We start from the raw sequence: 144,179 nt of genomic DNA, 5'->3' as shown, positions 1-144,179 counted from the left end.
GACTTTACTGGCACACACACCTTCACTTCCAGTAAGGATCCATAACAGCACACCCACCTCTTCCCCAAGCTTCCATGAAAAAAAAAATACATTGATGCCAATGGCTCTGGAACTGCCCAACAAGGAGTTAACACCTCAGATGGAGAGACATAGTGGAGGGAGGAGTGGGAGGAGAGAGAAGAGGATGGTGTGAAGGAGAAAAGGAGTGGCTGGTGGCAGGCGCAAAGGTGGTGAGCTCAGGGCTGTGGAATCAGGAACTGTTCTTTGCTCTTTACTCTGCTACGCCCCTGCACTACCGCCACCGCAACACCCACACCTCCACCCATACGACCTCTGCTCCACTCTGGTCTAGCTGGAATGCTGACTTTCACCCCCACCCACCCCTTCTCTATTTCTCACCCCTGCTTCTCTTTCAAAACAGGGAGGAATAAATGGGAAGCAGCATCCCCTGTTCCAAGCTGTGGCTTTGTGTGACCAGCACTCTGCCAGTGAATGTGATTCAGGTGTGTATTAAAAGTCACACAAAATATTCTAAATCACTATCTTGGTGTACTTGAGCAGAAGTGCCACTGTTTGACTAAAAATATCCCTCCAAGCAGCAGAAGGAAAGTCTGATTCCACACGAGGCTCTATTAAAACCCACAAATTCAGCAATGCAGACCTCAGTCTGATTCCAGCGGGGATCGTTTCTGACTGTAGAGCACGAGTTTGTGCTGATTGAGACCAGGAAAAATATTCACACACAGTCTCAGCCAGGGCAAATTCCAGTACAAACAATTTGTGTAAATTTGCATCCAGGGAAAATGGCTTAAGAGTGGGTGTTTTGATCCAAAAAATATAACTTTTTAGTTTCAAATGAGCAATAGATGCTATTACTCTTATACTAACTCATAGTCAAATTATAATATGTCTGAGTCATGCAAAAGGTATTCTCTGTTCAGTTTAGAAAAGAATGAGAATACATCTTTCATCTGTCCACTCCTATTAGCACCTCAACCTCTTTGATGGTCAAGTTAACCTTTCGTTCGAGTTCAGACACTTCAGACATGGCAGGCATGCAGTACTCGTCAACAAATTTGTCACTATCTATCTTTGGTGGTAACGGACCATAGAGGCTGTCTATCTCCTCTTCCACAATGAGTCACCAAACCATACACTATGAACAAAAGCCTTGTGTTTTCTGATAGCAGAACATTTCCAGTTGGATTTTTAAAGTGTTAGGTGGCCAATGTTTCAGATAAATATGAAGATAAAGATGTTTATCTGATGAACTAGCCTATTAAACAAATAAACCTTTTCATTTGAAATTAATTCAAGGCTGCTTGCCGTGGCTACATCAACAACGGAGGAATGGATTGGGGTTTAGAGAGAGAAAGGAACAGGACTGTAGCTGGCACAGCTGTCATCCATTTGTGGTGGGAAGGGAAGGGATTGCTTTCTGCTTACCTGTGCACCGTCAGCCCAGGAGGGGCAGCGAGGACATTTGTCATGGAGCCGAGGAGTAAATAGTGAGGAAACAAACCGCCATCTGTCTGGGCCCATTGATTTTCACATGAAAAGCAAATACATCCATTCTGTTTGCACTGCCTCCCAGCACTATCTGCCTATTGGGCAGGCGCAGGGTTGGAGTTTACCTTGCGACATCATGTTCCTTTGATAATCCTTATATATGACTGAACCTCTAGCCTCATGACTCTGTTTCGTGGGGTGTCACTGGCTGAAAGGAGGAGCAAACATGAAGTGCTTAAGTCCCAGTGAGTCACTGTAGGATACAAAGAGCTGGTGTTGCCAGAGGCAGCAGGTTGGTGAGTTGAGCAGAGAGCATGTCTCTTTGAAACAATGAACAATACAGAGAGATAGTGACGTGAACATGGCTGAACAGGACAGAAAATAATGACAATGAAGGTCAAGCACCCAGCCTACTGCATCCTATGACTTTGTGGCACCTCTGAAAATACAACATTGTCCTTCTCTACCCTGCAGCCTACACATCAGAGAGAAGATGTCCACTCACATCAGAAGCATTTTACAAAGTTGTGTTTGGAGGTAGGCATTAGAAGAAAAGACAGCAAAAGCAAGATAAAGAGATTTATCCTGAGAAAGAAAGAGAGCGTTTAATGTCTTGTGTCACCACCACCTGCCTCCTCTTATGAAATCTCTTCATGTTTCGCCCACTGAGTTTCCAATCCTCCATTCTGCCCTTGAACAGACACTAATTCAACCACAGAATCTAATCCCTAATGTAAAGACCTGATGATTTCCTTTCACTGCCACCATGTAAGTGTTTATCATTAAATGCGGGGTGTTCAGAGAATCATCACTGAGGGGCGTAATGACTTTTTATGAGGTCTGACTAAGGTTTGCAGGTAGATAACCTAACAAAGAGTGCCTAGGTGCTCTCTGTGTGTATTATCCTCCCTATTTGGCTTTGATCGTTTTGGCATTTTGCTGCAGACACTTTAGATATACAGCTGATGCAACCAAAATGTCATCCCTCCTTTTGTACAACCGCTGGAGAGAGGGCCTTTTCATTTAGGGGGAGAATTTGAAACAGCTCTAACCTTTCATCAACAATGCTGCCACTTTACGCTGTGGAATTCCTAATTCAATGAGAGGCATACCAAGGCACCTGCTTTCATCAGTGCTAACGTCCTCTGAGGAAGTCTGTGGAAACAGAGAAAAGGGACAGAGAGAAACATTAGCAACTTGTTGACAGGACTAGGGTGTCAAAAGCAAAACAAAACAAACACCGAAGGGCTTGTGTAGTCATGTGGCACAAAAAGGGTTTTACTGTTGGGACTATAATAAAACATATTGCATACATACACATACACACACAGGTATCATCTAGATCACACTGAAGCAATAACAGTAATAGCACAGTCACTGACATTTCAGCCACATCTTTATATAATTATATATGTTGATATTTTCACATGTATACTGCATGTTCCTGAGCACTTTGTGTGCACGTGTATGTGGATGGGTCCATGTGCATCTGCTATTATTTTGTTCCCATGCCCCTTCTTGCTCATGTCAATTTCCACCTGTTCAACGAAACAGAGTGGAAATCCTCAACCATGCAATCCCCACTCAGATGGCCTCATCTGCTCCATAGACCCACACATGTCCACGTCCCCATTCTCAGATAATCTGATTACCTCACAAACAGTCTGGTGAGAACATAGCCATTTATTATTACTGCATTTGAAATTTTGTTTTACTCTGTTTTTCTTTTTACTTGTTTCTACATTCTGCTCCCTGTCCCTCCCCTCCCTTTATGTCCCCTTCTCTACTTCTTGCAGCCCCCTCCTTCCCCTCCCTCTTTCCACATTCCTTGGTGGGTGGGTGGAAAGTTCAATGGGGATGTAGGATCCCAGAAGGGCAGGCAGGGGGTTTACCTCTCACCAGAGCACAGTATGCGTGCAATCCAGACGCTTCTTATCGGCCAGTACAATTTTCCCCCTTGCATAGGTCAGCAATGTTATCAGTGGAGGTGACTACTTGGTGGTGTTGAGTCCTTCAGCATTTGTCACACATAGAAAAACCGCCAGAGGTTCAGATCAGTTAAGCATCTGCTCTGTAACAATGTTATATCTAAAATACTAAAATTGCCATGGTTCACCTTCACCACCTATTCACTGCTGTTCTGCATATAGACAGACACTAGCAACACTTAATCAGAGAAGGACCTCTGCTGGATATGTCTTTATACTACAAGCCAACTGTTACCCCTAAGGGAGGAATGAGTGTCTGCTTTGTTGACAACACTCTCAGTTTGACAGGAAAACTAGGATAAAGTGTTAATAATTTATATTAAATGTTAATGTTTAGTACTTTTTGATCATCTAGTGGTAGCAAACAGCTCACCACTTTACAAAAGATCTTTTATCTGTTGTTTTGTTATTGTAGGACTTGATTGCTTAATTTGGTAAGTAGAAAACGAAAGGGTAGGGCAGAGTGGGCAGTCATTTCCAGCAACTTGCATAACCTTTCTCCTGTGACAAACCCATCACTAATTTGTTAGTGGCATTCCTCACCCCTTTGTCACTGTGTTTACCTTTGGTTCTGTCTTATCTTTGTTGTGCTGCAAGCGGCAAACAAACTGGTTTTAGAAGCAGCTCTGGTTCGTGGGCTGTTAGTGTAGGAGACACACAGGAAGTGGTGGGCGACCAGCAAACTGTATTTCCCCTTCCTGTCTATGTCCTCTCTCCCTGCCTGCCCGCCTGCCTGCCTGTACTTTGGCTATTAATGTAACTCTAAGCTACCCACCACACACCCACATGGCCACTGGGAGCTAGTGCACTAGAAATCACAGACGTACATGGACATACACATGCATGCACAAAACAGACATGCATACAGTCCCAGCAGCAGATGCCAAGTGATATTAGTGTAAATAATTAGTAGATAAACAAGCAGGCAGCATATTATGTTTCACCGAGAGCCACAGTACAGTATGTGCCCTCATGACTCTCATAACAGTCCATTAATTCCTGCCTCTCCCTCCTACCTTGCTGATACATAGACAACAAACAGCAGGGTGTAATTAAATAGGTGTCCATCACTCAATGATGACATCAGAACAGCCAAGAAAGATGTGATATACAGTATGCATGCACAGTCAGAAAATACCAGCAACGTGATAATAACGTTCCTCATTCTTTAAGTAGCTGCACCTTCCTCTGTACATAAACTTGTACAACACACCCACAGGCACACATACTACAAATGTACCTCAGCAGTTCACCATTTGCTGTTTTTTTTTTTTTTTTCTTCAAGTAGGCCTGATTTTTCTGAAGGTGGGCTCAAAAGTGGGCTGACAAATTCAGCACTGTTGTGCACTTTCAATCTCTCCATCTCTTTCTGTCTTAGTACAGTTTACCACTTACACACGTGGCACAGCCTACACACACACGTTACCATTGCAGTCCTGGTATCATCCCCCTGGTCATCTTTCAGAACAGAGAGAACACATAGTGGCATGAATCACAGTGAATCATTCAGCCCAAATAGCACCCAAAGAAAGGTGTTGCATTTAACCAGGACACAGACTATTTATAATGGCCTGGGCGTGCACATGTTCATTACAGGCCATGGAGGATGCTAACAATGGACAGACAGATGAGGGGGTAGTAACTCTTTTTAAATGTCACAGCCAATGTATCTTCTTATTTGCAAGCTGGTATGGTGGCAGTTGTCTGAATACAATATTTAGAGCAGGGTGAATGAACTGGAATTGAGAGGGTTGAAACAGTCTTTTATAAGACACAATGATTTGCAGATGAGAGGGCAAAGACACTCCACCACTACACAAGAATATTGATTTTTTTTTAGATTCAGTTCTGTTGTAAAGAGCTCTGAGGTTACACCTTTCACCTAGTTTGATTAAGTATAGCCCCAATGATTTAAACACTTACTAAAGCTCAGAAACCATATTAATATTGGTGATTGGATTTGGATAAAAAAAAACTTGTGGAGCAGGTAGAGATGATAACAATGTGTATCTCCCATGCAGACCTCTGCCTAATAGGCTTGTTAAAGTCTAATTAGTGTAACAAGTAGCTGGAAAATAAATAAACATAATTATCATATCAAATACATCAGCTGTTGGGGGGATGATAGATTAATTTGACAAACACTTTGTTCTTTTGTCTTCATTTTGGCTTATTTTCATTACGCACATGTCAATCATCCTCAATGCATCACATCAGGACAGAGTTGGAAAGTGCAGGCTCATCAATCTGTGGCAAGCTAACATTCACATTGCAGTGTCTAATCTTGAAAGCAACAATGCACTGAACCCAAACCCCAAAATTGCCAGCCAGCACAGCTGAAACCACATTTGAGGTGAAAAAGCTTCAAGAAGCAATCAGTGTCTGAACAATTACATCTAGTGAATTGATATTGATTGAGGGACCTGACCAGAATGTGCAGATCCTTAACATCCACATCACAAATGTGCAATGCAAAAACAAGGCCACCGTATGATGTTGGAGGATTTAAAAACAAAAACACTGGAGCAGCACTACAGTTAGTCTTCTGTCTTTCATCTGTTCCGGTGGAAGAGGGAGAGGAGAAGAAAGGAGGGGCAGTTTCATTATCAACCAACATGTAGGCTCATGCCGCACAGCTTCACCCAACCAACTGTTGTCATGGTAGCAACTTGTCACTTGTCATGTAGTCTGCGTCTCACCTTGACTGAATGGAGACTTGCAAGACAAGTACCTTCCCTTGGGATCATGCAGGGAGGTGGGGGGGTGGTGGCATGGAAGTGCGTCAGCCCTACCCTCAGCTGGGGATACACCCACGGCAACCTGCGTGACTGTTTGTGTGTTAATCCATATGTGTTTCTTTTCCTAGGAGATGGCAAGCAAACCTAGCTTCCTCAGGACCACGCTATCACCTCAGGGATGACAACAACGGCACCCACAGCTGCAGCGATCGACCGGTTGTTCCTCCTCTGTGGAGTGTACTTCAATTGGTGGTCTGCCCAGGAGGATCACTTCTGTTCTTCTTATCAAATTTTCATTTAGTGTTTAATTAAAAGTAGTCCTTAGCCAGGGATATTTAAAAGGTGGCGTCATAGACTTCCATTTTTCAAAGATGCATAAATTCATAGCTGGTATCAGTAAAAAAAAATAAATTAAAAAAAACTATGAAAGATGCCTTATTCTGGGATTTATCTGTACTGCTTTCCATAATACTGTGGTATTCTGCAGTATTGATCATGCATCAAAACAGTTTTTACTTTGGATTAAGTTCCATTGATTTTCCATTTGTACATGTAGATAATGTACAAAACACAAAATGCATGTTGTTTGTTTGTTTCACTCCACAGCTGATGAGATGCTCCAGTGTCAATCTGGTAGTTAAAGTGAAATGTTTGACTGCTTTAGCTGAGCAGTTACCTACTAATCTACTACCATACCCACTGTATGGGAACAGTGCAGGATATTTACAGTGAAAAAAAGCCCTGCACTTGTTGTGTAGGCTACATTGTAGTGGTTTGCACTTTTTATAGCATCTTGTCCCCTGGTGATTTTTGCATTCTCACTTCTTGTGTCTCCACAAGAGTTAGACATCTTACTTCTTCATTGCCTCTTGAAGTCATCCGTGTCTCTGGAGTGTTTATAGAATAGATGCAAGATGCTGTGTATGCGTGTGCACATGCGTCTACAAGTTTGAGTGTGCTGAAGGGGGTGATGAGGGGAGAGGAGAAAGGCACGTCAGGTTTCCATGACAACAACTTTTTATTTGCACTTCCTCAATGGCATTGGTGGAAGAGACACATAAAGTGAGATAGATAGATAGATAGATAGATAGATAGATAGATAGATAGATAGATAGATAGATAGATAGATAGATAGATAGATAGATAGATAGATAGATAGATAGATAGATAGATAGATAGATAGATAGATAGATAGAGACAGCAGACGGAGAGAGACAGAGTCTGGCAGAGTTATTAGGAAGAGACAGGCTAGTGGGCAGGGGTGCATGGGCTGACGGGGGTGGAAGGAGGCAGCAGAGTTCTATGCCTGGTTGGTTGCTTTGTCTAGAACAGAATGTCCTCTTTGTATACACCCCTCCCTTGTTGGATAACAAGTCACCAACAACTTGCTTGCAGTCATCCAGAAACACCATAGGAATATAATGAGATCTGTGTCTCTGCTGTGTGATTGGACTCTAAATAGCAAATGGAAAACTAAGAAACTGATGTTTTCCGAAATGATAACTGTGGGTGGGTGATGATGTGTTTGCATGCTTGAGATGCAAAAGACGTGACAATTAGTCCACGAGTCTAAAAAATAGGTCTCAACCTCAAGAGACTATCCTGGTGTGGTGAACTAGAAATAAAATATGGCACTTGTATGGTGCCTAACCAAATAATCTCTTTGCAGCTAAGGAGAAACTTCTTCTGCCCTCATTTAGTTTGATGTCAAGACCACATGAATCTGACACCCACCTTCAGTGTCGGAGTCAGATGGCCCAAGAAATATAGTCGCTATGCATCTGCAGTAAACACAAAGGAACTAGTGACGTGCACATAATCCTGTGTGCATGTACACAGATGCACAAGATTGACAAAATGCATGCTTAAAAACTAAATGTGATATTTTGACTAAAGCTCTTTCAGAAAGATCTCCTCTTTTTGAAAATGAACACATGCACTTGTTCATTTTATGCATCAAATATTTCTTTTATTCTAGTTGTTTACCCTCAATTGGTTTGATGCTTAGCCCTATGAATCCTACACCCTAGGAATATGGGTCAGCTGGCCTTTAGACATACAGATATACACCTGCTATTCATCTGCAGAATACATAGATTAACCAGAGTTATCCACTCTAATCAGCACACAGAATCATAAAAAATAAACACACATAGATGTACAATGTATACAGTTGCATCCATTCTTTGTCATGTTGCTCCCAGCACCATGTTATTCTCTCAGCTACATTTTGTGTAACAAACAATTACACACAAACTCACACACTGATAGACTGTCTATCTGTGTGGGGAATGACTCACCTCCTCCACCTGGAGTAGAGCCAAGCCTTTCTCGCCTCCTCCCCCTTCATCTGTGTAAGCCCTTCACTTTACTCACTCCATCTCCACTGTGGAAGCATTTCAATCATTCAAATTAGCTGTAATCACAGCCAAAGGCACAGAGTGGGAATGGCAGCGCGTCACTCTGCATACTCAAGAACACTTAATACATTGATTTTATATTGAGCATGCTGTGTTTCAAAAAAGGGAGCTGGGAGGAAACAAATAACCTAACCAGGCCAAGCCTTTTTTACCATGTGTGCTTCCAAGACAAAGGATAGAAGCAGGGATGAGAGGCCAGCTTTATAATGAGCAGTGCTAAGACTCCTTTCAGTCCTCAGCCCTGACATGTGAGAAGCAATGCATCAGTGGCACCAGCTGCAGCCTTCACATAATGACACAAATTATTGGCTTGTTAATGGGCAGCTTAGCCTTGAGTGTTACCCCCGCAATACCATTCTGGAGAATAGGGGAACACTGGATCAATCTTTGCCTCCTCGGACGTGCTGTAAAACACGGGATTCATCTAAAGGACATTTACCCACATCCCCCTGTCTCCCTCTCTTTCTAATCCATACCAGCCCCAAGAGACTCATATTAGGAGACTCCTACACACAGCACTCCCACACCTTCTCTCTCCCCACACACCACCCTCAGAACCACTATCTGTCCACCTCCACAGCCAGCTTGTGGACAAATCCAGAATAACAATGTGATCTTTCCTCTTAAAGGCACATATGCAGCTTTTCATATCATTATCTTTAAGTTCAGAATTGTGGTACCACATACATGCGATGATCATCACACTGATATGGGGTAGATCTGGGCACACATACATTTGTCTTATATGCATATAATTATTATTTCCAGAATATACCTCTGGTATTCAAACATGCATTGATTTGTGTTATGCAGTAAAATAAAAAATCAGACATAAAGCAGGCATCTCAGCCAGATTCGACTGCTATAGAGTATCAAAACACAATGTCTCTGCAAAGCTGCGACTCCGGAATAGCAATCAACATCAAACAAGAGAGAGTCAAGTGCAGGACACAGCACTTGTAGGCTGTAGTCAATGAACCTCTCCGTGCAGGTACTGGCTTCAGCTTGCATGAGCAACACTGCAATAGGTTTGCTTAGGGTGCCCCCTTCTGTCATATCAGTTAAAATTGCATAAATGAAGTGGCAAAAAAACAAAACAAAGAAAACATTCATAGTAGGCTGTGAGAGACTTATAGAAGAAATAGATGTACACAGTATTATTACGGTGCAGCTAAATAGGTTATTGCTAAGCTGACTGACTGAGTGCTTGTTTGTTTAGCAGGTTTTCATTGCTTGTTTGTTTAGCAGGTTTTCATCTGTCACCACAATGGAAAACTGTAGTGTTGTACAGGAAGCCATGAGGTGCATTTGTGTGTAGGAGTGCTGAGGTAGAAATAGGGTAGTTCAGAAGTTAGAGTGCTTACTGCAGCAGTATCTACTCCTATTTTTAACCTGACTGTGGTCTTACCTTTCTAATCTTCATTTCCTATACCAAGCACCCAGGAACAAGTTTCAAAACATCTTATTTCAAGTATACCTGATTGCAATTCTCAGCAGCCTGCAGTTGTAAAAGTAGTTAACTAATTTTCCTCATATTACTAGCATCTTCTCTGTTTTAGTAGATTTAACTCTTAAGTGAGTCTAATTATATTGATTTTAACTTTTTCAGTGGCCTTAAACAAGCCCAGTTATCAAAGATGGACTAAAACCAGTTTTAATTCCATTCAATTTTATTCATATGGCACCAAATCACAATACAATCATCCCAAGGCACTTTACATAGAACCCAACAAATCCCTTATTAGTAAGCACTTTAATAGTTAGTTAGTGAGTTAGTTAGTTTATTGTTTCCAGAGGGGAAATTCATTTTCACAGATTCTGTACATGGGAAAAAAAAAACACCATTACACATACCTACATTGATACACATAATACAATACATTCAAAAGGTAAGACCACAACAGAAATGCACATGCATGCTACAAACAGGAAGACACAGTTTTACTATTGGTTTAGGGCTATGAGCCTACTTTTAAAGCATGTTCTATTACATCCTAGTTTGGGCAGCCATCTGTCTCGAACTGTTAGGATGAGTGGATAGAGGAGAGAGAAAAGAACAGCAACAATAAACAAGAAATAAACACCGTGCAGGTTGGTGGGGCCAGTAACTGCACATGAGCAATATACAGCTCCAGGACCAGGGACACCAGATGAAGGTACAGAGAGAGAGAGAGAGAGAGAGAGAGAGAGAGAGAGCGAGAGAGGACAGAGAGAGCACTATAATATAGAGTAATATATTTACTGATTTATGATTTAAGGTGGAGTTAATTTCAACACCTCTACATTCTGGGTGGGATGGTAGTCTAATTTATAATGTATCTTATTTTGTGAACCAGAAATGCAAAAATATGTTTACATGTAAACATTAATTTGAAAAACTGAAATAAATATAGCAGAGTCTAAAATGTATTGTCTGTTTGGGTGCAGTGTAAGCTGCAGGTAAGTGATGACTCAGGGGATATCGTCAACCGGTGAAAAGGAGATTCTGAGAAACTCCTGAACCCAACACATCCTTTGCGAGGCAGGAGGAGGAGGCACAGTTGGTAGACTTAGGGGAAGCCTCACTCATTTTCCTGGCAGAGGTTTTTCAGGTAGTGAAAATACACAGTTTTTTTTGTAATAATAAATAAAACACCTTTTAAGGCTATATTCTTTTCTAACCATGTTAACAACATAGAGCAATTACCATCATAGCACAACACTGACACTAATAAACGCTACTGCCTGTGAAGATTCTTAGTCGTCCATGAAAAGACATGAAATCATTCACAAGAGATGCCAGTTAGTTGAGTTTCTGGCAAACTTTTTCCAATGCTTTCATATGAAATATGCATAATTTTAAAAAATGCAAAGGATTTTTAATTTGAATTATGTTTGTAGTATACATTGTGAATGTATGTACTGGTATGTATTTCTGTTTTTACAAATGGCGTCCCCAGTAAAAATTGAAAATTGCATGATGGTGCCGCTTATGTCAAGCTCATACATTCACCACATTCAAGAGCCAATCTTGTTTACGCAAGTGAACTTCAACCTATATAACTGATGACTACAGGTAAAACATAAAGGCAAGCTGACTTGCTTCCAGGTGACACAAGGGTTAGTAGGTAGAAGAGTCTTCCATTTTCTATGTAGTTATGTTGGCTACAGTCTACATCTCTCCTGTCCTCCACTAAGGAGATGTGACTGTTTAAGAGGGGTGACATTTAACAATTGTGCTAGATGTGTCCTTGATGAGTAATGCCTAGAAGTTGTAAAAATCATAGTTTTCCATTTTGAAAAAAAAGCAATCATATAATTGAAAAGTGACATAAAAAGTGTCCACTCTATGAATTGACTCCCATTGACATTACCAAATGACTAGTGAAACTCTTGTATGAACACACTTTGGTCAGCAGGAGGCAGTGTTTTGTTAATTTAATTCAGCTCAGTACCACAAAAGTACTCAAAGACCATAGCAAGACAGCAGCATTAGAAATTTCCTTTGTTCTCATTTGATATAGTCACAAAGAAAGAAAGAAAATGCACAGTGCAGTAATATATTTAATGGATAATGTCACATTTAAGAGCAGAATGACATACACAATTTACAATCAGTTGATTTTAAACAGCATTGAGTCAACACTCGCATTCCTGATTTTTACCACAGTTCATTTGTGCGTCATGATGAGTGTATTTAAATTTAGCTTTGAAAACTAACATGTGCTTGGTTTAAATTGTGGTGTGTTTAACTTAAGGTTTACTGGCAGAAAATGCGCAGTATCCATTGCAGCAGCAGAAGAAGATATGTTAAGAATATTTTGATTAAATATGTATAAATCACGCAAGATCAGATTCTGGTCATAATGTATAACTGATATTGAAACAGTGGTGATATTAGCATCTCAGGTTTCAGGTTCTGCAGTATAATACAAATACACTAAAATCTTATAAATTCAAATGTTCATGATGAAATCAATCCAATCTCTATAGTCAGATATCTTAACATAAGTAGTAAGTGATTTTTTGTATTTACTGGACACCACCCCATAAGCCTTTCCATCTTCACAGACCAGCGGACCACCAGAGTCTCCCTGGAAGTACATACACAGTATATACAGTGATTACTTTAGCATCAGTGGGTTAGTTATCACTGCTGACAAATGTTTGTCCACATTATGTTACATAAATGTCTGTACCTCTGCTGGTCCAGTCTCTCCCTTAGAGCAGTAGAAGTTCTGCAGTGCACAGAACTTATCGTCAATCAGTGTGACGTTCACTTCCATGAGCTCACGAGACATATGAGGTTTGTTTTTGTCGTTTCTTCCCCAGCCAGAGACAAAACATGATTTTGGTAGAGAGCCGTCACCTTGGTCTGCCAGATCAATGGATGTCACATTTTTGTTGAAACGTGCCTTGGAGCGCAACTTGAAGGAATAGATAAACATCCTTAAAAAATATGTAAACATCAATATGTACATTGTACATTAATTTTGATTCAATAGAAAATTTATTCTACTCAATCAGAAACAAGAGTCAAAAATTTTGGGAGAAAAGACACAACCAAATTTCCATTATGAACAAGGATTTTAAATAAAATTCTTCTGTATTTTACCTTAAGAAGCATTATGTCATTTTTATAACCAGTCGCATTGTATGCTTTATGTGGAAATGCTTGATCCACAGATATGTTCTGTTTTTCCTTTTCACTGAACTTATGAAATCCTAGTATGACATTATAAGACCTGAAAAGACAAAAGCAAAGACAAAAAGCTGTCTGAGAACAAATTGATTACATTTGTGGTATCTGTGCTAAGTGTGTTGAACTGACTCAGCTTGGCAGTGGGCTGCAGTCATCACAAAATCCTCACTCAGAAGGAAGGCACCACAGTATTTTACAACATTCTGTGTGCGCTGCTCCAAAAGTGCCATGTATGGCCTGCTGTGTGGCATCGCCTTATGGCCTCCAATGATTTTCCCACCTTGAACTGGGAAGAAAAATACATATATACATATATACAGTGGCATCTGACTTCATTGGCTTTTGCTCGGTATATGCTATGAAATGCAATTTTTAATACACTATATTTAAACTATATTTTCTAATATTCTGCTATGCTAGAAAAACTAAACTTACCTTGGCCATCAAGACTCAGCACAAGTATCAGTATGAGCAGTTTATGGTGGATAAACATGGTGAGATCACAGTCCAGATGAGCTGCTGAAGAGTAGTGGCACACATCACTAACAATTTCAGTCTTTAAGTACTTCCTTGCTTTAGAAAGAGAAGGAAGTGTGTAATTTCCATATGCAAAATATGTGGGTTTGAAACATATTAATAAGCATGGCATTTATAATGCCTCCAGAGCCTGATTTTTAGAGTGCATTAGTTTTTAGACAATGTTTATCCCTCCTGTTGTCTTCAGGTCAATGTGACCCATTTTCAAAAGTTATTATGTGATAACTTTGGTTATCTTACATATAATTAACTAAAAATGATATGGATGGTATCCTACAAAGACAATACGACACACATTTTCTCCTCTGACTGCTTATAAAGTATGAGGTATAAAATGATCACCAATTTTATAGTTTCACCTTTTTAGTGAACTTGTTTCCAACATATTACCATATATTTTATACATATAGTAGGGAACCATCCATGCCAATTTTAGTTAATTATATGGAAGAAAACCCAAATTATCATATATTAACTTTCGAAAATGGGTCAAATTGACCCAAAGACACTAGGAGGGTTAATGATATTCATATTGTGCGTGAATGTATCTACGTAGTATTACACTGTGTTGATGCTTTTGAACTGACACACACAGTATTCAAGTTCTCTGTTGGTATTTCGTACTCTGCATTGTGGTCACACAGCCCCAAAGAAAACATAACTTTAATAGTATAGCATCCTAATGCACAAAAACAGGGCTTGTGAAATATGACCACTGCTACCAAATAAAACCAAAAGTCATCAAGTGTATGTTGAATGGAAAATAATGGTAACAGTAGACTCCTTTTTATGCACATTATAGCAACATGTTAAGCATGCCTTGGTTAGTATTGTGGTTTCTCTCTATCAACCAAGTTCATCTTGAATTTTAAAAGGGGCTGCAGGATACTGCATAGCTACTGTGCAACAGATATATGTGCTAATTTTGTCAGATCTCTTATCAAACCTGATTACTGAGAAATGTAAAGTCAGTGTGGGTTAATGGAGGTTGTTATGGAGTCAAAATAAAACAGCTTTCAGTGATGCCATCAATGCTCTTTGCAAGAAAGAAATTCTCAAATCTGAAAACACAGCTGCCACCACTGCAACATCAGAAGCAGCACTTAGTTACCAGAAAACAATACATTTTCTGCAGAACACATTTAGACGGAAGGATTTCAGCCCTAAATTTACAAACTTAATTTGAAAGCTCCTCGACATCTGTGTTGTAGTAAAATCATCAGATCTCAGAGCTGACCCCTGGAGCTACAGCTCCTGACTACACAGCAGAGACAAGAAAATTATTGAAGAAAATCCCCCAAATAATTGTGCTGAACACAGACCTACAGAATTTCATACTTTAAGGTTGATACACTGATTGATACAATAAAAGAAAAAAATAATCTCCTAGAGGTGTCCTATTGGATTTAGATCAGGTGAGCGTGGGGGCTAGTCAATGGAATCAATTCCTCCATCCTCCAGGAACTGCCTGCATTTTCATGCACCAGGAGGAACCCAGGACCCACTGCACCAGTATAGTGTCTGACAATGGGTCCAAGGATTTCATCCGGATACCTCATGGCAGTGAGGGTGTCGTTGTCTAGCCTGTAGAGGTCTGTGTGTCCCTCCATGGATTTGCCTGCCCAGGCCATCACTGACCCACCACCAAACTGGTCATGCTGAATAATTTTACAGGCAGCATAACGTTCTCCACGGCTTCTCCAGACCCTTTAATGTCTGTGACATGTGCTCAGAGTGAACCTGCTCTCATCTGTGAGTGTTCTGGTGTTCTATGGCAGTTGAACTCCACACTGCCGGGCAGTGAGAACAGGGCCTAGTGGAGTATGTTGGGCCCTCAGTCTGTTTCTGAATGTTCAGTCAGAGATATTCACACCAGTGGTCTGTTGGAGGTCATTTTGTAGGGCTCTGGCAGTACTCATTCTGTTTGTCCTTGCACAAAGGAGCAGATACTGGTTCTGTTGATGGGTTAAGGACCTTCAACAACCCTGAGCATCTCTCCTACAATAACTGCCTGTCTCCTGGAATCTCCTCCATGCTCTTGAGACAGCAAACCTTCTGGCAATGGCACGTATTGATGTGCTACCCTTAAGTAGTTGGACTGCCTGTGCAACCTCTGTAGGGTCCAGATATCACTCCATGCTACCAGTAGTGACACTGACCCTAGCCAAATAAAGAAGCTAAAGTGTGTAAGTCATCAAACAGTACAAATATGCTTTTTGATCAAAAAGAAAGCATTTATAATGTAATTTATAAACTAGTTCCTAATGTCTATTCATGTAGAATTCATGTCGTCTGCATGATGAATGAAGTATTTACTGATGCTTAACTGATGCTTCATGGTGTGCAGTTCTTGTAAAGTGTTACTCAAAAGTTTTATTTATTCAATACATATTTGTCCTTGTGGTTTTGGTTTTGAAAAATGATGAAACTAAAGGACACCACTCTCCACACACTTCAGATAGAAAGTATTGCTCTGATGGCTGATAAGAAACCCAGGCACAACGTTTCGCTATGGAAAAAAATCCAAATCTTGACAGCGTTATTGTTCTATAATTATGGTTCCCTAAACTGTGGTAGGACTCTCAGTCAGCTAACCAGTGGGGCCTGTCTGGCCCCCCATATTTATTTATTTATTTATTTATTGTTATTCTTTAATACATCTCCTTTCTCTGTCATGTATATGCCATTTTCGGTATTATTTTAGCAAGCCTCCTACACTTTGCTGTAAATACAATTTTTATTTTTGGTTTCGGTCTCTGATTCCAGTTTAGAGAATTTTTAGTCTTGTCTATCTGCGTAGTACTTAGTCACATCCGTTCGAGCTGCTTATCTTTTTGCGAATTTACCAGGAAACAACCTAGATTAATGTCATAAGCCACTTCCTCTGGCTGAGTTGTAAAACAGCATTACATGTGGTTTTCTTTGCGTGCTTTAAGGTCTTATTTTCAGGTATATATGTTCAGTGAACAAGGGGCAGCACGGTGGCTGAGTGGTTAGCACTGTTACATGTTCTCCCTGTGCTTGTGTGGGTTTTCTCCAGGTACTCTGGTTTCCTCCCACAGTCCAAAAACATGTATGTCAGGTTGATTGGTGAATCTAAATTGCCCATAGGAGTGAGTGTGAGTGTGTGAGGCTGTTTGTCTCTATGTGGCCCTGTGATGGACTGGTGACCTGTCCAGGGTGTACCCCTGCCTTCCACCCAAAGAGAGCTGGGATAGGCTCTAGCAGATCCATGTGACCCTAAATAGGAACAAGTGGGTAGTGGTGATGGATAGATGGATGTTCAGTGAACTGAATGTATCACACGCTCTTCACATTATTCACTAACAACCATGCCATTTTAGAATACCAAGTATCTTATTTGAATCCATCCATCCATCCATCCATCTTCTATACCCGCTTTTCCTGGTTCAGGGTCACGGGGATCTGCTGGAGCCTATTTATTTGAATCCCAGTGAGTAAATTAAGTTTGCTAATGGTAAGAGGGGTTTATTGTCTGGATGGAGTGGGAGTGGCTCAGATATGAAAGGAGTGATCTCATAGGCAGTGTATTGATGGGGACACCTGATGAAAATATAAACCATATAAACCAAGGAAACATTGGTAACTAAGCCAATATATGAGAAGGAAAGGCTTTGTAGGATGAAACAGATTGTGTAAATTAAGATGGCTGATCAATGAAAGAAGTCAGTTCAGTTTCAGGAGGTTGCTGTTAAGAGATATGCTGAACTCTGTTGCGGCCAGCAGGATGTCCTTGTTGGGATTGTTTTTTTATTACACACGTTTAGAAACCAGAATCACTGGACTGAGTTTCCTGTAGATTGTTCTGAAAGTATCTAAATGGACAATCACTTGACCTTTGACCCTCCAGATCTTCAGATCCAACAACTCATTACGTGCAAAATTGTAGTTTCAGTGCTCCTAGCTTGTCAGAAAGGAAAGACGGATTTACACATTGGACATACAAAGTAAATGTTGCTGTTGGGAATTTTAAAAAAAATCATTCCCTTGATCCTTCATCTGATATCACATATGGAAAAAATATACTCATTCTTGTAAGTGTTTGTCAAAGATGGTGCATTTAGGATATGAAGCAGGTTTTTTGGTGATCTGATTGACTGACCATTTTTTCTGTGATGACAAGAGGCAAGACAGCAATACTGCTGCAAATTAAAGTGGGAAAATAAACAGGCTAGCACTGCGCTAGTTATCTTGTGTTTCAGTGACAGGGTCTATTAAACAGCAGGCAGAGAGAGGACAGTTTCAGATTTGAACTCACCAAGTGAAAACCTCTTTTTGTTGTTTCCACACTGGTCTTCCGGACATACATTGCTACCAGCGCTTTGAATTTATCAAGTGAATAGTACAACTCTTCCTTGTTGTATGAATACACTGTGGTCACCAGAAGGCAGTGCTGTATTTCTGTTGATCTAGCTCAGCAATAAGAGAAGTGTACAGAGGTGCTCAGAGATCAGAACAGTTTATTGTTTAAATGTTTAAAGATGGTACGATACAAATATAGATGACCCTGTGTTCACATTTGATACAGTCAAAAAGATATTCACAAAGCTGTAATGGATTTAATGGATGTCATGTCATGTCATTAGAGCAGGATGGCATCCCATATTGACCATTATCTGATTTTACATTTATTATACAGAATTGGTTTGACACTTACATTGTGTCATGATGAGTGTGTTTAAATTTAGCTTTGAAAACTCACATGTGCTTGGTTTAAATTGTGGTGTGTTTGACCTAAGGTTTACTGACAGAAAATGTGCAGTAAACTGTTTTTTGGGCTCTGCAAATAAATGCATTTGTTTTATGAATAAACTGAAATCTTATTAACTCAAATGTTGTAATCTGGGCAGTGTTAATGGATCAGAGCATTGTCAAGCATTTCTCATGATCAAAGACATCCAGCTTTTGTAGTCAGAAATCTTAGCATAACAATGTATTAGCGGGCCACCAGAGTGTGGTATGAAAACGGAGGACACCACCCCATAAGCCTTTCCATCTTCACAGACCAGCGGACCACCAGAATCTCCCTGGAAGTACATACACAGTATATAGAGTGATTACTTTAGCATCAGTGGGTTAGTTATCACTGCTGACAAATGTTTGTCCACATTATGTTACATAAATGTCTGTACCTCTGCTGGTCCAGTCTCTCCCTTAGAGCAGTAGAAGTTCTGCAGTGCACAGAACTTATCGTCAATCAGTGTGACGTTCACTTCCATGAGCTCACAAGACATATGAGGTTTGTTTTTGTTGTTTCTTCCCCAGCCAGAGACAAAACATGATTTTGGTAGAGAGCCGTCACCTTGGTCTGCCAGATCAATGGATGTCACATTTTTGTTGAAACGTGCCTTGGAGCTCAACTTGAGGAGCAGAAAACCATAAAAAGGTCAAATATGAAGCTGAAACAGCAATTCACAATTGTTTAGTGGTCACTCTGTCCTGTTGTCTAATACACTATAGTTCATATGTGTAAATGCATTAATAATGATGACCAAAAACTTGAAATGACAAAAATGGACAATGGTAAATATACAGTATGATACTAATTTCAAGGATTTTCATACCTTAAGAAGCATTATGTCATTTCTGTAATCAGTTGCATTGTATGCTTTATGTGGAAATGCTTGATCCACAGATATGTTCTGTTTTTCCTTTTCACTGAACTTATGAAATCCTAGTATGACATTATAAGACCTGAAATGACAAAAGCAAAGACAAAAAGCTGTCTGAGAACAAATTGATTACATTTGTGGCATCTGTGCTAAGTGTGTTGAACTGACTCAGCTTGGCAGTGGGCTGCAGTCATCACAAAATCCTCACTCAGAAGGAAGGCACCACAGTATTTTACAACATTCTGTGTGCGCCGCTCCAAAAGTGCCATGTATGGCCTGCTGTGTGGCATCGCCTTATGGCCTCCAATGATTTTCCCACCTTGAACTGGGAAGAAATGGGAACAAATGAACAAATAATAAGCATAAACACACATTTGTGTGTGTGTGTGTGCGTGTGTGTGTGTGTGTGTGTGTGTGTGTGTGTGCCCTTTATGTTTAAACTGACCAATGAAACATGGAATTTACTCATGTACTGTAGTCTAGCATGAATTTTTAACAACCTAAAAAAATCATTACATTAAGCAGTAAAAATCCTACTTAACTTACCTCGGCCATGAAGAGTCAGCACAAGTATCAGTATGAGCAGTTTACACACAATAAACATGGTGAGATCACAGTCCAGATGAGCTGCCGATGAGCATGACCAACACTTTCAGTCTTTATATACTTCCTTGTAGACAAGGAAGTGTTTGATAAGTTTGCATTGTGGGCTGGCTGCTATGTCACATTCATAAGGAGGACACCTTAGAGCACTTCCATACCATGACATGTGAGATTTTCAAAGTACAAGTTTTTAGACCTGAGTTGAATGTGAATCTGCAGTTATGACACAAAGACAGAATAAGTACATTTGTTATAGTATTGTATTGTATAATTTTTTTTTTTTTAAGTGAAAAGGCTTTGTTGTTTATTTAAATGCTTTTCACTGCACATGTTTTAGATCAGAAAAACAACTTGTGGTCGCTAATATACAGCTTAACTAAAAGTCTAATGAAGCAAGGTTGAAGATAAATTAGATCTGTGTCGTGATCTGCGATATACAGTAGTTGGGCAGAATGTATCCACTGATGCCTTAATGGTATACTGCCAGCTTTGAAGCTCTATACTGGTATTTTCTATTCAAAGCTGTGGCTTTGGCAAAGGAGCCTCTATGTCTGTCACACAGCCCCAAAGTTAACATTATTCTGATGTTATCACATCATAAGACAGTGTATAAAAATAGGATTTGTTTGAAAGTGTGGTCCATGGAACAGAAAGTGAAATGCAACCTGTGAGCAACCCAAAGAATGAAGAAGTCATTAGAGTTCTGTTGGAGGGAAAAGAAGATCAGTCAGCAGATTGCATTTTTATAAACCAGCATTAAAAGAATATTGCAGTCAGACTTTTTCTTTTAACCAAGGAGCCAAACTATAATATTTTTTTTTATTAGAAAGATGTATGTGTAATATAAATCAAATGTCTCCTCATTGCTTCTGGGCTCTGCCAGCCTATTTGCTCAAACTGCTGTGTCTTTGGCCATGGTTGTATTTTTGTAACAAACGATAAACGACACAGGAATTTGGATGTTCGCTCAGGGCAAGGGCTTTGGATTAAATGTGAATGAAGCTCTGCAATGAAAAGATTTGAAGACGCATTCTTCACTGAAAATACTAGTTATAACCTCTTTCTCTTTTTCACAGTGTAGTCCAGCCTGAATGTATATACAGCATTCTGACCACAGAGCACAGATATATGTTACATCCATGTTTTGTTCCACTTATAGAAACAAATGTCACTGTAATTGCATTCAGTGATGCACAATAGAGCTTTCATATGGAAAAGAAAAAAAGAGGAGGTGGTACAGGATGAGAAGGAAAAAAGTGAGCAGATGTTGACATGTGAGCTCCTGGAGTGCAGGGTAAAAACGGGAAAAACAGGAGGAGATGCAGAGAGGAACTTGTTTGGTAGGATAGTGCCTTTACCATTAGCCCATCATTTTTATGGGGGTCACAGAGGTGGGAGGACTAGCTGGCTAAACCACTGGACACAGCAACCAGGAAAGAGGAAATGCAATAACAGCCCTCAAAAGAAACATCAATCACATTGCAACTTTATTAAAAAAAAGACAGACCTGTCGAGAAGAGTCATAATAGAGCAAACCAGAGGTTTTGTCCTCTCCACTCCTCTTCTCTCCTCCCTCCTCACATGTACATGCCATTACTGAATGTCACTAATTTTGTACCTTCTCTCTCCCATAGTGTGTGCACTCTCTCCTCTACACATTCACCCCAACCAGTTGAGGCAGATGGCCGACCAAACTTAGTCTGGTTCTTTCCAAGTGCTTTCTCATGAGGGATGTGTCGGGTTCTATAAAGTACTTTGCGATGATTTTTATTGTGATTTGGAGTTACACAAATAAATTCAATTGAATGGCTTAGTGGCTCTATGACTGTACCTATGGTGGACCTATGACTGTTTTTTGCAAAAATGCCCAAATCATCCAGTATCATTCAATCTTGCTAATACAATATAAAATAATATTTTATCCCATTGCAGTGACCTTGTAACTCAATACTTACGGACTAATCAAGGCCTGCGCCTAGCTGCAGTATCACAGTAATAGAGCAGCTGGCAAGCAAAAAAGAGCATCTAAAGGTTTGTAATCAGATCTCATGTTGTTAGTTTTAAGCCTGGATTCATGCATTCATCAAGTTTTCTAAACAGTATTTTTGCAGTTGCAAATATATGCAAATAATGTTGTATATGCTACACAGTAGCTTTGACTGGTTTTGCTCAATTGAAGTTAGATATATGCTGCTTAAATTAACTTTGACAGACATTGCATAATAAAAACACCCAATAAACTGGAGAAGGATGTAGAGGTGAGCAGTCATTTGGAGTTTGCCAGGAGCTCAAATAACTCCGCACATTGTCTGTAAGTGCATGTTTTCACCAGACTGATTTCTGAGTCTTCGAACCTCGTTTCAAGGCCTTTTTTCACTCTCCACATTTGTTTTATTTAAATGAGGCTCTACCCGGCTGTTTGGCACAGTAGCAAAGAAATCTGACAAATAACTTCAAAAATAACCTGCACCGTATTTCTATTTTAAATGCACAAATTGATGATTGATGATATTTTAATGTTTTAATAAAATCCATGGCAGAATGGAATGAATATTTATATAGGCTGTAATGTGTACATATGGTTATAGTGCTGCATAACACACTGGAAAGTGTTTGTAATGAAAGTGTTCATGTTTCCACAATCTCTATGGCAAAGAAAATGTATTTATCATTTTTTAAAAGCAAGGTATAAGTATATTTGTGCAGGACCCATTAGATGAAGGAAAGGAATTTTAAAAAGTTTACTTTTCCACCACAGACTCATGTTTCTTTGAAAAGACTTCTGACAAAAAAAATTGGCTTCTCATCTAACACTCAGAGACAGATGATGTGATGGAGTCCTACCACACTGACCAGTGCGTCAGGAGATAAGATCTTAATATTCAAACCTACAGTATATGATCTCATGTTGATTTTTCTTGCTTCTGCTTGTTTGACAGCTTTCTGTAAGGAATGTATTGTAATTGTTAAGCAGCAGGTCTCCAACACATGAGACTGAGCACTGAGTCAAAATGTTGACCTAAACAATTAAAACATAAATAGGCAGACAGTTAATGATGATATGTTATTACCTAAGCTTCCAAAGCTGAGACCACACTCAAGTAACATAACCAGCATAAAGGGCTGAGAAGAGACAAATAATTCAACTGAGACTCGAGCAACATAAATTTTGTCAGGTCTATGGGTGTTTTTCTGCACTGCTTGAGCCATTTCAAACCAAAAAACATATGGTGCTTATCCGCTTTAGACATGGAATTCATATTTAGCTGTATCAGATTTAAACCAGTATAATAAGAGGATGGGAATTTTCTTTTTTCCCTCCTTTTCAATTTGCTAAAGAGTGAAGCTTTTCCAACAACATAGATTGGCCAATTCTACAAGAAAAGTGATACAGTTTGCAAAAAGCTTCAAGTTTTTTTTTTAAATGCTATCCATTAGTGTCCTGTCAAAATTGAGGAAACTATAAACTTACTTGTGATTACTAAAGAAAACAGCATGTCTGTACATGGCAGCCTATTTTAGTCAAGACACACAGTCTGTAGTAAGACTGAAAAAGTGATAATTTAATTTCCCTTCCCCACAACACACCTTTTGACCTTTTCCTAAGCCCTCCTCAATTGGTACTTTTGTTATACCTGCAGTATAAAGCATGACATCTCTGGTGGTTTACCTCTCAGAAGTTTGGGTCAGTGTTTTGTAACAGAGGTTCACAAAAGCAGCCTTGTAATTTCAACTACTGACCACTGGTTGATCCTGTGGGTAAGACGGCTGCTGGGAGATTTAACAGCTGTATATATATCTCACTGTAAAGCTAATATTAAGTCCATGAATTGGCTAACACTGCTGTCGGGGGCTAACTTTTTAAACTGAATCATTTTAAATGAGAACAAATATGTACTTAGTTCCATGATTAGGCTACATGATCTTGTGCTTAATGCTGAGACTAAAGCTGCATGGCCCAAGGAAAAAAACCAGCATCCTGACCAATCCATGAATCACATGGATGAGGCAGTTTAGAGTTTACATTTTTTTTTTTCTAGCAATATAATTATAATACTAGTTTGCGATTCATCATTCAACTCTTTTAGCTCAGACAAGCACTACAGAGGCTACATTTATGCTTTACTGGTTGAATTTCAAACAATATATTGTAAAGATTGTTTTAGGATGAGGTTTCGTGAATTTCTAACTTTGGATATTGAGTTTTGATTGCAGGAGTATACATTTCACCACATCCCCACATAAACTCCACTGCAACAGAGCAAAGCAGTTAAATACTCTAATATATAAAGTACCCAGGATGGCTCCCTGCATGCTCTAGTCATAAACCTGATGTGTGTTTAGCATAACCTGTAAGATGGTTAACAGGAACATTACAGGTATGTTAACTAGCATAAAGTGATATAACAAAGGGTGACAAAAACCCTGCTTTGATACATGCATATAAATAATTTGTAGTGTCCTCTCATCAATGCATGTGAACACACAGCTCAGTGTTCTGACCAGTGCCTCTGAAAGAAAAACATCAGCCAAACAGTGTGGAAACAAAAACAGACCTTTGAAAGGTAGACTTTCACCATGGCGCACATACAGACCTAAGACTAATACATCAGCCCTTTTCACGAGGGCAAACTAGTGGTCAGATGTAATTAATAGGAATGGTAAGGTGATATTGAGACATTCCCAGTATAGCTGAGGGAAATGATCGAAGTGCCAGATGTGGAAGTTAGAACTAGTTTGGCCTGACAATATCAAACTGGGTCATGGTATCAAATACGTATTCTGATCAGCTCAACGTCCATTTCCAAGCAGATTTTTTTTCTACTTTTGTTGTTTTTCTTCCAGTATGGAGCTGTGAAATGAGAAAGGTGGAAATGGAAAAGTCATCACTGATGTGAGGAAGACAGGTTCTTAGAAGACTGGGGTGACAGGTAGACTCTTTGATGTTTAGCTTCATCCTCTAGGCCATAACCACCTCTGCCTTCTTTGCCCAGTGGGGCCTAAGTAAATTTCACATCATTTACTGTTAGTTTTTACATGGTAGATTTGATTTGACTTGATTTGATGTGTGTATAATTTCAAGTTGTGTATGTTAAATTTGAGATTAGCAAAATTTCCTGCCATATTCATTTTTAGTGGATAAATGAATCAGGTGACAATATTGAAGGCCTGCTCTATGTATGGCCTCTTCATGGTATTCTTCACTGTTTCTAAAGGTATTTACAGTTAGTTAGAAATATCAACGACCATCTGTTTATGCAAAAAAGGAAAACCGGCAGTGCATTGTGGAAAGTCTTTTATTAGGGCCAAGCCTCTCAGTGCCCAGAGTTCACTTTTACACAGGAAGTCTTGAATAGATTGGACCAACCAGATGGAAAAGGACACTGGTATTCTGGGTATTTGGCAGTCAGTGGGGAGAAGAAAGCAGGTATTTGGAGGTATTTGGATGCGTATAATGAGTGAGAACAATAGATTGTGTGGCCTGCTTTGGGGTAGAAGAAGAGTCAGACAGTCTGTGTTTGTCATTAAAGGAGCTTTGTTCAATGGATTAAACAGATGAACACTTCTTATCTGATGATTTCTGACAGCTGACGGGGGGGGTTAGTGTGTTTCTAAATGTGCATTTAAACCTATACTAGTGTGGCTCAAAGTGGCCTTTTATGAATTGCTGTTATAATGAAAATGTGACATGGCTCATTTTCTTCCAAAGACCATTCTTGCTCCCATAAAAGTGCTCTAATGATCTAATGACACTGCCGCATCTGACTGAAGGTCAGAGTCACAACAATAACACCATAATGAGCCTCTCTGTACATTGCTGGGCCATCACCATCGTAAATACTGCAGAAACATATAACAGTCAGAGCCATTTCAGCTGTGATTAGTCTTCTTTAATGCCAGAATAACTTTTGTTTTTCTGTTTTGCCTTGCTGTGTTGCTATTCACCAAAACCACTATGTCCCTTTTCTTTGATTTATTAATTGAGTAGCACTTCAGACACTCACTAATAACTGCTATATATCACTGTCATACCTGCTGTTTACTGACCTAGCTCTGACACCATTTTGCACAGCAATTCAAAGCCATTTACAACAACTGCTCAAAAGTGAATGAGGAAAGGCACAGAGAGATAAAGAGAAGAGAGAATGAGGATGTGGTAAAGAAGAGCCTTTAGCTGATGCAGAGATGAGGTGATGGTGAAATGTTTCTGTACTTCAAATTTCTCCCTCTCAAATCAAAAACCTTGCCACATATAAGCCAAATCTAGGTTACACTTTGCTGCAACCACTGATGCAACTGATGCTGTATAAGATAGGAGCAGACGTAGAGAGAGGGAGAATGGGTATTATATACAACAAAGATTATCAGCTTATCACCTCAGACCCTTTAATAAAAAAAAGAAATTGTATATAAAGTTAATATTAAATTTACGTATGATAACATATAGTTTATGTGGTGAGATACTCTAATGCCCACAGTGATTTATTTTGGTGCAGAAAAGTCTGACCCACAGGACAGGAGAACTATGAGTTCTAGACATGAACACTGTTCCACCTTCTACTTCTTTAGTTTCACATGCTTAAAAGATGAACAACAACTTGTTTTGCCACACGATGATTCATGTCTCAAGTGTCTGGCCTTCAGCAGCAAATCCAGTATGCTATTCCTTTCAACGTCTCAAAGTTTTAATATTGCAGGCCACTCATGATCTGACAAAACAAATTGTGAAATAAAGCAGGAAATGGCTGGGGTTAGATGCAATACCAGTGATGTAAGAATCATAAACAATCAGCAAATTTACGATTCTGAACTCATTCTAGCAAAAATGGAAAAAAATGGAGTAGTGAAAATTTGTTACTATAAGAGAATATTATCGTACTGTTACAACACACAACGCTCTAACATTTTTAATCACTAGGATCGTTTTGACTGATGAATGCTACTGCACAGTTATTACACAGTATGGAAAAAAGAGCTGACTAAAGAATGAAACTTCTTACTATCATGGCTGGACTGCTTACACAAGCTCCAGAACCTGTTAAAAAAACAATAAAAGAGCAAATGAAAGGGCATAAATTCACCTTATAAGGGCAATTTCAATCTACCATTTGCAAACAGTACACATTCGGCAAACCTATGCAGGTATTCATTTTTAACTTGGAAATTTTATATTATCCACATTTATTGGTCATTTTAGTTTGTAGTTTGAGTTTAGTTTTGCTCATTTGTAGTTTGTTTCCTACTTACATTCTACCCTTCCCAAACCTTCCACCCTAAAAGTAAAAAGGTAACAGTATGTTTGAGGTCATATTAGCAGATGTAGCAGTTAACTATCACTGAAAGCATCACTGACATGCTCCCGTATTTACTTATGTACTCAGAAATACAGATTAATATCATGAACCACATCCTCTGTTTGAGTTGAAGAAGAAGCAGATTATTCATTATTTTTCTCTTGCTTTCTTTGAGAGCTTATTTTAATTATACATGTTAAGGGGCTAAATCACTGGACTTCATTACCCTCTCTTACTTATGGAAGTACTGAATTGGACAATGATCAGACCTCTGGCCCTCCAGATATGAAAGAAAGTGAAAGACACTCTGCACCTCATTAAGTGTTCCATTGTGACTCGTATGCTTCTAGCTCATGCTCAAAGGAAAGTAAGGAAGACATGTAGGATTCCTTGGACACTGCTGATGATTTCAAACAGGTAGCTCCTGACCTGACCTAGTTGCTACTAAGTGCAACTCATTATAGTTGCCAGAAGTGAAAAGTAGGGGCATGTAGCAGACAAAAGTTGTCCAAGCTTGGGTAAATTCTGCTGACTCAGATGTTCAATTCAATTTGGTAGAACAAAACTGCAACTGCTCACTGTTTCATCAACTTTTTATGCAAAGCATAAGGGCAGGTGTGTAAAACATTATTTTTCAGGGGCTATTCAGTTGAAGGTACATATTCATCAAATTACTAAAAACTAATACAGGTTGATATTTGGGCCTTGAGATGAAACATGATGAGGCTGCTGTTGTGTACATCTTCTGGTTAACCCAGCCATGTTAGACAGATGATATACTGGTGAAGTTTGGTCAGAAACAACAAGTTATTGGTTGCAACTCACTTTCTCTTTGTTACTTGTGATGCATATCTGTATCTGTGATCTTTGCAGCCATTTGAGCACACAACATGTGGCTGATAAGCACTTCAGGAGATGGAAAACAGATTTGAGAACACTGTGCAGAAAGATTGTGGCTTGAAGAGCTGCAGATGCATTTTCTGATCGAAAATCATAATGAATTGTGTGGTGAGCTGCTGAAGTTTCATATGAGCCTCAGATGAATGTCTGAGTGCATTTTTGCATAAATGAGGAATGGGGATTTTGTCCCCTAGTTATTACAATGTAGTCAGTAAAAAACCTGAGAGCTGGTGTGGACAATAAGAATAGTAACAGTATGTATGAGTGCATCAATACTGTTTTAAGATCAATTTGAAAAATCACAAGCCTCTATTACAAGTAAGTGATGAAATCACTGTTTAACCTGATGATATGTCACTGTGAACAGCAGTCATGGACAACAATTTTATAGTCTGATGTGGAGGGATTCACATCTGGACAAAACACCACAGATTTGTCCCCATTTATGTGAACATTGCGTGAGTCTCCCTGAAGACGCTAACATGCTGAGTTTCACTCCATGAGACCTCTGTGTCTGCATGTTCACTTTACCAGATGGACCAGTCCTCAGTTTCTCCTCTCCCCATATTCTAAGTACTGTGTGTTCACATACCCAATGAGGCAGCCTGGCTGCAGAGGCCGTTAGCCTGAGTGCTGTGATGTGGTTCAGAGATGTCGGCCACCACCACCACAATTATAAAAGATTAGAAAAGGCCTTTTATAAAAATGGGATTTTTTCACAAATCCTTACATTCAGTGGGACTAGTGTAAATGTAAGTTTGATAGGCATGTCTAGTTTGGTTTTGGCATACTCTGATCGAATCTGTAAAACTTGGACATTAAAGTGGACATTAAGGAAGAATTTCTTGAGCAAAATGACTATGGAAGGGTGTATGTCTCATCAAATATGCTAATTCTGTCTCTACGATAACACAGGGCACACATTAATTTAAATTTTGGGAGCAAACTAATTGCCTCCATTATCTATGATTTGTCTTGGCCCATATCATAATATTCTTTAATAAAATGTCCACTCTTTTTCTGAGTGCCAGGAAGTAAAATATGTGCCTTTAAGAGCACTGTTATGAGGCACATGCAGATCAGTGAGGCTTGAAGTATCCACAAGAGGAAAACTAAGACTTAGTTTGAGTCAGGGATGGAATCTGCAGAAGCAGCAGTCAGTCCTGTTGAGTGCAATAGACAGGAACAGGCTTAATTTGTCTCCATGGGCCACTTTCACATGCAATGTTCCAATAACGGTTTCTCTCTCCTTTTCTCTGTCTCATGGACCCCAGTTGCCAGTATTGTCCAAAGTCTGATCCAAAAGACACCTGAATTCACACATCTTGTATTTAGTGGCTCTGTATCCTTTGAGATATGCTATCTCTAGATTTTTACTAGGTTTGTATATGAAGTGTCCAGTGTGTTATGAACAGGTTATATTGTTGTGCTTGATTTTTTAGTTTATCAGGCTAAATCAGCAATTGGCCTTATGGCTCACAGGGCGTAACAAATTGTGGGTTGTTGGCCTGGTGGAGACAAAACTGTCATAGCTGGTATTTATATGCTTCAAGACTGGATATGAATAACATGTTGGGGTGAAGGAGCATGATGATTTGCAGAGGATCTGATGTGTAGACAACTGCAGGCTAAGGGATTAAAAGTCTGTGAGTAGAACAGTGTGTCCTGTGTAATGTTTTAGCTCACAGGGATTTTCCATCCATCCATTATCTATAACGCTTATCCTATTGAGGGTCATGGTGGGTTGGAGCCAATCCCAGCCAACTTGGACAGGGTCCTTGTCTATTGAATGGATGACCTATAGTCAACCTGTCACACTCACATTCACACCTTTGGGAAATTCAATGTCACCAATTAGCCCAACTCACATCTCGTTGCATGTCCTGTCAAGGAAGAAAATACACAAAAAGCACCAATGAAATCAAAGAACAAGCAGGACTCAGAAAAATGAAGACAATCATTTTGTTGAAAAGACAATCATTTTATGGTGATGAGTGTCATGTTTTTCTTTTACATAACATTGCTAAATAATTAATAACCTCATTAATAATGAGATGTTTTTATTTTGGCAGTGATTATGGCTAAATAAGACCAGTGAACAGTAATATTAATTAATGCTAACACAAATCAAGCTTGTTTCATAACTCGCTTGCAAACTTAGTGAGCTAACCCTCCTTTTGCCTTAAGAATAAAATGAACATGGAATTACACTGATCTTGTAATGGTCATGCAGAGGTGTTAGGTTAACGTTAGTTTCAGTATAACTTTAATTTGATATGGCTAACATTACAATTTTACCATTTATAGAAACCTATTCCAAATTGCATCGGTATTACCTGTTGGCATTATCCAAGCATTTTAGGCAGGCATACTATGCATATCTACTATAGCAATACCCAGTTTTGCACTGGGTATTCTTGTTGTTGGATCATTAAATGTGTGATTACCATACCACACATATTTTGATCAACTAAGGAAAGCAGAAAGGAAAATGTTTCATACACTCTTGTCAGAAATTGACTACATGTAATGTTTCCATTGTATAAACACTATATACATGTACCTGATCATATTTCCTTCAATCAACACAAAGTTTCGAAATGATCCAACATGGCACACTGTAAAATCATCATCACAGCGACAACATACGTCATGACAACTACAGGTCTACATTTTCAGATGGTGAACTCCTGCCTCTTCACTCCTCTGACCTTACCACCCCTAGTCCGTCTGCTAATCTGGGAACCTTGAAGAACAAGACGTATTGTGTCTGGATATAATCAGGACTGAGGACAAAAAGGAAGGAATGTAGAATAGTCTGATCTCTCCTGCAGACATGTATGCTGTCACGGTGAGGGGGTGGACAGACTTTACAGAGAGTGACTCAGTGTCTCAGTGTCATGCCCTTGCTGTCTCATGAGTACAATTAAATGATGTATTTCCTCTACAAACTGGTTGAAGAAAAACACCTAAGTTTTAACATGTGTCCAGGGCAAACAAGGTGCATTTTTGTAAATTGGAAAATTAGTTTTGCTCTTGGTACCCTGTATTGTCAGAGTCTTTCTTAGTAGTACATTAGATCACATTTTTTGTGTTAGACTACAGATAATAAACATGAGATAATAAAAAAGATAATAAAAATAAATAAAGTTACCATAGTAAGTTTACAAAACTTCAAGTAAGGGAGGTTTATATGTTATGAGCTGATAATATTTACTGTATATCTGTCCATATATAGTTACACATACAAGTATGGCTGCACTTCCATTGTGCAAGTGCTCTACAAAGTAGATAACTGTAAGTTTTTATTACTCTGAAAAGCAGAAATTTTTATTTATTGTTGTCGTTCTTTTCTCTCTCCTCTATCCACTCACCCCAACCAGTCGAGGCAGATGGCCGCCCAAACTGAGCCCAGTTCTGCTGGTGGTTTTTTCTTCTGTTAAAGGGAGTTTTTCCTTTCCACTGTCACCAAGTGCTTGCTCATAAGAGATTTGTTGGGGTTTTTTTTGTTTGTTTTTTTTTTTGTAAATAGCCTTGAGATGATATGTATTGTGATTTGGCGCTATATAAATAAATTGAATTGAACTGAATAGAAATGTGAACTCACAATCACTAACACTGAACAAAGTCTAACCTCAAAAGATGTAAACAAGATCATTAATCAGCATTTTTTAAACACTGTGGTCTCTATTTCTGTTTGTTATCTTGAATGACAGCGGTAGTGGAAGCCTCAGCAGCATATAGACCTTGAAGAAAATGACAATAATAAATCAGCATTTCCTGGTGTCAAATACTAAAATGATTGTCAATCAGCAGCAAATCATCTGCTCATTGTCCTGTTTCTGCAAGTTACCAAAATTCAGACCAAAATATAGTCCAATTAGTTATTTCCTGACCTTTTTCATTTTGACAAAGGATGCTTTCACTATGTAATTATTGCACTGCATGGTCATATAACACCTAAAAAATGCGACCATTTTACAGGCCCAGGTACAAATATTATTCCCTAACCATGATTCTGTTTTTCCACATCCTAATGCACCCATAAACACAGCTAAACAAATCAAAGAGTGGTCTCATGAATGCTGTTAAGAACAACATCCTTCTGTGGCCTGCCCAGTAACCAGATTTAAACATCAGTAAACTGTTATGAGATTTGAAGCAGAGCATTTGGAGTGGCCTCCAGACTTTCACTGACAGAACTGGATGAATTCCTTCTTGACTGATCCAATATCCCGCGTATTTCAGGATTTGTGTGGCTTCCTTCCAGGGAGAATTCAGGCCATTCTATTATTATTTTGTGTCTTTACTTTATTGTCCACCCCCTGGACATTAAGCTTGATATGGTACATTGTTGTCCCAGATCAGTGTTTGGTTCAGGGGTTCACTGAATCCAAATGACCAAGCTTCCTAGTATTGAAGATTCTCATGTGGGTTATTAACAAGAGTAACTTCAGCAGCACTGCAGAGTTACATAAGGAGCTAAAAAAAAAAAGGGTTTATGAATGGGCCTCAGGCACTTACTGTTTTAACAGTGGGACAGTACTGAGGTTTGGTTCTTATTGGGAACACAGGTCTGTGGATCTTGTAAGGGCAGACTGGGACTGTGACAAGGAGTCAGCTGTGGATTCAGTTTCCTCTCCACAAAAAATCTAAGTTGGGCCTGAGTTCATGTTTCATAGGTATAGAGACACCAAGTACCGACTACTTAACAGTAATATCTGTATACCGTATGAGTTCTTTGTGGCAGCATGAAACAAGAAGCAGTTGTATGAAAAGATTTGTTAGGACATGGAGCAAAGCAAGCAGGTAGTGGTGTTCTGAGTTTGGCTGAAGCATTTGCTCAACTAATGAAAACCCATACTGGCTGGAGAGCTGGTCTTCCATCCGTCCTTGGTGGATGAGTTAGGAGACTTTGGAGGGTGGTTGCTGGATTGTGGACAAGACGATTCTAATGATGAATGAGTTTGGGCTCCTGTCTCAGTCTGATATCTCACCTGAGCCAGGCTTTCTCTATACCAAATTTTGCCCCATGCAAATTGTTACATTGTCCAATGGTCTGAGAAAACTGCAAAAAGAAGTCAAAGAAATTTATGGATGGTGCAATACCCTGGTGATCATTTTGGGCTGTTTCTCGCTGTCTGCAGCTTTGTTTATTAATCCCATACAGCCTGCTGATTCAAATTTTCCACAATACATCATTTTGCTTTCTCTACTTTTTCTCGGTAAAAACTCAGATCACTTAGAGCTCACTTAATTTGATTCATGGCAAGTGTGCAGAAGGTTTTCGCACCTTTCAACATGCCAAAGCAGAGCTGTTGATGATGACTGTCAGTTTGTCAGTGACACCTCAAATCTGCTGACTGTCCACTTCACTGTGCAGCTTTCTGGATGAAATCCTCTATGACCCATTACCTCAGGACTCTAACTTTTAAAATGCAATCCTTTGCGGCATTTTGAAAATAAATAATGTTGGTTACCCTCCTATAAAATCCTGCAGTGACTAGAAGGTGGATTCATGTCTACCTGTTCGAATTAGCATGGCAAAGTATTCCCAACTGTGTCTCACTGCTATTTGATGGGTTTTATTTGGGGTATTTCCACAGAAATTATGTAATGTCATTATGTTCAATATCTGTCATTTGGCGATGAGTAATTAGCCATGCTTAGGGTAAATAATTCCATATCTGTCTTCTCTAGACTGAACAAAAATATACACATTGTTGTAATAGTTTATTTCCTGTGATTGAATAATTTCACACTGAAAGCATACTATATTTGTTAGTAATGACTGAGCAAAGTAATCGTAATTACACTAAATCATGCTGACCAAGAGACGTTACGCAATGTAAAATTTATTAATGTACAAACCATCACAATACTCTTACATTTAGATGGCAATCCAAACTGGTGGCATACTGGTGGAACTGGTGGAAGTTTTACACTAAATGTATCTACTGTACATATCAGGATTTAAACATTATGAAAAAGCACACAGAGTAAGTCATCATAATGATAGTTTTGTTTTTTTCTGCTTAGGTTATTATCGTAGCACACAGAATATTTGGGAGTTTGGTCACTTAGCTCAGGTTTCTTTACACTGGCTTTTCCAATTCTTCTGTGATTTGCCTTAACATTTTCTTTTGCCTGGATCCAACTTCTGAGAAGATGCAGTAGCATTTTTTTCTTCCTCCGCATGACACGTTTTCACAGCATTGCTGCCGTCTCCTGCGCTCACACTGCAGCCTTACATGAGTCAGTTTCTCAAAGTTAGGAATCAGAACAAGTGGCCTCTGTTATGTATCACTCCAGTCTAGACAGTTGCTCACATTACTTTGCAGCAGCGTTATTACTGGCACAATAAAGCAATGGAGACAAAGTGAATAAAAGTTGATGAAATACAGATCATCATTTAGAAGTTGTTTTTTTTTTGTTTGTTTTTAGAATTTGCCAGTTGGACAAATTTGTAAATGGGACAATGCTGAAATTCAGTGCTTCTGGAAAGGTCAATTTTAAGCAAAGATGATAATTATGAGTAATTAATCTTTGATCATAGACAGATGGCTGAGTTATACACAAATATATAAGGTCTCATTGAGGTTAGACTGAAGTTTGAGATCCTGTTGTAAGATGTATATCACACAGACTTCTAGGCTCAATGTCTAAAAACACTGGCAGAGGCACAAAGTTCACAACAGTTTGTAATAATGTTGAAAAGTGCACTGTGGAAACAAAACTCAAGATGACAAAATCAGCCAAATACCTGTCTGGAGCACAGTGCACTATGGAGTCTTCCACGCAAGAACAAAAACAGGCTTTATAACTGATAATTGAGAAAAGGTTTTGAACTATTTGCACAGTACATAAAAGCTAATGTTCCACATATACTGCATACTTTGAGAACAAGTCCAGTGCTCCAAGTGTTCTCAATAAACTCAACAGGCCACCAAGAAAGCTTAGAGAATGGCTATATTAGCAAAATAACATTGTTGGAACATAAAACAGTGAGTTAATGGTACAGACTGGTCCTTATCAAAAGGCAGGAAGGGTCTGTCTGGGTCAGTGTCCAATGAAACACCCATGTATATAACGAATGGGCAGCAGCCCCCACATTAACTTCACTTTAACATGCACCACTGTCCCCAGGCTTGTTCAGGCTGTTCGGGGATTATACTTTACAGCAGCTGTATCTTCATTTGTAACTGCTAAACACAGAATCATTGAGTAGGTGTGTAAGTAATATCTGTGCTGTGCCTTCACTCTCAGTGACAAACACCTATTCACATCTGCAGTAGCTTAAATGTGGCTGTGCCCGAGCGCCGCGTTGCTTCCGTGTGACCGTGTCCCGGCTGCCTGCAGCTCAGTCCGCACGGCTCGACCGTCGCACCGGCCGGTGTTACCGGTCTGCTGGTTAACATGGAAGTACTTGCACAGAGCGAGCTGCCAAATCCATTTGGAAAAAAAGGAGCTCGGTTGTAGCGCAGATTAGAAAACCAGCTCATTTCTCCGCTCTCTATGGCTTCTGGCTCCGGAGAGGAAGAGGGAGGCGTTTCATGGAGACTCGTCGGCCCGGCCTCGGAGCTTTCCAAGAAGCGCTGCCGACTAATGTACTCCTCCCTGGGCAAAGACTCTGATGTCTGTCTCTTCTATGTGAAGGGGGAGTTTTTCGCCATGGATGCCCGCTGTTCACACTCCGGTAAAGCCTCAATCTGTCGACACCCACATTTATTACTCGCGTCAGCCCCTTAGGTAAATAACGCATATATCCGCCCTGCTCCCCTCTGTAAAGACAAATATAATCGTGCATGCGAAGGCGTTATTGCACATGATAGGTCACATAGCCCACTGTGAGTACAGCTGGTGGCTGTATTTACAGCAGTATGTGATGCTCCGAGTCACCATCTTGGCCCTAAAACAGAACACAACAGCAGCACCATGCCCCCTGCTGTCATCAGCTTTACACCATGTTAAGTAAAACCCCAGGATCACATGCACAAGTCTTTTTTTTTTTTTTTTTTTTGAGAAGAAACCTTGATTTCCTGTCCCCACAGGTGGTCCCCTGTGTGAGGGGGACATAGAGGAGGCTGATGGGGTCCTGCAGGTCTTCTGTCCCTGGCATGACTATAACTTTGACCTCAGGACAGGGAAGTCGGGGACCTCTTTACAGGTCAGTGATTAAATATGTCTTTGTAACCAAATTTTAACCATCAATACAATCTACATTTCTCCTGCTTTATATTTTGACGTTTTTCAGAAGAAATTGAATTAGGTAAATGCAAACATCTGTAATTATATTATTATGGTGTTAGCTATCATATGCAAAGGTATCTGTACACATGTATACCTAGGGGTATCAGTTACTGACTGCAGATGGGAGCTGATGTGAACAATCAAAGTGTAATTCATCTTCTTTTAATAGATGTAGGAAGATCGACTGGTTGGCACAGCATGAGAAACCATCATCAGTCACAATTAATGTTACGTTTCCATTTTGTTCTACTAAGCATCTTTTCTTCTCCTGTTCTGTTTTTTGGATGAATGAATCCCTGAACAATACAAATATGCTTCACTTTTCATAGACATCGTCTTTTCCATTAATGATTTTTTTCTAAACTGTCTTGTCTTTTGTCCATCAGTAGAAAAGTAACTGTATTCTATTGTGACTGAAGTCATAGTTTTCACAAGAGGATTTCCCCACCCTTCAGCTTGTGACAGTTGATAATGAATACACTTTAAAGTTTCTTTGACACATCACAGTGCTGTCAGAGCTCTTACTGCTCCCACAGTAGCTCTGGGTGGTGTGTTTCTTTTCCATCTTCCACCTCACATGTCTGTGTTTGATTGTTTCAGCAACAAGTGTATGAAGTCAAGCTGGAGGAGGGCAACGTCTATGTGAAACATGCCAGTCGTCTCTCCTTACAGCCTTTTTCTGCAGATCAGAAAAGCTGAACAGCCTCAGAGCAGCTGCTTCGTCCTTTGTAAGACCTCAGATTGCCTTATTGTGGACTCTCCTGCGTATAGCAATCTTACAATAAGACTTGTTCCACAAACCCAAGCCATCCGAAACATTCCTGTCTGAACCTTATCTGTCATTTTGGAATTCTGTAAACTCAGGACGATACCACGATCTGTCTTAAGAGGACATGACGTCATTAAATTGTTTTTTTAAAGAGTTTTTCTTGCTGGCATTCCAGATTGACACTCATCCCAGACACTGAACATGGAGAGCTGTGAGCTCACCACTGACTTTGATAACACACCAAACAGTGGCAAAGATGCAGCACAGCCATTGCATCTTTTGTTGAGCCCCACAAACTGCAATAATGGATCTGAAGGCCACACTTGGTGACTTTTGGCCTTTGGATGAGCTTAGACAAGTAATCTCATGATGACACACAACAGAAACACCTTTTCAGAGAGTTCTTGGACTTTGTGGACTGTTTTCTAACCCAAATTGAGTCCCAGCAAGAAGAACACACGTGAAGGGAACTGCAATTATAACTGGTGGCAGTCCTGGTGTTAAGATGTCTCCATTAGCATTTTTCTTCATTCCTGGCTTGCTCACAGACAGGTTTGTCTCTCGCTGACGTAATGGCATTTAAAAGACATGGTTAGTAATGTGTTGGAGGAAGGTTCGTGACCTGAAATGCACCACTGACTCAAGAAAAATGTGTTTTTCTAGCCCTATGTGTATGTGCACTGATGTGTGTTTTCCTTATTCGTCAGTGGTGTGCACAGTTACCTGCTATATTTTCTGTTTGCTCTGTTTTATGACAGACACACAGAGCCCAGTCAAGAAGGTGTCAGTGGCTTAACACTCTCATTTTGCTCCCCACTGTACCCCCTCTTGTGTGACTTTATTACAGTAATAATTCCACTGGCTAAAAATGTCTGCTTGTGTGCCAGAGGTCTCGCTGTGCGCATTATAACTCATCATCTGGAGTGTAATGGGTAGATACAATGGAGATGCAGCTTTTTTTTGTTGGTGGAAAAGTCAAAGCAAACATTGTTCAGAATTCTGCAAAGGGCCAGAGTGTTATTTCCATGACATAGCTTCCCATGAGTGTCTTAAGATACTGAGCATTCATGTGACTGTTTCATCCTAAATCATTTTTCATATCCTCAGCTAATCTTAATGCATCTTGCTTCTTTCTTGTTTCTTATGTGAACTATGTATCTTGCCCATGTTGTGGTATCTGCAGACTCTACAGTGTAGCTTGTAGGACTTTTAATTTTAGCTATTTATTTACATAAGGCGGCATTCTTTTGTTTGTTGTAATCCGTATTTATTATTGTGATTGATGAAAAGATGGCAATTCTTTCTATCTGTATTATTTACTTTACCAATTAAATAACTCTTTTGTATTCAAATATGAATGGTGGACTGTCAGCTGTCTGATAGACTCGCAACTTGTCCACGGTGTATCCTACCTTTCGCCCACTGCCATTAGTACCCTTGTTACCTTCTACAACTCTGACATTGTTAAACATTTTCTAGAGTCCTCCTCGATAAAACTCGTAAAAGAATATTAATCCAAACGTTTACACAAAATTATTTATTTACAGTTTTTTTTTTGTTCATACAATTAAAGCAGATTTCCTACAATACACAATTTACACTGAAAAACTTAATTCAGATAGAAACAGATCAGCATCATCATGCAAAGGCTAAGCAACTACAGAGGATTATCTGGAGTTTGTTTATGTATTTTCTTTTACTGCACCTGTTGGTGGCTTCCTGGAGCACAGTGGTAAATTTACAACTCTCTTCAAATACTCCAAAAAGTGGTGGAAATAGTTCAAAGATGACATCCTGAAAAAATTATGTTCTCACTGAGACCAGCTGGACTGTACAGAAGAGAAAAGCTATTCATGTTTACGTTACTGTGGAATTGTGGATGGAGATTTGTGATTTTCTGCCCTGAAGTTATATGGTGCCAGATAGCATTACATGCACCCTCTGAAGTTCTGTGACAGAGAGGCGAATTCAGGTGGAGTACTTTTTTAAACAAACAAAAAAAAATCAACTTCAGACACAAAGAAACAAACAAAGTCTAGTGAATAAAGCCTGAAAGGATAAAAAAAGCCAGTTGGTGAGCACTCCAGACTTTGGTACAGCTGTAACAATATAATGTGTTTATTAAAGGACTAGTTCAACATTTTGGGAAGTACACTCATTCACTTTTTTGAGAAGAAGCTGATGAGAAGATAAACACTCCTCTGACATTACCAAGCAAACAGGGACTCCTGGAGAGCCAGGCTATCTCTTTGCTCCTGCTTCCAGGCTTTATGCTAAGCTAAGCTAACCAACATAGCATCACATTTACTGTAAAGATACGAGAGTGGTGTCATTATTTTCAATCTACCTCTCAGTATGTAAGCAAATACTGTCATATTATTCTTTTAAAGGTTAAAAAAAAATACAAAAGCTTCGTTAAGCCATACATTTGATATTAATATTGAATGAGTCCCTATACAATGAAACTACTTTTACTGCCATTCCCACAGAGATTCAAAGAAAAAAAACATTTTCTTTCCATTAAAAATTAATCTTTGTGATGTGTTGTATCTGTTGGATTCAGTCTTAAACTCACTTTATTTGATTCCAAAGACAATGGAAACTTTTTCTTAAGTCATGTAACCAAACATTGCAGAGGAACTTTAATCTCCTTTGAAGTTTCCCAGAAGACAAAGTAACTGGGGAGCCCAGCTTACTTTTCCATGCATAATAGTTTATTCAAACTATTATTTTTACCTTGTCCATCAAATTCCCCTGATAACTTCTCTTCACGAATAAGCCAATTCTCCTGTCAAAGCACTCCCCTCCAAAAACCTGCATTCTTCCACGTGCAACCTCTTTCATAGCCCAGGATTTTGTAAGTGATGGACTGTGAGGCCAGCGACCACTAATATTTTCCCTTTCTTTTTCCCTTTTACTAAACTCTATCCCAAAATGATTAAATCTTTCACTTGATAATCTCACTCCTCTTTCTCTCTTTGGTCTAACATTTCCTCCAGCTGTTGGGCCTCCTCAGCTGGCCTCACACACCATTACATTTTAACAGGACTTATCACTTCCTCCACCTGGATTCAATCATTATCTTCCTTACTGGGTGGATGCTGTATCTGCTATGGGAAAATGTTTGTTTTCATCTGGAAATGAGAACTGTTCTGCTGTGGATGGCTCACAGGAGGTCAGTGGTAATGGTCGCAGTATCACAAGCTGTCACTGTTTTTCCTGTGTTTAGTATTTTTCCTGGGGTGTGCTGTTCATACAACGTAATGGAAAGACATTGTTCTTTGTACTGGGCTAAGTAAAAGTGTGAGGTTACATTTACACAACTTTACATCGGCACTGCTTACATGCTAAATATTGAAATTATTGCACATTAGGAATAAAACTAATAAAACAATTATCGTTGTGGGTCAAGCATATTGTTGGTTACTTAAGTCATTTGGCTGTTTGTTTTAATAGCTCTTAAGAGAATAAGTCATTTATTTTCTAATTAACAGTAGGCTTGTATTTATTTGTCAGAACTTCTTCATTTCTTGATGGGCCACTGTTGCCCTTGTTTGGTTTTGGATTAGTTCAGGTTGAAGAGTTTCTCCCATGGGTCTGCAAGAGCCCATTTTGCAGATAAACTAATTTGAAGCTTTTATCACTAAGTGAAGTTTCTTCCTTTTACAGACTTCATTTAAAATAGTTAAAAATTCTTCTTTCTAAACCTAATAATCTATCTGACTTAAGATCTATTAAGCTGTATACTTTTATTGTATAGTACTGAATGCTGCAAAAAAAACACTGTATATCACACATAATAGAATTTATGAAGTCTTTGCGAGTAAATTCAGAAGTTGTTTTATAATTATCACTCTAGTGTATAAGAGTGATGCAATTTTATTAATGAAGAGAAGGCTCCTCTGAGAGTTTTAGCCCCTACTAATAAGACTGTGGTGCAAAATCAACCGTGTCATGCAGCAAAGAATTGAAAAACTTAATAGATAGTATGTGGTTAATAGAGTGAAATAATTATTACATTCAAAATTAAATTATTTGCTTAAAGTCACTAAAAATGAGTCCTGTGTTAGATCACCTTAACCACACTACCTGCCATATGTACTGAAAGAGCAGTTTCATTCACCAGCAGAATTTTTTATGTATTGTATTGATTGGTTACATGCATTTTTTTTTATTATTCTACATACTGTATTTATTGCACAATATACAAAGGCTGCTCACAAACACATTGGTCAACAACACAGCAAAAGTCCATTTAGACCCTGAAAGAGCCTCTGTAAGAGTTTCTGAGAAAAAAAAAAAGCCATATCTCACAATTAATTATCTTCATTTTAGATGTCCTGCTACTAGTGAGATCAATGCTTGTCTTGGCCAAAGCCTGGGGCCTTGGTCTTGCACATTAGGTGTGGAAGGATGTTTGGCTGAATCATGGGTGGAAATGTGGTATGCTAATGAAAAGGTTTAAGGAGCATGACTGAAAACATCCTCTGTTCCATGAGTGCCATAATTCCCCTCACTGTCTCTTTTGAGTGTGTCTCCCTTTGGAGTTTCTGAGTTTGCAGAAAAAGGTCTCAGTGTCTGCTTCAGACAACATGGAATAAGTGCCTTCATTCTGAACTTAAAAGTTTGTGTTTAATAGCAGGCAATAGATAATTATGAAGTGTTTGGGGTTTTGAAGCTTTTGAGAGCAAGTTTTGGGTTTAAACCAAGCATGAAAAGAGGTGAGCAAAAACTTAGCATGGGCAACATCAAATGCCACAAAATAAATCTACAAAAACTACATTCTCAAAAGCCAATTTAGTCTGTTTGTTCATTAAATTAGACCAAACTAGTTCAACAAAATGCCAGTCACTCTGTTACATATAGACAAATGACTAGTGTCTTTTAGGAGAGAGGGAAACATAACCATACCAAATCATTCAAGTATAAGACCTAAATATTTTCAATCACACTTGATGACTTTGATGAATTGCCATCTCTCTCAGTTTTATGATTTTCATAGTCAAAAGGGAGTTCTTACTCGTCCCTCAGATGAACAGCTTTTATTTTCTTAACTTGATGTGGTCATGTCAGTCTTGACTGCACACCTAGACATAAACAGCAAAGAACCTATAAATCATTGTGATATTACATTGTGAATATAAACATACATCTAATTAAACTTACTTCTTGGCAGATCTACTGGCGTTGCTGTGTGCGCATGGACCCTCTCCTCCTGGTTGTAGAGCTGACTCTGCGACTCTGGGTCCTGCCCTGCTGCTCTGAAGGATAGGCCACCATGCGTGTGGAGGACCTCTGCACCTGCAAACCCCCCATCTCCCTCATGTCCCTCGCCATCTGAGCCAGTGTCTGACCTGGATTAGTCTGTAGACGCTGGAAGAGGCTTTCCCTGTTAATTTTCCTCTCTGGACAGCTGAAAGTCAATCCCACTCCAGAATCTGTCTTCATCTCCCTAGAGAAACCATCTGAGGTGCCATCAAAACAGCGCCCAATAGCAATTTCCTTAGCCACCCTGGGATTCTGATCTGTGACTGTGTAGATGCCATAGTTATGTCCCAAAGGATCAACAGGGGCTAACATGGTGAATCCATGGGACTCGTTGTTTTGAGCAACTGGTGGATGTTTGATGAGATATTCTTGTAGGAGGTTGTTGGTGCTGATCCTGCGACAGTTTCCCTGTGGAAGGATTGTTATGAGGGATCTGTCCACGTCAGCTTGATCAAACAACATGCCGCTGCATTTGAACTCCACACAGGCCGCTGAAGTGTTGGCCTCTCGCATGTCCCGGGTGCTGCGGATGTCTCTAATGCCATAAAGTTGTCCTTTAGTCACCCGGTGTGTTCCTCCCAGATTCCTTGACCTGACCATCACTTCCTTTTGTCCATGGATCTTGACCTTAATGAAGCATGCTCTGAACTCTTGGGGATTAGGCCACCAGGAGAGGTAGTCTCCCGTCCAGGATGTCAAATCATTCTCCTCAAAGGGAACAACATTGTATTCATACTTGTCCTTTTCCACTCTGAAGAATCTGAAATGATTTGCATCGACAGGGGCATTTTCACATGATATTAAGTTCTGATATGGATATATGGGCCCATTGGTTTCATCAAGATTATTTTGATTAGGCTTTGCCAAGTTAATTCTGAAGGCTGTTTTTTTCAGAGCTGGATCCTCATGGTCTGAGCGTTGGTAATCTATTTTATCTAGATATGGCTGAGACACTCCAATGATGTTTGGATTCATCTTGGGGGAAGAAGGAGCTGCCTCGAGTTCCTCCCCACCCAAAATTGCAGTGACATAGGCTGTGTAAGCATCAGGTCTCTGGGCATCACAGAAAGCTGGCAAACAGGCCCCGTTGGGACCAGTTATGACACTGTCAAAGCGACCCCATGCTCTAGGATTGGAGGAATAACCAGGTTTGGGTTCCAAATTTATCAGGGTTATAACAACACCTTCCAGCTGTTCCGTAGGAAGGAACCTGTCACTCATGTAGGCGCGGACTTTGACATAGCAGCGTCTGTTTTCGGGCACATCTAAATTGAAGAGCCTACGTTCTCTGATTTCCATGTTGCCTATGAGAAAGGTGCGCTCCTCTCGTTTGCTCCGCCCGTGACCACCAGTAGTTGTTGTGGTGTAGGAGAAGTCACTCTCTTCTTCCCAGACTCCTGTGTCTGGGTTTAAAGACCACAGTTTCATTTTGGGAATGTGCTCCTGCATTTTAACATGCTGTGTGTCAAGAAGGACTTGCACTTCTCCAGCTCCAAGAACCTCCTTGTTGCTCTCATCTCTGAAGTCCACAGAGAACATGCCATAGGTTCTCAAAGGGAGCATGTCACCCTCATCATCCACAAAGTTGAGGTCACCAGGGGTTGCTGCTGCTGTGGTAATATTTCTTGGGTCGATGAAAGTGACGCTCGCTTTTACTGTCCCCTCATAGATGTCTCCATTGTCTTTATGGAAGGAATTGGGAGGAATGACCAACTGACCAATGGGGTCTTCCCCTTTAATATCTCCCAGGTCAATAGAGTTGGTTTCTCCAGCATTAATGTCAATTGGTGTCTGTTTTCTCATCACCTTTACATCATGATAGATGGATCCACCCTTCTTGTCTAAGATGAACACCTTAGGAGTGTCCAGAAACCTCTCAGTAGGGTCAACAAAATTTACCACCAGTCTTTGTGTATCTGGAGGTATTTGCAATGTGAATCCTCCTTGGTATCCAGTGGTACCCACCCTCTCTTTACCGATGTATATGTGGCCAAAACGTAGAGGCTCATCATTGTCAGCTGTTACCACTCTGCCACGGACTAGCACAGTTGGTTGCACACACTTCTGACAACTGCACTGTGTCACAGCCCGGATAGGAAGGCCGTAGCTCCCACAGTCAATAACTCGACTTTCCATTTTTTGAACTCCACAGCAGAATCCAGCCCCATCTCTGCAACGCATATCATAGTCTAATAAGCCGGCACATTTGTTATGAGGGCAACGGCCAGCATTGTAGTACTTGGAGTCAGTCCCAGGTTGAACACAGTCAATCGGCAGTCTGATTAAGTTCACCTCAGGAGTGGAATTGCATGCTGGTGTTCCTTTGGCTGCGAATTAGACAATCAATTACATTAAGCTAGTGCTAATATTGCCATCTGATATACATAAAACATGAGAAAAAGCACAAATGACTGCTATGACGTGTCATTATGACACTGCTTTAGTTTTTGAAATGGACATAAACATGCTATGTTACAGACATGGTTAAGACTCCTGTTCTTTACCAGGTAATCATTTATGAATGCACGAGTGTAATAAGACAAGTGTATACGGAATAAATTGGAACTTGCAAGTGCAATATTTTTCACACATAGGCACACTCACATATGCATATACACAGGCAATGACTGCAAGGCCCAAAAGTACCTGTGGCCAACCTGGATGGCAAAATGTGCACGAAAGGAGAATTAGACATGAAGTTAAAGAGAACATTTATTTACCAGCCATCCAGATGGGAATTAGAAAGATGACTGACAATGGTAGAATGATTCATGTGCATGACATCATGGTTCAGCTTATAGTCAAGTATACTTCTTAAGCTCCCCATCTCCCAAGTAAGTCAGTAATTGCAGGCTCATGGAGCAATGTGATCTGTATGAAAGATCATTATTATACTGCAGATTTTCCTGTGATTAAAACATATATATGTGTAACTCTAAGTCATCTCAGTAAACTGAAGTTAACATAGTTTGTGACAGATAAAACTAAACTTCTGTATAATGTAAAATGTGAAAACTGCACTGGGCTGAAAGAATTAGACATGTTTGTCATTCTGCTATGAGGCGCAGGTGTTGCACACATGCAGTGTCTCCAGTCATAATGACTTTTGTGGTCTAGGGATTTGTCTGGGAGAGCTTGCTTTAGCGCTTTTCAATGAAAACCCTGTTTGTTAATCTGTGTTAAAAGTAACAAGCACCTGGAAGATACAACAAATGTGTAGCTCTCCCACACATATGTGGAAGGATTTTTTGCCAATTGAATTTCAACACTGAGTGTTCTGGAGAAATTGGATTTGAGTCCAGAGCCATCTTACACAATAATATCTGTTTAGAAATCTGTAGCTTCAACCAATATAAAGATAATTATAATGTACTCTACCATACTGAGCTGATATATTTTATGTTCTCATATTTTTCACATATAATATTTACTAGGTATTTTTTCTGTCTTGCTTAGTTTAGGACATGCATTAAATTCTCTTAATGCATGGTCCATAGTGACTTTGTTGGATCTGAGCACTGACATGCCTCTTAAAATGTGTATTCTGGCATCTGCTCCTCATAAATTTAAATGAATTGCAGTTGTTTGCTATTTGTCCATGATTTTACTTAAATCCTTTTAGAACTTTGACCAAATACGTCATTGTCAAATGCTCTGGGATATCAGCCATCATGAGCTACACTATAATCCCACTGTGCCTCTTGCTATCATCATAGCAAATTGTTTTTTTCTCATGGCTGATGATGAAGAATTACCATTTACATTACATCATTGTGCTGTTTATTAGAAGAGACTTTTGGGTCTTTTTGACACTGAGAAACTTGTTAGCATGTTATCACTGCTGCCCCTAAATCAGCAGTGTAAAGTCAGAAGTCCTGTCCTGCACATATATCTTCAGTAATATGATTGTGATTATGGGATGGTGGAAGCTTCTAAAGCACTAACCTCATATTTGGTTAGTCAAAGGTGCTTGATCATACATACCAATCACAGTGAGAAATGCTGGAGAGGACTTGACGCTGCCTGCAGGGCTGCTGGTTTTGCAGTAATACTGTCCTGACTGCTCCAGCTTTAGGTCCCGCAGTACAAGGTCTTCTTCATATTTGTACACTTTCCTGTCCAGCAGAGTCCCATTGTGATACCTTAAAAATATTTAGAGATAAAATAGATGATAAAATAAACAGAACTTTAAAACCTAAATGTTACTTTTATACTTCTGTGAAATGTTTGCAGAACTATATAGAGTAACCAGCATGTTCAAATAGACATACACATTACTCATGAAAAAATATCCTTCTCAATATGTGAGTTTAGATTTTTTGTCTCTAGGTATATGATCTTACCAGAAGTGTTTGTCTGGTGCTGGTGATCCTGTTGCTTTGCAGCATAACAACACCCGCCCTCCTTCATAACGTACCTTGTCTTCTGGGTGCTTCAAAATGTACGGCTTTTCTGTGGAAACCAGAAAGGAGCAAACTCTCAAGACATCAGAAAACTCTGTTAAACTTTATTTTCACAGTGGTCTCTGTGCATATAAAAAAGCTGCACAGGCCTCTTTTAGTTTTATTTTCAGTTTTGATGCTAGTAAGTGCTCCAAACTCCAAACTGTAAAGCTTTACAATAGGCAATCTGTTTATGTAGCAGTTTTGTCAATTTCCTACTTTCTATAGCCTGAGAATATGATTGCGGGACTTCTATCTTACAGCTCTAAGAGTTATTTCATAGTATTTAATAATTGTATTTTTATTAATTGGCACTCACCAGCTGATTTAAGGATAGCCTGCACCCAGGACACCCCTGTGCTGTTACTGTAGGTGGAGACAGTGATTGGGGAAAACTTGTCTTTCCTGATGGAGATCAAGGTCGAGCTAGAGGAGCAGACACCTGTGATTCTAAACTGTCCTTTGGAATCTGTACGGGCACGGATCACCTTGGGCTGGCTAGCCAGTGCTACCCAGGCCCCTGCCACAGGGACACCAGTGACACTGTGAACTTCTCCATGTAACACATGGGTTTCACACACACAATGGCTGCAGTCCTCACTGGGACGACCCTCAGGGCACACATGCTGGCACTTGGCTGTGGAGAGCCAGAGACATGACGTAAACACAGGCTGATAAAGACAAAGTTATAAAGACAAATAATATGACCTTTCCATCTCAGAGTGACCATACCAGGACATGGACTTTTCCCACACGGCTGTATTTCAACAGGCCGTCCAGTACACTGCACTGTCACTGAGGTCCGCACACAGGTCCTCCTCCTTATCCTGCGACCTCCACCACAAGTCACTGAACAAGTTCCCCACTCACCCCATGGACTCCACTTGGCTGGTCACATGTACAGAAAGAAACAATATCAGTTTGGACTTAAGCAAGACATGTAGTAATTTCCCATGCATCGGAGTGATCGAAGAAGAATATTAATGAATGTACACAAAGTAGTAAATCAGTTATTAAATAGACCAAGTACTGTATATAGTAATGTGTGCATCAAAAGCTTAAGACAAAGAAAGCGAAAGCAATTACTGATTAGAAGTAGCTCAAGTATTTGAGAGAACAATAGCAGCAATCACAATAATACAATTTTTTTTGTGCTTCAGCTTAAATCTATGTCAGCAGCGTGCAAAGATACTTGAGGACTTGGGAGGCTGAACCTTTGTCTTTTTTTTTCAAGGAGGTAAATTTAGTGATTCTCACCTGTACATGGAGGGGTGGAGCACTCCCTCCTTTCTGAATGGTGACCCTGGCATGCTGGCACCAAGAGTAGAGCCATGGGATTGGTGCTAACACACTTCCTCTGGCGAACCTGGATGCCCACATCGTTACAAACTGTGGTTGAACAAGGACCCCACTCGCTCCAGTTGGTCCAATAACTCTGCACTGAAATAAATATTGATGAACTGATTGTGAAACCCTGACCAAAAACACAAAAGTGTGCCGCTAATGGCAACTTAAAAGTAACAGGAAATAAACAAGTAAGTTATTAAAAATTGCAGACTGTCAAAAGACTGTAAACAACAGTAAAACAAAGAGAGTTTATCATGTTCAGTTTTCTCCATAATCAATTTATTTGAAATGTGAATTCATATATGTGTTTGGATGCATAGTCATATCTGCAAAGTGACAACTTGTACAGCCCTGACCTACCTGGGGGACACTGAAAGCGGACATGGTAGTTGGAGCAGACACGGCCATTGGGCTGTTCCTTGTTGATACACCAGAATCCTTTCTCCAGACTGGAGTGAACCACTTCCCCTGTGTCTGCTGCTGCCACCCAGTCTGTAGTGCGAGCCTCCATGGCTGTAGGCCTCGCACAAACTCTTTCTCTGTAGTAGAAACGGATGGCTTCCAGGCGTTCATAGTCTCCATTTCCCCCGGGATGGTCAATGTTGAACCAAGATGTCCACTCAGTCACACCTAGCAGTACAGAGAAGGGAAACACAAAGAGAACGAAAAAGGAGGAAAATTGTAGCAATGGGTTAAAATCTTTGATATTAGGCCTGCTGCTGCCATTTGAAGCTGACTTCATACAGCCCACGAATCTTTCCATTGTCTAGTTTCTTACAAATATCCTCCCCCTGGTTTGACTAATGAGGCATATTGTACATATTGTAGCATCTAGTTTGTTAATCTGCTACAATTTCCCTAAAATAAATATAGGTAACAGTCATTAGCAACAAGTAATGCATTATTTCAATTCAAACCAGAGCTGAGGCGATGGAGAGGATGTGTTGCAGGTCAATCAATCAAATTCCAAACTGACTTCATAGTATTTTTATAATCAGCTATGATTATCATCACTATTAGATTCAGTACCTGTTGTTTGTGTGTCAGTGTATGTGTTTAGGGCCACTCTCTTGCGCCTGTCTGATTGGCTCCTGGTCCTCACAGATCCTGTACACAGGAAGATAAACAATCATTAAGTTGACATTTTGAATTTATACCTATCTACCCTTATTTTGGTCCAATAAAATACATGATTATATGTATAGGTTATAAGTTTGTGTTATCACGTTAAATTCTATATGATTATTACATGTGTGTGATTGTTAATAATTGTTTGTGTTTGACCAAAATAGGTCAAATAACAACATAAAGAGCAGGTCACACATTTCAGTGTGATTTATCTTGACTTGAATGTTGTGTTGTGCACTGCATGTTTTCTGATTTTGATGAAACCAGTTGAATAGTTGATCAAACCAATATTTGTATGCACACACACACACACAAAATTACACAGTCTGAACACACTTTTCTTTTTCTTCAAGGCAAGTAAGCTTTTCCAATTACATGCCTTCCCTCTGCCCTTTATTTTTTATGTGCTGGAACAGTAACTAGATTTCTGGGGTAGCAAAAGGGGAGAACACTAAAATTTGTCAGCTTTTTGGTCCATTTTTTTCTTTTCCTTCTTTTGCACACTTTCTTATATTTTACTGTTCTCTCTATATCTCCCCCTTCTCCTCGTACATCTGCTCCTTCTCCATCTCTTGCTGTGGATTTTTCTAATTTGCTGCTCTTTCACCTTTTTCATCATAAACATGGAACATCCTCTCCATCTATTTGCATCTCACCCATGGTCTTTGTCCTATGTTGTTTCATCCTTCAGCTTATTGTCCTCCTGTCATCCTCCCATCTTTCCTTTTCCTCATCCATCAATCAGCCGCTGGTGAGGATGCTAATCAAGCTCCCTGCATGTGGATTCCTATTTTAAAAAGCTTATCTTTAACCTCTTCATACAGCACACACACACAGACACACTTTTCTGCAATAGCATTTTGCTGATTTCATCTTTGATCTTAACAACATATAATTATATATGTTGCAGACACTGTCATACACAAGTTAGTGTGAGCAGAGAGTAACTGTTGCTTTATTAGAAAAAGATATTCAACCTGGCATTCATTGTAAATTTGGCTTTGTGATCTATTAAACCAGCTCTGTGACATGTTTTCTCTTATATTTTGAAGTATAATGATTCATTTTCCTACAGTGCATTTTGCAAAAACGTCAGTTGTTTGCTTGACATTTCATTTAGGACTGTGTGGAAAAAAATAAACGTCATGGTCAAAAACAGAAACCAAAAAGTAGTTTATGTCAACTATGTGTGTGTGTGTGTGTGTGTGTGTGTGAGGGTGTGTGTGTGTGTGTGTGTGTGTGTGTGTTTGAATAATGCACAAGCACTTAGCACTTTCTTAGCGACGGTGTTGACCTTATGAGCGCAGACTCCCAGCAGTAGAGTGGGGTATCGATCCTGGCCCCTGTTGATTTTATGGCTCATTTCAAGTCTTTATTGTCATGCCAATACCTTTCTTTTCAATCCTGAATGTTTTTTGACAGACTTGCAAAAAGACAGATAGTACCTCAACTGAAAAAAGGTCTACTGTCCAAAACTGCATTGTGTTATTAAGTTTGAGTTTTAAAGTAGACTGCCTGCTGATCCTCATGGTTGTTGTGTTGTTTTGTCCATGACTTAAAAACAACTGATATGTTTCCACATCAGCATTGGCTTCCTGATTCACTGGAATGGAGGATAAACAGAAGCAAAGCTTTTCACACTGATCTGCTAATCAAATCAAACATTTTTAATATTCTTCTTTTGTTTCCCAAATTTGTTGTCTGTGCTGATTACACATTAAAAGCAACAGAATTACCTTTTTCACCTGCTGGGCTAAATATTACACTTTATATTACAATATGACCCTGCTTAGATGGTTGCACAGTAACAATTTTAAGTCTAGATTTGTCTGTACAATCTGAATGTTTGCTGAGAACTTCTAAAATCCTCTTTCAAAAGCACGTGGCAAGGCAAAGAAGTTTTTAACATTGTGTTCTAAACTTGTGGCACAGTAATTACATTCCCTTCTTAAAAGCACAACCAGTTATTTTCGAAGAAATCATTAGGCATTTCTTTCAGCGCTTGTTACATAACATGTCGTCATTGCTCAGGCCAAAACAAGGAATTCACACCAGATCCATTTGGCTTCTGATTATCATTTCAAGATGTTTAATAATGAAAGTGAAATAGCGAATGATTGTTAGAGTTTTATGAGGTGAATAAGGCTTTTAGAAAGTTAAAAAGGGGAAACCCAGATTAGCTACACCATAAGGTGAATTCAGGGCTACTGAATTCTGTTATGGCAGGTGTGCACTGGCCTGGCTCCCATGGTAGACTCCCAGAGCTTATTGTGCTTCTGAGTAGCATGTTAGCACTTTATGAATTTTAAAAGCCAGGAGATTTTATAGGGGCACTGCTTCATGCGGCTGGTATGTGAATAAATTTACTTCACTGAGAATCAAGTAACACACATTTTTCAAGCCAAAGTGAGTAGAGTTAGAACTTATTATTTCCTCTTCAGCTCTAAAAAAAACATCATAAAGCTCCCCAGTGGTACAGTATATCTTGTTTTTCCTTGTTCGTGTGCTCCTTGTGGGTTTGATTGTGAACTTTGCTCACACAAATCTCTTTTCACAGCTAACGTAGTGGAGCCAACAAGTCTTCCAAATTAAATGGCAAAGTCTTTGCCTCATAGAATGACATGTACAGTAGAAGTGTTTTCTAATTTGTGCTTTCCAAAAAATCCCTGCTGAGACTCATTTTAATGGTGTGATAACACTGTGGTTGTGGTTATGCTTAGGTCCAAAAATGACTTTGTTGGATTTAGAGAAAATTCACAGAATTCATTAAAATGAGCGACTGTGTGCCCACGAAGAACAACAGCATCAGATGTTTTTTAAAAAAGTATATATTTTCATTTGAGTTACAAAGTCCTTTAGAGGCCTTTGGAGTGATGACAAGTAAAAGAGGAAGTTAAGTGATGTTAATATATGTTGAGCAAAGTAAGGAGGAGTTCAGGCTGGTAAACAAAACATCAGAGTTTGTTTCCTTATTTTAGACGCAAGTCAACATTATGGTTTCAGTTTTAGCATGACTATGATTGTAATGTCTGTAAATACATTCATGTCAATTGTTTCTTGACCCGACAACTGACTACAGACAAAACTGGAGAAATGTGACTAAGATTGTAGAATGGGCACAAGCTGTCAGCGTTCTTCGGAGGCTGTGATAACACGAACCCTGATCGTAACCACAACCCTAAACCTGCTGAGGCTAATTTCCAGCTAATATCAACAACTTCCAGCAGTAGTTGGCAGTCCCCCATCTTGTCTGCAACCAGACAAGATCCCTTTTCTTTTTCAATTTCACTTTTGAAATGAAACCTGCTATGTGACTGTTAATAGCCATCCCCACCGTGACAAGGTGCCATGGACCATGGGCAAGGTAAAAATCTGTATTATAGTGGCAAGAGGAGGCAACAGCACCAATATAGCTGCATTTCTGGGCTGCTTTTAGTTCTGCATATAGCCACATGGCAAATACCTGGAGGGTAGACTATGTCAGTTACATGCCTGAAACATAGCTGCTGGATTATGCAGCCATAGTCATCTTTACCCTCTCTAAGTCTGTTGTGACAACTGCGGTGGCAAGCTTTGGCTTTAATAAGTGATGCTGCAGCAGCTCATTCTGAAATACAGGCCTTGTGCTTAAAGCAAGACTACACAACAATAAATCTACTATTAATACCTCCAGTGCCTTTGGACAGCACAAACTCTCTCAGCCCCACTTTCTGAGTGGGAGTTTTATGCTTTTGCCAGAAACTAATAAAAACCTACTGAACAGAGGAAAAGGGAGGAAAATGCTGGACTTCTATGAAGTTGCACCCAGCATGGTTCCAGTCAGATTAGAGAGGTATGGATGGGGCAGATACCCTGGCAGGGGGACTGGGTTTAAACAGAAGTCTGGATCCTGTTTATAATCTTCCAGATCCTTACAAGAAAGCAACATGACAACACCAACCTCCTCCCTATGTTATGTAACCTAATGGACAAAGTGAAGCTTGCTGTGAGAGTGAGGCTGTACAGTATTTGTCAGTGTAATTTGTTGGAAGCTCCCACTAGCCCCAGAAGTCTAGACCTATTTAAATGTAGCTTAATCCATTCTGTTATTCCACTTCTGAATTCATGGATGTGAGTGCATATGCATATGTGTGAGTGTATGCGTATGTGTGAGTGTATGCATATGTGTGTGATGATCTGTTACTGTCACATGGAAGCTGTTTATGTGTTTGGCTAGTTTCTAAGCTGAGGTGTGTGTGGTTTCAGCAGCATCTGCTCTTTCCGTCTGTATCTATCTCTCTTTTAACCCAGATGTTCCGTATTTTAAAAAAATCAAAGTCAGATTTCAAAAACATGTGCAGCACATTAAAATCTGCAATTTTGTCCCTGACATTAAAATGATGCGAATCTAAGCACACAATCTAAACATTTACTAAGGTATAGGAAAGACTTTGTGCTGTTGGCCAGCATTGAATTACTACATCAACATATCTGGAAGCCACCTGAACCTGTACACTAGTCCACAGGTACAGAGCCAGAAGCGGAAGATAGCTCAACTAAAAGCAGCTGATTAGTCCTGCAAAAAATAATATTTTGCTACATCCACAAACTGTATGCTTGTACACGTGTTTACACAAAAAGAAGAAAAATGTGAAATGGCTTGGACGTTGCTGTTAATGGGAATTCACGCCTTCCTTTCCTTTCATCCACTGTAATCTCTGTCACAGTCATTAAAGTCAGCTGGCCAGACAGCTCTGTGTTTGGAGCAAACAGTGGCCAGCACCTGGAGAACTAGCCCCTGTGTCTGACTCACAATGGCCCACCAGCTGCTCACATACCCCATCTAGTTTTGCCTGAAAATTATACATAAGACAGAAGAGAAGAGAAGAGAAGAGAAGAGAAGAGAAGAGAAGAGAAGAGAAGAGAAGAGAAGAGAGAAGAGAAGAGAAGAAGAGAAGAGAGGAGAAGAGAGAAGAGAAGAGAAGAGAAGAGAAGAGAAGAAGAGAGAGAGAAGAGAAGAGAAGAGAGAAGAGAAGAGAAGAGAAGAGAAGAGAAGAGAAGAGAAGAGAGAAGAGAAGAGAAGAGAAGAGAAGAGAAGAGAAGAGAAGAGAAGAGAAGAGAAGAGATAAGAGAAGAGAAGATTGCAAATCTCTGATAATCTGATAGAAATACCATACTGTTCTGTTAAGCAGGCTGTTGTACAGTAACTAGCCCAGGGGTTGAAAGCTGGACTTATGGTAAAACCATAAGTGGGCATTCAGAAACAGCTGCCACCTTAAAATAGGAAAACAGCTCATAAATCTGTAAGCTCTAAAGCGTATGAAGAGAGTGATGGAGAACAAGGCGAAAGAGAACGTTTGATGGAGTAGATCAGAGAGAAATGTGGAGAAAGGCAAAGGAGGGAGTTTGATGGACTAAGGCAGAGACAGAAGGGAGGTGAACAAAGCATTTGTGAAGAAATACCTGAGAAAAGCCAGAAAAGATGAAACGATAAAGACAGACAGAGATGTGCCCTCACTGTTCTAGCAGTGGACTGAATGCAGTTGTGGGGGCCATCAATAAGGAAAAAGTAAAGCGTGACATGCTGTCCAACTGGACAGGGGAAAAGAGGACGGAAAAGTAATTTCACCTGTACTCATTATCCCTTTTTTATTCCATTTTCTCATTTACCCAGCAGGTGGGAAAGTGGGTCATTTAGTTTGTGAGTATTGATTCTTGTTTCCAAGGTGACTGGGTTTCTGTGTTTAGAGACTGCTGGCAATGAATTGGAGGGTGAAACGAGGACAAAATGCAGCACATTACTGCAAGATGTGGATGTACTGCTAAAGAAGCATGACACAGCACATCAAATTTAATAAGTCTGACATTCATTCATGGCTGTAACACAGTGGTCTCTATTAGTTAGAGTCAATCTAATCACCATTTACCTTCTTCACACACCAAACTGTCTCCTGACCTTATGATATACTCATCAGTAAATGGTGCAAAGCCCCTGTGAGACATTTACGACCATGGCTTCCCCGTCCAACAAGATATGGAGACCATAAGGTGTGTTCACACTCGTTTGCTTTTATGAACTGCCAACTCCTTTTCTTTAGAAAAAAGTTAATGGGGCGCATCTGGGGTCATTCAGGAAGAGTGTTAAGTTTCAAAAAATGATAAGAGTGATATTTGATCTAAAGGAGGCATGCATGTCAGACTAGTTAAGAACTCACCACAACAAAATGTGTGAATTAAAATGAGAAACTATAATGAAAACTAAGTACTGGGTCAAACCATAAAAGTCAGTTGAGCACTATATCAGTGTTACAACTACAAAAGCAGGCCTGCTCTTTGCTGAGAGTCACTGCCACTGTACAGCAGCTTGCCATTATGGAGACAAGCGTGCGTCACCAGAAACTTTTGTCATCAACAGCACTTTTTACTGTCGTCAACAGAGTTTTTTCTTTGTCTGCACTACACCACGGGGAGACAGAACACAGAGCTTTCATTGTATATAACCTCCTCCTCCTCTATCACCACATGTTGGTGATTAGCCTGGTGGTGAAATGTCCCGGTGAATCGACATTAGACATTAAGGACTACAGTAGTGAGGTGGTCTATAAAATAACACTCACCATACACACTATTAGAAAATGAGCTCACACCAGACATTTCCCTAAAGTCTGATATTCTCACGGAAATGCTGTCAACTTAAAAACCCATGGTCATGTCAGTTGTAGCGCAAATGTGTGTGTAGTCATGCAGTGACCCTCGGTACTTACAGTAAATCTTGTATCTTTTTGGATATTGTTGTGCTGGTACATTTACAGCAGTTTCCTATGAATGTGCTGCTCTTGCATCCTATTTGTTTACAATAATTTTGAATCATCAGTCTTCACTTACCTTGGCCCAGAGTGACTGAAGCCAGGAAAAACACCAGGAGTACCATCTGATTTAATTCCAACATGGTGCCACAACTTTAGGTTTAAATGAGTGTTGTTTTTCTCTGCTATTCTACAGCATAAACCTTCGAGAAAAAACACTAGTCAGGTACAGCTGAGCGTCTCTCAGGTGTGAGTGATGCTGCTGTTCAAGCAGAGCCTCAGTGCCGCTCTCTCTCTCATGTGAGTTCATTTGCTTAGTTGGAGACAGGAGCGTTTTTAAAAGAAGGGGCATCTGGAGTGCACACCAATCCAGCCCCTCTCTGCTCACCATTGGCCAGTGAAATGTAACATCTGGGTCCCCCATATCATCTTCCAAAAAAGGTGAGGGTACGGTGGGGGTAGAGGGAGACAGGGAGGGAGAGTGTACTAAAGGGTGTTTCCTCATTTTTCCAAACAAGATTGCATACGATGAACTGTGTTTGCAACAATACGTTCATATTTAGGCTGGTTACCTTTTCCTATAGAGCAGGCGTGTAAATTCATCCTTATTCATCCATCTGCGTCTCTGCTTCTGAGTGGGTCTCATACAAAATAGGAAACAGTAGTTTTGGATGTTTGAAATCTGGTTTAATTTTATATTTTATTATGTATCATCTGCTCTGCTTTTTTATTATTGAAAACACTCAAAATATAGAAAAGTAGTTTGAAATATTAAATTTTCATCAGTCATGATAGCCCTACTTTAGCTATCTGTTCTGTGTTAAATATGGGAAGACATGACTAATCTTCTTCTGTTCAATATCATGTCCTTCATCTGTCTCCTGAAAGGACACAGGACGGTGCCAGATGTTGCTGTCCCTCGGGTTAGTCCTCTGGTTCAGTTTTGTAACTTTTTAAGTCGTTGATTGCCGGCCGGTGCACTGCCAAAAGTTGGAAGTGGCGTCATACGGCACGTCTTTCAGAAAAAACTCTTCAGAATGCAGACATGAGACATGCTTATGAGGTGCAATGTTCTCAGGCTCCTTCACAGTTCTGTGAATTGTTAATGACACTTGTAAAATCCTTCGGAATTAAAAACACAAACCTAACTAGAGCAAAAATTTAAAAAAGGCAGGTTTCTAGGTTTCTAAATCTTTTTTTTTTTTCAAAATAAGTGCATTACTTCAAAACGATGGTCGTACATTTACTCAATTCACATTACGAATACCTGTCTCCACCCTGAGGGACGATGATGGAAATAATTCAAGAATTTATTGTTCAGTCACTGATAAACAATTCTGGGGTGTTTATACTTTACTATTTCCATTTCTACTGCAGCATTCATTACATTACATAAGCAACTAGTGGAAACATTCCACCACTCTCTTTATCTGTGAACTTTCTTTTCAGATTAAGATTTTATATTAATAAAAAATATATGATCAGCACATTGTTACTTTTCATACTTTAAGTTAACTGAGATTTTACAAGTAGTTTCAGCAATAATCAAAAAAGATAATATAATATAAAACAATGCAATGAAAATTCTTGATTGAAAGCTGATAGCTATGTTCTCATTTATGGTTATGTATTTCCTGTGAACAGATGTCTTTCTCTACTTAAAATATAAATCTTCTTGCCCCTAGAACTCAAAAGTGATCATTGTCATTTGAATTAATGTGTCCTGTATCGGTTCATATATTTTCCTGTTTTTTTTTTTGGTTGACAAAACATGTTTTGAAAATGAAATATTCAATGACTGATTCTTTTTTAAAAACCTGTACTTATGGCATTGAGAAACAACTGGCAACCAGAGAAAACCCCTGTAACTTGTTAAAATCTGAGCTTTCGTTTATTGTACAATGTAAGCAGTCGATTAATCTTTCTACCTCACTGCTGCTCTCACTAAATCTTTTGACCACGTTTCTTCTCCATGTAAGACTATCTTTCACTGACTATTACAGTACAAGTGCCACTGTCAATTATAATTGTTTAATGCTCCAAGCCACCAATGATCCAAGGATCATTACTCAGCCACTCTCATGAAAAGCACAAACGAAGAAGTGGTGACAAGTCATTGTTTCTTGACAGGGATTGGACAAGCATGAAAGATGTGCCTGCTCAGCGCTCAGACGTATTTCTACAGTCCTCGTCAGTTCAGACAGATTTACTACCACAGAGTGAAAAAAGGGTAGGAATTTTTTTTCCATGACTTTCTACACCCACTCACACATGTGCACACTTAGACTGGGCATTAGTGCATTACTATTCAGAAGAAGCTCCCATGCTTGTTTAAATAAACATGACCTCATCCATAAACAGCAAAGCGGCCTCAGTAAGTTATTCTTATTGAAGCCTGCAGCCCCAAGCTCAATAATGAAAGCCCTTCCTCAGCACATTATAGCCTGATCACACCTGTTTATAGCTTTCATTACCAAATTAAACCCAGCTGGGAGCTAATAAACATAAGTAACAGTGTGTCATCATAGCCATAACTGGATATGATGTGCATATATCACAGCCTGGTGGCCTGATGATTACTGACTGTCATTTAACAGATTAGCTGTGTCCAAGGCCTATTTTGAATCCAAGAAGCTCAGCATCAAATGAACAGTGTTATTTATCAATGTTGTTATTTACATGGTATCAGCTAAAAGCATGTTTCTAAATAGCTATATTTAGATTCTTCATGCAACAGCTGTCCTGAAAATCTGAAAACATTTCTCACCTTATAACAGTGTTGTGGTTATACAGTATGTTAGGAAGCATTTCTTTATTTAGAGGGCTGATATGGAACAACATTGTCATTAATTTGTACTCATGGTTCTGGCCACTTAATGAAGCTAACCCTTCTTTTAACTCTGTTTTGGTTCCAACAAATATTAACTTTTTATTATTTATTATTATTATTATTATTTATTTATTTATTATTATTAACCTTTAAGCTCTTTGGTGATGAAAAGGTAGTGTACAGAGGGTTTATCAGCCCTTTCTCTGAAAGCGTTGTTGCTGTGGGGAACATGGTGAGTAGCATAGTTGAATAACTATAATAATAATAATATAATAACTTTTAAATACTGAAAAAAATAAAGCTAAAACAAATAAAGCTCATCTAAACAAAAGAGAGTGCTGATAAATCAGAGCCTATTACATTACATTACAAATACAATTCTCTTGTTTTCTTTTTCTTTGCACACTTTTTATTTTTCATTCTTGCACCTTACTGTTGTCCTGTAGCTGCGGTTACAATTGAATTTCCCCATTGTGGGATCAATAAAGAATTATCTTATCTTATCTTATTTTACGTTTGAGAATACGGCGAAACTAATTTCAGTGTTTATTCGACCATAAGTTATATTAAGTAAAATTCTATTGTAAACTTATAAGATAAACGTGACATAAAATCATGGGTTCCAATGATTAAATATCACATGGATGTTAAGTTAACTTAATATATTAAGTTGTTTTGAAACATTGCTGGTTTATTTAAATACACTTTTAAGAATTTGCTCAAGATTGAAATACCTATTAAATCATTTTTTCATATAAACATATTCCCTAATGAAAACCATTCATTTTCTTTTCTGTACGTGTATCTGACCTAGAAGTTTTTCTTTCCAACTAAAATTAGAGCAGCAAAAACAACAATGAAGTTTAGGCATTTGAGTGTATACTGTGTATACTGGACAAGTTGCAACTTCTCTCTCACTGCTCAAAATTACTTAGAAACTTCACTTACAAAATTACACAAAAAGTTTTTTGCTGTTAACTCTTTCATCTTTCTTTAATATTTTTTTTAATCTAGTAGCACCAGTCTGAATGATTTTAGAGAAGGACAGGACAGCCCTGTCAGAGATGGTTACTGCAGCTATTTTAAAATGTATATTATAGCTTTAATTTGTGGAAAATATAAAAAACAGAAATTGAACTCTCCTTTAAATGGGACTTTTTTATTGGATGAGAACTGTCTGAGCCTTTTGTAACAGCCAATGAGGTACCTGAAACTAAAATAATGCAGATGTGCAGGCTGGCCAAACAAACCAAAAACACAAACAGAAATTTTTAAATTGCAAACCTGTACCAACTCTTTTTAGTAAAACACTTCAGAAGAAAGGTCAATATAATATAAGAATAACATCAGAGCAATAAAAAAAAAGTTTGGGATATAAAACAAAAATTCCAGTGGCCTTTGTCGTAGAAAATCCGTCTTTCTTTGCTGACTGTGGAAAAAGAAATTTGTCAGAGAACAGTTTTATGCTACAGCTTTTACAAGTAGACTGACACAAAAACTCCTTATGCCATTCCCTAAAAACACGACTCAAACCACAGTTTCTAAATATCCTTCTACTGTAGCTCGACAGTACATTTGCTAAGATGTAGCCTCTTCGACACAACTGAGATGTTAACATTAAATCACATCAAGAATCTATAAAATATGAAACAAAGGAGTGGATTAACCATACGTGAGTGCCCAGCCGGCTCATATGTTTTCCATATGTTACAACTCTATGAGACAGTCTGTGCCAGGGTAGTCCGGGAGGTTAAGCTCATATTTTTTCTGGATGTCATAGGGCAGGAAGCGTCCAGCCAAGAAATGCTTCCCCGAGAAACTCATGGCACACTTCTTTGGTGCTGTAAGTGAGATGAGAACTTCTGGGTTTATTCCATCTTGACTCGGTTCTTCTACGTCCCAACCTGAGAAAGACAGACAGAGGCACTTCAGGAGAGAAGCACTGATAAGTGTCTACCTGTTCTGCTCACACTCACTGTAGTACATTCAGGGTCTGATGAGCCCAAACTGTACTGACTGTAAAATAAGATTTATCCTCCTCTGTGCCTCCAAACTTGGAGGCCTGCTGCCTGGAAGCTATGGCTCCTAGAGCTGCCTGGAGGCTCATTTATCATGTTGTGTTTCTGAGCCAGACTGATAGCTACAGTACATATGAACACCTACCTGAGGGCACATCCACACTGGCAATGGGGATCTTGACTTGTTTCAGGGTGGCCAGAATACCGGAGTAGGGCTCCTTGATGCTGGAAAGGTCTACCTCTGGGCCCAGCATGGCATCAATCACTATGTTGTAGGCATCATTTATGAGCTGCACCTAAACAGAACATGTCTCAGTAATAAGCTTTCTGTACATCACTCTTCTAAATTGGGATTTCCAAAATGAGAATGGCAACAGATTTATCTTGCAATGAAATGTAAAATAAATCAAAATAATAAAGTGTAAAATCTTATTGTTTGCGGTAAGTGTTCCTTCTCTCAAGTGGACAGAGATTCCCTTGAAAAAATAAACTGTACGAGATGGGGTCCAAATCCACAGGCCTCACTCTGCCCAAAAAGCTGATAAGAGGTTCTAGTAATCTGAGTTAGACACAGTTACAGTGAAAGATTTCCTCTGTGTTTCCTTTTTGTGCTGTGCTGGAGGACTAATGCGAGCATGTTGCACTTAACATGGAGTAACACTAGAAAATACCCTTTTGCTTTCACTGTTTCTGCTGCTAAACTCCTTGATCTCCATATTAGCTGAGGTTAGTGTTATTGTGGAATTGGGTTCTGTCCAAATTCCTACAGTGGAAACGTAAGGAGAGTAAAGGAGCTATTTTCACAACCAGTATGCAGAGGGAGGCCAATTACAGTGACTCTTTAATGTACATGTTTCTGTGAGAGCATTCTTTTTAAGTCAGACCTCAAAAACGTGAACCTACTGTAAGAGCACAGAAAGAAAACATTATTATTGTCATGCTTTTCTCTAATCAATGTTCTTCCACCACATGGCATACAAGTTAATGTCCTCAGGGCTATAAATGTTACTCAAACTAAATAATATGAAAATCAGTGAAGCATAACGGGTTTGAACTGCACAGCTCATCGACATATGCAACCTGTGCCATGGGGCCAAAAGGAGACATTTCTTCATTTTAAGGGGTGACAGACCAAAATGCAAAAGGAACCTCTGATCTAAACTACTAGAGCAGAAATGAAAAAGTATTATTCTGTGGATATGTTTACCTCTGTGGGGAGATAGGAAAGGAAAGGTATGTCCATCTTCTCACACTGAACTGTGAAATCCTGGTGTAGACTGTGAGAGGAGCGTTTTGGATGGTAGATGGTAGGTTCATATTCCTGTATCACATGAGGCAGCAAAGGAGAAAAGGGAGGCACAAAAGAGGGGAGAAAACACACAAAAGAGAAAAAAAGGTTACATAACATCCACACTAAAACCAGCGACTTCAGCCATCACTGCCATGACTGAGTGAAGATGATGCATCAATGTGCATTTGGCCTTCAGTTCACAAGTCAAAAGCACTGTGGACCAGTGGTCAGAAGTTGTGGTTTCCTAGTCTGCTTCAAGAATGAGTTCTTCATTTACAGACTGAGAAGAGTAGAAATCCAGACACCCACTGTCTGGAAGACTTGTGATGCTGAGCAGGAACCTCCTGTGATCTGTGACCTTTAGACTATGACAGTGATAAGTCTTAAAACCTGTGACAGTCAGTGGTTTCAATGTTTAGGTCGCTCTGAGCATGGAAAAAGTTCATGTTGTCTTTGTCTCAGAAACACAGTCCATCATATATATCTACAAAATCACATTTAAAGGGCAAATTCACCCCAATTACATTTCCTTGTCATTTACCCGCAATAGTATTAAGACATATTTGCCCAAGCTGAGGGTTATCTACCTCAATATCAATACAGTGGAGGTGAAAGGTATTTTATTTGTTCCGTAGTGTTCACAGCACTGAAAAAACCTTCAATGTGTGTGCGTGTGTGTGTGTGTGTGCGTGTGTGTGTGTGTGTGTGTGTGAGGGTGTGTGTGTGTGTGGGTGTGTGTGTGTGTGTGTGTGTGTGTGTGTGTGTTCTTTGAGGTCAGCCAGTGGCCCCAGCATGCCCTTCACCCCATCAGCTTGAGACAAATGGTGTTAAACTCAGGAAGAGTTCAAAAATGACTGTCAGTGTAATGTAGCACAAACAGAAATGAACTGAGAAACAAACACAGACAAGATCTCTTTCCACTTAATGGTCACATTTTAACAGGACTGCACATCCTCTCACTCAGAGATGATGATGATGTCTGGCTGGATTCTGTTTCTGGGATGATGAATGCAGTACAATAAAGTGAAACATCAAAGTGGAAAATAACATTTTAACAGGCAACAAGACTCTGAAGACACCTTAATTCTTACAGATGTCCATCAGTGCAATTGTCTGAGTGTGTCCTCCAGTCTGGCTGAGAGACATTTTTAAACATATACAACAATAAAATTGTAAAGGTGCACAATCAAGAGGATTTGCATTCAACACATGAGAGTTGTAACGTGACGAAATGTAATGTCTGAAATGTGAAGTTTCTATGCAGAGCTTGTCTGTATAGCACCATGTCGTGAGTCAAACATCACATTATATCCAGTTGTTTTAGTATGATCAGTATAGCAGAACTAATTTGCTTAGGCCTTAGCAATAAGGAGTATCTGTATCTCTACATACTTACCAATGGAACTAATCAAAGATGCACAACAGACTCAGACACAAACAGGTTTGATGTTAAGGATCAAACCACGGTCGTCTTCAGTGAAGCGAGAAGCAAGTTAGCATGTTTATCTGCTGCTGATTGTTCGTTTCTGTGCTCTCTCACATTTACTGCTCTGCATCAGGGGCTCAAGGCTGCGTGTGTGTGTGTGTACATTTGTGTGTCTCACGTGTATGCTTCCACATCTTCCTGCTGACAGGGATCACATCACACCACAAAAACATACAGTCTTATACCAAGAAGAGCGATTCACAATCCAAAGTAAGTACTCATGTTTCTCAAGTTAGAGCAAACTCAGACAAGTGTGGTCCCAATCTGCTTTCTGTACTCTGCAGTCACTTTAAAAATAATAATAATAAAACTTTATTTATGTAGCATATTTCAATATGTTGTAAAATGACTCACAATGGGTGAAAAACACACAAATGACAGACTCAGAAGGTAAAGACATTAGGAACAAAGTGAAAAGGAGATAAAATAGCAGACACAACACATAAAACACAGATTTAAAAGACAGAATCAATACAGTTAAGTTATGGAGAAGCTCCTTATTCATTAGTGGCATGCCAGTGTTAAATATATTCCCTTCAGAGCTGACCTCTGGTCTCCTACTTGGCTTCAAGAAGGAAAAAGAGAGAGAGGGAGGCAAGAGGGGAAAGCCAGACTCCATAGAGAGCCATCAGGCTGCTGCTAACATGGTTTTAATCAGCACTATCAATGTGCTGTAATTCTACTATTACAGACACATGGTAAAGCATATAGATGCATTCCTTTCTAGACCAAATATCCCAAAAACCCATATCCAGCATTTGCCCTTCCCCAGTAAAATCATAGGCTGGGATAGGACTACAGCACCACACACCTAATTGCCATGTCTAAAAATATACTTTCAACTCAACTCATTTGCAATGTTTGAAAAAGATAAATCCTACCTCCAAAAACAATTTGTCATAAAATGTGGCCTGAGAGGAAGACATCATGCTTATGATATCATATCTTTGCTGCTGAGCGTAAGAAGCAGACGACTTTAACGAGGGAAACAACAGCATGATATCACGACTGTCTGAGCGCCCTTGCTGAGAGGGTAATAGGATAACTGCTCGGAGCCTTTTACAGGAGCTGAAGTGAAATTCTATGAAGCACAGAGCGCCTGTAAAGGGGATTCCCTCCATATGTTAAACTTTGCAAGATTGTTTTGTCTTTTGTGAAAGCAACAGACTATATCATTGACTGAGCCATTGGTTTGTTCTTAGATACGTTTGTGAAAACAGTTTCTATGCATTGTATAACTGGCTAGAGTACAATAGTTTACTCACAAATATGCGCAGGTGTCGGGCACACACCAGGCCAATGGAGCCATTTTGATCTGGACCACAGATCACCAGCACTGTTGGCTGCTTCTTTGCTAGCGAGCTGAGAGGGTAGGCCTGTTGGAGAGAAAAATAGTTAGAAACACGAGCTGATCACTATGAGCGTGGAGTGTTTTAAGACTATGGATAGAAGAGATATACTGAAGAAAAATTAGAAATTGTTGTTGTTAGAGAACAATAGCGAAACAATGGGAGAGGGAAGATAGATAGCCATCAGTGTGCAGTATTATCCCTCAGGCTCAGAGGCTTTTTACTCAGTGCTGGTCATCCGATCTGTGCCTCTGCATCTCCATCATACTCAGTGCCTGACTGCTGCATGCCATTCATGCCCGCCATGGGTGGAAATGGCACCAGTTTTATTGTCTGTTCCATCAGTAAGAAAAGGTTCAAAATAATCCTGGTAGCAGTGGAAAAAATAGCAGTGTCCCTTGGTGTGGGATGTTGCCATATATATAACACATTTTCCATCTATGCCCCCACTGCTCAGTGCACCTGGCATCTGCCTCATTCACTGGCTGCATGTTCCCTTGTAAATCACCCTTCACTTTCTTAAACAAGACAGATATTTGTCTGCAGAACTGTCAACCTGAGTAGCTAATCACCTGTCACTAACTCTTAAACAGAAATGCTGTGTTTATGTGTGTGTGTGCCTGTGTACAAGATAATTACTGAAAGCCCCAAACACATCTGGCTTCATTTTCTACAAATGTTTTATCACACAAAATCATATCGCCACATAATGGATTGTAAGGTGTCACCCTTTTGGTGTGTTTTGCTCATTTTAATATAGAGTTTCTGTTCTTTTACACTATGCTGTCCATCACTGTAAACGTCATGGCATAATTTCCTACAGCAAAAGATGAACAATAAGTGATAATATGTGTTGACTGCTGTAAACCCTGTCCAGGAAGACCACAGTAATATTGATATTTCACAGTAATGACCTTATAAGCTCACTGTACCTTTTAATAATTTTTACAAGTATGCTGTAATTCAAAAAGTAGTAACAATTAACAAATTATTACATGACCTCTGTGCCCTATAAACCTTTTATTGTATCCCATAATTACTCCCAATTATGTGCTGCAATATAATGTGTTATGTAATCTGAATTCCTTTTTGTGCTGTTTTTAAACACAGATGAAATCATTCACTGTTGACCCTTGACATCCAAATTTTAAAGGTGGGCTTGAAATAGGCCAAAATGTTTCCACTGTGCATAAAACCAATTTAGTTCTACTTCTGCTAATGCAGTCACTACAGGAGAGAGGTCATATGGAGAAATAGGCCATTCTCTGCATGTATAATTGGATACAACAAGACTTGGAGTGTTTTAACTAGAGGGAAGAGAACATACAGCAGCCGTTATCTCCATCATAACAGCTCAACTGAGAAATCATCACAGAGAGTCAATGGGATGGAGGAAAGAGTGCTACAAGGACTGCAGGGCTGATGGTAATATTAGAGAAGAGACCAGTGGTAGACATTAAAAGTTGATAGTAAAAACAGACACTGTCTTTAATATTCATATCTAATAAGACACAACCTCTTGGCAAGTTTCACACTATGTAACCTGATCTTAATGAAACTTTCACTCAGGTAATATAGTGGCACCTTCTGTGAATACTGTAGGTGCATGTGTCATGTTATTGGGATTTCTGTGCTGACCTGCTCCACGGAGAGAAATTCAAACAGCAATCATCTATTATAGACTAACCATCTGTGACAGTCCTGTCCCCAGTTGTCAACGAGATGGAGAAATACATCTAGAGATTAAAGAAGCAGAGACCACGTAAAGCTTCACCAATTAATATTTCATATTAACAATGGAACATATGTGGTATCATAGGGATTTCTTAAAATGATCCCACAGAGAATTACCACCCAACTCTGCAGTTCCTTAACCGATCCTTAACATACCCTTAACAGATCCTTAACATACCCTTAACAGATCTTTAACATAGCCTTAACAGATCCTTAACATAGCCTTAACAGATCCTTAACAGACCCTTAACCAATCCGTAACAGGTCTTTAACAGGTCTTTAACAGATCCTTAACAGATCCACAATAGGTCTTTAGCAGGTCCTTATCAGATCCTTAACAGATCCACAATAGGTCTTTAGCAGGTCCTTATCAGATCCTTAACAGATCCTTAACAGATCCTTGATAGATTCTTGACAGATACTTAACATGTCTTTAATTGATCCTTAACAGGTCCTTAACAGATCCTTAGCATACCTTTAACAGACCTTAAACCGATTCTTAACAGATCCTTAACAGACCCTTGAAGAGAATATTAACATGTCCTTAACAGATCTTAACAGGTCCTTAACTGGTCCTTAAAAGATCCTTAACAGGTCTTTAACAGGTCCTTATCAGATCCATAACATGTCCTTAACAGATCCATAACATGCCCTTATTGGATTCTTAACAGATCCTTAACAAATCTTGACAGGTCCTTAACAGAACTTAACAGATCTTTTGCAGATCTTAACAGGTCCTTAACAGATCCCTAGCAAAGCTTTTTTGTTTCGTTTTGGATCATTGTTTGGGTTTTTGGGCTCACAGCTCCATTTTCATCAACTACGGGTCCACATGCAGCAAGTAGCTGATGTTCACAATATTAGGGCAATGTTATTTTACCTTTTGATGAAAGGTAAAACTCAAAAAACTTAAAAGCAGAGTGAAAATTGGACTTAAATGCATCCTGTTAACAGAAGCATGATTTCAAGTTTGTGCTAATGTTGCTCTGTGTCCATTGACTGTGTAACCAAGCAACTGTGCATGAATACAGTCAACATTGCAATTCTACTGAGTGATAATAAGTTAGTGCTATGTTTTCTACTGCCCAGGAGTAGCCCAAAATAGTGAGGCTCTATGTTAAATAATTAAACCTGTTCCCCACGTGGAACAAAAACAATCACCCCTATTAACTTTGTTGTTTTATGTCTCCTTTGTTCCTTTGTGCTCTTTCTTTGACTCTTTGTCTCTTGGCTACCTTCATGTTTTTTAACATTAATGACCATTTCTCTAAATGTTGAGGACCATCAGGAGGATCAGTGATATCAATGCTGGAGTCATTTCGTGCTACTGGAGAAGCCATTAGAGCCACACACTGCTGAATGTAAGCAGCTATAAAGGGAGCAGGATAGATCAATTCAGAAAGTGCTCTAATGTTTTGAAGCAATTGTCTCATCATACACGTCCCCATCCTAACTAATCACGTATTCGGACAGTGGGCTTTCAAACTGAGAGAGAGCAGTGGGCAAAAAAGGAGAACATTTAGAATGTGTTGTGTTGTTGAGACTGCACTTTTGTATTTTGCCATAAAAGAACAAAGGTTGCCTAGGCAATCTTCACATAAATACTGGATTTCATGTCTACATTAATCATCATATTAAAAATAAATTATGATCTACTGTAGGTCTTCATGCATTTTTTTAAATTACACACCACAAAAAGGTCACAGCTAAACCACAGTAAAGTTGTGTGGATTTATAATAGTAGTGATGGGAGCTTTACTTGTCTCCAGTACCAGGGCTAATATATTGATGCAAACCTATAATAACATTTTATTCAAAAATCAAGTCACTTGTTTCAATAAAACTTTTAACTGCCTTGGCAGCAAAAGTCAGATTACCACAGTACTCTTTTAGAAAAAGAAGATTTTATGATTGTTGTTGTAGAATAATAGATGTTTTCAAATATTTTCCAGTGTTTGAGATATTTGATATTTTTGTATGTACATGTAGGAGGCATTTACAAGTGCAGGCAATTAGTTTGTTCTATATTTTGAGTAGGTTTGTTGTAGTTTGCTGAAGAGTCATATTTATGACATCTGGTAGAATAACATTTCCCATAATTCCCATGGATAACCACACAACATACAAAACAATACATAAACATAGGTCTCACAAGGTATACATTTTTGTTATTTTATTAATACCTTTATCTTTTTTGAAAGTGATGTTGAGGAAAGCAGTTCATTAAGGAAATGTTTTCTGAATGCTGGGCCCCCTTCACACACCCTCTCATGCAAACACACACACATACACACACACATATAAATGTATCTATGTGGTTTCACCTCCAATCAACCTGAAACACACACAGAGCCTGAGAAAAGATTACCAGAATCAAAAATATCCTCACACATGCAGAAAAACAGTGCCTTCATTACACTATGTGCACTAAAAAACTGAACTTAAGCCCTGGGGCAAACTTATCCTGTCTCCACTCAGGTGCTGAAAGGCCTCAGACTGATACAGAAACACACACAGTGTCTGGTGGCTGCGGCTGTGGGAACAGTAAATGAATTACTTACTGTACAGAAAACCTATAATCTATCTGGCAGCAGTAAGCATAAGTGTGTGTTTGTGTGTGTGCCCGAGTGCATGCGTGTTTGCGTGGTGTACTTGGAAGCCAGCAGCAGTAGGCCAACAGTGAAATCAGACTGCTGCTCCTTCTACTGTAATTTTCCTTAAATAGCGGTGATGTCATGTAAACGGTAGCATGCTGTACCACAGCCGCCAGCCGCGATCCACAGTGTCCAGGACATGTTTGTGTAGTAAAGCTATGCTGTTGGAGCTGGTGATGGAGGGCCAGGCATGGGACCAGTGGTGGGTGATAATAATAGAGGGGAAGTGGATGTGGTGGGTTTAATCACACACTCTGAAGGGAGAATACAAAGTCTCTGTGTGACTGATGCTGCCACTCTGCCTGTCTCAGCTTTCGCTTCTCTTTTTTTATCTTTCTCATGTTCCACATTTTCCATCTGAACTGTTGCTGTGTCTGCCTGTCTTTCACTTCTTAAAAATGTAAATGGCTTATTAGGCTAAATAACACAATATATACACAGCACCACAAACTACATCTTCCATAGTGAATACAAAAAACACCTCTCTACAACAGTGTCAACAAACACTCATTATCAACATTATCAGCTTTGTGATTTATTGCACAGACTGTTTTATAAGTCTGGATTAGTTTCAGCTTAATGTTCCTAAAGTGCATAGTGGGTGTAGTTGTATTTATGGCTGCTCATACGAACACCGGTAAAATTAAAACAAATAAGAGCATAAAATCATCTCCAGGCATGAATGAAATAATGACTAACTGAAACAAACACTAGTTAAACCTGTATTAATGGATTTCTTTAGACACTTGCAGGCAGTTCAGCAAGCTCTAAACACAAAATGGTTTTATTATCTTGAAAGTTATTAAGCAGATGAGAGCAAACAGTTGCCTATTAAAAACACAGATCAACATTTAATATTCATTTAGAGTCCAAATTTTAGTGACCTAACAAATGTCAGTACAATGTGAACTCTTTTTAGCTCTGGAAAATGTCTGCTTGTTAATCTGCTAAAATCTCCATTACCAATATTTCTTTGTCACCTAAAATAACAGCAACTAGAGATGGAAAGAGGTTTTCAGAGAGCATCCATCCATCATCTACTGCTCATCCTGGAACATCTAGGGTCACAGGTGGGCTGGAGCCAATCCCAGCTAGGTGAGAGCTGGGGTTCACCCTGGCCAGATCATCACAGGACTGATGCATAGAGACAAACACTCACACCTACAGGCAATTTGGAGTCATCATTTAGCCTCACATAACCTGCATGTGTTTAGGCTGTTGAAAAAAGTCATTGTACCCAGAGAAAATCTATGCAGACAGGGAGAACATGCAAACTCCACACAGAAAGGCCCCAGGTCGACTGTGGTTCAAACCCAGAATGTGAAAAATTATTAATTCTCTTGTTTTGACATTGATGTTTGGATGTAATGCTACTTGAAATGTTTTTTTATTGTAAAGACAATATTCTTACTGTTTGTTTATTCCCATTATGTTTTGATGGTTGACTGTATTCTTTGCTTTCTTTCTAATGTAGATATTAAAGTGTGTCTCATCAAACTGCTGTTTCCACTTTTATTAGTGTTCTGTCTTGGTGTCTTTCCCTCTTGTTGCCATCCTTTGTCCTGACAGCAATGCAGGGTTTCATGTGTCCTGTAGCTTAGTCTTTTATTCATCGCAGCCTGTTGAAGAGTCCAGTGAGGAAACCACGTGTTCCTAACAGCCCTCCACTGACACACGCACAAACTCTCCCTCTCTCAGCTTGACACAGTCCAGATCCCAGCAGAATGAAACTGCAACCACATCAGATAAGAAGAGCTGCAGACCCGTACCGGTGTGGTTGAAGAGTGCTGCTGCAGAGTGAGCTCAGGTGTTCGGCCCTGAGGTGAGCCGTTCAAATGTTTAGAATTTAATGTCAGGGAATGCTGGAACATTTGCTCCACAAAATAACAAGACATTTTCTTTGGGACTTAATGCAAATTAGGAACATGTAAATATAACAGCAGCTGTGACTTTCTGCCCTTACGGTAGGAGCTTGCTGAGTTTTGTGGTGTTACTAAGGCAGGGACAGACCGTGCAGCTTTTTCACTAAAAAATAAAGAAATTTGTGACCTTTAGAAATAGTTTGTGGAATAATACACAATGTAAGCTATTAAACAGATTTGCACAGGAGTGGGTTTGTTGAGACCACAATTAGATTTTATTTGTCTTGAGCTTGTCACAGTGGTTGTGGATTGTATGGTTTTATGCAGAAAATTGGCAGTAATTGTAAAAATCTGCATGGCTGTCTTTGATTTGATTTTCCAATGTATTATGTAGATTTGAAAACAATGCTAGCTCTGTCAAAGAAAGGTATGGACTGAAGTTATATTGACCCTTAGAAATACAAGATTGGTGACAGGACTAATCAAAAAAATAAATACTGTGACATTGTATAAGAATTAAACATTTGTAGTATTGAATTTTTTTTCATAAAGAGAGCAGAGCAGAAGAGAAATTTAAGGAAAACATGTCAAAACTATATAAAAAGTAAACTGAAATTGCTGGTCTTACAGTACGACTATAGGACACAACACAAGAACGTCACAATAAAGAGCAACTGCTGGTTTAATGAGCTTTGAAAGCACATTCAGACAAAGGTCTATTTCACAATAAAACAAAACTGCAATGAATATTTCCTTATGTTATGTATCTTGTCCTGGATTTACATTGATAGCATCGGCCCTTACTACATAAAAATGGACATATGGACATTATGGATAAAGTAAAAACAAACTGCTGTGTTTTTTTTATTTTCTACTTACAGTAAAGCAGGAATTGAAAGCTAGCGAGAAAGAAATAAGAATGACAGAAGCAAAGACTCAACTAGCAGATCTGCAAGATAGAAGGTGTACAGACCTTAGTGATGGCAAGGGCGCACGCTTGTCCCCAGATCTCTATCAGCTGTTGTTGTCCAAACCTGTAGTCCTTCAGCAGCTCTGTCTCGATAGCTGCCGCCTCTGATTTACTGTCATACACAGAACACCATATGGTTAGTAGGAGCGATATCATGCTCATTTATCATCATAAATACAAACATCGGCACCACTGTAGGTGGAGCTGTTCAGGGAGAAATGTAGGTAATGTGTCCTCAGTGTGCCTTTGCACATGTTTCATAATTTAGCCCACCAGCAGAAATTTGCTGAAGATAAATTATATGTTGTTTGGATCAAAGTGGCATCTTCAATATTTCCAGGCTATATTAATAATAATGATGTTTTCTTTTGTTTCTGTTCTTTCTCGTTGATAAATAAAAACACCTTGTATAAAATTCAGCAACCTGTGCCCTGTTATTTGCTGCTTGGTCCCTAAACGCTAACATTTGCAATGTCAACACATTGTGATACTGCAGACATTCGCAATGCAATATGACATAAAAATGATTAATTATTGAATAAGTCTAGAAACAACGTAACATACTATACAGTGTGCTAAAAGGTATTTACAATACCCAAATTGGTGAGCTTACATGCACGCACAGTCTGCGAAGCATGGTCATGAAACTCAGAACATGTGAGCAATAAGGTGAACTTTGACCTTTCCAGTAGCTTACAGGACATGTGTCAGTTTGCGCCTGTGTACTTGTGCACCAAACTTAACAGTCATGCATTTTTAGTAGGGATGTTTTAAATCTTTAAGCAAATGTTCAAACATGTTCAGCTCAAAACCGATTGCCTCTTTGCTTCCTCTTGCTGCTCTCTGCATGGTGACAGTGTGACTAATGGTGCTGTATCGAACCTGCTGGTGCTGCTTTTAGCATGGAAGTGTCTGTGTGTTCACATGTAACAAATGCATCTAGGACAGCACAGCAGCAGGCAGGTGCCATGGCCACCGCCACAGTGCTGTCACTTGTTATTCAGTATAAAGTATGAAGAGCAGGAGCAGGCCAAGTGGAATAATAGAAATCTGCATTCTTCATTTCAGCCCGACATCTGCAACATCTCTGTTACTCTACAGACCCCTGGTGGGTTGTCTTAGTACTGCAACTAAATAAAGAAACTACTGTGTAATGATTTTCACATAACAGAACTGGATGTCTTCATTTTCCGTATTTACTTTTACTTCAGCTCCCCTCAGAGATGTGAGAAAAATCTACAGCAGGGTAAAAAATGCATCTAAATGAGGATTAAATGGGATCGACTGCAATAACATTTTAGTGTCCAACCTTTCATTAATCAGACAATTGCTAATCAATAAGAGTCAAAGAGAAAACGATCAGCCCAAAAAGTCAACATTGTTCTTATATATAACACTGACTCAACCAGGTTGCTCTACCTCAAAATCTTTACCCTTCAAAGAAGATCAAGAGCTCTTTGTGTGAGTGTATGTGTGTGTGAGTCTGTGTGCTTTTCATTAGGTTACATCATTTGTGCTTTTTCTTGTTACATCATGTGCTGAGCACTCAGACCTACACCTGACCACAGTGCTATGTTTTAGCATTATAGATTTCACTTACTAGCCAGTTTGCCTTGATGACAGCATTTCACACTATTGGCAATATCTAATCAACAGGAAAATGTTTGCATATAATAAATAGTTCTGTTCTACTATAGTAATGCATATTATAGCAATAGCCACTGAACTATGTGAAAAGAAATCACAGCCTGTGATCACTAAAACAGTCACTCTGGAAAATTTTAAAATTCATTAGAGTTAAAAACAGACCTCAATAATAGACATTTAACAGCACATCAAATTAGAGCCCACATCGACAACTCCCAGAATTCAAGTAACAGACACATAGAGGAGACTGGATGAATCAGACTCCATGGTCCAATTGCTGCAAAGAAACCACAGCAATGAGAGAAACCAAGAGACACAAGAACTGGACACCAGACCAGTGGAAATCTGTTTTGGTCATGTCTTTGTGAAACCCAGTAAAGGTGAACAGATGGCATCTGCATGTGCGGTTCCCACCAGGAGGTGGTGACGGGGGAAGGACGAATCTAAATTTTTAAACATTTGGCTTTGTGTATTTATTACATAATTCCATATGTTACAGTTTTGATGCTTTCAGTATTAATACACAAAGTAGAAAGCTGCTGTCCAAACCTGGTTAGGATTCTATATAGTCAACCCCTGTATACAGCAGATTCATAACATTTCACATTTATGCATACAGATTAACAGAGCACTCATAAAGAATAAAGATGTAGTGCACAACTGATTTGTTTTAAATGGGCTTCCACAATTTCCACAGATCCATGTTATGGTCAATTCTCACTGTCACTGTAATAGAAGAATTTTAGTCTTTCAGGCACTAATATTTCTGAAATGTGCTTCCGTCTCACAGTTGTTATTCAGCTCTATCCTTTTTCTGGGAAGAAACACAAACAACTTCTATTCTCATTCTGTTTATGCAGAACAATTACAGCTAACGTCTGTTTTAGGTTATTTTAAGAGCGTGTGTGTACGCGCGCACACGCATATGTGTCAGCAAGCCTGTGTTTCCAAGTGGGGTTTCTGGCATTTACCTGTGCCAGTGGAGCGGCAGCAGCTGTCACCCACGGCTCACCTCAGGGATGTTTCCTGAGTCACTGTGACAAGTTGATCTTTGAAAAGTTCACCTCAGTCCACATGGTTCACCAGGGCTTCTTACAGTCTGTACTGAGCTGAAGTGACTGTACATGAGGACATGCTATTTCACTGGTTAACCTTTAAAAAATGGACAGGGAGCTCCATTTTGTTCTTTGTGGGTGGAGAACCATCCCAGGAACTGTACTGCTGCTGACCAAGACATTACTATTGATCCTTATCATTAGTGGCAAAACAAAGTGTTGTGGGTGGGCAGCTCAACAGCTGGTAGTTAGTCAAGATGCTTCACTACAAGGAAGCAGCACACAGTGTTCAGAACACACTAAAGACAAATTGGTGGTTCAAGCCGCATAGTGCATGTGTTATCAATCAGCAGATGCTATCATACTTCTTAATCAAGCACTGATTTAGCTGAAGATACTCACATACACCAGAACCATTTTTTGCAATTACCTTTGCAGGGATACTGTTTGAAGCTGCAACCCTAAATTGCTTTTAAAGAAAAACAGAAATGCAGATGTAAGCCTGCCCGTGATTCAAATAAATAAATGTTTGTGTGTGTTTGGATGCATCATGTGAATTCAGACAAAATGGGGCCCTGTGAGTATTAGCTTCTGTTGCACCTGTGGTCACAGCCGTGCAGCAGCCTCTCCCCAGAGGAAGAGTTGATTTCCCCATGCTGCATGTGATGTGCTCCTGTAGTGTGTCACCTTCATTGTAGCACTGCTGAACTGTGATCACAACCCACTTAATGAGTGTGTTTACACATGAGATAAGGTAAAATGAAACTTTAATGGTCCCTGTAGGGAAACTGGGACACTGCAGCAGCAAACGGCAGGAGCGCTATACAGCTAAGATAAAAAAAGAATTAAGTTCTTGGGGGGGTCATAAAACTATTAAAATGTAAATGATAACACATGAATAAGTTAAGATCTATGAATGATAGTGTGTTGATCACTAAGTACATCAAATGCAAACAACACTTCATCATCGATTCTTATTGTTCCAGAGCATATTTGTGGCTAAAATTAACAAATATAAAAAATTCTTAAACATCATATGTCTGCACATAGTCTGCAGCTGTGAATTATCCTTATATCATGTGAGAGGTAAATACTCCACTGAATATCAGAAAGGCTTCTGTTTATCTAACATTAGAAGACATCAACATTACATCAACAATATCAACATTTCACCAGCTCCTGCCACTCAGTTTGTCTAATTTCCTCTTTTTCATCGTAATCTGCTTGTGAGATAAAGAGCATGATTAAGATGACTGAAAGTGAAAGCCTCTAGTGGAGAACCTCTTATCTTTCATATTTGCCTCAGGGAGCTCTAAGTCATCAACCAAAACAGCAGATAAGCCGCCAGATAATGTCTGTTTTGTTTTACAAAATACGAAAGAACTCATGACATATAAAATTAAGAGGATGCAAACAAAACATTGCTGATGACTTAATTCACTGGCAATCTCTTCTGCTTGTAAATAATTTCTAACAGTGTTTTTAACTACAATAATGTTGCAACCTGCTATTAAAGTACCTCAAGCATTGGTCCAGACTGGCATATCTTCACTACTGCTGGAATCAGAATCCTCAGACAATCTATCCTACTGGCTTTGGGGATCCTCCAACGTGCATCACGTGCATCACATTTTTCCTTTACAGTGAAATGTTTTGACTGTTGGATGGATTGCCATGGCATTTCTAACTTTCGTGACCCCCATGAGTAGTGAACCCATTGGGTCAAAATTTTATTTGTTATTAGCAGTGTCATCGTAGACATGGATGAACAGACTCTTAACAAACTGAATTGCTTCTTGCCAAGTAAAAATGTTAGTTTTGTAAAGACAAGAAGAGGAAAACTTTCACAGTTTTCCCAGAAGACATTTTAACATTCTTGAGTAATGTTTTTTTTTTTCAGTGTTCTACAAATCAGTAAACTTCTTTGAGAGCAGAGTTACAAAACTTTACAAACAGTGACAGTACAGCCCTGTTGCTACCTGCTCCAGATTTGATGTTTCAACACTACACACTAGTAGACAGCTCTGTATGTAAGGAAAACTCTTCTGGTCTATTAAAAAGCAGGTAACAATTACAGTAGTGATGCCTGCCCTGCAGAGGACAGGGGGGAGGGAAATCACTGTTCATTAGGTCCACAACCCTCATCTCTGCTCCTCTCTGTGCCTGTTCTCTATCCCATTACATGTCCACCTCCCACTCTATGTGATAACAGCTGTTAATGATACTTCAGGCCTTTTACAAGGAAATAAAGTACCACATTGAATAACATGTTGATAAGAAGAAACTACTGAATTTATTCTGTCCTTTTTGTAGCATGCATTTCCATATAAATCAGCATATGACAGATAATGACTCAGCCCAAATACAGTGCAGTGAATGTGTTTGTTTGCTGAAATTGTTGTTGCATTGATGTGATGAATAGGCTTTCCTCCAGCAAAAAGTCTCCAGTGTCCTAAGCATGCAAAGCAACATCTGGATAAGCCAGAGCCATGTTGGAAACAAATACCGTGGGCAGATGAAGTTAAACTTGCCTTCTTTTGAGATAAAAAGGAGCAGCATTAGATGAAAAGAGCACCTTGCCAACAGTTAAGCAGGGTGGTGGAAATGGGATTGCTTGGGATTGTGTGGCAGCCAGTGACAGCAGAAATGGATAAAAGGGAAGAATGAATTCCACTTAGAATCTGCAAATTGGAGGTGCAAATGTTATGTATTCAGTCAAGAAGGTGCAACTGAAAAGAGACTGGAGTATGACCCAAATCAGAAATCAAATACCACCATGAACTAGAATATGGAGCAGCCCTTACAGAAACTTCTTGGGTAGATCGTAAACATGCTGTGTGTATAAGACAAAACAAACATAAATGTGCCACTGTACTAAAAGCATATTGTTTTGATGGTCTGTATAAGTATGGTGCAACGCTGCTTTAACTTTGCACTTAGTACAAAATAATTAATACACACTTATTGACTCCACTATGCTCCCTTTGGAATCAAATTCTATTGGCACATACAGACAGGTTGTTGACTGTGCATATGCATTATCAGATGTTATTTGGGTTCCCATACGTTGCTTTCTAAGTGTGTTCTGTTAAAATCATATTTTTACTGAATTGCATTTTCTGATTTTATCTGAAATCAATATTGATTTATGTCTACATTTATTTTATCCTGTTTTATTTTTGAGTTTGTACAGCACTTTGTAAAGAAAAGTGCTTTATAAATGAAATTATTATTATTATTGTGCTGCTGAACTCAAACTTTCAGGTTGTCAAAGGAAATATATTGCAGGCTTGGCTGGGAACATTTTCTGACCTGGATGTACGTCCCATTCTCAGGTATGGAAGTGAAGACCGTGCAGTATTCTCCACTGTCTTTTCCCTCTGTCCCCTTTCAGTCATACACCGCACTATTACTCTCGCTCCACTTCTCTGTTCTTTGCTCTCCAACTGTACTGATCTCACTTTGTCACTGACCCCAGTTTACCCGTTTTCATTTTCTTTTCTCTATCTTTCTCTGTCACTCTTACCCTCCTGTTCTGGCACCGTTACACTGCTGCTCTGATAACAGTTTGCACTTCACTGAAACAGAGTGATGGAAGATGAAGAGTGAGAGACGGCTCACCCATGTTGATTTCATCTGTTAATTGTGGTATTTTTAATACACGGGTTTTTTTTATCTGAGAAATGCCTTTTGAGAAGATATATGCAGCAATACACCACTATATAAGAGGAGGCTGTAGATCATTACTCATTTTAAGTCTCTATTTCATCACTAACCTGAAGATAATCTTATTACAGTCACTTTAGCTCCAGCTAAAAGGTTCCAGCTAAAAGGTTTTGGTCATAATTTTGGCATCATGCTGATGGACATGCGTGCTTCTGTTCTGCTAAGCATTATAGCTTGTACGATATTACTGAAGGATGCATCCCCTGCTATTATAACCAGATTATCAGTGGGTTTTCCCAGGTGTATGTGTGTATCTAATTTAACATGTGTCATCTCAGGACACCTTTCATCATCACTCAGGCCTCCTGGAGTGTGCCTCCAGGAAGTCCTGTGGGATCCAGTTAAGCAGTGATGTAAAGGGGAAAAGTCAAGGGAGGAGGGCAACAGAGAAATGCAGGATTGTTCAGACCCACTCCCACTTTAGAGAACGATAATCTGTCAGTCTTTGTTGGTGAAAATGAGAATAAAATAGAAAATAACTTTAAAAGGCATCAATGGGAAAACACCCGCAGAGTGCTGAGCACTAGAAAAGACCTTTTAGAGAAAAAAATGCATGTGATAACATTCAGCAGACTATTTTTGTCTTCAAAAGAAAAACAATGCTATAACTCAAACAAAACCAAATCTGGTCATTACATAAGCACAACACATGAAAAAAACAGTGTTCTGTGTATTACATTATTAAATTAAAATATTATTTCTGAATGTCCTAGTGTAAGTGGATATGTACTGTCTGAGTATATACATACAGAGCATCCACAGTTTAGATGTGGATACACTATCAACATTTTCTAGATGAATTAGTATAATTACATAGCTAGCCAAAAACCCTAGTGAGCATGATTCATTATCTGGTGTTAATGGTGTCTGACTCCATTCAGACTCACATTTACAGATTGCCGGGAGCATGTAGACACTTTTGATGTTTCTATATGCATAATGCAGTGACGGCCAGGAGGATCAGGTGCTGCAGCACTGGGCACAACTCATAGGCAGCCTCAGCTGGCAGATAGGAGTTAGCCCTGTGCCTCCATATGGTCCCATTCTAACTGCCCAATGTGGGCCCCTTCATGCTGCTCAATTCTTATCAAATCAGGATGTCATCACTCACTTCATTTCAAATCTTCTTGGGCTATAAATTAGAACTGGCTTGTGTAATGTGTGTGAGAGAGACAGGGAGAGACACAATCACATCCATACGACTGTCTCCAATGGCATCGTTCTATTCTTTCAAATTAGGCTTAATCAGTTTAGCTGTCTGCTCATATTTCTCATATCCGGTACAGCAAGACAGACATTCTTTAGATAATCTCAATCAGTGGCTCCTGCATTTTGTTCTCATAACTCACTTTGTCAACAGGCAGCCATAAAAAGACATATAAAAGTTAAACACTGCTCATCTTTACAGGTGCTGGCAAGCTCAGTTTTGTATAATATTTCCTAGGTGTGTTAATGTGTGTGTGTGTATCTGCTCTTCTAAGCTAAAAATGGCCATCAATGAGTCAGGTCTACTTATCCCTCGTTTTTAGATGTCATGTGATCGCAAAAGGAGAAAGACATCAAGATAGAGGAGCACCCACACGTACACACACACATAGACCTACACACACACACACACATATACACATCTATCTTTGTGAAGACGCACCTTGACATAATGTATTCCCTGGACCTTTACCCTAACCTTAACCATCACATTAAATGCATTACCTCAAGTCTTACCCTAACCCTAACCACAACCTAATTTGTGGCAAACCCACATGTCCAATGGTTACATAATTTCATGCCTCCTCGGCGGTCAACAATCCTTTCACCTTTGCTTCTGCTTTTAAACACAGATACAGTACCTCAGTTGGCTGGGGTTATCAGTATTATAAATTATGAGGCGTGTGTTGTCATATTCAGTTTGTTTTCATTGAGGCTGGGTCTTATCCTGCAGGTGTTGGAGGCAGAGCAGAATGACTAACACAATTTACTAGGCTGCTGCCCAGGACACAGCAAAGTGATGACCTGTCTGTGTTAGTAAATGACCTGAAGTTTAATAACAACAATGTGTCAGTTGCCCTGTGCTTTAGGAGAAACATGCAGGCTGGCTGTGGTTGTATATGAATCTATGTCTCTCTGGCCATGTCTATCAACATGTATCACAGAATACCTTGTGCATTCACACAGAAACAACTGCAGATCTAGACATTTCTTTCTGCTCAGTATAAAAATTAACATCAATTCCTTAATAGTTTTGTGAGACCACCTGATAATGATTTAACTTAAGAAAATGGTGACTGCATTTTCTTGCCATATTCATGGATCTTGGTGCAATAGCAACAAAGCTACAGAATCATGTGACTGCACATAAAAAGCATGTCAAAAATGTTCAGGATGACCTCTATTCAAGGAAAATACTATTTCCAATTTTCCATCAGTGATTTTTTTAAGACATTCATATTTTTCCTGTCTGGTCATGTTCAACATGTTGTAGCACCCAGTCTGAACAGGCCCTTTGACTTTTTTATTTAATTTTTGCAATTGCTCCCAATTCCAAAGCAGCTCTAATCTAATCTGTTTTTATATTAACAATTGTTTGGATGGCTGGGTAAGGTAAAAAAAAGGAGCCCCTTTGATGCCAACTGTCCAGTTTCTGTCTATGCTTTCTGCCTAAAAACATAACATAACAGGAAAACAAATATTGTCTTACATACATCAAGTGACCAGAAGCATGATGGAACGAATGCTAATCTTACTTCATGTCTGCTGGATGATTAATCAGTCAAATGTTTGCTGACAAATATATCCTACATAAGGCTACATTCACCTTCATGATCAGTTCAGTTTGTTTGTCAGATACTATCATTTTGCATTGATGTTTTACATTCACATTTGCAAGTGACATAGGTGTTTGTATGTTTGTTATTTAACTAGTTTTTCTAATGCTTACTTTCTTTCACAGCAGCTACTGTCACCGCTGACTGCAGGGACACAGGTCACCTTTGTAACTCCAGCAGCTTCCTTATCCTCTGATAGTGACAGGATCCACCACCTGCATTGCACTGTGCCCCAGACCTAACCAATAACAGTGAGGAGGACAAGTCCCACACTGGCTTCCCACCACAGAAAACTACCAGATGTACTTGCTGAAAAAAGCTGATTGCTACCAGGAAGTGAACACTTGTAGCTCTCCCACTTTTTACCTTTTCCACACTGTCTATATTTAAAATTTTAAACTCTGTTTACAAGTTCATGTTCAAACCAAACGGGCATGAACTTGGGATGCAAAGTCACTTACTTCAACAAATGTTAACAAATGCTAACAAACTTTAAACAGATTAATTGTTGATATGTATGCTGGAGGTGTGTAGCCATGAAACATTGTGATGTACAAGAGTCAACACTGCAGTCATAAAAAGTAAGAGACGTTCTATCACTCAGCCTAATAAAGGTGAAACAATGTCACAGAACTTTGCAGTACAGACTGATAAAAAAAATCTAATTTACTATTTTGGCAACATAATGAAAATAAGTACAGGATATATCAAGAAGGTAGACAAGCAGCAGACAAGGGGAACAGAGGAGGAGAAAGTGAGATGGCATAATTAGAATCACTGCTACCAACAGGAATGAAACACAAAAGAACAAGTCAGACTAATAAATCCCTGCCATGAAAAGGACAATCTTCCTGCAGCTTTCTCTGCTGGATGTGGCTAAATAAATACTTTTCTCCCAGGCTAACAACCAAAAGCACAATCCATTACTGTGACAACATGAGACAGTGTTTAATCAGTGCCAGTGATCTATCATTATGCAGCTAATGTTGATTGGGAACTGATAGAACCACTGTTAGCAGCTAGAAGCGAATAACATTGTGTTTTCTGTATTTCAGGTTGGTCCTTCATCCCATGAGGCTTCTGTCTGCAGCGTTTACACCTGTTTGGCTCCGGACATCACGGTGAGTTAGCCACAAAATGCAGCGTAACAGAGTGGATGGAAATACAAGATGCAAATGCAGAAAAGGAAAGGACACAAAAATAAGACAAGGACACAGAAAACACACACTGCAGAATACTGTACAGCCCATGCACATTTTATGTATTGACAAATACCTAAACATTAAACTTCATGAACACAATTTTGGTCAAATGTACCGTATGTATGTCACAAACTGCTGGAGCACAAAAGTAACTAACAAAACTGCTGATAACAAAAATACAAAAGCTTTACACTGAAAAAAGTAAAATGTCTGATGCTGAAAAATGTAACTAAAATCAAGTGACTGAATTCTAACACATAATATCCTGCCGAACAAGCCTAAATCCTGATTTCTCCAGTAAAAAGCATTTTGAAGGTTTTTATCAACCTTTGTCCTCATAGTGGCTAAATTACCAGCTACTAGCACAACAGACCAAAAAAAAATCTACCTGCTGTCAAGTTGCATTGTGGGTAATGTAGACACCAGGGTTTAACCAAAAAAAGGCACAAAATAAAACGTGACACCTTAAAAACTTCTGCTACAATTTTAGGTTATGTTGTTATGCAATCATGGGAAGTCGCATCACTGCGATTTGTGTCCACGTTGTTATAAATACAATTACCCAACTCACTTCAGGGTCACATACCTTTGTAATTTTGATAATATCCTTTATTTAGGATTTAGATAAAATGTTTAGATAAATTAATATAGAAATAATTTTACACAATACTTTGATGAAACAATATTCATACTGTAGACTTGGTTGTCCTAACATGGGATGAATTAACTATCTGTATGTGTCAACAGCTGCTTGTAGCATTTGTAATCACAGCTAATCATCACTAGACTGAAGTTTCCTGTGTGGTTTTGTTCTTGACTGTTCATTTTATTTATTTATTTGGTATTTGTTGTCAGAGTTGTTTGGTCAGCTGCAGTTGTTTTAAATGTGCTGCAGGAATAAATTTTAACTTGACTTGACTTCAGTTAACCAACATTTTCTGATTTGCAGCTTTGGTGTTTTGGTTCGGTATCATGGCGTTCAGCATACCTTGACAGCAGCCTGATATTAGCAACTACTTCCTGAGCGAGCTATTTCCTTCAGGAGCTGGTGGAGAACAGAGTGATGATCGGGCTTACAATTCATCAGGCAGACAGACACACAGCTCCAAAGCAATATTGCACTGCGTCTGCTGGAAGATAAGCAACTGTTTGCTAACAAGTTACCAATAACAACTTTTAAAATTATTATATGACAGTGTTGAGTTTTAACTTGTACTGTTTCCCCTACATGGCTAAAAGTGCAGTTATTGCAGGTTTTAATCTGGACAAAAACACATCAAAGCCAATTAGCAGCTATAAGATAAGTGATAGTTCAGCTAATGCAGAAAAACAAGAAAGCATGAAACACATCATTATTGAGCCCAGTTTTAGATCGTGACTGTGAGGTGCTGATTTGCAACCAGGCTGTTGTGTTTTACAGAATTTGGCAATTGATGTTAATAACAACAGATTCCAAATAAGGTGTTTACACCGGCAGTACATGCAATGTTGTTTTGAACTGAGTGCGGTGGAGGTGTTATGAACCTGTAGGGCATGTTTGCCGCATCTTTCCCTGTCTGCATCTTATCCCCTGCTAGTTTCTCCCTCTGTGGGGCTGGTTCAGCTGCCAAATGAAAGAGGCACAAACACTCTACCAAGTCTGCATATCATTCTGTCCACTCTGTTAGTGATTACAGACTGGCTATCATGTGGTGTTTTGTTCTGTGCTCTGAAAGCTCAAAAACATACAATAATATCTAACAACATACTGGGCTCTACTTCTGGCCATGACCAGGGCCATCTGTAGTTAGATATCTCAAAAAGTGGCTTGTGGGAAGACTAACAACTTGGTGCTCAGGGATGCTGCATAGGTGACACTAAAGACAGAAATTTGGCAGCATTGCTTTTCTTCATTTCTGCAGTGTCCCCATTGCAGACCCTGAAGCCCCTGCAGGACTGCACAGGACCTCATTTCACCTCAGCTTAGGATAGAAAAAAAACTAATCTACTGCCTGTTCGCACTTTTTATGGCTCTATTTTGTAGAATCGCCAATAAAACTCCAGACAAAAGAAACCCCAGGTAAAACCAGGGAAGGACAAAAAGAAAAGGATTCTTCTGCGTTTGCTTAAAACTTTTCAAGGTTGTCTTCAAACTTTTTTTGCTCACTCTGTTTCTACATATTCACCTTGTCTGTGTCTGTGTAACATATGTATCTGAATGTGTAAACCGATCATAAGGAAAAAGCAGGCAGGTCAATTGAAAGTCAATTAGCTACAGAACACACACAGCAACTGCATCCCCACACAGGCGCACCTGCATGCACACACACGCACACACAATGTGCAGGCTGTGTATAATTGATGAGCACAGCAGTAGGGGGAATGATGAGAGGGACCAGAGAGCCAATGCATCGAAACTGGCATTCGGTCGACCTTTTGCAGCTATGCTGGCATGTGTGTATGCATGCATGCATATGTGTGTGTGTGTGTGTGTGTATGTGTGTGTGGGTGGGTGTGTTTACAATGCTTGGGTGGCAGGTGGCAGGGAGAAACGTGTCAGAGGTGTAAAGAGACTAAGGCTGAGAGCAGAGATGCAGAGAGTGTTCTTCAGAGATGCCTTTGATAAAAACAGTGATGATAATGAGATACTGAGAGAGTTGACAAAAAGGCTAAAGAGCAAGAGAAGGATATTCACAAGAGCTGCATTTAATGAAAGCAGAGCAGCCAGGCATTTCAACAAACCTGGACAAAATAGCAGTGTCTAACCCCCATCTTTAGAAGATAAAGCTAATGTGAGTCATAAACACTGCTCTAAAATGCATTTTGTACAATCAATTAGCCAGAAGTTTTGTCATGGTGTTGTGTTATGAAGACACACATGTAACAGCCTAATCGCCCCAGAAATATATATTAATTTAAATTCCAGGTGCTGCTTGATCTTTCTGCCAACTCCAGACTTACCGTTGGCGTCATACCTTACTGACAGACGACTTTACATCTTAAAGGTCCCTCGGTTCTGCTGTAACTTCAGGCTACCAATGGCTTTTGCACCTACCGTCTTTACTGTAATGTATGCACGTGGCATTTCCCATATATTGAGGACAGAATGTCACACAAGCAGCCTGGTAGAGGTGTGCATCCCTGGGATGTAGGTATGGTGCTTATGCAAGTGTGTGCATGTGTGTACAGAGTCAATCTTCCTCACCTTCCTCCTAAAATTGATTAGGAGGTGAAGATCAGCAGCAGTTACATTAACATTACATTTAGTTACATTAGCAGGTGTGATACCACTAAAAGTCTGCTCCCTACACAAACAGCTTCAGCAACTCAGTTTTCTGTCACTATTTTGCATCACTATAGTACCTGGCAGCTGTTAGACTTCTGGTTGGCCACTAGTTTCTATTCGTAGCTTTTCATTTGTGTCAATAAAGAATAAAAAAACATCTGCAAAGACTCAAAAGTCCCATTAATTAGGAGAGCCACCATCTCTCTGTTTCTTACTCCTGTCAGAGTTACTATACGATATCATCAGTAAAGCCATTGATGAAGTGGCAAGAACAAATCTTTTCATGCCTTAATAATGAGTTGCATTATGGGACTGAAATAGGCTGGACAAACAAACCCCTTATCTGTTTTCTAGCTATCCCTACGGGTCAAGGCAATTATAGAAGGTCTAGAGTTACTGACCCCAAAACAGCAATATTTTTAATATACTTATGTTTAACTAAATGGAAGAGCTTTATTAAATCTTCTCAAAGTTGACTTACTTCATTATGCTGACCGTGTGTCAGAGGAACTGTTACTGCTTCAAAAACTACATCTATTTCATCTCTACTCTAATGCATATCCATTCTTCCATTTTTCAAATACTCTATCTTTATTTGCTCTACTCCATATATTTTGTTTTATACCTAGGTAATATGGTATTAAGATGGAATATCCTACTATAGTGTATGTTACTGTAAGTTTTATGGTTCCAAAGGCGTTCAGGTCATTCCCAGCTTTCTTAACTGTATAAGTGAAATACAGGTAAGATTATACAGTACAGAATACAGACTTCCTCTCAGGTCAGAAGGAAGCCTGGATGCACGACAAAGTTGGTCATCAAATCATAAAGATTATTCCACCTTTATCTTTATCTAAAGACAATAAAGGCAATGTGAAATATCACGTTACACTAATTTGTTTCATGGTGTTTGCTCACACAAACATGCCAGTTTAAATAAAAAAGAAAAATGAGTCAACATCAAAGCATCCTACATTTGGAACAGCAAATGAATCCAGCTGGATGTTCACAGTTTGTGCCAAATTTGTGTCGATTCACTGGACAAAACAAACGCAGGAAGAGAGAGCAGACGCCAACAGCGATTTAGCTTGGTATCTTAAATGGTCAAACATGGTAAACAGCTGAAGAAGAAAAAGGATGTTCAATTTGACCTCAGCAAGAGTGTTTTTGAAGCTATGCACACTGGGAGCTTTAAGCTTGAAATAGAACGAAGGTCACACACACTAACCCCAAGTTCAGTAAAAAAGTCCCACATCCCATACGCAGTCAGTATCAGAGTTAGGTGGAGCTTGTCCTGAATGTTGGGAAGTCCATGTAAATGTCAGTGCTTCTGTCTGACTCTTACCTGTATCTTGGTTGTGTTACATAAACAGTCTCTTGAGAAATTATTTCCAATGTTGACATTTTTAGGGCCGCCCACTCTGTTTGTCTCTTTTAACTATGGAAGCACTTTTGTGCTGTATATTTTACTAATTACACTGAGCTGTCAGAAATTCAAAAAGCTGATAGGTCAGACCCTATCTGACGTGTTATCATTGCAATAATGGTCAGAAAATACAACCCAACAAAATTAGGTTTTGGCTGAAACCATGAAAAGAAGATTGACAAAACTGATAAAATCTCAAAAATCTGTCTGTCTTTTAGAACTTGTCTTTTTCTGTTAGCTGATTGCCTGATGATACCTCGGTCTGACTCTCCAGGTTGCTGTTTGTTTTTTTTTTTTCTTTCTTTTTAAGGCATACCTCTCTCTGCCATTAACCTGCTGGAGGCACAGGCTGGAGAGCCTGGCCTTAGCAACTGTCTGTCAACACATCCAGGAGGTAAAGAGTTCTTTGTAACTCTACCGATCATCTCATTACAGGTGCCAGAAAAGAAATCAGATCTCAGCATGAGTAGCCTGAGTGAGAGGTCTGAGGCAAAAAAGAAAAAATAATTACTGAATACATTCATGTTGCCAGATGATTGTGCACAACTGAAGACTAACAATAAAAGAATTATTAAATCTTAATAATTAAATAAAAACAAGTTGGCGATATCAGTTTTATGATAACATGGCATGTCCTGTGAGTATCTCATATAGTTATGTGAAACTACCACAGAGCTAATTAAATCTGCACATTATTGTTTCTGTTGCAACATTATTTTGCCTTTCAAAAGCCAAGTTTCATTTGTATTTATTATAATCCATCAGTGAACAGGAGGAGGATGTGGTAAACAACTACAGCGAGCTATATAAAAGACAAGTCATTTACATAATCGGAATTCAGCGACACTGTTCCTACAGTGGGAAACAAAACAGAACCACAATCAGGACTCAGCAGAGCGAGACAGCGAACCCAATTACTGAAAACTGGGAAAGCCTTTCTGGCTGCAATCAATGGCACACACTCAGGCTCTGAAATGCTCACAAATACACACACAAGGACATATACAGTGTGACACACAGCACCTGAGGACAGACAGTGTTCTGTTCCTAAGCTCACAACAACAAAGACGCATTTAGAGAAAGAAAAAAAAACACATAAGAAGCAATACATTTCACAGTTTCTTCTGTCTCCCCTTCACTTTCTGCCAGTTCAGTTTCATTTTCAACTGTGTCTCACTGGACTGCTAAGCAGACAGAATACAATCATAAATACAGTCCACGCACACAAAAAAAACATGTGATGGGAATCTGTTTACTAAACCTTCAGATTTAACTCAACTGTTACATCCCTGCAAAGATTTTCAACAAGATTACCTGTGCACATCACAGCCAAGCAAAATCTCTCACTGGGGTGTAGCTGGGGTTGGTTTCTATGGCAACAGGCACCAAAGTGATGTGAGTGTCAAGTAGTAACTAACAGAAAAGTAAGTGTGAAGACACCACTCCCCTCTGGATCTTATTATCAGGTTTACTGATCCTCGCCTGGTATCTTTTCTTCTGCCTCCATCTGAATTATTCCTCCTTTCCTTTTCTCTCCTCACTCTATTTATGTCGATCTGCATCTTTCTCTTCTGTCTCTCCCTGATTTTCCAGCAGAGACGACATAAGGCTAGTTGCAAGTGGGCATCGCTCCCATTCTGTCACCATGAGAACACTTCTCTCCTCAGAACAGCTCTGACCCCTTGTCAGCGAGTCGCCCCCACAGGGTTCAGAAGAGAAACTGCTGAAGGGGTAGAAATTTAAAGTGTTGTAAAAGGAAAGACATTTATGTTAATATTCAGGTCTTTTGTTACTAGATGGATTGCACTGCATTAAAATAATAAGATGTAGATTTTAGAGTAACTGAGGAGGCTTGTTGAAGAAATGGTCACCAGACTCCACTGGAGATACTCAGTGTTTATTTATATAATCATCCCAAGCCTCTGTTCAAATAAATCACTTGACTATAAGACAGGAGGATGGCATACTTTGGCTATCTTCCCATACTCTTCCTTTAGAGATGTTCCAGGATGTTCCAGGCAGGACCGCCTGTGAGGGGACCCCAGGGCAGCCCTTGCACAACATGAGGGCTCTCCCAAGATGTGGTGAAGGATTTTAGGACTTTCTGGATGTTGGAGCTTTTCACTCTCAAATGACAATAAAGCAATATGAAATTCTGAAACATCATAAAAGATGCTGAGGTGCATTTTAATAGCTGTTATAATAGACACATTTCAGTAGGAGTGGCTTTTCCTATTATAGCATCATGCAGAATCCTCTTTATTATTTGATAACTATGTAATACAGGGATTGGAAAGTAAATGATACTGATGGTGTGGTTTTTAACATCTGAAGTACAAAAAATGTTTGCGTAAATATTCATAATATATACTGTATGTCATATCTTGGGGAGAGACTAGTGTGCTAAAGGAAATTTGGTTTTCTAACAAACATTATTTTTACATTTCAAAAAATCTGCATTTTTCACATCGCAATTTGTCAGAACTTAGTGGTGAAAGAGTAAATAAACACAGTATATTGAACAAGCTGTAAGACCCTGCTGGACATTTGCAATTTTTTTCAAGGACAGCTGTGATATGCGCGTCACTCTTATGGTGGCAAAGCACCATATGCACTACTATGGACACTAAAATTGTCTGTAACTCTTAATATAAAGTCTCCTTATCACCTATTTTAAGGAGACAAGGGGAAAATTGTCACTGAATAATTATCAGACGATCTAAGCGTTCCACTGAAGGACACAGCTGTGGGAATCTTAGAATAAATGAGTCTTTAAGCCATATAAGTCTTTCCAAGTGACTGTTTCGTCTGCCCTCCAAACAAGGTTTAATGGATGCTTCCTGCAATGCTAGTGCCACTCAAAAACAAATGTGTGTACACACCTGAGCCAGGGTTTGGAGCAAAGCCAAAAGCCAATTATAATAATCAATTTCTCACAACATTCCTCACAGTTGAAATCAATAATGAAAAACAGCACTAACGACTTTTTCAAAGCCATGGCAACAGAGAATTGTTCCTCTTGAGCCTCACAGTAAATCCTGAGTGTTTGGTAGATTTGCACCAAATCTCCACTTCATCTGGTATTTTTTGTTTTTATTATAAATAGCTTAGGCATGAGGGTTTATTTTAGATTGTGATAAGATCCTAATTTTGGGAGGAATAACAAAAAAATAAGCCTTTAAATGTTCTTATTGAAATCAGATCCTTATTGCTGTAATGGAAACAGAAGTCATGACGGGAAACTTATCTACACACATACATTGCACAGAGTGATGCACAAACCCAGCCACTCTCTAAATGTAGCACAGTAAAGTAATCTATCTGAAACTGTCATAAATAGTAGAACAGAAATAAACCAGCATTTCAAACATTATGATGGATTCTTCTGTATAATAAAAATAGATGAGTAACATGAACAGGTTTAATTGAAACACAGATTGACAAGGACCCTTTAAGATGTTTTTTCTTTGAACCTTATTTTCATAGTTAAGTCTCTGATTTCTACTGTTGAATATAAGATTTCATGCAACTTCATTTCTGATCCCTCCAGAGCAAACACCTTAAAGGGCAGAAAAGCATTAGATGACCAGGCAGAATGGAAACAGCCATACTATTAAAATAAATGTACTCAGCGTACTGCAAAACTGCGGGTAAATGCAACAGGTGAAAAATATAACTGGATGATGTTGATCAGGTGAAAAAAGCCACCACAGTTTGCAGAGAAAGGCATAGTATTAGTCACTAAGCTAGCATTTGAAAGATTACATTATGTAGCACAACAGCTAATTAACAGTAGTTAATTAGGGAACCGCCTGAAATAAGGGCCTGTCTCTAATTATAGTCTAGTGCTCTGTTTAATTGTCATGGCTGCACATTTTGAACAGTTTTATACATTTTAAAGGATATGCAAGAAAAACTGTATCACCCACAACATATATTATATTGTCCCAGTCATGCTTCAATTTCATGCTGACTAAACATAAACAGAGTGCATGTTAAGCTCAGGGTATAAAATGTCATTACAATTCATTTTAATGTGGGTTCATACTCTATTATAGATCTAAATGTTCCTGCCTTCCTGGTAGCTATTGGTTACTTTTTGTTTCACTACTCAGTTTCACAGTGAGGAGCCTGGGAGCATTTAAATAAAGTGTTCTCAACAGATGCCTGAGTACATTAGGCTGCCACCACAGAGACACTAGTTCCAAAATAAATATTACTATACACACATCAACAATTAACACACAAAGTCCCTTGAGCATAATTGTCACACCCACTTTTATTTCTTTTTTTAATATGAAATATTGTTAGTGGTTTCATGCAATCCTCTTCAAAGACAGCTCAAAGGACTCTGCGTTACACACAGCACATAGGAAAATTTGCACCAGTGCATGCACACAGTCATCGTAATCTGAGCCAGGGAAGCTAACTTCTGTTGTTCAGAAGATGGTGGGAAACTATGTGTATGTGCCATTCCCCATTACAGTCACACAAAAGCAGACATGATGTCTTTTTAGTGTGAAGGATGTTGTACAGAGGAGGCAAAAGCACTTAAATGGCTGACACAATCAGAGCCGATTACATCTTGCCATTTAAAGCACAGGTGATTTGCAATTATATCTGTAAAGAAGGGAAAATGATGGTGGCCCTGAGCACACTGCAACTTAAAACACTTGCAAATAGACCACACATAAGCAAATTAAGACTTCACCAATTTGACAACACAGCATTTAGAAGAAAAAACGCAGAAACATGCTGCAAAACGAGAAAACACAATTAATGTGTGTTCTGTCTATTTTGCAGTGCGTTGAGCTCTCAGGGCCACTGCAAATCGTGGGATCCTTCATTGCCGTTTCTCACAATAACTCATTGATTGACTCAGTCTCAAGTATGTACATGAATAAAAACACACACACTCCATGTGCAACTGTTGCTATTTTAATTAACAGCCTCTTGTATAAACCAAACCCACTTTGTCATTTCAATCTGCACTAAGTGTTTGACCTTTTAACTTTCCTCTCATCTCTCCTAAAACTGTCCTGTGCTAAAACAATGATTTAGCATTTTTTGCACTAAATCTGTCATTGTATGTGAAAAAAAAAACAAACTGGGACACCTTAAGGAGAATATTGCTTTCTCTCCTGTGTCCCACATTATCCACTAAAATGATTCACAGTGTAGACCTTATCAGGAGCACAGAGTCTGTGCTGAGCCTTTCTCAAATGTCTCTCTTTGTGTACTTCGTTAACAATAGCTGCTGCCTGGAGACTAATTTAAAACTGAATCCACTGGGTTTTGTACTTTGGGTTGATCAAATGAAAACAAGAGCGTTCAGACCTCAGGTGCTCAACAGTGCTCAACCTCATCAGAGAATTGGCGATTTCATAAACATAAAGAACTGAAAACAACAAGGCCCCACATTTGGTTTCACATTTGTATTACGATTAAGTTGCTGTGCATCCTTACTAACTCCTGTGTTGAAAATCTAGTGCCATCATCAGGACAAATTTAGAATTTTTTCAACACATCATTCCCAAATACCCACAAAAATAATGACATTTGTTTGAGCCTCAGCCATCATTTGTGTTTAGTGCAAATGAAGTGTTTAGATAACATGCTAAACTGTTATAGTGAACACAGCTTGTATTTAATAATAGCTAACGTTAGCATGCATGCATACAAAAAATAAGATGACATGTCACATACTAACATGCAACCTCTGCATGTTAGCATTGCCACTGATATTAGCATTTAGTGTTGCAGAGCTGATAGCATGACAGAAAACTTTTACTTCTGTAATGACTGTAAACTACTAAAGTTGCACAGCCTAATGCCTGACTCAGGCTAGGCACTCTCAGTAAGTAAATCATGTGTGGATGCACATCTGTGATTATGTTATCTCACAGTCTTACAGTGCTACCTATGAAGAAAGGTCAGAAACGGACATTCATGTTCCCCTGGTGATGCCTCAGCAATACTTTGCTCATCCCCCAGCCTTTCCTCTAGCACCGCCGTGTATTTTAGTCCAGGTGTGAATTAAGCTTAAAAAATTTGCGATCCTACATTGTACTATGTGTGAATGTAGTCTGTTTAATCTGTAACTCCAGATAAAACAAAGGCATTCAAGAAAAGTCGTGCTCTGAATGAATTTTCATCTTTCTGCCATCACAGCCATTATCACACTAAAAACAGCAGTCACGCAGTGAGAGTTTCATGCATTAACTTAATAGGTTTCTGCTCGCCTTTGGCAGACATTACTTACAATTTCTATATAATTATATCAGATCACTGAACAGCTTTATAACAAGGGTGTCTTGGGGATCATATTATTTCCTGTAGCATGTTTTTTAGATAAATCATAGAGCTTATAATGCCAGACAGTAATTATAAAGGGGAAAAAAATCATATATAATTGTTCACTAGTGTTAATTTAAAATGTCTTTTATATAGACCTGTATACTGTATCCAAAATGATGTGATGCACTTTTAGCTGCCTTTCTGAAAAGTGATATACAAATAAAATGTATCATCATTATTATTATTATTTATTATGACCAGTTACCACAGCAGTATTATATGATGGCCTTAATTGACTTCCAGTCAGCCCAGTGAAGCAGCAGGGGTGAAGCCTCTCAGGTGATAGTCAACCTGCCAGCCTCAGCTGCTCAGATGTCAGCAGACATGGAGCAGAAGGTAAATGCAAGCAGTGCAAATGACATAATGTAATGAGAAGTATAAAAAAATGCTCTAACAATAGACTTAATATATAAGTACATGCCTTGATTGATGCGGCAACAACATGTAGACAGCTGTCAGAAGTTTAAAGCGGATAAATGAATGATAATGACTGCAAGTGTTGTGTTAGATACATGAGTCACAGCAGAGACACAGTATGTGATACAAAGCTGTCCAATATGTGTGCACTGTATGTGCACACATATTGTAAAATCAATTGGGGCTCATATAGTGATTTATATTTAGAAATAATCGGCAGAAAAGGAAGAAGCCAGCTGTCCAGGCTAAATTAAGTACATCATCCTATTTGAAGTTCACTGAAGGAAAAAAGAATACAGTGGCTTTTCCTCTTCAGTAACAACACACCCAATTTGCTGTAAATTAAGCAGAGACAAAAACAGCAAGACTAGAAATTATCCAAGCATTCACACTCTAGTCTTGTCAGAATATAATACTATTCCTGATAGTTAAAGGGCTTCAATATCACTGTCTCTAGGTGTGTAAGTGTGTCCTTTTGTTTCTGTTCATGGCTTATTACAGCAGTGGTTTGGGATAAAATAGTTACTGTAAGTACTCCACAAATTTAGCATTATGCTGCTCCACAGTGTTGGACTCATAATCAAATGTTTTTCAAAATGGAATCAAAATTGAACCAGCGACACTCTTTTTTTGTTGCACACATGCATCTTCCTTGTCAAAACCTACATTACCCACAATGCAACCACTGACAGTTTGATTAGAAATTCAAGTGTGTTATGCTAATAGCAACTAATATGCTCTTGAGCTGCAAGCAAAGATAAAGTATGACTGTGATTAGGTGCTGCACCTTCCTTTATAAAGCACTACAAATCCTTTACCCTAATAGGTGATATAAAAACTAAATTGGCTGTAGATTGTCCTTCAATATGTTGTTTTTGTTGTTTTTGTTGTCATGTGAAATATGTTTTCCTTTTTGTTTCAGAGTTAGTTCTTCTTTAAGTTTAATCATGATGGCTAAAAGTTGTTTGCTTAGTGTGCAAACCCAGCAGGACTGATGGTTGTCATTTGGATTCTTGAGTAGATCCACAAAGAATAATCAATAGGTGCAGTATTATACACACACACACACACACATACATATATATATGTGTGTGTGTGTGTGTGTGTGTATGTGTAAATATGTCTGTCAAAGGTTGAAAAACCTGCATATACATCACACTATAAATACTCTTTTTGGTTCTCAGATTTAAATACGCCTACTGTCTGGCACTGTCAAAGTAAAAGTAGTATTGCAAAGGCAGCCAAGGGCACAACACACACCTCACTAGCCTTCCACTGCATAACAAACCTATTAACCTTCTGATCCACAGAGATTCTAAATGCTTGGCTTACTTGGTTATATGTGACCTAATAATGACAAATTAAACTCTGGTTTCCTAATTCACTAATAGCTCATATTTGTAATGCAATTTTAGGCTTCAGTGGAGTGGAAGACAGCAAGAGAATTCAAAACTATCATAGGGGTTTCTTGGGGTAGATTAGGATATTTCTGCAGGCGTCATTATCATTATTATCATCATCTTCACGAGTATTGATGACTTAAATAATTGATATCTCTTATTATTCTCTCCCATCTCATTATCTTCTGAAAGTTTGCTCTGATTCAAAGTACAAGATAAATGTACACTCATGCAAAGACTTCTCGTGGGTCCTACAACAAAGTGTGAATGTTCCTCTATTTGCCCGCCACAATCAATCACTTGATTTAAGAGCAACCCTGTGAATTGGTGTACCTGTGACTCTAAGAAAAACAGAAGAGAAGCTTAGAACAGAAAAAAAGAGAGAGATGCAGAAAAGCAGTAGAAGAGAACAGCAGGAATACCATGAGAGAGATGCAACAGAAAATGAGGTGATGCCTACCTGAGGTAACGCAGTGGTTCTATGGTTTCAGCCTCTGCTTCAGCTGAGCTGTGGTTCATCTTGTCCATCTGTTTTCACCCAGCACGTCTCTGCAAATACGAGAAAGGATGAGCTGTGCTGCTCCGAAGAAAACACTTCTGTCCCTTCACTCTGACTCTGATCCAATAAACACACTGTCTACGTTTTTGCCTAGAAATACAGACTCTAAATGGGCTTCCTCCCTCTCTATCTCTCTATTCTTGATTGGTTCAGATGCTGGAAGGTAATTATTGGCTGCTACACGGACACTCTGAATCTTCCCTCTTTATCTCTGCCTCTCTGTCTCTTTCCTACTGTGGTCCCGGCTCTTTCTCTGATAAAACCAGCTGGCTCTGTGTATCAGCTGCACTCACTGGGAACACCAGCCAATTAAGAATCAGGAGGCATGGCGCTCACCAGCTGATTGGCTGAGGCATCTTCAATCATAGCTATTCAGTCATCCAGGGTGCAATCCCTCCTCCCCTCCCTCAAATTCACACAAATATAGACACACTTACACATCCACACATTGTCCCTGGTGCCAAGAGGATCCCTTGATGTAGAATCTAGAGCATCAGAACAAGAAAACATTTAACTGCTCAGCAAATCATCTTTCATATGAAGGTGTAAGATAAATGAACCTCATAACCTAAAGTGAGAAAATAACACTAGCGTACCTGAGTGAATACATAGCAGCCGCTTGCAGCTCCAGCCCAAAATATGGGTGATATGAAAGGGACTACAAAATGACTTTGATCAGAAGGATTTAGGGAAGCTTTGGAAAACACACAGTATCATTCAAATGGAAATATTATAACACACAAACGTACATCATAAGCACACACACAAATACACACACAAAGGAAATGTATAGCAGATCGCAAGGATCTGTGGCAACAAAGGAACGAAGCTTGCATGTGTGTCAGTGATAAAAATAGCTTTCTTTATTCTATAAAGGACTCTCTTTCTCCCACTAGTTTGGTCTGACATCATGCTCAAATAACAGTAGTCAAAAACAGTTTGTTATATTACATGAAAAATTAGGATTAAAAAAAAAGAAGGAATCAGAATTTGTTTGTTTGCCTATCAGATACACATAAACCTCTTCAAACGGTTAAGGACAGACAGTGCAGTGGAATATTGGTGTACTCTGCCATCTAGTGGGTACAAAGTCCCATTGCAGCAATTAAACCTAATGCATTGACAAATTCGAGACTTTCTGAAAACTAAAATTTATGAGAAAAAGGAAATTGGAAACCCGGCTATGACAAAGACACTACAGTGACACTACATGCACTTTGTACTGTTAAGTATGTACCACTGTCATTAATACTTGAGGGAAATAGCAGCTGTTGATATAAAATGTTTTTTTTTATAAATAACATTTATTTCATGTAACATCTAATGTGTTAAATTTAAAGGGTAGATTTACTTTTCAGGTTATAACATAACTCCATCTGCATATAAAAAAAGCAGTACAGAAATACATTACAATGACAATTTCAATGTAAAAGATGGAGGTCAAAATCAACAAAATCCTTTTTGCTTGTCAGTTCAGCTGAAGTTAAAATGTGGCTTATAGGTACAATATAATGTGCATATAGGAAACTATCTTCTCTTTTTCCTACTGTGGTCCCAACTCTTTCTTTGGCAGACTGCCTAAAAGGACAGGTAGCAGTTTTAGCACATTACATTGTGTTAGGCTGTTTCTGTGAAGCTATATTTAGGGGAAAAAAATAAAAGGCTACATAGTTGGAAAAAAAAAAAAAAAAGCGAAGCCTAAATTGAATTTACAACCAGTTTTCCAGCAGTTTGGTAGCACTAATATTTCTAAATTAACTGAATTACTTTTAAAACTGTTATCTTTTGTTCATGTTGCACTGCAAAATAGCTGCCTTAATAGAATTTTATATATTATTTTGGAAATAAGCAATAAACATAACTAGAACAAATAAATATCTAAGGCATTATTAGCAGGTTTTACAATGTAAATGATATATATTGTCTGAATAATATGTTTATATAATTTTGTCTTTAAAATATTAAAACAAAACAAACTGTTATTAAATGTTTTGTTTTGTTCAACAACCATCCACCCACAACACAGCAAATTCCGTTCAGTGATATAAAACCAAGGAAAAAAAAGCTGCAACCAGAGAATCAACCAGTTTTAGAAAGCAAAAGAAAAAAAAAAAAAGAGCGTCATCTACCACTTACCTATAGAGGGTCACAAGGAGGCTGGAGCCAATCCCGGGGTATACCCCGGACAGATGGGTCCCAGGGCTGATACAAAGATAGACGACCACTCACATTTACACACATCACCAATCAATGCAATCTGTATGTCTTTCGACTGAGGGAGGAAGCTGGAGAAAACAAAGGGGAACATGCAAACTCCACAGAGGTCCCAGGCTTGAAGACAGAAGCTTCTTGTGGTGAAGCAACAGTTAATATTACGGCAATCAACTAATAAAACAGGTGACTGATGGATGTAGCTCCACTACGCTTGAACATCATGAATTAACATCCATAAAGAGGGGTTAAAATTAGTTTTATTATTATTTGATAGAGCAGAAAAATCCAAAAACAAACATTTTTCATACATTTTCTTTTCCACTTGGGCAGCACTGCACCTAACAGTGCCTTGACCCCAAACAAATGGAATGGTGATTTCTTTGTCAAACAGCAGCAGCAGCAGCAGGCAGTAGTCAGGACAGCACAGAGTTACATTTAGCAGGGCACAAAATGATGGGCTCTTTCCAGATTGCTTAGTTGGCATCCATAAGATGCAGGCTATCTCATTTTGCCTGTCAGGAATGTACAGACAACCTGCATTTCCAATGCAACTTTGTGACAGAAATACAAAAAAAAAAAAAAAAGGAAAAAAAGCGCTATTTAAATTAAACTTGTATTTCTATCAGCAATCTCTACCTACTGTATTGGTGCACCATCCTAAATGAAACCCATGTGCACAGTGATGATACCCCCGGGACAATGGGGATAAACTTCAACTGATGCCCAGTTACCTAATGCAGTGCACCATCTTTCAACATGGAGCCAGACGATGATCAGTGAGCTACAGACTGCACCCCAGATGCAGGCCACAAATTCTTAGAATGCTGTATTAGATTATCATATCATGGATGGAGCAAGAAAATCATGAGTGAAGCAACAGGCAGCAAGGCTCTTTGTAATTACAGTGACACTATTGCTTCAATGAGAAAAGGAAAAAAAAAATGGAGATACAAAACAAGAAATTAATTGCTGGGGTGGTCAACCTCTTGTCATTTATGTTTAAATTATTAAACATACTGTTTGCTTAACATACTCTTTCTACTGCTTAGATTCAACACAATATTTTGTTGCATTTTTTTTTTTTTTTTTTTTTAAATAGAAGTACATTTTCCAATAGGACACAAACATAAAACCACTGCTTGAACGTTAGGGATGAAGAAAGCAGACCACCCCAGTGACTGAAATCCAAACAAGACGGCACATGGTTGTTAAATAACTGAACATAAGAGATGGGGGTTCCCCTGTTTAATGTAGGACATATGCACTAGCTTATCCTGTGCTGCTGCAACCTGATAAAATGCACTATAGCTCATGTGAAAGGCATAGTTAGCTCAATTCAAGGACCGAACATAAATCATACACACCTTAATGTTAAAGACTAAGTAGTTCAGGTCATTTGTTGCTATAGGGGTTTTTGCATAACTACATTCTGAAAGCTGTCCAGCTTCTCTCAGACCTATTGTAGGATGAGCGGGAGCCACTGGACACAGGAGAGAAAAATCATTTTAAGTGGAAATCCATTCAAATGTGGGGCATAAGCATGTATCTTTTCTAACATGACCCTATAAATAAACCCAGAGACAGTTTGTCTAGAGAAGAGAAAAAAAAAATGCACCACAACCTATGACTAAAAGCAAAACAATGTCAAAAATATGACATTCCTTACATCCCCCCTCAGTTTAGCATGAATTCATGTTTATATCCAGAGAGGGTTCAAATAAACTAGAAACCTTCCAGCAGAAGGGATTCCATTTGGGCTCCATAGTTCTTTGGAAGTTTTTTTGTTTTGTACAATATTCAATAAGAATAATCCTCCAAACATACGCTCCGTGTTTTTACATGAGTCAGTGAAATTTTAATCTTTATTCTTCCTCTTTACCTCAGAAAAATCTAAGTATTTAAAAGTAGGTCACAACATGGAACCCAGCAGATGTAAAACCACCTCAACAGTAACATGAGTCTGTAAATTCAGACCTCGACAAGAGGCCACTTCCAAAGTATCAGGGAGCACAATATTCCAAACACAGTTTATGACTTACAGAAGAAAAGACAAAAACCTAACATTCAGCCATACAAAATAATCCAACACACATCAACTTCTCTACTAAACACACTGTAGGTTAGAGAAGAGGCAGTCTGTGTGCAGATAGATCATTTTTACAGTCCTTTTTTAAAATTTTATTCATTTTTGCAAAGCTGAAGCAGTTATTTTGTGGATGGTCCTCAAAGCTCAACCACAATCCCTGTGATGTCTTCACTTAAGTTTAGTTCGGCCACCATATGGACCTGAGTCTGACTGGCTCAGACTAGACAGGGGCAGGATGTAAGGCGAATGTTTTATTGTGTACAACAGTGATTATTATTTTTTTCCGTGCCTAATCCAGAGGCAGGGGAGCTCAGGGATTATGTGGCAACTTCCTCTTGGTGCATCTGGGAGGTTCAACCAATATACATCACTGGAGAAGTTTATAAAATTGTACAAGACTATGTCCACCTCAACCCTCGGGAAGGTACCCAATTTCTATCTCACAAACTCCTCGGATCCCAGAAGCCCAAAATGTTCAGTACAAAATCAATTTGTTATGTAGGATTCAGGTGAGGAGGATGGTAGCAGAAAGATCTGAGGACGAACATTTCCATCTCACAAAAAGACACCGATTCTCCGCTGCACCATTTCAGCCAGAGTCCATAGAAAGGATTAGAATGATAATAAGAATGGGTGTTATGATATTAAGAGGAGTAATAGTTATGACGTCAGTCGGGAGAAAGATTTCCATTATTTCCATGTGTTGGCTGCTTGGGAGATGGAACGGGAGGGAATCATGTCCAGCAGGTACTCTCGCTGACGCTCCACAGCAGAGGTGGTCTTATGAGCAGACAAGCTGGGGTTCACATAGGCCATAGTCACACCTTAGGGAGACAACAGTGGTCAATGCACTACATTTCATTAAATATAAGCAGTTTAACATTTACTTCATGATAGCATTTTACACTAACATGATATTTTCATTTATGAGTGAAGAAGGCAAAGATAAAGGAAAGAGTTGCTATAAAGTGTAATGAGAAGATGAAAAAAAATCTACCCCCTGCCAATAGAACTGCACCTTTTATGACTATTTACAACCATAGAAAAATGCCAAATGGGACTATAAAACAAATGCTAAAATGAAAAGGATTATCCTAAGGGAATGGGAAGAATGAGGAAGGAGTGGAAGTGCCAGAGGAATCCATCTTAAAATAGAGTGGCTACTCCAAATATGAGCAGATAGCAAGAAAGAGCGTGGTGCAGCCTAGCCATGCATCACGGTTATCTACCTGTGTTGCCACTGCTCTGCTTCCTCCAGGTAGCCACGTTGCCCTGGTTACTGCTGCTGCCGCCGCCGCCGATCTTTGCCCCCTGCTGCAGCGGGCGTGCTGCAGCATGCTTACCTGGCCTGCTGCCCAGTGCTGCCGCTGTCACCGCACTCTGCAGCTGAGAAGAGGTGAATGAGTGGGCCACACTACGAGCACTCACTGCGGACTGGATGCTGTGTGACAGCTGGCTCTATACAGGAAGACAGAGAGACACAGTGGGTACAGATGTTAACAGGTTAACTAACTATCATTTCTCGGATGATATGTTTGTATACCACAGTGTTGGTCCTTCACAATCAAAGACTGTGCTAACCTGTTTAATGGTAGAGTGGTGGGCAGCAACAGGTCTGTGCTGCATGGCAGCCCTGACCTGCTTGTACTGGTGAGACACCAGCACCTCACTCTTAGACAGTGAGGGAGAGGAGGACGAGGTGGTTTTAGAGACAGGAGAGGCAGATGAGGAAGACGCCTGTTGGAGGATGTGCTGCTCAATCTCCTGCTCCTGCTGCAATGCCTTAACAAAGGCTGCCTTCAGCCGACTGGTGTGCTCAGCCTTGAGGGCCTTTTTCTGATTGGATGACATGCACTGGTCACAGAGGATGGTCCCAGCTTTCTCCTTTCTCCAGCGGGAGGTAAAGTCAGTTTTACATTGGGCACAGGTGTATGGCTCTTTGGGAATGGAGCCAGGCATTGCAGCAGCTGGGCCCAGATTACCTATATGATACATCAAAGCAATAGAGCTTCTATAAACAACACGTATTCCTTAACATTCTGCATGTAGAGCCGCTGCTCCACCAAAACATCCACAAAATAACTACCAATGTGATGATCTACTTACCCCTGCCATGCATCTCCAGAAGCTTTTGGACCACCTCTTCCAAGCCCAACAAGTAGATGAACTCATTATTGGCTGCAGAAGGCAGGAAATTGAACTCAGGGGCAGGGGGTTTGGGTGGAGGAATCTCCAGCAGCGTCTTCTCCAGCTGCTTACGTAGTGCAAGCTTGGCAGCCGCCTGCCGGCTTGCTGGCGAATCACTGACACTAGAGTTGGGTGACACTGAAGAGCCCTTTAGGCTAGTTGGAGAGGCCTGGACACAAACATTAAAACACCCTCAGGTACAACATGTGACGATGTCTTTCTTAGGGTTAATCAGAAGCAATGCTGTGTAGTATTGTCATGGAAAAAGGGCATTAAATTTATGTCCTGTGTGGTGGTAACAATACTTACATATTTTGTCCTCACCTGAGGAATGTTGACCATGACGTTACTGTTGGCCACATTAGCCACCCGAATAAGTCCCTGCTGAATGATCCCCTGGCCCTGGACCTGGACATTGGGCACAGACGCCCTTGGAGCCAGTAAGAGTGGAGGGGGGCCTGAACTGCTGTGCTGCTGCTGCTGCTGACGTAGACTGGCTATCTGGTGAGAAGTCAAAGGCTAAACGCAAAAACACCCATGAAAGAAAAGCAAAGAAAAGACAAAGTCAGAAATTGACTCTCCAATTGAGTTCTTATAAAAGTGGGGTACTATTGTAACACACAAACCTGTGCTCCTCTGACTAGGGGTGGCATGACAATCTGAGAGTTTATTTTGGACGGGACATGTTGCCCACCTCTCACTAATGGAGGTGGGATCACCGTGCCTGAGCTACGTCCAGTCACCTGAAAATACAATAGTACCAATAGAGAGCAAATAAAGTCAGGCTTTCAACATAATACTTCAAAACCATAGCAGTTGACAATGCATTGGTGAGAGCTTATCTGCCATGCACTGAAAAATATGAGAATACAGCACAGATTCACCAAACTCAGTCAAAGATCTACAACACAAGTGGTAGCAGGTGTCTACAATGAAACTACCTGGAGAGGTCCTTTGCTTGTTGTGATGCTACCCCTCACCAAAGGAGGAGGAGTAGCCACAGAGCCAGTTGCCTACAAATGAAGTTATGAAAAAGAAATGTTTAACAGTCAGTAATGATGTCAACTGAAAAACAAACACATTTAAGAACTAATATTCGTCTGATAGATAGTAGCTAAGCATTCATAAACACAATCAAAATATAACTTTCAGTTTTTATCCCTGTTGCATCAACCAAATTTAAGAAAACAATGCAGAAAAAGGCGGATCTCTTTCTCTAAGGGGCTTGTGTACCTTCTGTACAGTGCTTTCTTTCTGGATCTGGCTTTGTCGGAGTTTCTTAAGCAGCACTAGTTTGGCTTCTTGGAGTCTTAGTTCTTCCTTCAGCTGTTTGATGATGCGCTCTCTCTCCTGAGGAGAACTTTTCTATATACACACCACAGGACATAAAAAAGAATTTTTTGATCACTGAGGTTTATCGTTATTATTTTCCAGATATTCAGTGTTTTCAATCAGACTGTGTGTGTATGCCAAGTATAAATTCTGTTTTCCTACCATAAGTTTATCTGTGTCAGTCTTTGTGAAGCAGTGGCCATTCATAAGAGGACTGGATGGCTCATTGTCTGATAACACAATCACATCATCTGGTGATGGAGGCTGCCGCTCTTTCTTAACGTCGCTAAGGGACAAACATCAAAAGAAACAGTAAAATTGTGTTCCATCATCCAACCACGTCTCAACACAACACTTTCAGTCTTGATCCATGCAACTGCCATTAACTGCAACTAGCTTGTAGTTTTGTCTAACATCCAGTAGATGGCAGTATCTAATTGCAGCTTTGTCATCAGTGTTGTGTGAATGTGCACTGGGACACACGAAGACAAGAACCAAGAGATCAATAATGGAGAAATGGCGGCAGGGGAAGATCGCAACAGCCCATTATCTCCAGCTAAAGGTAATGTCGACGGACGTGCACTCTCTTTTCCAGCAGCAGTCAGTCACAAACAACATGTAAACAAAGGGCAAATCAACTGCATTGGAAGGAAAAGGCCTAATGCTGCTGATAAAATGTTAAGTGCCTTTTCCTGAGAACTGAGGAGAACAAAGGCGACTTGTGGCAAGCTATGTGCATCAATCTGAAGAGGGGTGGAGATAAAAAAGTAGGGGTTGGTTGTAATTTTTCAGCGCACGAACTATGGCGGAGAATAAATCTGCCTCTAACACAGCAGGGTTCCTTTAAGGTCCTCATGGCTGCTGGGCTCAAAAACGTAAGTCTGGGTGGAAGATGAGGTAAGATAGGGGTTGTGATATATGGCAGCACTGGAGAAGTTCGGATCATAGCGTGAAGTTATGTATGCATACATGTAGTGAAGTTATATAATTGCTCATGCACTGTCGAGTGAGACTTCAGGGCTTCAAGCTTAGGCCCAGTTTACCACCCAGACAGGGCCTCACCCCTCCCCTGCTTCTGTGGCGAGGCTTATGGCCTAGCCGGCTCGGCACAGCCTGGGCCTCAGCTCTCCCCTCCCTCCCAGCTGCCGACACCAAAGTCACAAGCAAAACAGAGCAGAGGTTCGCTGGAGACACTGGAGAGGGTGACAGTGAGGGGGAGGGGAATACATGGCCAGGAGCCAACCTATTGTGTACACTCTCTCACTCAGTCAGTACTTCATACACCCCTCCCCCACCTTTACTTACTTATTCATCTTTTATACGCCAACTCACTGACTTAGTTCTTCACACTTTCTTCCTTTTTGCACGAGCCTCTCTTCAGACATTTCCCTGTTATTCTCTGCTTCCACACAGCTGTCGAACAGCTCCCACAATAGACACTGCATACTCAGTCCAACAAGGTCAAATATTTAACAATAACCATGTTGTTTATATTTAAATTATGAGATGAGCTTTTCAGAAGACAAAGCAATTAAACTAACTAACCATAACAAGAATTTAGTGTTAACATAACTTAGCCCAGGTGGTCAGTACACAGTCTAACTCTGGCAATGTGTTCGTTATGCTGCTACTTCCTGGAATGTACTTCCCCGATATATCTCCGCTCAACTATAGAAGGATGTCTGACAACCTGGCACCTTCAGAATACTGCTATTCTGAGAAAGATGACGCATCTAAGCTTGAAGGGCCAGCAGTTTTCCTCCACAGCTCTGTTTACCTTTCATATGTATGCTGAGATAAACAATGTCAGACATCAGAGAGTGACCCACTGTCTTGACTGACTTAGCTTCTATAACAACGGGACATGGACAAGTTTAAGGTGGTTGCTGCTACTCTATTGAGAACAGCTTATACAAGCATCAAAACACACACCAGCATGGTTATGTAAGGTCCAGTGTTTCTGCATGCCTCGGCTTCCCTGATCATGGCTTCACACTGACCACACTGTAGGGCTGCTGAATCAGTCGATATTAGATGCAGTGGGATTCTCCATAAATCAAAAACAGAAAAGTGCAATTCAAAACTACATAAGGCCATTTACAAACATGAAATACCTGGGCTATAAATATGTAAGCTGCCAAAGATCTGTTTAAGTGCTGACATATAGTTTAAATGTTAAACATGTCACAGATGTGTCCATTCAAGTTATCTTCAGTTGGTCGATTACAGCTGAGCATTGGAAAATATGGCTTGCATTGCATTTCACGGATAGTTTTACGAAGTTTGCCAACAGACCAAGTCTTCTGACGGCAATAATAAAATTCCAGTGAGTAAACACATCAACGCCTGCTTAAACAGGGGCTTAAGGTGATGCTTCAGTGAAATTCTGATATACTAGAAACACAGTCAACACACATTCAGCTGAATCACCTCTCTGTTCCAATTTAAGTCCCATCACATCAGTGTGTGTATTTATCACTCTACCAAACACATCACATGACATCAGGCATTTTTCTGTGTGGTCATGTGACACACCCACCAACCCTATTAGCCCCTCCTTCCTCCAACTGCTCCTTCCAGCGTGGAAACCATGGCAACGGCCAGTTGGAACCAGTTTGTGACACATAGCCTTCATTTTGTGTGAAGTGTGAGGCAGAGTTCAGGTGCTACTGTGGGAGAAAATGGAGCCCAGGCCTCAGGAGCCTCAAACTTTTCAAAATGGGTGCAGGCTGCCGACAACCACACAGCAACTTCCTGTATGACTCCTGTTAGACCACTAGCTAGTGCAAAGTTAGAGAAACCCGAAACTCCATTAGACACATCTCTATGTACAAAGACATGCTGTGCATGCATGCATGAAATCCAAGGTCTCGTATACATAAAGATTCATTTCCAAGTTTTCAAACAAACTTGCACAAATATATGTTTCAACAGTAGTTAATTATAACTATGACAGAAATATAGCAGCGAGCTATTCTTGGCATATTACACCCTCAAACACAAACTAGTTTGTGCGTTGGTCTGGTGCATTTCGTCCAGCCAGAAATATTCACACGTTACTTGTGTACAAAGTTGGCTATGCTATATTGAGGTCCAGTGCACCAGACTACACTCCATTTGTCCAAGGTAGGGGTTGTATAGTGTTAATTTCAATGTTGTTCATAAACCAATAAATTTGACAGCATGGTGTAGACTGAACAACATTATGCTACTTGTGACTAACAAGCTCTCCTCCCATATTCATATCCCATGTAAACATAAAATAGTTATTACTACTGGAGTTCAATATGCAAACAAGTAGACACCAAATCAAAACCTGTGAGCTTTTCCAGGTCTCACCTTTTAGAAGTGCTCATATCAACAGGTTCATCTCCAGTCTGCACCTCCACTTTAATGGTGGCCTTCACTTCCCCAGCTTTGAGGATGCTGGCTGCCACCTTTGCAGCCTGCTCATTCTTCAGCTTGACACCCTCAGATCCAGATCCCACCATGGCCAGGGGAGCGCCAGCTGCATCTCCCCTCTCCAGCTTAACCCGTTTACTGTCAATGTCCCCCAGGGACCCAGCAAGAGCTGCATGATCCCTCTCCAGCGCCCGCTTCTGGCTTCGCGTTTGACGCACTGCCTCCTCTGACATGGCTGCTCTCACCCTAGAGAAAGAGGAGGAAGAACGGTTACTGCAGTCTTAATACATTTACATGATAACAAATATACACAAAATAGCAGTAGGGTCCAGGTTTGGGCAATACCACAATAGACCAAGCAGGACCATAGTGCATTATTACTCACAGCTAAGGTTACATTTAAATACTGTTGGGTTACCTTAGCTTAAATATGATTAGGACCTATTGTGTCCACAGTAAATATTGCACACTATATATTGCAAAAATTACAAAAAGTCAGTTGAATTTAAGATTCTGTCAATAAAACTGGACAACAACAGTGTCAGGTGTAAGCTCCACAGGGATACCTGACCTGGAAGGCTGCTTTTGATTCAAATTCTCCACTGGTAAAGCAGAATGTGATATATGAGGGAACCGTAGAGCTACCAGTACAACATAAAAACAACAAATGTTAAAATGTGCTTCAATCACCCGGAAAAACACTTTCAAAACAAGCCTGCCAGTGAGCCTACCTACTGCATGTAACCCAAGGTTTTGAAGGGAAATTACTGTCCTTAAAAACACAACCTTGTTGTTAAGTCATGTAGGTGTACATGTAAAATCAGTTTTGGGCTGAAATGAAAAGATTAAGCTGTTTTTATTATTGATTAATCTGCCTTCAAAAAGCTTGTTTTGATTAACAAACAGTCTAATACCCTAAGACCTTTTATCTACTATCAAAAATGACAGAACGAAACCCTAACATTTCAGAAGCTTAGACATGTTTTCGCACTTGAAAAATAACTGAAATGACCGATTATCAAAACATTAGCTGTATAATTTCCTTTTGCTCATCTTGACTACAGTTCTAGTTCGAGCTGATATTTCCAGCTGTATGAAACGGACAATCCTGATACACTCAGCCTGTAAGTGTTTCCTGTCTTATTGCCAGTGCCCCAAATGTTGACCCAAATCTCACTCAACACAGTAACAGTGCAGGATGAAGGGACTCACTTAGCTTTCTGGGAAAAACCTATTACACAGCAGAGAAATAGCACCAACATTGTGTAACAGTAACACCAATGTAGGCCATGCCTTCACAATGAAACAGGCTCTTGAATAACTATTTTATAATAATAATAAAAACATGATGCTTAAACATATTTAGCAATAAGATGATCACATGAACAGTAGCCTAATTGGTGATTAAGGCTCCAGCCAGGTGCATGTCTTCATAGACACCATTACCTCGCACTTCTGATTCAGAAAGCTGCCTCAAGATCTTTCTCCTTCAACATAACATCATCAGCAGCTTCATGAATAACCCTATCCAAAAGATTCCAAGGAGGCAAAATTAGCCTCCATGAAAACCAGTTCAAACTGGTCTTCGACCGAGGGAAGAGACAGGTTTAACCCCTGGAGAGACAGAGTGGAGGAAGAGAGGGAGAGAGGGGGGGGGGAAGAGAGAGAGGGACCACAAGCATGTCCCACACAGCGAAAAAGGCAGGAGGGAGGAGAAAATAATGTCTTCGGACATTCCAAAACATGTCTACGAGACAACAGGGGCGGTGGCAGTCAAGTGAGACAATCAAAAAAGTGTTGCCATCCAAAACCAACTCTTCATGGTATGACACCTTTAAATGCTTTTTCTTTTCTCCAAACAACAAAAGCCAACTTAAGGTATAACATAATGTATACGAAACGCCCACTAAGAGTCTGTTGACTCTAAAGCAAAACTGCTAGAAAAAAAAAAAACTGCAATGCAAGGCGTGAAAATAAAACTGCTTTTCAGCTATTTCAACAAATTGCTGTCTGCAGTAAAGCTGCAGTTGATGCTAACAATTCACATCTCTTAATTCAGCCAAGTTTTATTTTTACTCAGGGTAACACACAAGCATCCCTGACATTTTGCAAGACGTTTAGCTGAAATGCTTCTAGAAACACAGCTAACCATTTAAATCTGTGTTTGTGGAGCCTAAAATTCACACTGCCCTGGTACACAACAAGGATAGATGTGCCCTGCTGTACCACCCCTGGACACAAAGGCTATCTATCTGCCAAAGATGACAGCTTGTGTGTGGGTGTGTAAGTGTGCACGTATACCACACACAGGGCTTCAAAGGCCATACTTTACCATGTAAGACACTACAAATGGCAGCAGCACACTGCTCTGGCTGCAACATCGTGGTGGCGAACCATGGCAGGTACAAAATGAGTGTAATCCCTTTGGGACAGTGCAGTGTCAGAGCTGCATGTCACTAGGATGGCTGTGGTTGCTAGTTGTAGGTCTAGAGTCTTGGCTACCTTTGTCCCAGAAGAGATGGATGTCATCATGAACCCACTGTTTAAAGCGCTGGATGCACTGCTGCTAAGCAACAAGGGCCGGAAACCAAATAAAATTGTTACCCGTGCATATATTGTGATTATGATTCTTATGTATGCACTGGAGACTGACGGAGAGGGATGGCTGTTCTAGTTTCACTGCTGCATTACACTCCATCTCACTATATCTTCAGTAAAGCATCACCACCCACTGGAGCCCATATTCTACTGAGCATTGTGGTTTCTATATGAATCCTAAAAGCCTGTTGTGTGATAGGTCACTCACAAGCTCTAAGTTATAAGTCAAACAGAGCTATCACACATGTAATGTAGAAGAAGAAGTATGTGACTCACTATAAGGTACAGTAGCCTATCTGAGTCTAGCCATCAAACACAAACTATCTCTAGCACACCTGAGTGGGAAGGAAGACATATACAGATAAAACATGGCATTAGGACTTCAAGTCACCAAAAGATTGGTTTGCACTGAGACACTGTTCAGAGTATTTGTGAGGGCAGGAGGGGGCACAAGGACAAACAGGTGTAGCACAGGTCAGACTTTCTATAACTCATTACGATCGAGACAAAGCCCGTCTCTGTTAAATTGAACCAGTTGCCTCATAAAGTCAGCTCAGATTGCCTGTTTGTCTTTAAAAAGAACAACCAGAGGTATACACTCTTTATATAGCATCTATCCACTTATATTAAACAATTGTTGAATTAGGAAATCAGGAATTTGAATTTGATGAGCAGGTAATCAAATGCAAAAATCCATGTTAGCAGCTTTCCTGGTTGTTTCTATGCTCCCCAGTTTGATCCATCCAGTTGGTAAAACCAACTAAACCTGACATTTACAATTTCACAAACAACTCAGACTCCATCGGGAGATTCCTGGAGGGAAATGCTCCCTGAAACCTCACTGTCTGAGGGTCAACTACCCAGAGTGGCAGCTCTGTTCAACAATCATTTTCTCCTGTTACTGTCTACAATCCATGATCTGAACTCCACATCACTCTCCATTTCAGCCTATAAAGCCTCCCAGGCCTCATCACACTACAGCACTTTGAATTACACTATGTATGCAGGTCAGGGGGCCAGGGTCAAACTACCAAAACTTTAAAATGCAGACTAATTTTTAAAATTAAAAGAAAAATACCTGATAAAAGTTCATTTTAGTAGTGTAAACAATTTTCACATGGGAACAAAAGTCAAAGGGCTACATGACAGAAAATTCAGACAGATCTTTATAGATCAAAGTGAAATGTGAAAATTAATTGATCTGACAGGACATCTGTCTGATATCAGCAGACAGCTATTGGCTAGTATTAGTTATCTGGCAGGGAGAGAATCCTCAAACTGTTCAGTCGACTACCACGGCCTCACATCTCATAGCCATATCTCTTTCAATTTCACTCTCTTGTAGACATGGCCTCTAGACCTGCTACAAGATAACCAGACAGCTAAACATCCTGAGTCATGACAGTCCCGCAACGCTGTGATGCATCCAATTTATGGTTCAGATAGCAAGCTAGCATCTATAATTTCTTTTTTAAAAAAAGAGCCACTGTTAATATTTAATAACTAAATTTCACAAGTAACACCTGCATACACATAACATTTTGAGGAGATGTGCATGCTTTCTGAGAAAAGGTGAAAATGAAAGATAGCTCTTTCAATTAAGGGATCAATGACTACTAATTTTTGCAAGCAAGTACTTCTCTTTGAGTAGTTTGCAGCAGTGATAACAGTTTTATCATATAAATTATAACTAACAAAGAAGTACAATAACATTTCATTTTCATGAGGTCTTGCTTATTTTCTGACGGTGATTAAATAAAATATACAACACAGGGCAATTGCCGACAAAAATTAACATAAAATTTCTTGTAAACAAAATGGCACTGCCACTATTCCAATTAAATGTATTGTGGATTTGTATGAATTTCAGAAACCTTTTTAGGAAATCAACCCTCTCTTAGGATGGCAACATTGACAACAACCTGACCTCACCCCAAGTTTGTATTCTGCTTGTTCAACAGGTGTTCAATACACAGCTCATACTCCATTACTGGAAGATTTTGCTCTATGTCGAGCACTGCTGTCTCAGATAAAACACAACTTCATCTCAGCTTTGTTGCGAGTGTGTGCACAACGTGCTCGCTTCCCCTTCCCTGGATGGGAAGAGAGAGCAAGTACACAGAACTTGCATCTCTTATGTTAAAACATCTCAAAATTCTCCTCCATGTAACTACCCATTCAACCAGCATGTTGCAAGTACTTAGGGACAATAGCTCAATGAACCTAATACCACATAGTGGTATAAGCACATGCTTCACCCAATTTTTTTTTTTTAATGTAAAAATCATGATTAATCAGAAAATCCCCTTTTAGACAGCCTTAATGCAGTGAGAAAATATATTGTGCCCACCGTTTTTGTTCTTCTGAACAGAAAATAATACCTTTGTCATTTCACATTTCCAGTGTAACACAATTACTTTTGCAGCTACTAGAAGAGTAGACACTTTGGGCAGCACTAAGCCTCTGCATCCCCATCTTTTAGACGCCCATTGTGATTATACCCAAAACATACCTACTATCCTCCACATTTCTGTCTTCCTCACTGTACTGACATCATATGAACCCACCACTCCATAAATGTAGTTCATACAAATCCATACATTTCGTATGCTCTCCAACTATCAAAAGAAAAGTTTGCATTTCTGTATGATTCTCTACCTTAAAAGGCATATGATATCACATGACATGCATTATCTACAAAAGCTACAAAAATGGCAAGAGGATGAGAAAGAGTGGAAGCCAGTGATTAGCTATCTGTGTCTGTTCTTCTTAGAAGACAGTGGAGGAGGAGCAGAATCACGTCCCCTTCGTTTCACTCAGAATAATAAGGCTTAAGGGCAGAGCAGATCTTAAAATGGGGGGAAGAAAAGGATGAAGGAATTAAAAATGAAAGAAAACAACTACTGAAACAGATATAAAACACCCATATGTATGACAAGGCTTGTCCGATTTCCTTCACAGTAACTGCTACAAAGCAGGCTTGCTCAAATTAATACATTTAATATATTTGCATTATGTGACTGCCGTAAAGTCTAACACCAGACCTCTGGGCTATAAAATAAGGCACATGACGTAAAACCCCACGTATTTTGTGGCAGTATGATGTGCACTTGCCTGAAATGAAATGAAAATCTTGTGACCTGGATGAGGGGTTTTATTCTCAGTCAGACTCCTATTGTGTCCACTAGTTCATAGAGAGCAGATCAATGGCAAAAGCTCATTCCCTCAGGTAGCTCGCTAGCCTCTCATCTCCAGCACTGTAATGATTTCCCCACTGGGACCAGACCCAGCCAGCTAACAACAGCCAGTTAAAAAAAAAAAAACAGAGCCTTTTCAACTGTGTCCTCAGGGTTCAATACAAGGGGAAACGATTATACTGTCCAATAAAAGCAATACAAGTATGGAATATTATTGGCCAATAAAAGACATGAGAACGACAGCTCCTTTTCTTTTGTGGCTAAGGGGCCCTGGTCCTTGTAATATTGAATTAATCGCTCAACCTGCAAATTACCTTTACTGGCAGATCTGACCAGGCCATGATTATCTTAAATTGAAGGTGGTAACTTACTACATACTACCATAAATGTTATTCCCATTACATCACTTAAGTTTGTCATGCATATAAAATATATTAATTTCAAGCTATCAAGGAGTACAGCTCTTTTCCTTTGGGATAAAATCAGACTACCTATGCTAATCTGTGCTCAATTTGCTAGGAGTGGGGGCAGGGACCAAGCTGAGGTGGTGCCACGGTTGGGGGAGGGAGATGGGTGCAGAGCGCATGTGGTTAGCTGAGCCATAATCTAACTGTACCCAAGTGAAAAATACTCTTCCTTGTCTTCTCCCTCTCTCACTTGCTCACTCCCCGTCCTTCCCTCTACCCCTCCCTACCTCACATACTCCCCCCCCTCCCACTGCTCAGTTGTTCTGTTGTAGGCTGGGCCAACCCAGAAGTGAATGTGTGTGCGCTTGTCCCTACCGGTTGTGTCCCGAACGCCAAGGGTTAAGCCCCTGCCATTTTAACGCCACTGACAGATCAGACCATTAGGGTGTTACCTAACAAAATGGAAGCCTTTAACCCTGAATTTGCCAGACTGCCTGTGTGTGTGTGTGTGTGTGTGTGTGTGTGTGTGTGTGTGTGTGTGTGTGTGAGTGAGTGAGTGAGTGAGAGTGAGAGCCAGAGGCACAAAGAGAATGTATGTGTGCGCATGTCTCCACCTGGATTCTCCCTCAGCAACGTGACAACGACAACAGCAGTCAGTCCACAAAGTGTAAACCAGACTTTTGCACATGATCACACAAGAATGCATTAACATGTAGTAAAACATAGTATGGTTATGTTTTAACAACAGATGCACTGAGACACACTTGTGAGGCATCATCATCATCATCACATAAAGAACTAACAAATTAAAAAGTGCACCTTATTCCCACAGCCCACATCTCATATGGATTTTATCAAGTACGCACATGTGCAATGCATAAAATCCCCCTGCAGCATTTTGAAGAACTGACTCACACCATTGACAGAACATTATTTACTGACCAGCAAATGACTACTGTATAGCGCTCTAAAACATCTTAATTCAGCCATCTCTTGTTGTTCTCCTGAGCCTCTAATCACAAAATCTATGTATACATTTTCAACCACAAATGTTTACTAGCTATAATAAAATGAATAGCTAGATGTCTAACAATCCTAGACAGGGTTAATCTCCAGTTTCACCCAAATTGCTTCCAAATGGTTACTCCATAATCCTGTAAAACCAGAAGCCCATACCCACATAAGATTGAAGGGCCAGGACACACGCAGGCTGCTATCAGATTGCATTTCTCAGAAATGAATGGTAGCAAGAAGTGACCAGTGCAGAGGGGGAAAAGAGCTTAAAGGGTGCAAAAAAAAAAAAAAAAAACAGTGTGCCAGACAAGACAACCATGCACACCTTAAGTCAGTTGTGACAAGTCATATTAGGTCACACTGATAAGTCAGTTTTGTTATAGCCTAAAAAAAGTGAGAAGTGAGTTACATGTGTATATTTACAGTAAGTTTGTCAAGTAGTCACTAGCGTTAGATGGCAGTCTGACAATTGAAGAGTACAGCCAAAAAAGTAAAAACACCTATAATTCATGCTAAACAAACTCCTAGTGTAACAGTAAAACAACCACCCAAAAAAAAGAGCTATACTGCAGATTTCACTTTTAATGTGCAGGTAAAGTCTGCAGCTGAAACAAAGTTTGGAGCGAGTGTCGGCATTCAGGCAACCAGAGAGAGGAGGAAGACACACCGTTCCCCCCTGCCCCAACCCTGATTTTGACGCAGCTGACAGATGAATGAATTTCATAATGCACTTCTGCTTGTTGTTAACCTAGCCTGCATTCTTCATAGGCTACTTTAGACTATAGTTAGTTTAATTAGAAATGTGACTTATACACCGAAGTCACTTGTCTGTTTTTTTCTGTTCAACAAGGCTGTTGCTAAGAGAAACTTATACTCCGGTGCGACTTATAGTGTGGAAAATAAAAGTAGTAGCAAACTCAATGATGTCAATGACTGAAACCAAAATCCTCACCACAACAACCCTCAATCCATTACGCACGCTGAATAACTTCTCATGTAGCTTTGATAATTAGTTAATTGGCTTCCAAAAATATGAAATGAAAAATTGAATATGATCCAATGAATGGCTGGTTAAAACGGCTGATGTACCATTACCTGCTTGGCTTGTTTTAGGTGACTACTGAAGATAAAGGAAAGGTTCCACAAGAGGAATGCAGCTTCCATGGCACATCTTTTAAATGACACTTCAAGTGCAAGTTATTTTATAGACAAGAACCAAACAAATTGACTATGAAGTTCTGGAAATAACAATTACAAGTGTTAATGGACTACATTAACAGCCAGAGTACACCAATAATCATGACTGAGGTTTTACCTTCTAAACTTTTGAACTTTAGAAGCACCAGGGTGGGTGCAGGAGCCATGGGTTTTTACAAAACGCTTTCGCAATTAGCTGCTAAAAATGGTTGCAAATTTGAATGCAAGTTTACATAGACAAACACAGAGGAACAAACAGTAAAGTCAGTGTACTCATGCTGTAATAATTAATGTTAGCTTTCCTGACAATAAATGCCTACCAAGAGATCACCATTTCAGAAACGTATGTACTCAAAACAGTCATATACAGCAATCGCAGAACACTACATGGCCATAAAGAACACTCTGATACTTGTGATGCAGGAATACTACCCCCCCCACCCAAAAAAAAAAAATCACTATATTGACAATTTGGTATATCCATCTTTATATAATAACTGGAATGCGGGTAAACTTGTTTAGGGTGGAGAGTGCTACTCTAGGTCTACAAGAAGATGCCCATGAAATTAGAATGCTACATGAATGCACACCCAACATCACTCCTAGGTGTGTCGGTAAGAGTTCTCTGTTGTACTTGTTACCACACCCAACAGTGGTGTCTCAACTGAGTGGTGAACCTTGACACTTTGAATCCCAACTGGACTGTGTCCAAAACTGACACCAAATGTTTGGTCAGATTCATAATTTTTGTTTTATTATTTGGTGCGAAGTCTTGACACTCTTTGTAGGTGGGAGGAATAAGAAAATAACAGGGGATGCCTTGATATGCAAATGTGACTTTGCGGTGGCATTGTTTGTATCCAGTCCCAGTTATTAAAATATAGTACACATACTGTGAAACAAAGAAAGAAATGCTGCTTTAAACTGAACCTCAATCTGTTTTTTATCATCTTTAATATTTCTCCATTTTCAACCCCAAATGTTCATAAACAAATGAGTCAATATTCCACGCAAACTTTTATCTTTAAAATATTAAAGACTCTGTAGACTTAAAAGGATAGATGGAAACAGTTTGTTGTTTTCGCAACAAAACAGCAATTTCAAAACTTACCTTTATTCATGAAGTATGACAAGCTTTGTGTATACTAATGTATACTTTGTGTGTACTGAGTGCAAGAGTTGCTATGTCAGCACTGACCACACAGTGGAAGCAATTGTGACGGGCAGACTGAAAACAACAACTTTAGAAATGTGTATTCCATAACCTGTAAAATGCAATAAACAAAAAATAAATCTTAACACTGGATGAAATGCAGGTCATCAGTGTGAGCAAATGTGCTAGTGGAACCAAAAGGTATGACTGACATTAACATTATAAGGCCAGGGTCGCATTCTTACTATCACATTATCAAGACTTGATTATAGCTGTGAAAGTAAAATGTATCCTATTTAAATGTCTCAAAAGAAGAGAGTCGCAGAGAGGCAAGTAGACAGCCGCTTAGCCAGTATTAGCACATGGGAAAACCCCTGCAAATGCATATTAGTCTAAATGCTCAATAGATACATTTTTTTAAGGAAATGTTTCTGTGCCATAAAGTGAAACACTGAAGCGAATACAAAGCAACATAGTTTTCATAGTAGTAGTTTAGTTTGCCTCATTCAATGTCTGTTTCTCCCTTTTCTATCAATGTTGTATACTCATAAACTATATGTTTTAAATAGAATGGCTAAGTCAAATCATCATTATGATGGTAATCGATGATGGAGAATACAACCTCTCTGAACTCTACTGTACACCTAAATGGAGTATCTCTATTGCTAGGAGTGGCAATTTCAACACCAGTCCTGTTCATTTAAGGGCCAATTCATTGCAACAGTTTTGACCCACTTGGCCAACAGGCCATTTACTGGACATGGATGCACATCCAGTGGACACTGGCCACACCAGTAGCCTACAATAAGTAAACTTGCTGTGAAGAGAAAAAGTAAAAAGTTTGAGAACTATGAAGAAACAAGGCTATGATTAAGTATAAACTCCAAGTCCATTTGTTCATAGTGAAACTAACATTTGAAGAGGTTAATGTCATTAAAGACAATACCCAACTCAACACTCCACATGTGTACCTTTAATTACTTGTCTAAGACAAGTTGGTCACACGGTAAACACATATGCTTGAGTCAATAGGGAGTCCAACAGGGTAAACAAGAAACACTTCGGTCTGCCAACTCTGGAGAATTCCTCTCCTCCGCCTCCGAGAATTGCCCAAGGCTTTTGGGTGGGACCCTATGGCCAGTGTAACTACTTCAGCCCTCTGGCTTTTGATGCTCCAAATAGGTAAACTGACAGAAACACATAGCAATACTATGTGCATCTTAATTGAAACAACTTCACATGACCTGAAAGTCAGTCAAGGATCCAGTGACTTCAAAACTTTAGAGGAAAATCTGTATTTCAACAGTGACATCAAGCACAATGCACTTAACTCAGTGTAATGAGGAGCATGCAACACAAATGTTTAAAACATGAAACAAAAAGCAACAGTGTGAACGTCCTCTACAGATTAAGAGGTCAACTTTCACTTGCAGCAGCATTTATAATATTTGCATCTTATTTGATAAACCAGTGATTACTACTGTGTAAATGGGCCAAGAATCCTATACTCACTTTTTACTATGACATCACAGGGCTTTACTCCTAATCCTAAAAACTAAAGTACATCCAGTCTCTCATCCTTTGTCCCCATTTACACCACATTGCTGGTTGATTTTGCCGAGACTTCATGGTTTCACGAGCATTTCCTGTTATGCTTTTCACAATGACTGTTCTTACCCTCGACGAGACTGATGTGTTAAACTGTGACCCACACTGAGCTACAGAGATGATATCACTATAATACCACCTTAGCTAGAGGTGGACAGATAGAAAACCTAAGAGCTATATCATACTACCCTGCAGAGATGTATCAACAGTACTGGGTTGACCTATTGTTGTTAATAGAACATGTTTAATCATCGAACTTGCTCAAGGATATGTGACCATACTGAGCTGTCCAAAAACTTTTATCAGTACAAAGAGCAAAATACATTATAGCAAGTAAAGCTAGTTTTTGAAATTTAGATACATTAAAATGTAACCTCATTTTGAGCTGGCTGTAAAAACAAGTGTGCACTATAACAGTTTCAACAAGGGTTTCTTCATTTTCATGCCAGCTCCTGAACAACACAAACTCAACACAACTAGATTGAATTTCAGATTAAAAGGATCAGCAAATACCAAGTATCTGCAAATATTATCATTACCATAATAAGCTTAACAATGGCAACAAGTAAGGTATCTGAAAACAAAACATAGGGCAGCAGAAAGTACAGATAAGGCTTTAAAAAGTTAAAATCCTGATGTAGCAAAATACGAGTGTATCTGGAGTCATGCCTGTCTGGTCACATCACTCTCAAGATAGTTTTTTGTAAGAGGCACCCCTCCTCGGGCAAATCCAAGGCCCATCATAAAATGCAAAGCGACATGTGTCCCCCATCACTAGTCAATGGTGCCAACTGTCTGCTTGCTCTAAAACAAGGGCACTTGCTCATCAGAGATAAGGATATACTCACTGTTATTTAAATAAAAATCTGACAAAGTGTCCACTCAAACATCATGACTGCTGCTGATATGATGACAGCCAAAAAGGATCTTCAAATACTGAGCCTTAATAAAGTTATTTACAACACTTGCTGGTTTGGATATATATTACAAACGTCACAGCTCACAATTAACAAATGGTTAACCTCGATAATGGCTTCAAATGCGCGACTTTGACGGGAAATGAACTGTACAGCGGTTGCAGAGCTTGCCCTTAGACTTGAGAGCAAGATATCCCATTACATACATTTAGTAGTGAATTTGAGCTCAGTTACAGCAACACTGATATTCCGATACAAACACAAATTAGGCATTTAGCTGTCTGTGGTCTGACGTGGGTGATCGCTACTAATCCGTCGTGGACAGACACACACACCCCGACAGAGGCACAGCCGTCCACCATTATGCCTCCATAAAAAGGCTTTTCACGGTTGAGCTAATCTGACAAAGTTGTGAGATCAATGGCTCATAAAGCAATAATCATACCCATCCACGACTATGACGAGCAGTAAGCTTAGCTATAACCGGTAGCAATGCTGGTTATGATGTTTATAAACTTTAGTGACCCAACTTTGCCCCAAAGAATCGCTGCCTATTTCTAAGTAACCCATCAACAAAAACAAGCTATCTCATGCTAACGTTAACTTGGCTCGCCAACAACAACCTGTCCATCTGTCCGGCTACAACCCAGGGCTAACTAACCCGAGCTAACAGCCAATCGTGGATATCGGCGACAACCCGGGTTTAAGCAAAGTCTCCCAACCGTGGAGTGTACACTCTTTTAAAACGACGATGACTGTGATGTTTAGCTCGGATGTTTGTGCGCGTCCAAATTGCGATACACGACACACAATGAAACCAACCCCATCACAGCGAGCCGCTAGTGTTAAGAGACTAGCTAGCGAGCTAGGTTAGCCTGCTAATGCTAACTCCCCGGACACTCGTCTGCCCAGGCAGACACCCGCTAAATGTATTCACTAATAATCGGTGTTAATTAATTATAGAAACTGCCTGTTCCGTCCCAGACGCCCAACGCTTCATAAAGGGTAAATAGTGACAACAACTTACATTATATCGTACTACTGGAGCATCCTAATACAAGTTTGCTGGGGAAGTTAGTGGTGATATTTCTCGACTTTCTGAGGCGGTTTGTTCTTGGCAGTCGGTGCTCGGTGTGTGTGTGTATATATGTCGCTCTGCTACACACAAACTGGCAACCTGCATGTTAGCTGGGCTCAGGCTATGCTAGCTAGCCTAACTTACGTTAGCCAGGCTAACGCCGACAGAGAAACTTCCTCCGTCGTCATAATTTGATTGAAAATTAAAACATTGGATTAGTTGATGCGACAATGAAATCTATTAACTTACGAAGTCTAGGAGGAGCTTAAACGAGTTCCCCCGTGATGTTCAGATGTTTGGTGTCAGTATTTAGCTGGCTTCGGTGTAAAAATCCCGGGGATCCCCTCTCTTCTGTCCGCTGCCACTCCAGTTGCCAGATAATGTAATGAGCCACCACAGGCGGCGTCATGCTGCGTTCAGACGCACCTCGGAAATGTTAAGTTTCCAACAGCTGACTTCGGAGAAAATTGTGCGATTTGACTACTAGACGGAAGTGCAGAAATTAGCAAAGTGAAAACAAGGACAGCACTGTTGAATGGCAACCTAAACTCTTCCACGAATCCAAATGGGTCATAGTAAGCAGCAGTGTACATTAATGTACATAAGCAAATAAACAAAACAATCATGTTATGTTACAGCGTGTTGTATTTACTGCTGCCTATTAAATTGTGCTACTTAATTTCATTTGATTGGATTTGTATGACAGTGATGTTCTTATGTGTGCCATGATATGTGATAAGCCTGCTCCCCTTGATCATAACAAATAATTACTTTTTACTTTTTGGTTAAAAATAGGCTTGATAAGGAGGTCCTAATTGCTTACTTTGAGTTACTTACTGAACAAAAATGCAGGCAAACACAAAATGACCCAGCTGACCCTTTCATTTCAGATTTTTTACACTATATTAATAAGCATAGTCACAGCTCTATGGGTTCCTGCATTCTGGGCTTCACAAAGTTATTTTTTGCTTGAACTAAATAAATGTCCACTGGTATCCTCCATAGGTCTTCTTGTGACTGCAGAGGATCCTTAGCAGCTCCCAGACCAGTAGTGACAGAATTTGCACAGTCCTTCCGTATCAATCCATTGTGCCAAAAGACCATATTAAACTAGTTCCTGTCACCGTCATGGAAACCTGTGTCTGTTTATGAGGAATATTGTTGTCAACCTGCTCCTAAAGTATACCCAAACACAAGCACATCACGTGACACAACTGGACTACACACTCGGTAATCGTGCTATGATGTGTTGCTGCATGGTTTAAGATTTCATGTGGTTATCCTGACTAATTGCAGGACCTGATCAGAAAGTCTCAATAATAATCACTTCTGAACCTCAGTTTACATACTCTGTCTGTGGGTGGTAGAGTTTTAAGCTAGGAAGATAATGGACACCATGTATTGATAAGTTTATCCATATTCAATTTGCTCTAAGGACCAGCACTGGGAACAGCTGCCCTCTCTGCATTTCTCACCTCTCCACACTCACTTTTTGAAAAATGTAGGTGGGCTTTGGGGCAGCTACAAACTGGATCATAGTAAGCAGCAAACCCAGGCCATGCTTTGTATCTGTGCAGCATTTTCCCCAGAGGATACATAAATGCCTGTGTTGACTAAGTTTACTGTTCCACACAGGCCTCAAATAGCTTATTAAATGCACTTCTGAGTGGTGCAAATGAATGCTTTCCCTGTGAGACTTGAGAAACAGTACTAATGGTCTTGTTTATATATGACATGGGGGGGAAAAAAGGGAGGGGATATCTGTAGACAGATACTCTAGCTGGGCCAGCAGCTTGTTAGACAGAATTAAACATAAGAAAACAGGGTCAGAAACATTTCAAACCACAACACAGCACAAAGTTTACCCATACATAACAGAACAAAACATATCTACTGCAATTCCAGTTCTTAGTTCATTCTTTTGTTTCCAGTAAATGTTCAGGAAGTGAAATATATTACAGCACAGCCCTTAAATGGATTAGATATTTTTAGACTTTAACAGTATAATTACATGTAAATACCTGAAAAGCACCACTTACCGGCTACTGATAAAACCTGCTCATCACTAACCGAGTTACAGTGCTGTCCCTACTCACAGGAGGATTGCACCAGTGCGGCATGTGTTCCTGTCCAATCAGTAGGATTAATTTAGCATATCTTTAAAACACACAATGAAAATAAGCTAAACTACTAAATTACAAAATTTCAATTATATTTTTATTGGAAAATTACTGAAAACAACATAAGCATTAAAAACATAGGTATTGGATAGATTATGGCTAGTACTCAAGCTTAAACTGTGTCCTTACAGAGTGCCTTAAATACCAAGCATTGAGATTTCTACATAGGATAGCTAAAAATACATGTCACGCTTTACTAAATTGACTTTATAAAATGTCACTGTACAAGAAAAAGGTTCCACAAGTGGAAAATCTATACAAACATACTGTAAAGAAACAATTTAGTAGATTGATTGAGACAAATTAAAATAAGAAAATAAAATTAATTCATTTTTGAATATCTGATTATTGTGAGTTCCCAAAGTCTAAACGTGTTTTGCAAAAAAATAATACATTAACAGGAATTAATATATTATGGAACTTGAAAAAATACATCAGTTAAATGTGTTTTTCCAAAGGTATGTGGCAACTATTACAGCTACCAAATTATATAAAATCCAAAAGTATTCTGCATTGGTTATTAACCAGACCCAACAGAGGCATCTTCTGGTCCAAAGAAGAACTGCACACAATGGACTTTGCATTGTCCCATAACAATGTACACTGTCGATTCGTAGCGTGAACTTTTCAACAGATTATTCTGTGAAAATATATTACAAGAAGTCTCTATTTTCTCCAATACAGATTTTGTGCAAAACATCATCCACCAGGAGTCAAGCCAAGGTCTGAAACTACTGTACAGGGAGTCAACATCAGTAACTTCCATGCATGAAAAAAACCGCATACATACAAAAAAGGCAAAATGTAAAATATTTACCAACAGTTACAAAAATATCAACATGAATAAATTAATTTCATCTACATTTCTTTACTGCCCCTTATCTAATCCCCACTTTTCCAACGAATGGAAAAGAAACCTGGCAAACCTAAAGAAAGACTTCTCTCTATCTGGAGCGCAGAAGTCCTTTTATATATCGTGTCCTTCACTAGTCTAATCATGAGTTCAACCTTGCCCTTGTGCCCTGCAAGCATCGATGCCATCAGAGTGTGAAATACCTGTAAAACAGTGGTTGTAACTGTTTTATAACAATTAAAAATGTAATAGCACACAATCAAGAAGCAATCTTAAGAAGCTAATTAAGTGAAGGCCCAAATTTTGTCGCCTCTTAAAATCCTTTCAAATTACAGTGATTTGATAGGAGGTTCTTAGGCATCAACCTATTTGTGATCGTGTACCAGCTACTGTCATATGTTAGACAAAATCTTCCTCATAGTAGGCTTGCTAGGCTGGTGGTTGGACCATTCTGGGCTTGAATCTGGACAGGGGGAGGACCATCAGTCCACTGGAAAATAAAAGAGAAATACTGTCATCACAGCACAACAAATTGTAAGTGTAAATATGGCATATGTGATAATAGACAGTAGGCATATGGAAACTTGGAGAAAGAAGCTAAGCTGTTTCACATACACTTATGAGGTTATGCTCAGGCAGGCTGCAGGCAGCAATGTGGTCCTGCAGCAGCTGCTGGGAGAAGTTCTGGTGCATTTGGGCTGCTTCATGGGCATCCATAGTGTTCCCAAGAGCTTTGTTAACATCTGCAAGCACAACACAGAGTCAGATCTCCATTCAGCCACACTATATCTTGAGAACACACTGGTACATATAAAAAATGATGGCCTGCTCAAGTCCTCACACTAATGGTGCTATGCAGCAAAGGATAGGGTCATTATGTACCTTTCAACAGTGCTGAAGACCACAACTGAACAGACATATCAGGGATCTTGCTGGCAAGTTGCATTGCAGGTACCACCATGTTGTTGCTTTCCTAAAAAGAAAAAGAAATAATTTTTAATCTCTCACTGATTAATTTGTGCATAGAAAACAACACCTCTGTATAAATTACTGATTTACAAATAAAGAAAGCTGAAGATTTTTGTTGTTACATTTTGGAGCTGCACCGCCTCACCAGAACAATATACCCAGTTCGCCAGTGCACAGCAACAGGCTTCCTCGCTACTACCATGACACCTCAACACTTAATTTCTATAGGACTTGACTCCCCCTGATACGGATTAATTCACTGCTTTTGTAGTCTTTTGTAGATAAATGTAGTCATTCATGAACAACTAATCTGACTCCGTAGTCCACCTGGTATGAACCTCAACTTAGCAGCAGCTGATTTGTGTGCATTTCTGCCCTTTTAAATAGATGCCTCATTAACCATCTATGGTTAATTGCAGGAATTACCATCCTGGAATATCAGTCATAGATGGCACACTGGGCCTGTGGTTAGCTCTGTTGCCTCACAGCTAGAAGGTATGCAACCCTTCAAAGGATAAGCAGTATAGATGATGGATCAATTTTAATCGCATGTAGATGCAAATGTGATCATTTCTTCTGTGATTTGTGATTTTATAAAAAGGTGACTGCATGTTAGGGTTTTATAGGTTTGTGTGTTTAACAGTTTACACAGTTTTGCTATTGTGGGCAGGATGTGTAAACCTTTTTATAATTAAGGTCCCAGTAGCACATGGCATAAGAATAGTTGGAGTGTTTTTTATACCTCCTTAACTGTTAATATATAAAATAAAAAAAGGACAAAATGTTCAGTTCCAGTGCCCTATTTGTGATAACCAACCCCCACTCAAAGCACAAACGTCTTAAAATTAAACTCAGGTCCAATTTAGTGTAAGCATTAAAACCAGTTGTCATGTGTTGGATGTCTTACTCTGTGGTTCCCAAGCACATAGAAGATGTGGCCCAGCAGAACCAGAGAGCAGGCAGTCAGTCTGTTCAGATCCTCAGCATTAGACATCTTCAGGGTTTCCCTGAGGAAACGTCTGGAACACACAAAACAAATATAAATATGTAGCAGTGCAGGGTAGATGTGTGAGTGGATTTACATGTAACAGTTTATGATTTGCAGTACTTGGCTTCATTGTAACGTCCTTGGAAGAAGGATAGGAGTCCCCTGATGTAGAAGGCCGCAGCACGCAGGCAATGGGAGCTGAATCAAAAACAAAAATCAGTGGCTGAACACTTAATACCATAAACAACTTCTAACAAAAAAGCAATGCTTTACTTTACTGCCTTGTGCACACATGCGTGCACACAGCACACACACACAGTAAACAATGTCATTCTTCTTACCTTACTGGAAAGTTGTGGTCTGGGTTTATTCTCTCTAGGAGGCTGTAGAGCTGGACAACAGTTATAAAGGAAATATTTTTAAACTCTATAAATCAGTTTTACAGCATTTTTCCTCACAGGTTTTCTCAAATTTAAGGATAATCTGAATGTGACTATGCAAGATGAATGTGAAAGATACACATTGCTGCTCTCTGGTGGACAGACTGCCATTGTTAGATTACCACAAACATTTTTGCCACATGGTGCAGCAATGTTCTGATTCTCTCCAGATAATATGCACACTAGTATACAGATGGCTGACAGACTAAAGGAAAAAATAGTAACTATCTTAGTAACATTGATTCTACAAGTCTCTGAACACTACTGGGGAGATGAACACCATTCTTCTAAAATTCATGCCAGTCCAAAATCTCCCATAGGTGTTGAACTGGGTTGGGATCTGCTGGCTGTAAAGGCCACAGCACATGACTCACACCATTTTCATAGTTGCCAAATCATTTATTGACCCCATGTGTATTGGTAGAGACCACTTCCATTAGGACAGAAATGTTCCATCAGAGGACAAAGGTAATCACTCAGAACAAGTTTATCCTGATCAGCAGTGCCCTTTACCTCTAAGGGGACAAGTGGACCCAGGCTATGCCAACAATACACCCCTCCCACAGCATAACAGTGCCACCAAATCCCCTCAGCGTAGGGGTCAAGCATTCATCTTTGTCCTTTTATTCATCATGTCATAAGCCATGCGTCATGTTGGTGTACTGGTCAGGCTCAACAACAAGTGAGACTAAACATCATATAGTGTACACTAGTTCTAAATGTATTCTAATGTGTTTTAATGTAAAGGTGTGGCTGATTACTATTTAACTGACCTCCTGGTGTCGGTTTCCTTCCCTTATATACACACTGGCCAAATTGGTTACAATGTACGTCCACAGCTCCTGGTGCGTGGTGAGCTGGAACACAAACAACAATATGGACATGTCTGAGTCAGAACATTTTAAAAAGGGCCTGATTTTAATAAAGAAAATAAGAAAATCTCACTCACCCTCAAAGCTGTGGTAAACTGTGCCTCTGCATTATCCATACAGTTCACTGAGATACAGTACAGACCCTGGAATATGAGAAGAGCAGGAGAAGGAATAACAACCTTTAGGTTGACCGTTATGGATGTCAATTTCTCAACAAAAACAAGGACATACAATTACCGTCTTAGGAAACTTCCTCAGGGCGACAGCTTTTGGAGCATTTAACTAATGTTAACTGATGTTGCAGCTGCTGGTTGAACAATTTTACAAATGTTTACAATCATGTTTTATTTGAATTAACTTTCAATTTGGATAGATGAATTCTTCTGTTTTTCTAAAAAGAGAATTTGTTTTTCCAAGATTTCATTTATTTCTCAAATAATATATACTTGTAAAACATTAGATAAAAATGTAACGCTTCTTTATCAACTGAGTAAAAATGAAAGAAATCTATTTTCTTCAATGTCTAACCTGCTTCATATTTCTATCATTTGCTTGTCCCATGGAAAAAAACTTTTTTTTTTTGACTAAGACACTGTATTTTGTAATAATAAAGTCTTCTGAGTACATAAAGTACATCTGAGCTGACTTCAAAATCCAAGAACTTTTTTTTTTTATTTGAAAAAAAAAAAAAATACTGGACTGGAAATATTTTTCAAATAAATTTGTTTTCAGTCCACATTACATGTAAACGCAACTGTATGTGTTACCATGTCCTCAAACTTTTTATTTTTTTTTTTTACTTTCTGCACAGGTGTAAACACTATTGTACTGCATTGTATTATTTTATAAATACTCACTAGTAGCGTGTGAAGCTGAGCAGCATGGTTGGTGAATAACCTGGGAGACTGTTGGCATAACTGACACACTTGTGATATCTGGATGGAGAGAGAAAAAAGGGTCAATGATCACATTCATGTCCTGATTCCCCTTTCCTTTTATGACAGGTCTCAAGCTATAGCTCAAAGTTGCTGGACTTGTCAGATCTTTTTTTTTTCATATTACACACTAAAATATCAAAAACTCAAGAAACGACCACAGAAACCAAAACAATATACCTCTTGTAATGCAGTGGCCTTGTGGCCTGTGACAAGTCTACACATGATGATGTGCTCCAGTAGAATGACTTGAAAGGTAGAGAGGATTGGGCTGCAGTCCAACACTGAAACATGAACATAAAAATTAAGAATGTACACACAAGTGATGCGAGATGCTTTTTATTGGTTGAAAAGCATGTTTTTTGTATTTTTATTATTTGGTTAAAGTGCATAACTCACTTTTTAGTTTCTCCAGTTGCATAAGAGCCTTGTCTGTGTACTTCTGAGCTTTCTCCAGATAGCCTGCTTGCATGGAGTGCATTACTGTCACCTGTAAAATGGCAAGAAAGAGTATTTAGAACTGTAAACCAATTCCTAATGAAGCATATATTAAAAAAGCACCATGATAGTAATACACAACTCCATCTTGTGTGCAACCCAAATGATAGACAAAAAACAGGGTACTTTCATGTTACATTTGAGAATCCAGTGGTTTTTCTGCTATTTTAAACTTTTTAATATATTTCTGCCTTTTAGACTGCAGTATGGACAAACACAACCAACACACACAAAAAAAAATAAAATAAAATCTCAGCCATCCACAATCTACTGCTGTTTTCAAAGATGATTATTTTTAGGGGCTTTTATGTGGCACAGAAAGAGAAGCAGCATTACCAAATATACGAGGACACACATGTGCTCCTTGGGCAGCCAGTGGAAGAGGTCCGCTGGGTTGCTGGGTAGAATCTCATCATCGTGGAGTGTAGAGATTGTCTGGATGCACTGCTGCAGCTGCTTCAGACATGGCTTCACGCTCTTCACCTGGGCAGACAGGAACATTATGAACAATCCCTTCTTACCACCTACCATATATGCACGCATAACTATCAGTTAATAAGACATTGTAATTTAAACCCCTTGCCTATTTTTTCTAACTCTACCAGACTGGATTGCATACCTGCCCAGCATCCAGGTAGTGTGTGACCTGTAGGACCAGAAAGAAGACCCTGAGGGATTCCTTCTGGATTGGGTTACCCTGCCAGTTTTCTACAATAGTTCCACACAGTGTGAGCAGAGGATGCACCTCCCCAAGCTTCCTCTCCATTAGCAGCAACTATAAAATAAGAAAACAGACGTAGATAATTTGATGTTGCTTTGGTGTTTCAACTCGTATGTAGACACTATAATTGTTGTAAATGTAAGAGTTACTATGCTCTTGCGGTTATCAATGAAAACATTTGCAAAATCTAAGCTTTGTAAGTGTTTATGGTGTTAGCACAAATAAAATTAAGAATGAGACTCACCATCCCTTTACTAAGGAGAAACAATGCCCTAAAGAAATCAAACATATCAAGTCAGTTTTATCCTTATTACATTCTTACAAACAGCTATAAACACTTTATGTTAACTTGTGCAAGTTAACGGCAATGTTTAAATAAAACTGTATGTGTCAAATACAAGGCACTGTAAACCTTGTGTAACACAAACATCACAACATTAGATGAGACGTACCTGGTGTATTCTGAGCCCACCACTCGGGCATACTCCGCTCCAACCCCCAGCAGGTCACAGGCTGACACCAAATCTTTCTCCAGTGTATGAAGTTGCTGAAAGAGACAATAAGAACATTCTTGCCATCACTCAGGGCTCTATTTGTATACATAATATATAAAAAAGCAAAAGCTAACAAAGTTTAAGCATGACAAAACTGTCTCCTATGACTCTCATTTCAATTCAAATGCATATAAAAATGACTTTGATGTACACATTGATGCACATACATACCGCCAACTGGAACAACAGTCTGCAGTGCCAGTATGGTGTCTGCTGTGAAATCTGGATGGCCTTGCGAAGTAGAGGTTTTGCAGAGTCCACCAAATTCTGAAAAGGTATTACAAGGACCAACAAAAAAAGACGAACTTCATTTCCAGTTTCACTCATGAGAAGTGGTAAACATGTGTATGTAAGCTTAAGGTACAGTTAGATAAACACCAACATTACTTACCTGTTGGCAGAAGAGTTCCGACAAAATGCTGGCAGCTTCAAATTTAACATCTTCAAACTGAGGGACTTGTTGAGATATAAACCACTGAAATGCAAAAGACACCAAATGTTAGCGGCGTCATATAGTCGCTGTTTGCAGGCTTCATGTACCATTATTGGTCCAACAGTGGTTAACACTTGGTAAGAACATAAGCGGACGAGCCTGGACTATTATTTACCAAACTACCTGATGATAGCACATTTTATATTTTAACATTTTCATAAATTAACGGCTGTCTAAAGACTTCCGCCGTCCGCTGTTTTCGCTGCCTGCGGCCTACACCCGTCCCCTTCTCCGCCGCATCCCCGCTCTTTCCCAGACCCAGCTGCCCTCACCGCTTTCTCCAGGTGGCTGCGGGCCAGCTCGCTGTTCTTGGTGTGGTGGTAGAGAACCGAGCCGAGCTGCAGATGTGTCCGGGCCTCGATCCTCTGCGGAGGCTTAAATTGAAACACGGCCTGTAAGCAGTGTACACAGAGCCGGATTTTAGGCGGACTGGAGGTTCGGAAATGCTCCGCAAAGCCGAGCAGGGCGAGGTACCAGCGCTCCGGGGCCTCTACGTTTGACGCCATTTTCCCCGACAACAACAAGTTTTTCAGCGCTGTGGCCAGACTCCCGGGTTGCCAGGTTCGGTTACGTACGACCCTCAGGCAAAGCATCTAAAGCCTCAGTTCACCCCTTTGTTATATTTTTTCTTCGTTTTCACGTTTAATTACGTCTGACTGAGAGCTGTTGATTAATTTCTATTTTGTAAAACATTATACTCACAATGTTTAATGTTGCACGCAAAACATACAGTAACTACAAGGAAATGAAGTCAATCGGGGGGACCTGACTACGGTTGATCTACCTTCAGTCGACAGAAATGTAATTAGCTGTTTTGATTATTACTTATTAACTTCTTTGCTTGTCATTTTTCACGAAAACATGTCAACAATTATAGTATAACAACACAGTCAAATGTGATGACTGTGGCCATTGTAACATCTTTGGGTTTTGCACTGTTGGTCAGGCAAATAAACATTTATCCTGTCTAACCAATAGAAACCTTGTCAGCACAGATCTGATTAGTGAATGAATTTAATCGTCGACTTAACAAAACAATATCACGTATCATATTTCATATATTATATGTCTATAAAGTGCTAAATTTGTGAATAAAAGGACAAATTAACAACCAGTATTAACATTAACATGGACGTTGTGGGTAATATTCTATTTTTAATTTTTAAATTTGAATCTTAACATTGATTAAAATATTACATAAAATTACATAAGGCAATGGAAATTTATATTCAAATTCCAGGCAATTAATTGCTACTTATATCCTTCGTGCTATATATGTAGCAGTTTCAAATATCATTACTTACATTTAGTCTTACAGATAAAATATAAACATGTCCAAATGTTCTGTAATGAAGAGAAATACTGAAGAAAGGAAAGTTTAAAAAGACTAAAATAGCGCAGATAAATGTGATAAAAACACCTGGCAACCCAGTGTTGAAGGTAAACTCGCGAGATTTCATCATAATAACGAGATTACTCCGTTGGGTATTGTAGTCCAAAACACTGGTACATGCTGTCCCACTTTCTTTAAGACCTTGAAAAGCCTAAACACGCGTGTGCGCAGCTCCAATAAACACAGTGTGACACTTGGCTTTTACAGCCGTCTTCAGGACACCAACATCGAGGAGAGACCTGCATCCAACTCGCAGCGTGTGACAAGTAATAGGAGGGACGGACCAGCCTCCAGCGAGCCAAAAAAAAAAAGAAAAGAAAAGAAATGTGTGCAAGAATCTGCAGGGCAGCCTGGTGATTTATGTAACACATCGAAGATTTTTAAACACAGACGAAGGTAAACTGCAACACTTTTCTCAACTCGGTTTCCCTGCAGTAACGATGCACATGCCTGTTTATTCTTTCTTTATGCAGCAGTGATCCGCAGTTTATTTATTTGAGGCATGTCAACTAAGTTATTATGTGCACATATTAGGGTTAGGAGAATGACAAGTAGACCAGTGTGTGATGGTTGAGTGTTTATTTTGTTTGGTGCTGTGCTGGAAAATAACGATGGATTGGTCTTTTGTACTGTAATACGCTGTTTACAAGCCAAGCCTGGCTGTGCAGGACATGGGCGTGCGTGTAAGCACGTACTCGGCAGTGCGGATATTGTTTCGTTCAATAAAATGCCTTTGTAATCGTTTCCACGTGTTTTCTTGTATGTTGTCCTCTGCAGGGGGTTTTACCGAATGAGTGACTGAGCGTCTGACAGCTTCGGTAATCTGATGACAACATGGCCCACCGTGTGCACGACCACCAGAGCCGCCTGCCAGTGGCCCAGGCCACTGTGCTGGCACTGCCACCTTCCAGCCAAGCGAAAGTGAGTGTTGTTTCTCTCTGCCTCACTCACATGCTCCAAATTTGAGCTGGCAGAACATTTAACCTGTCACTTGTTTTGACAAGTTAGAGCAGCTAGGATATGGACCACAATTCAAGTTGTTGCTGGGCTGCATTTTTCTTGACATGATTACACAACTGTGGGTAGTATATTGTGGCAAAATCATGGATCAGAAAACATGATACCACACCCATCAGCTATTTGTAAATCTTACAAGTCTTACAGGCAGCGTACATTTGAGCATATATTTCTTTTGAAAAGACCATTTTGGTGTGATTCTAAAACAAACCATACTGTGTGATTCTCAGTGCCAAGGATGTTGTGGTACACAATAGAGCAATCCTAGTACTTCTGAAGGACACTCCATGTATTTTGCTGTAAATAGCAGGGAGGTGACAGATAATCTAAAGCTGGCTGTGCTTTGCCAAGCAATACAGTAGGCAGCATTGAACAATAATAATATTAATCATAACTTATGTTGGCTCTGCTATCGCTGGGTTGGAGTTTGCATGTACTACAGATATGTTGTGTTTTTCACAACATTGACACTAACCTCCTTTTTTACATGAGCATTGTACCAAATATCAGCACATTTTATCACAGATGGGATCAGTGGGTCGGTAAATTGACTGGGTATATGGTAGGCTGTACTAGTTATTTAAATCATCAACTCAATCATTCAAATGTAAATGAATGAAATTCAAAACACTGTATTCCCTCCTCTCATATGTTTATCATATGTGCTGGACACTATATTATTGAGTTAGTGGGATTGTTTATTGGGTTCAGTGTCCATTCCAGCTAAACGATTTTTGTATGTGTGTATGTGTGTGTGTGTGTGTATACACATATACACATAAACAAATTGCTCTGCTTCCAGATGCACAGGTTGGTGTTATTTCTTGTTATTCCGTCATATCAGCTGAGTCACTCAGGCTGTAATCTACGAGCAGATTTCACTGTTCTGTCTCAGTAACGGTGCAGAGGGAGCGCCACCAGAGTGTTTGTGCTGATAAGCTTATGACATGGTTACTTCCTTGTGAAGATCAAACGTCCATGTGATAAATGATTAAACTTACCTTTTTGGTCATAACTACAGTCACCATTGTATGGTCATTAAGATATCTTGTGTTTTTTTTAAAGGCATTGTTAGGGATATTAGTTTGTATCAGTGTAATGTGATAAAATGTTCCCTCAAGTAATTCAGTATAAACATACTGTATCTGTTTCTTCAAACAGGACTTGAGGCCCAGATGGACAGCTCTTGAATCCCTGCTCTGTGGTGCATTTGCTGGGGCAGTAGCCAAAACAGTCATTGCACCACTGGATCGTACCAAGATAATTTTTCAAGGCAAGAACACCATTCCATCAAACTAGCTTTTCAAAAACAAAACATACAAATAATTGGACAATGTGTAATTGTCTTAAATTCTGTTCTGTGTATTACACTACCATTAGGTTTTTACCAGATATCTTATTGACTGTTGTGGTTCTTACTAAGTAATAGTTCATCTTTTTAGCAGATGTTTAACCATGAGGTTCACTGTGTCTGTCTCTTGTTTTTCCACAGTGTCATCGAAAAGATTTTCCACAAAGGTGAGTTCAGCTTTCTGTCCTACCAGCAAAGCAGTTATTCATCATTTAGATGGGACAGAGGTGTGATGTTTATTGCTAAACAATCAATTAGTCACTGACAGAGAAGCAGTTAATGCCAGTTTCTGATTAGTGATTAATCATGTAGCAAATGCATCATTGTAATCCATTACAATCTGAGTATATTTGACTCACGCTATCACTTGAGGATCTGGAAATCATTAGTTATTATATTATATATTATTCTATATTGTTTTGAGTATATCAAACAATAAACTAGTACATTTTAAGTAATTGTGAATTAATTAATTATGAAAATCATCTGTAGTTTCATCTCACAGCCTCATCCACACATTCATAAACATTATAAACATAATATGCAATTATACCCTTAATTACATAACAGAAACATATTGGAGCATGTATTTCCGTTTCTAACCCAACCAGGAGGCCTTCAGGGTCATCTACTGCACATACATGAAGGATGGGGTGTTCAGCCTTTGGAGGGGCAACTCTGCAACCATGGTGAGGGTCATGCCCTATGCTGCCATCCAGTTCTGCTCCCATGAACAATACAAAACCCTACTGGGGAGCTACTGCGGCTATCAAGGAAAGTGAGTTAAGATTTTCTCTTTTAATAGTTTTGATTTTTTTCCTTTCTTTCTTTAAAAATAACAAATCACAAGTAAGTTCGTAGCAATACTATAGCATCATGGCTCTCAAGATGTCACTGGGCAATGAGCCACCTTAATCCAGGCTGACATAACTCCAGCTATTGCAAATTTGATGCAGACATTAGCTGTGTTTTGTGTTAAGTAGTAGATGTTAGTGTGCTGTTCTAAATTGCCCATAGGCGTGAGTGTGAGTGTGTGAGGTTGTTTGTCTCTATGTGGCCCTGTGATGGACTGGTGACCTGTCCAGGGTGTACCCCTGCCTTTCACCCAAAGAGAGCTGGGATAGGCTCCAGCAGATCCCTGTGATCCTAAATAGGAATAAGATAGATAATGGATGAATGTTAGTGTGCTGTATTAGCATTGTTAATGAGCTTTGAACCTTACCCAGGCCTGTGATCTTCCCTGCTGACATTTTGATAAACTTTTATAAATGTGTTTTTAAAATGACTCATTATAGTTAATATTGTCATTTATTTCAGAGCTTTACCTCCTTTCCCACGTTTTCTGGCTGGCTCTCTAGCCGGCACAACTGCTGCTATGCTTACCTACCCTTTGGACATGGTGCGAGCCAGGATGGCTGTCACCGCCAGAGAAATGTAAGTTCCTATCTCCTGTTAGTTACATTTCTAAAACGCCATGCGTTAGTTCTTGACATTGCAACAAAATTGAAACTTGAAGGGTGTAGCTGTTTCTAAATGTCATACAATAATGTTACTATAGAAATGCATCATCTAAACTAGCCCAGTTAACTTTTAGCAGGATTAGTTAGGACTGGCTTTCTCCAGTATGGTTAGCTGTTGCATTTTTTATGTGGTATAAAATACTGAATTACTAAAGTGTTGAAAGATCTAAAATTATTTTTTAGTTACAGTCACATTTTAACCATTGCACAATAATTTTGACATGGTTAAACAGATGTCTGAAAGTCAGATTCACCTTTTATCTCAGGATGGACCAAATATGCTGCATTTTAGCAGCATATATAATGATGTCTGGTTTGCTATTGCTGTTAAATAATGTTTCTGTCTTGTCTGTTGCTTGTTTTTCCAACAGGTACAGCAACATCATGCACGTGTTTGTGCGAATTTCCCAAGATGAAGGTGTGAAGACCCTTTACAGAGGCTTTACCCCCACTATCCTGGGTGTAATCCCATATGCAGGCATTACGTTCTTTACATATGAGACCCTCAAGAAGCTACACACTGGTACACATTAGTACTATTTCTTTTCATTAGTGCATTCAGTTTAGTACAGTGAAATTTTAGATAAATTAAAAATTATGTCATTGAGATGTTGAGCTCTTTATTTCTTTGTCTCTTAATATAGAAAAAACCAAGCGATCCCAGCCGTACCCCTATGAGCGTTTGGCTTTTGGTGCCTGTGCGGGCCTCATTGGACAGTCTGCCTCATACCCTCTGGACGTGGTGCGTCGGCGCATGCAGACAGCGGGTGTCACGGGCTCCTCATACAGCACAATTCTGGGGACCATGCATGCAATCATAAAACAGGAGGGAATTATAGGTGGACTGTACAAAGGCCTGAGCATGAACTGGGTTAAAGGGCCCATTGCTGTGGGGATTAGTTTCACCACATTTGACATCACACACAGCCTCCTACTCAAATTGCATCAGATGGGCTACTTCACCCAGTGAATCAATGGGCAGCTCCAGAGGGATAGCAAAAAGCACAGACTGGAATATGGGATGTGGTCAAGACTGTCATATGGCAATGAAAAGTCTCTGCACTCGCTCAGTGAGGGACCATCCTGCTGCACGCTTCAGGCAGGATGTCAGAGGAGAGGATGAGTGGACAGATGGACAGGAAATATGTTGTGTCAGGTCTCCCTAGAAGAAGAGGTTGCTAACCTCAGTGAAATTACTTAGTTAAATAATATAAAAAGTTAAAAAAAAACTTTGCTAAAAGCTAAGTGAGAAGGAAACTAAAATTGTCAGTCACACAATCAAAAATTTGTTTTGAAATCAAGGTACCATAAAGGTGATTAACAGTGGAACATTGGATAACAAATGTTTTGCTTTTGATTAATGCATTTGGAGGACTTTGTTGTGTTAATAACATAACACTTGCACTTTATTCGACATACAGTGTTCTTTAACTAATTCCTGTATAAACAGAGATAACTTCATTTTCAGTTTCATTGCTTTGAAATTGTATTTTATTTTCATTTTATCACCTTGCTTTACTTTCTGTTTGGACAATTTCAAATAACCAGATCGTGCAGAGGGATGGTTTGTACCTGATAACACATGGGTGGTTATGCAATTTTTGTTTTAAATTTAATGATGGTCCAATGTGAATTTAGCTGAAATTTGATTATAGGATGGTGATTAAGTCAGCAGGACTGCACAGGACCACTGTCCATCCAGTATTTTGATTAGCGAAAGTTAATCAAATATCAGAAATCTGTCTGCCTATTTGTTCTATTTCAGGTTTACACGCATATTAACATTTGATTTTCATAATGTGCTCACATTGTTTTGCAGATTCTATTGCCGCTTTTACTTGATTGTGAAATAAGTAGAAATAATGCTTTCACTGGTAATGTACAATGTACATTTTAATTATACAGTATTTTCCAAAGATGTATGTTTACAGATATTTCAAGAATAACTGATTATACAATAAAATGTCCATCCACAACAACAAGTAATGACTCCTTTGGTCCACTTGAGGGAGCCATATGATAAGCAGAGGTAATTGCACCATCAGCGACGTCAAAGAGCAGTCTTAAATTTAGGAAAACATTTATTTATTGAGAGGATAAACCACTAAACCACTTGAGATGAATCATCTCATTTTTGAGGGGGTCCTCAATTTACACAAAATATACAGCAATAATTGTCAAGCGTACAAAAACAACAACAACAACAACAGAAAAAAAGGATACAGGACAACACATTCATTCACACTAGCACACACAATTTAGATTTGACATTTGAAGATTGTATTGTTATAACAGACACAACAATCCTCAGCCTTCAAAACATACAAACACCAATCTTTTGAAATTTTGCTTAAAAATAATTATGTTAATACCACAGCATCATAACAAATAAGTAAATCTGTGTTTTTCACTTTATTCTGCTGGAAGAATTTACTTAAAAAAGAAACAAATAGTTGTATCTGTCACATATTTACAGGTAAACAGGTAGTGTTTTATCAATTCCAATACTTATTTCTGGCCTGTTTGCAATACCACCTATCCCTTCTTTTGCAGTAGATGGCGACACTGAGTAGCTATGGCTGTGCATCCTGGACTGTAATGGAGGTTAGTTAGGGTCTGATCATCGTGTGGCCTGAACTTGACCTGCCCTCTGCTCATTAAGACACTTTTTTATGTCTCCATTATAGCAGTCTGTGTCAAATTTGTTACTTTATTAATGGCACATAAACTGATTTTTTTTATGTCTATGTTACTGAACAAAATTGTGTGAAAAATAAAATCATACTACAAAACACTACAAAGGCTGATTACATACTAAATTATGGTACAGCCGTCCATTCATTATCTATACCCACCTATTCCTAACCAGGATCACAGGGATCTGCTGGAGCCTATCCCAGCTCTCTTTGTGTGAAAGGCAGGGGTACACCCTGGACAGGTCGCCAGTCCATCACAGAACTGTGATAAAAATGTTTTATTTTATTTTATTTTTTATGCACAAATGATGACAACATTATAGTGAAAATGCAATTTAAAGTTAAATTTGAATTTAAATTTAAAATCTAATTAAAATCATATGCTTCTCATAAATAACATATGTAATTGGTATGTTTATATGAACTATATTATAAAGTAGACCTTTAAAAAAAATCCCAGAATCATGGTCAACAAAAATACCCAGACTTTTATGGCCATTATGATGTAGATGAAAGAAAAATGATTTTCGGCAATACGTTTATATAACTTTTCCAAATTTTCCATTAATCAGGCCTGTTACATTTACAAGCCATACATTTATTTAAAATCCTAATATTAACATTTGTTTATTTTTAATAAAGCTTTACTTTTTACTATAATACTGCTACACTATTTTATTAATGCCAATTACTATTTAAAATATAATAGATTTGTATAATGGTATGCGGCATTCAACAGTAGTGATGTTATTGTGCTCATTCTGTTTGGTTGCACTGCTTAGTGTGCAGGAGCTATGACCTAATCTTAATAGTAGATGAGTATGTGCCCGCTTTGTCGCATTGATGATAGCATCATTTGCCACCCTAAACTGCTTCTCTTTCTTTACCAGCTGCTGTTGTCTCCTAAACTTCACGCCCTGGAGGGATTCTGTTCTTCTTTCATCTGTCCATCTCTTCGTCCCTCCCTATGACCTTGACTTTGAATTATGGGATATCCTGCCACCCTACAGTGTGCAGCCACTCAGCCTGGTATTGCAACAATCGAAACAATACCACTGGGTGGATAACATGGTCGGAGGGCGGGTGCCTGAGAGAAGCAGGAGGAGGGGTGGAAAGATGCTTCTTGAAGGCGCCGTTGCCATAGGTAACCTGGATCTGTGCCAGGAGAGAGGAGTGAACCATTTGCATGTATTCAAATCCTGCATAAATAATTCACTTTGAAGCCCCGGCTGGAGCGCTAGCAGACAATAGCTGCTCACGCAAATGCACAGTATATGGGCGAAAATGTACACAAATGCAGCCTACCCATGCACACATACCCAGCCTGATCCTGTGTGAGAAAGGTGAGGAGGTTATACTGGGAGGCTAAATCACACTCAGATGCATTGAGACACAGGCTCCAGCTGTAACATTATTGAAATGAATCTGTTCAGTTTAGATGAGGCCTTATTGACACAAAACACAATATATGGTGGATAACCCAGCATACAGGGGCTGTTTGACTTTGAGCTTACAGTATTTCTGTCACAGTACAGGTTGTTAAGAATGTATGTTAAAAATAGTCTATACATACACCAGCATGTTCACACCCTTTGTAGGTGCATTGCAGAAGCCATGATAGTTGGCATCGAGTTCGAAGACCTGTTCAGTATTAGCTTCTCCAGCAACTGGCTTCACTGCAGCTTTAATAAATTCACCAGCATTAAAACGCCTTGAGAGACGTTTTATCTAGCATAAACCAGCCTGTAAACGTTTCCCCATAAACTTCCCTTAAAAAAGCCAAGAAACGAGTGAGAAAATATCAAATCACGCTGCCGTGACTATAAAACTCAGTTATGAACAGCTATAATCCCTCCATGCATGCATGCTGATATTTACAAGTGCTGTATGGACGTCATCTTCTCCCACTGCCATCCTCTGAGTTCCCTCTCCCCATAGCTCAGTCTTGTTAATTTTATAAGATCCAGCATATTGCCACTTATCGGCTGGCAGGGTTGTAAAAGCTCTGGGGTCAGTGCATTACTGAGCTGCTGAGCTCCAATCTTCCATTAGAGGGAGTGTTCAGGCTGCGTTGGCCTTCACTCAATCAAATACAGGCTCCAAACGGCTGCTCAAAGTGCAGATGAAGGGGCACAAACACACAGACTTTCACACACTCACACACACACACACATACACACATACAAATGGAGACTCCTTCAATCCCTGGTTCTGAAATTATAGTACACATAAATCTGAGCACATAAATCTGGGCACCTGTGGACACACACACACACACACACACACACAGATGCAGAGTATATGGTTGTTACCTCTCCTCACTGTTTCAAGCCCTGAAGGTGGGGTTTGCATTCATTTGCATCGCGTGTTTGCTTTTAAAGACAGTAAATGTATAGGCATACATGTCTGTACTGCAGCTGAGATTTTCAACACTAGGCATTTGAACAGATTCAACGCTAAATGAGTTGTAGCTTCCCCAGGATCTCTGCATCAGGTGAAACAGATGAGAAGTGAGCAGTGCAGACTACAGCAGCAAGCAGAAAAAAGAATGAGGGAGTACGGCTGATTTAATAGAGATGCCAAAATAGAAAGTTAAATAGAATTTGTGCTTCTTGGAACATGCAGCACAAAATTAATTTTCACAGTCAGTCAGGAAATGAGGTCAGATTTATGCCGCCTCAGTCTGTCAAGGTAGTGTCAAGGTCATAGGAAGTTAAAGATGAGTGTTAATCAAGCGATAGTGCATTCTTTTATCATAACTAAAATGCTAGAATAATTAGAATGATATAGTAAGTTTAATTTTACCTTCATTTCCTTCATTTTCCAACCCTTCTGTTGCCTCAATTGCTGCTGAGTTACTGGGTTTTCTTAAATGTTTTATAAGATAACACATAGATTCTTTATATTAGATTATAATATGTTTTGTTTTCTAAAATAGACTCTTTTGAATGAAAGCTGTAACACAACAGTTGTATTTTTGAATTTTCATATTTTCTGGGTCAGTGTCACGTTTTATTTTTACAAGCTGACTTGTTTCTTCTGTTCCTCTATGTAACTTCACATTTTCGTGCACATACCATAAAAAACTAAAGGGGCAGCCTACCCTGGTTGCAGTGAGTTTATGCCCATTTATAAACATGTATGTATTTCTTCTGCGGGAGTAAAAGCTGGGGGTGGATGGTGGGCGGACGAAAGAAGAAGTCTCTAACAGACTTTGCATGAGAATGGCTGGGGTCCTGTGAACCTTCTGCTCCCTGAGTCCACATTCAATGGCATCACTGCAGTTAGCATGACAAACTAGGCTCCAAGTTCTCGGTCTTCTTAATGCAGCCTACCCCTCCTCAGCCCCCACCCATCCATGTCCTGACTCTGCCATAACCCCCCTTTTGGCAAACCCCCTTAACTTGCTCCTCTGTGTGCACTTTGGTCTAAAGATTTTATGAGGTGTCTCGGGCTACCAAGTTCAGGGGAGCCAGGGAGACGACCCCTGCAAACACACGTAGATATGCATGAGAGAAAGTCAGAAATTATGACAGCACTCATTTTTATATTTGAATTCAACAAAATCAAAACATGAAAACATCTGAAGTGCACGTGAATTTTACTCATGCAGGTTTCAGCTACATAATCAGGACAGGATTTCACAGTCAGCCTTTCATTACATGTGCATATGAGAACAGTCACTGGGATCTGAAATCAGAACACTTACATAAGAATGTAATTTTGTGTGTGCGCAGGCTGGGATGGCCCAACAGTGGGCCACAGCTGAACGTCCTTTATCATCATGCTCGTTGAAGAGAGGCACACATATTTTTCTGTGTTTTATTTAAGTGCTCTGGCTCCAATTATTTTGCTTATTAGTGTTGTTTGTTTATCAGGCATTCATGATAAGCTTATTGTGTTAATTCATTAAGAGTTATTCAGCATCAACGTAATGTAAATGTAAAAGATATACATACAGTTAACACTGGGCTACATTATGTAAATGGTAAAAAAAAATGCATTATATTATGGTGGGTTTAATGCAGTTTTGTTAATCAGAATTGTTTGTTATTGTATATTCTGCAATGACTGTGTAAATGGCCTCGACATAAAACACATATCAATTCCGAGGCCAGTACTCCACACTGATGTACTCTTATGAAGAACAATTAAAATACTATTTAATGAGCCCAATTTGGAAAATTAAACCTTTCTGTATTTTGTAGCACATTACAATATCTGAACAAAAAAAGCTTCAGACTCTCATTTTTAATGTTAATATTTCACAGGAGACTATATCGTTTAACAGCAGCAAAATTAACATGAATATAATGGCAGAATCATAAAATCATGAAAGAAAAATTCGATGAAACAGCTTTAAACCATCATAAAAATATAGGACTTGTTATTATAGCTAATGTGAGCACAATTTGAGCACAATGGTTTCTACTCTCAGATCCAATGGCAACATAATATGTTATTAAGGTAAAATAATTGAATGCGCTTGGCTGATTTGTTTCCTCTACTCTTTCTGTATAATTAATTAAATCTCCTTTGCTTCAAGCATCTTCCTGTGTTATGTAATTTGCCTCCTGAGCAAATTTAACCAATCAGAAATGTCTGTGTGTGAAATATGTATGCCAAAAAAACAAGAAAAAGAAACAGAAAATCTGACATTTATAACAGGAAAATAGTGGGAATGGTTTTATGCACATCACATAAATAGCTTGTTATATATTCTTTTATTTGTGAAATAAACATTTAGAATTTTGACAGCACATTGTTTTGTTCCAGCCGGTTTATGAAAACACATTTAGCTCTTCAAAGAAAAAAAGAGTCAAAGCAAAGGAAAAGTAACTGTCATATATTATTTCTATCCCTAATCTGAGTTTACATGCAGTAAAAAGATAACATAGCCCTCCCTGTAAATTCTTTTGTTTTTACTGCTAATGAGCTCTATGCAGCTCTGGCCTTTGTGTTGTTAACAAACAGGATGTTAGAGACTCTCCACTGACAAACAAACAGCCGAACAATTAAAAGACAATTAGCTGACCCCTGGGGGTTTGTTTAGGTCAATAATGGGCTGCGTTTACAACTCAAAGAGCTGTTACAAACCAGTGTAGTAAACAGGTCAGAAAGACTTTTAAATAACTCTTAGAGGCTCAATCATTTATTTGTGAGGTTAATTCACAAAAACCATAAATATTAATGTTTTCTATTCACTGTATTTATTGTTTTAAATAAGGCACTGTACGTATATGTAGAACAGCAGAAATATAGGAACAATAAAAGATAAATGGGCTACAATTACTTTAGTAGTGATTAAAAAGATGCTATAAAAACATATTAAAGATGAAAATTGTAAATAAGGGTAAGCAGTAAAACAAAAGAGTAACAAGTAATTCTCTTTCATTTTATGCTCGTCTTCACATTTACCAGCAGGAGTGAGCAGGCCTTGCTGTCAGAGTTGTACACTGTATACAGACTGTATGTGACATGATCCGTAACTCTATCTATAGGTGTTATGGTATCATTCCCACCATTAAAGAGGTTTTCCACCTTCCCAATGACCTCCGCCTCGCCTCACAGGACACAGAAAACGACCTGATGGCAATGTCTTTCACTGTACAGAGGCTACACTTAAATGTGTGAGTGTGTGCATGTGTGAGCATCTCTGTGTGTGTCCCTGGGTATGAGGGGCTGGTCACTTTGTGTATACAGACTCCAGTCTCTTTAGAAAGCGTCCAGCCTGCAGGGCCTGGCCTTCTCCCTGGTGAGAGTGGGGGAATCTAGCAGGGCCAGTAAGCATGTATATCAGGCCATCTCACGGCTGGCTGGACGCTCCCTGGGTGGCCCACCATGGTCAATACTGCACTGGTGACTGGACACACAGAATGGGATAATCTCCTACTTTCTTTCAGGTCCATGTGCACACACGCAAACACACACACAATTCTCCTTTTA

At 39.4% G+C, this 144,179-nt stretch overlaps 8 protein-coding genes across 12 annotated transcripts; 2 read left to right on the top strand and 6 right to left on the bottom strand.

Annotated features, from left to right (window-relative positions):
- Positions 1-12,186: 12,186 nt before the first annotated feature.
- LOC113129267 (granzyme B(G,H)-like) lies at positions 12,187-13,901 on the bottom strand. The gene is made up of 5 exons (XM_026305159.1): positions 13,772-13,901; positions 13,466-13,622; positions 13,250-13,379; positions 12,834-13,061; positions 12,187-12,728 (listed from the first exon to the last, which is right to left on the bottom strand). The coding sequence occupies exons 1-5, from the start codon at positions 13,827-13,829 to the stop codon at positions 12,591-12,593; spliced, it is 711 nt and encodes a 236-aa protein (XP_026160944.1). The 5' UTR covers positions 13,830-13,901; the 3' UTR covers positions 12,187-12,590.
- Positions 13,902-18,337: 4,436 nt separating this feature from the next.
- LOC113129270 (granzyme B(G,H)-like) lies at positions 18,338-20,179 on the bottom strand. The gene is made up of 5 exons (XM_026305163.1): positions 20,053-20,179; positions 19,675-19,831; positions 19,459-19,588; positions 19,027-19,254; positions 18,338-18,921 (listed from the first exon to the last, which is right to left on the bottom strand). Exons 1-5 carry the CDS (start codon positions 20,108-20,110, stop codon positions 18,766-18,768), a joined length of 729 nt encoding a protein of 242 aa, XP_026160948.1. The 5' UTR covers positions 20,111-20,179; the 3' UTR covers positions 18,338-18,765.
- A 15,267-nt stretch (positions 20,180-35,446) lies between these two features.
- On the top strand, positions 35,447-38,596 carry LOC113129319 (Rieske domain-containing protein). 2 transcript variants are annotated; one of them, XM_026305240.2, is made up of 4 exons: positions 35,447-36,000; positions 36,356-36,471; positions 37,155-37,282; positions 37,499-38,596. In XM_026305240.2, the coding sequence occupies exons 1-3, from the start codon at positions 35,820-35,822 to the stop codon at positions 37,251-37,253; spliced, it is 396 nt and encodes a 131-aa protein (XP_026161025.1). In that variant the 5' UTR covers positions 35,447-35,819; the 3' UTR covers positions 37,254-37,282; positions 37,499-38,596. The 2 variants fall into 2 exon arrangements, with proteins under 2 accessions (XP_026161025.1, XP_026161024.1); XM_026305239.2 differs by having other exon boundaries at positions 37,155-38,596.
- A 249-nt stretch (positions 38,597-38,845) lies between these two features.
- cilp2 (cartilage intermediate layer protein 2) lies at positions 38,846-56,586 on the bottom strand. Its single transcript, XM_026305237.2, has 10 exons — positions 56,373-56,586; positions 49,410-49,487; positions 48,741-49,010; positions 48,291-48,473; positions 47,766-47,921; positions 47,353-47,670; positions 46,935-47,043; positions 46,576-46,733; positions 42,490-44,918; positions 38,846-42,410 (listed from the first exon to the last, which is right to left on the bottom strand). Exons 1-9 carry the CDS (start codon positions 56,434-56,436, stop codon positions 42,502-42,504), a joined length of 3,753 nt encoding a protein of 1,250 aa, XP_026161022.1. The 5' UTR covers positions 56,437-56,586; the 3' UTR covers positions 38,846-42,410; positions 42,490-42,501.
- Positions 56,587-60,509: 3,923 nt separating this feature from the next.
- yjefn3 (YjeF N-terminal domain containing 3) lies at positions 60,510-96,497 on the bottom strand. Its single transcript, XM_026305226.1, has 6 exons — positions 96,265-96,497; positions 72,491-72,599; positions 65,184-65,294; positions 62,349-62,462; positions 61,287-61,437; positions 60,510-61,027 (listed from the first exon to the last, which is right to left on the bottom strand). Exons 1-6 carry the CDS (start codon positions 96,330-96,332, stop codon positions 60,831-60,833), a joined length of 750 nt encoding a protein of 249 aa, XP_026161011.1. The 5' UTR covers positions 96,333-96,497; the 3' UTR covers positions 60,510-60,830.
- A 2,319-nt stretch (positions 96,498-98,816) lies between these two features.
- On the bottom strand, positions 98,817-121,168 carry gatad2ab (GATA zinc finger domain containing 2Ab). 4 transcript variants are annotated; one of them, XM_026304957.1, is made up of 11 exons: positions 121,003-121,168; positions 107,522-107,830; positions 104,345-104,468; positions 104,084-104,215; positions 103,792-103,863; positions 103,477-103,593; positions 103,160-103,369; positions 102,770-103,019; positions 102,245-102,645; positions 101,893-102,121; positions 98,817-101,487 (listed from the first exon to the last, which is right to left on the bottom strand). In XM_026304957.1, exons 2-11 carry the CDS (start codon positions 107,815-107,817, stop codon positions 101,354-101,356), a joined length of 1,965 nt encoding a protein of 654 aa, XP_026160742.1. In that variant the 5' UTR covers positions 107,818-107,830; positions 121,003-121,168; the 3' UTR covers positions 98,817-101,353. The 4 variants fall into 4 exon arrangements, with proteins under 4 accessions (XP_026160742.1, XP_026160743.1, XP_026160740.1 ...); XM_026304958.1 differs by lacking the exon at positions 121,003-121,168 and adding an exon at positions 120,703-120,837 and having other exon boundaries at positions 103,175-103,369; XM_026304955.1 differs by lacking the exon at positions 121,003-121,168 and adding an exon at positions 120,703-120,836.
- Positions 121,169-122,948: 1,780 nt separating this feature from the next.
- LOC113129449 (MAU2 chromatid cohesion factor homolog) lies at positions 122,949-130,810 on the bottom strand. The gene is made up of 18 exons (XM_026305444.2): positions 130,529-130,810; positions 130,155-130,238; positions 129,935-130,030; positions 129,662-129,756; positions 129,454-129,481; positions 129,108-129,263; positions 128,825-128,971; positions 128,390-128,480; positions 128,171-128,274; positions 127,913-127,990; positions 127,133-127,198; positions 126,957-127,040; positions 126,085-126,134; positions 125,864-125,941; positions 125,663-125,774; positions 124,669-124,759; positions 124,402-124,529; positions 122,949-124,276 (listed from the first exon to the last, which is right to left on the bottom strand). The coding sequence occupies exons 1-18, from the start codon at positions 130,760-130,762 to the stop codon at positions 124,202-124,204; spliced, it is 1,797 nt and encodes a 598-aa protein (XP_026161229.1). The 5' UTR covers positions 130,763-130,810; the 3' UTR covers positions 122,949-124,201.
- A 938-nt stretch (positions 130,811-131,748) lies between these two features.
- LOC113129506 (mitochondrial coenzyme A transporter SLC25A42-like) lies at positions 131,749-137,519 on the top strand. Its single transcript, XM_026305541.2, has 8 exons — positions 131,749-132,045; positions 132,427-132,570; positions 133,828-133,939; positions 134,159-134,184; positions 134,629-134,795; positions 135,335-135,451; positions 135,909-136,060; positions 136,182-137,519. Exons 2-8 carry the CDS (start codon positions 132,484-132,486, stop codon positions 136,505-136,507), a joined length of 987 nt encoding a protein of 328 aa, XP_026161326.1. The 5' UTR covers positions 131,749-132,045; positions 132,427-132,483; the 3' UTR covers positions 136,508-137,519.
- The last annotated feature ends 6,660 nt before the right edge of the window (positions 137,520-144,179 follow it).

This window comes from Mastacembelus armatus, chromosome 4 (assembly GCF_900324485.2).
Source record: "Mastacembelus armatus chromosome 4, fMasArm1.2, whole genome shotgun sequence".
NCBI lineage: Eukaryota > Metazoa > Chordata > Actinopteri > Synbranchiformes > Mastacembelidae > Mastacembelus > Mastacembelus armatus.
The sequence above is the reverse complement of the archived record's forward strand: the minus strand, read 5'-3'. Positions and strand labels throughout refer to the sequence as shown.

Coding starts and splice junctions, on each gene's coding strand:
- LOC113129267 (XM_026305159.1), bottom strand. CDS start 13,829: ATGTTTATCCACCATAAACTGCTCATACTGATACTTGTGCTGAGTCTT. Junction 13,623..13,771: donor GCTGAGTCTTGATGGCCAAG/GTAAGTTTAGTT, acceptor TTTTCTTCCCAG/TTCAAGGTGGGAAAATCATT. Junction 13,062..13,249: donor ATGACATAATGCTTCTTAAG/GTAAAATACAGA, acceptor TATTCCTTCAAG/TTGCGCTCCAAGGCACGTTT.
- LOC113129270 (XM_026305163.1), bottom strand. CDS start 20,110: ATGTTTATTGTGTGTAAACTGCTCATACTGATACTTGTGCTGACTCTT. Junction 19,589..19,674: donor GCAGCCCACTGCCAAGCTGA/GTCAGTTCAACA, acceptor TTGTCATTTCAG/GTCTTATAATGTCATACTAG. Junction 18,922..19,026: donor GAGAGACTGGACCAGCAGAG/GTACAGACATTT, acceptor ATGTACTTCCAG/GGAGATTCTGGTGGTCCGCT.
- LOC113129319 (XM_026305240.2), top strand. CDS start 35,820: ATGGCTTCTGGCTCCGGAGAGGAAGAGGGAGGCGTTTCATGGAGACTC. Junction 36,001..36,355: donor TGCCCGCTGTTCACACTCCG/GTAAAGCCTCAA, acceptor CTGTCCCCACAG/GTGGTCCCCTGTGTGAGGGG. Junction 36,472..37,154: donor AGTCGGGGACCTCTTTACAG/GTCAGTGATTAA, acceptor TGATTGTTTCAG/CAACAAGTGTATGAAGTCAA.
- cilp2 (XM_026305237.2), bottom strand. CDS start 56,436: ATGTTGGAATTAAATCAGATGGTACTCCTGGTGTTTTTCCTGGCTTCA. Junction 49,488..56,372: donor TTCAGTCACTCTGGGCCAAG/GTAAGTGAAGAC, acceptor TCCTGTGTACAG/GATCTGTGAGGACCAGGAGC. Junction 47,044..47,352: donor GGCTATCCTTAAATCAGCTG/GTGAGTGCCAAT, acceptor TGGTTTCCACAG/AAAAGCCGTACATTTTGAAG.
- yjefn3 (XM_026305226.1), bottom strand. CDS start 96,332: ATGGACAAGATGAACCACAGCTCAGCTGAAGCAGAGGCTGAAACCATA. Junction 65,295..72,490: donor GCGCCCTTGCCATCACTAAG/GTCTGTACACCT, acceptor TCTCTCCAACAG/GCCTACCCTCTCAGCTCGCT. Junction 61,028..61,286: donor CAGTGTGGATGTGCCCTCAG/GTAGGTGTTCAT, acceptor TGTCTTTCTCAG/GTTGGGACGTAGAAGAACCG.
- gatad2ab (XM_026304955.1), bottom strand. Junction 104,216..104,344: donor CTGACACAGATAAACTTATG/GTAGGAAAACAG, acceptor GTGTGTATATAG/AAAAGTTCTCCTCAGGAGAG. Junction 103,370..103,476: donor CCCTAGTCAGAGGAGCACAG/GTTTGTGTGTTA, acceptor TTTTGCGTTTAG/CCTTTGACTTCTCACCAGAT.
- LOC113129449 (XM_026305444.2), bottom strand. CDS start 130,762: ATGGCGTCAAACGTAGAGGCCCCGGAGCGCTGGTACCTCGCCCTGCTC. Junction 130,239..130,528: donor GCAGCCACCTGGAGAAAGCG/GTGAGGGCAGCT, acceptor TTTGCATTTCAG/TGGTTTATATCTCAACAAGT. Junction 130,031..130,154: donor CGGAACTCTTCTGCCAACAG/GTAAGTAATGTT, acceptor ATACCTTTTCAG/AATTTGGTGGACTCTGCAAA.
- LOC113129506 (XM_026305541.2), top strand. CDS start 132,484: ATGGCCCACCGTGTGCACGACCACCAGAGCCGCCTGCCAGTGGCCCAG. Junction 132,571..133,827: donor CACCTTCCAGCCAAGCGAAA/GTGAGTGTTGTT, acceptor TTCTTCAAACAG/GACTTGAGGCCCAGATGGAC. Junction 133,940..134,158: donor TACCAAGATAATTTTTCAAG/GCAAGAACACCA, acceptor GTTTTTCCACAG/TGTCATCGAAAAGATTTTCC.